The sequence below is a fragment of the Pipistrellus kuhlii genome, unplaced genomic scaffold (assembly GCF_014108245.1).
Source record: "Pipistrellus kuhlii isolate mPipKuh1 unplaced genomic scaffold, mPipKuh1.p scaffold_m20_p_1, whole genome shotgun sequence".
Lineage (NCBI taxonomy): Eukaryota > Metazoa > Chordata > Mammalia > Chiroptera > Vespertilionidae > Pipistrellus > Pipistrellus kuhlii.
In genome coordinates, this window is record NW_023425404.1 from 53288080 (window position 1) to 53416605 (window position 128526).

The 128526-nt window shown below is 52.0% G+C and overlaps 5 protein-coding genes, 1 long non-coding RNA gene and 1 pseudogene across 11 annotated transcripts in view; all 7 read right to left on the reverse strand.

Annotated features, from left to right (window-relative positions):
* CHST14 (carbohydrate sulfotransferase 14) overlaps window positions 1-614 on the reverse strand; it is a 2070-nt gene extending 1456 nt beyond the window's left edge. The window contains exon 1 of the mRNA XM_036446055.2: window positions 1-614. This exon is cut by the window's left edge and continues 1456 nt beyond it. Within this exon, the coding sequence (XP_036301948.1) occupies window positions 1-429 (429 nt within the window). The 5' untranslated portion in view covers window positions 430-614.
* A 1774-nt stretch (window positions 615-2388) lies between these two features.
* Window positions 2389-28942, reverse strand: BAHD1 (bromo adjacent homology domain containing 1). Of its 6 annotated transcripts, none has more exons than XM_036446095.2 (7): window positions 28595-28942; window positions 11152-12588; window positions 8994-9376; window positions 7676-7835; window positions 7200-7276; window positions 6218-6318; window positions 2389-5800 (listed from the first exon to the last, which is right to left on the reverse strand). In XM_036446095.2, exons 2-7 carry the CDS (start codon window positions 12572-12574, stop codon window positions 5611-5613), a joined length of 2334 nt encoding a protein of 777 aa, XP_036301988.1. In that variant the 5' UTR covers window positions 12575-12588; window positions 28595-28942; the 3' UTR covers window positions 2389-5610. The 6 variants fall into 6 exon arrangements, with proteins under 6 accessions (XP_036301988.1, XP_036301971.1, XP_036301990.1 ...); XM_036446078.2 differs by lacking the exon at window positions 28595-28942 and adding an exon at window positions 28328-28553 and having other exon boundaries at window positions 8994-9373; XM_036446097.2 differs by lacking the exon at window positions 28595-28942 and adding an exon at window positions 28414-28552.
* Window positions 28943-47631: 18689 nt separating this feature from the next.
* IVD (isovaleryl-CoA dehydrogenase) lies at window positions 47632-60806 on the reverse strand. The gene is made up of 12 exons (XM_036446123.2): window positions 60620-60806; window positions 59199-59288; window positions 58918-58969; window positions 55770-55939; window positions 54440-54533; window positions 54134-54270; window positions 51947-52043; window positions 50771-50864; window positions 50222-50303; window positions 49657-49761; window positions 49488-49560; window positions 47632-48865 (listed from the first exon to the last, which is right to left on the reverse strand). Exons 1-12 carry the CDS (start codon window positions 60770-60772, stop codon window positions 48732-48734), a joined length of 1281 nt encoding a protein of 426 aa, XP_036302016.1. The 5' UTR covers window positions 60773-60806; the 3' UTR covers window positions 47632-48731.
* Window positions 60807-72059: 11253 nt separating this feature from the next.
* KNSTRN (kinetochore localized astrin (SPAG5) binding protein) lies at window positions 72060-90814 on the reverse strand. The gene is made up of 9 exons (XM_036448152.1): window positions 90606-90814; window positions 89829-89923; window positions 85267-85399; window positions 84490-84537; window positions 75244-75349; window positions 75022-75115; window positions 74032-74087; window positions 73249-73323; window positions 72060-72748 (listed from the first exon to the last, which is right to left on the reverse strand). The coding sequence occupies exons 1-9, from the start codon at window positions 90812-90814 to the stop codon at window positions 72617-72619; spliced, it is 948 nt and encodes a 315-aa protein (XP_036304045.1). The 3' UTR covers window positions 72060-72616.
* Window positions 90815-94076: 3262 nt separating this feature from the next.
* On the reverse strand, window positions 94077-95323 carry LOC118732189 (annotated as a pseudogene).
* Window positions 95324-98329: 3006 nt separating this feature from the next.
* Window positions 98330-100298, reverse strand: LOC123652601. The gene is made up of 2 exons (XR_006742035.1): window positions 99453-100298; window positions 98330-99251 (listed from the first exon to the last, which is right to left on the reverse strand). It is a non-coding gene; the product is annotated as an uncharacterized LOC123652601 (long non-coding RNA).
* A 752-nt stretch (window positions 100299-101050) lies between these two features.
* Window positions 101051-115728, reverse strand: DISP2 (dispatched RND transporter family member 2). The gene is made up of 8 exons (XM_036446135.2): window positions 115278-115728; window positions 108543-108872; window positions 108198-108227; window positions 107928-108051; window positions 107539-107654; window positions 107216-107343; window positions 106752-106849; window positions 101051-105003 (listed from the first exon to the last, which is right to left on the reverse strand). Exons 1-8 carry the CDS (start codon window positions 115454-115456, stop codon window positions 101746-101748), a joined length of 4263 nt encoding a protein of 1420 aa, XP_036302028.2. The 5' UTR covers window positions 115457-115728; the 3' UTR covers window positions 101051-101745.
* Between the last annotated feature and the right edge of the window lie 12798 nt (window positions 115729-128526).

Here is a 128526-nt window from a genome sequence, read left to right on the forward strand (position 1 = left end):
GAAGCGGTAGCGGTCGCTGACGAGGACGTGGCGCAGCAGGGTGCGCCGCTGGCCCACCGGCAGGTCCCAGGGGTCGCGGGGCATGCCAGGCTGCCCGCACACCGCCCGCAGGGTCCGGTTCCGGACGTCCTGCCTCACCTGCGAGTCCGCGTCGCCGGCGTCCAGGGCCGGCGGCCCGGGCCGGGCGGCGCCTTCGCGGCCGGGCGGGTGCAGGGGCAGCGGCTTCATCTCGGCCAGGATGCCCCGCTCGATCATGAGCAGCAGCCCGCTGGAGGCCACGATCACCGCGAACATCAGCATGGACGGCAGCAGCAGCGGCGGCGCCCCCGGCCCGGCCCGGGCCCGGCCCAGAGGGGCCCGCCTCAGCGCCCGGCCCGGGGGCTCGCCGCCGTTCGGGGCCGCCAGCGGGGTCAGCGGGCGGGGGAACATGGTGCTGCGGAGCTGGGGGCCTGCGCGACCGGCCGATCCCGGGCCGCGGGTCCGGGAAACGGGGTGCAGCGGCTGGGAGCGGGCGCCGGCGGTGTGGGGCCGCCGCGCGGGCTGGGGTTGGGGCTGGGGTCCGGGAGCGGGGCGCGGACCCGGGACCGGGGCGCGCGGAGGCGGCCGGCTCCCCGGTGGAGGCGCCGAGGCGGGCGGGCGGCGGGCGGGCGCGGGGAGAGGACGGGCCGGATGTCCCGCCCGGCAGCTCCCCGGCCCCCGGTGACACGGCGCGGGGCGGGCCCAGCCGGAGGCGGGGAGAGGGCGGACTCCCCTGCTGGGAGCGGGCCGGGAGGGCGGGAGGACCCCTGCCCGAGAGAGGGCGCCTAGTGCGGGGCGCCCTGGGCCTCCAGGCTTCGGGGACAAAAACTGCCGAGGTCCCGAAGGCAAAAGATATCCAGGCCCCGGCGAGTGCCTGCAGGGAGCGGGACAGAGAGGACCTGCACTCTACACCGGCCACACACTCTGGCCTGGCCTTCTCGCAGCTGGAGGAGCCCCCACCCCCACCCCACTCTCCTGCCAGCGCCAAACTTTTGAGAGACCCGTTTCTAGCTTGAAGCAGAGTCCCCAGGATACTCCCCCTGTCCTGGCCACTCCGCTGACCAGGGGCTCCTCTCCATGGGGACCCTTAAATTTAACCACCTGGCCGATGAGTGTTTATCCACTGTAAAGCTGACTATCCCTCCCCCAGGCATGAAGAGGTGGGATAACTAGTAAGGAGCCAGTGAGAAGTTGGTGCCTCCTGAGCTGCGATGTGGCCAGCGCACATTTTAAAGGGTGGGCAGCTGCGGGTGCAGAGCTTCCGTGCCTGGAGCCAAACATGCTCAAAGGCACCAGGCTGGCCACCTGGGCTGGAGACAGACATGGGAATGCCGTGGATGTCAGTGGCCAGCCTTTCCCCACCTGCACTGGATTCTGCCAAGTACCCAGGGCGGCTCTGAGGCACAGTAGTCCTGACGAGAGTCCACACTTCCTGAGGCAGGTGCCTGTTCAGTGCTTTGTATTCTCTCCTTCATTGTCAGTCACCCTGGGAGAGAGATGCCATGGGCCTTTCCCACTGCACAGCTGAAGAAACGCAGGCTCCTGGGAGCTGAGACGCTGTGGGTTGGCCTGATTCTAAAACCTGAATTCCATTCTTCTGAGATGAATGGAGTACAAAAGTAGAATGTTGGGAAGGAGGAAGTAGCTGACCCAGGCAGGACACACTGTGCTGAGGGGGTAGGTGATGGAACAGTTGAGGCCAGAGGCCGAGTTTAGTGGGAGAATGGCACCACCAGTGATCAGATGAATTCAGGATGAGGGATTGAGGGATGAAATGGAGCTAGAAAGCTCCTGGATGCCCCCAATCCTAACGATGTGAGCACACAGGATGAGCCACCATTCCCTCAGCAGAGTGCCAGGACCTAGATGTTGGGGCTCTAGGCCAATTCCTGCTGGCCAGCTTCCCGAGGGTATGGCCTAAGGCACATGTGTCAAACACAAGGCCCGCGGGCCAAATCCGTCCCGCCAGGCCTTGCAATGTGGCCCGCACCGCGCTGTCATCACTGCACTCCGATGCGTTCCCATCACAATGACAGTTTATGACTGTTCAGTAAACCATTCGGCCTGAGATTTAGGCTGGATTTTAGATTTTGGCCCCTTCTCCGATTGAGTTCGACACCCCTAGCCTAAGGGGATGAGGTGCCATCTTCACTGACCAGTTCCCAGATTCCAGTCCAAGAAGGTGGGTCTGGCCACCACGGAGCTAACAAGTAAACTCTCACCCCCCATCTTCTCTCCTCCCCCCCCTTCCCCAGTCTCTGCTACTGGCTTTAGTAAGCCCCTCCACTGCAAGGGTTTGAAGGGACCCCCAAAATAATGACCCCCCTGCACCCACACATAAAAAGATGACAGGACACACAGAAAACGATACTTTTCTAAATCAATACAATTTCTCAAATTTATTTTTCTTAAAGAAGTACTTCTAATCTCTGTCAAAAGGGAGGTGAGGAAAGATCCTCCCTCCCTTGTAAACACTGAAATACAGATCTGAGAAACCAGGGTCGACACACACAAAAAGTGCATTTTACAAAATTATCAACTAAAATATATTTTACATGAATTATGCTCCATCGAAATTCTACCAGCTGCATTTTCAGGTTCGAAAAAATATTTCCACATCTAAGAGATTTCAAAAGCATTTAAGTTCTGGGTAGCAGACCCTGGGAGGAAGGGCCTTGATTTCTCCTGCTGGGCGGGGCTGGGCTCCTAGGTGGCAAGGGCCCAGCACCCGGAGAATCAGCAGGCTCCACGACTGGCTCCTCGGAGCTTCTACTCTGCCAACCTCTCCTACTGCACAGCCCTCCTGGACCAGTGCCTTCTTCCAAACAGCTTATTCTACTCAAGGGAACCTGAGACCCTTCTCTTCGGGCTTGGGCTTCCCTGTGTAAATTCACCTCAGACATCCAGGTCTCCCCCACCTCAGTGACCAAGCAGGCGCAGCCCAGTTTTCTCAGGAAGAGCAGAGGGCCAAGGTTGCTGGGAGGGCCCTCGGGATTCATCTCCATCTCCTCCAAACCTGGCCTGACCTCACGCAGTGCTACCTCCTCAGCCTGCTGGGTCTGTGTCTGCCCCTGCGTGGGGGTAAAGGATCCAGTGCTGCCCTCCTTGGCTCCTGCCCCCAGGGCTGTGCTCACAAGCAGGCTCCCAGCACCAGGCCCAAGCCACACAGGGCCCTTCTCCCTCTCCCCACATGCTCCTCTTTGGTACAAACAGGAAAGAACCAGGCTGCTTCAGCCCTCCCACAGAGAACTTCACAGTAGGGCCTAGTTCTGGAAATGACAACAGGGGGCTGAGTCTCCTAATCTACTCTGGGGAGCAGCGTGAGAACAGGCCCCTGGGCAACAAGAACAAAATGGGGTCTTTAGTTCCTAGAGTGAGTGGCTGCAGCTCAGCAGGTCTGCGGACTGATTCAGTGTTGTTTTTTCACTGGGATGTAAATTAGTGCAATCTACAAAAGAGGAGGGTGAGGGGTGGCAGGGCAAGGGGAACACCAGGGTGGCCTCCCTTCCCTACATGGAGAGTATCTTTGAAGAAGTACTCAAAGCTCTGAAGCGCCCTCACCTGAGTGTGTGCAAGGCAGCCCACAAGGCTCTGGGTCAGTTCTGCTGTGACTGCACAAGGCCTGTCAAAGCTGCCCCTTAGAACCCAAGGCTGCTGCTCTGCAGGCCACCTTGGCCAAGGTGGTCCTGTCCTATATGCAGCAGCATACGGGGGTGGGAGTGCCCAAAGGTGATGGCCGTGCTGGAGGCCCTGGCGCAGCTGGGGAACCCTCACATTGCAGCCCCCGGGCGCGTCAGTGAGCTCTGCCACACGGTCAAGGCCACGCTGCAGAGGAAGACAGCCTGTCCGGGCACTGAGGAGGAGGACGAGGACCAGGCTGAGGAAGCCACGTTGCTATAGAGGACGCTGGTGAGGCCATTCCTGCGCTGGCAGCTGCGGCTGGAGAAGACGCTTTTGCCCCCTTTGCTGGGCCCTTGCCATTATTGCTCTGCAAGACGAACCGGGGCTGCACAGCGGCAGAGAAGTCCTCTGCGGTGGGAGTCTATTCTGGGCCTGGGTGCTGCCTCAGGCCAGTTTGTTTCCCGCCTGTTCCCCAACCTGCTGAGCGCTGCCTGGGAGACAGACTCTGCGGTGCCATCTTCGGGCTGGGCTGCCCTGCCCAGGAATACTGCCCCAAGCCGGTGGGCCTCCTGGCATGGGAGCAGCATGATCGTGTCCGTGGTATCTGTGGCCACTCACCCACCTACTGATGGCCAGTCCCACAAGGAAGCCAGAGCCCAGGTGCCGCACACCCTGCCCCTGAAGGAGGACTTGGAGGAGTGGTCTCCACAGGGCACCGCTTCGGCTTCCTATACAGAGCAGCCCTGTCCGGTTTGTAGATGTGGCTGCTGGGCTCCTGCACATCTGTAGCCTCATTCAGGCTGATGACAAGACCCACCAGGCACCAAGTCTGCACCGCTGCTGCTCCTGACATTCTTGGCCAAACAGCACACTGACAGATTCCATTCAGCACTGGGCTCACTGCCTGGCAATAAGGCTCAGGAGCTCCAGGCCATCCTGAGCCTCACCTAGATTGTGGACTGCGGCTGGGCCAGAGAGAACAGCCTTTCAGCCCAGTTCTACCTCATGCCTTACCAGATTCTGGGGTCCCAGCCCAGCTTGCTGCCTTATGGGGCTGTCCCTGGGGCTGGATCTGCTATGCTGTGGGACAATACAAATGGACTCATGACAACATATTGTAATAAAGGCAGGTTTGATTTCAGGTGGGTGTAGCTTGAAGAGTCATGTGTGAAGTTCTGCAAGAGGTTTCCTAGAACCTCCAAGTGTAAGGCAAGAGGAAAAGTCTTCAATAAATCAGGTAGCAATTTTCCTTGCCCCTTGTCCCCCACCCCCTCCTAGCTCCCTTTTGCCCTCCCCACCATGACAAAGCCCATGTTGATCAGTTAACTTCAGGGAAGCCAGACCTGCTGGGTGGCGAACAGGAAGCGGACACCCATGACTCTGGGGGCCAGGTAACTTGTCCCAGCACCAGAGGCTACTGCAGGGGCAAAGGAGGAAAGCCAGGGGAAGGCCCTGAATCCAGGAAGAGGAAGTCAATGCTCTGGAAGCCAGACTCTGGCTCTTTATGCCTCAAAGGAATGAGCTGGGAGCAGTGCTAGAATCTGAAAGAGGCTGGTCCCAGGCTGATGGGGAAGCAGCAGGACACAGTGGGTGAGGTAAAGCTGGCTCCCACTATCCCTTGAAGGGCCCAGAGGAGGATAGAGTGGCCTGTTGGGCCTGGTTCCTGAAGGACCTCCTCTTCCCCCCAGGGCCCCATGTCCCTCAAGCCTGATCCAGCCTCAGGGAAGACTGCCTTCTTCAGGAGTCTCTGCCCAGGGACCACAGAGAGGTACCCTGGACCAAGCTGTGGGCTCTGATGCTTTTCTTATACCCCTTCCCTCCCATAAGACCCGGAACCCCCAGGGGCCCTTGCCCTCCCCCCACGAGAACCACAGGCTAGCAACCTCGGGTCCCTGTGGCCCCTTAACCAAGTGCTGTGCTTCAAGCAATGCCCCCTGCCCCGAGCCCCACTTGCCCATGGGCAGGAGGAGGCTACTGGGGGTTTTTGAGGATGCGGCCATGGCGGAAGTCATAGACGTGGCGGCAAAGGAACACCAGCTCAGGGTCCGTGTCCTCGGGCACTGTGCGGTGCGGCGGGGTGGAGTAGTCTGCAGAGGGGGGCACCAGTGCTGTCTTCCGGCTGGGAAGGCCCTCGCCTCTGCGCTTGGCCATGGCACAGAATCTGCAGTGACATACCGTTCACCTTTACAAAGCCACCTTTGCAGAAAGACCACCCTTTCCCTTCCCCACCGTACCCTGCTCAGAGAGCTGGAAAGTAGTCTTCGACCCCCACTTGGGCTGGTGCTGCCTCCTCACCTGTCCTAGGGGCTACCCACTCTCTGCCAACTGCCAGTCTGTCCCTGGGGAAACACACCTGCCAGGACCTCCCTCATGACCACCTGCCAATTCTCTCTGGTGTTTTCTGAGAGCCGTACTGTAACCACCCCCAATTCTGTCCAACCACTCTGCCTCAGACAAGCAACAATTTTTTTTCTTCTAAAAATATTAGATGGCAGAAGCAGGCTGTAAGGAAGCACGTTCTGGGAGCCCTGAGGAGTCTGAGGGGAGAGGCTAGCCAGAGACACAGGGCACCACCCACCTGCAGTACTCTGCAAAGGTCAGCACATAGCACTTCTCCTCGATGCAGGCCACACTGTTCTGGTCCTGATGTCTCGATGCAAAGACTTCATTCTGCAAAGACTCAAGGGGAGAGAGGAGATCAGTTACCGGAGTTAAAGGCACCTAATTCCAGGGGAAAGTGGACATTAACCCCAACCCCTCTGCTGAGACTCCTGACCTGAGGTCACTCCAGCTAGTGCCCAGAAAGCCGGGGGCTTCCCTGGAATGTGAGCCTGACTGCTCCTCACCTGGAACCCCAAGGCATTCCTCCCCGATTCTGAGGGCGGACAGGAGAAGCCAGGTGCCCCCTCCAGCCCGTCATTAAGCTTCCTAACCCCCAACCAGGGGAGGAGGGGGAGTCAGTGTGCATCTTCCCAAAAAGTCCCCGAGGGAGAGAGTAAAAGCAGGCTCAGACGGGGAGGGGGGACAGGCACCACACCCAGAGGGTATTACCACTTCTAGCACACCACTGGGTCCGGAGCAAAGGAACCTTAGGAGTCTTTCTCTCCTTCCCTCTCATGCTGCAGACAGCATTGAAGGGGGCTAGGTATGCCACTCCACTTCCCCTAACTCAGTGGTCGGCAAACTGCGGCTCATGAGCCACATGCGGCTCTTTGGCCCCTTGAGTGTGGCTCTTCCACAAAATACCACGTGTGGGCACACATTCAGTGCGATTGAAACTTCGTGGCCCATGTGCAGAAGTTAGTTTTCGGCTCTCAAAAGAAATTTCAATCGTTGTACTGTTGATATTTGGCTCTGTTGACTAATGAGTTTGCTGACCACTGCCCTAACCCTTTGAAACATGAATTGGGAAAAAGAGGCTGAAACACAGGCCTTTCCCCAAGGTAATGGGTCCAGGGACTTGACTACCCACGGCTGTCTACCCCGCATCAACTCCTTATGCTACAACCTCTCCTTCTGCCAAACCCTGCCTTCCCCATTGCATTTGCCTGGTAACTCACCTCGTGCATGCTGGGACTGCGGCCTCCCTGTAAGTGCTCTGGTCTGTAATACCACAGGAGGCTCATCATCAGCTCTCCTGGGGGTACAAGAGAAGCAGTCACAGTCTGAGCTGGCAAACCCAGAGTTACTTCAGCAGGCAGGCTGGCCACTTGCCCTGGAGGCTCATCCAACTTCAGTGCTGGGCCAGTGCTGAGCCTCTACCTCAAGCCAAGCCTGGCATTCAGAAGCCTGGAATGCCATTAGGTATGAAGGGGGGAGGAGGGGAGGGAAAGCAATGACAGGTGAGGAAGAGGGAGAGGTGCCCAGGTTCTGGTGGCTGGAAAGGTTAATGAGCTGATCGAACCTAAGCGACAAGGCCGTCAGTCTGTAACCCTCAGTAGCAGACGGACCCCGGATGAGTGGAAGGCAGACTGTGCCAAAAAACACGGGGAGACCAGTGTCAGGTCAAAATACAGGCAGAGTGGGGGGTACGTACCTGATTCAGGGTTCTCCCAGAGGGCAGAGATCTTGGCCACATAAGGTGTAGACGTCTTTCGTGGGCCTGACTTGAGGAGGACAGTGTCCCGAACTCGAATGGTCTCTCCATGTCGCTCCACCGCTTGGTAGCTCTTTCGAATGGCTGGTTCTGGTTCATCCTGTGCAATAAAGCAATGATATAAAAAGGCGTGTGGGGCTGCACCCTATCATATCCCACTAACCGACTCTCTCACTCTAATCCCCAGCACTGGGTAGGTCCTCCAGCTTCCTAATGGGATAGTCCGGGTTTGGCCTTCAACCACCACTGTAGGTGGTGCAGCCTTAGATAAATTACTTGCTAAGCCTCAGTTTCCTCATCTGTGAAATAAGGACAATTATAGGAACATGGGGTATGTACCTCATAGGGTAGTGATAAGGATGAAAGTGGATAATGCATGTAATTAGCACAGTTCTGGCACTTCAGAAGTGCTTAATAAATTTTAGTCGACATCCTTTTCATCATCCCAGATGTTCTTATATCACCCATTTTCTCTGCTTATCCAAGTCTTCCATACACATACTTATCCAAAAAGGCTCTATGAAAATATGTTTTGCTTTTTAAAAATATATATATTTTATTGTTTTTTTACAGAGAGGAAGGGATAAGAATAGAGAGCCAGAAACATCAATGAGAGAGAAACATCCATCAGCTGCCTCCTGCACACCCCCTACTAGGGATGTGCTCGCAACCAAGGTACATGCCCTTGATCGGAATTGAACCTGGGACCCTTGAGTCCACAGGCCGGATGCTCTATCCACTGAGCCAAACTAGTTAGGGCTGAAAACGAAAATGTTTTATTGATTTGAGAGAGAGAAACATTGATTGGTTGCCTCCCATACAGGGAATTGAACCCACAACCTAGGAATGTGCCCTGACTGGAAATCAAACCCGTAACCTTTTCGGTGTACAGGACAACGCTCCAACCAAGTGAGCCATCTGGATGAGTGAAAGTCCTCCATTTTTAAATCCAGAATAGAAGGGACAGCCCGAACAGGAATGAGAGATGAAAACACTTCAGATAATTTCCCTGAGAGTCAGAGACAGAGATGGCAGCCACATGTGTCTGTGTGCATCCTCTGATCTCCCCGAGGTGCACAGTACAGGATAAGGGAGCAGGCTGGGCCAACATGACTGGTTCCTGGAACACAAGAGAGCTGGAGGCCCTTGTCACCTTTCAGAGTAGCTAGAGCCAGGATTCCTGAGACGCGACTCACTTCAAGCCCTATGTCCCCAATATCACCCTCTCTTCCTCCATCAGCTAAGAGCGGGGGCTCACCAAGACATAGACAGCCTTCTCACAGGCAGCCCCAACAGGCACCCAGCCATTAGTGCGGCGGCGGCGATGGCGGCGTGGGCGTGGGCGCTGGACACGCGGTTGCTTGGGGTGGCTGGGCCTGCGGGCAGCCTTGCTCCTCACAGTGTGCCGACAGCTGGAGCCTGTGCGTAAACCTGACTTGGAGCCGCTCGGAGGCTTGGCGCTCTGAGGGCATGCACGGGCTACTGTCTGAGGCTCTGAGGTGGGTGTCTGAAGATGAGGGACGGGCTCTGCTGCAGGTGGCACGCTGGGCACAGGACATCCCAGGAGCGGGTGGGCAGGTGAGGCGGGGTGGCCAGCTTCTGGAAGAGGAAATTCCAGCTGGCCCAGGGACCTGCAGCCTTCTGGGAAAGGAGAAAGAAGGTCAGGACAAGTAAGGACAAGCAGTAACCCCACCCTGGCCTCTCTGCTTTCAGAGCCTGCTTCTATTTTAACTCTAAGTGTGAACCCAAAGGCTACTGAGGTGACAAGTTGAGTCGGGGGCCTTTAAGGTAGATGTCAGAGTGACTAGGGTTTTCTTGGCCTTGGAGACTGGGCCACAGACATCTCCATCTCCCCTTCTAACCTGAAAGAAGAAAGGCGGTGGATAATGGGACTAGCTTTTCTAGCTGTGAATTAATCTTTTCTAAGGCTTCCACATGCCTAGGAGCAGAGGAGCTAGAATCAGACAGCTCAGGATATGAATCCCAAACCTGACACTTGTGTGACCTCAGGCAAGTCACTTGACCTCAGTGCCTTGCAATAGTAGTTGCAAATATGTAGTCTGTTCTAGGTGTTTTTCTTATCAATGTGTTAACTCACCTCACCCTCACAACAACCTTATGAGGCAGGTGCCATTATTCCTATTTTACAATTAAAGAAACTGGGGCATTGAATAGTTATTGGCTGGTCCCAGTCACGTGACTGAGGAAGTGGGAGACCACCTTCACTCTAAGTCTGACTCCGCAGTCTGTGCTCAATCACATGCCACGTGGCCTCCCACCTGTACAGTGCCTGGCACAGTGCCTGGCACATGGTGCTTACACACGGTCCCAGGACAAGACGGTAAGGACCTTGGGTCCCCAGGTTAGGTGTCTCGACTTGGAAAGTGGTCCAAAAGAGAAGAAAAAGCTCGAGAAGCAGCCTGTTCTCATTTCTTAGAACTCCAACTCACACCAGAAGCTGAAACAACCAGTCTGGCCAGAGTCCACTGGTCTATAAAGTTGTTTTATAGACCCCCTACAAGAGGGCGTGGGGGAGGGAAGCCTGGGAAGGCCTGGCCTCTCACTTCACCAGCAGCAGGGCCAACCTGCCAGCCAGGATGGCTCTGATCACCTTGTTTCCACTCAGGAGCCAGGAAGGGAGCCTGGAGAGGTATGAGGACACTCCTGCCAATTTGGGGGGAGAGAGATCACTGTGGGGGTGTCTCATCGGCTGCATCATGAGCCTCTCAGGTGTCCGGGTCTTGCCAGGAAGGTAGACACCAAAGCCACAGGTCCTGAGAATACCTTGTCAGTGCCAGGGACTCTGCCTGTTCTTAGAGTGTGCCCACCCTATCCACCCCTAGCGAGGTGATGCTAAGTCTGGGCACTTCTTCTCTTTCAAAGCCTGTGTAGCCAGGGTAAAGCTGTTCTACTGCAGCTGGCATCACCTACTGGACCTTGTAACTCTTATCCTTTCTATGAATGCTGTACTTGGCTGGCATGCAGATGGTCTGGGCTCCTGGAAAGTAAGAAATTCTAGCTTTCTTCAAGGAGCACAGAAGGGACATAGAAACAATTTGGCAAAAGCCCTCATTTTAATAACTTGCTACTCAGAGTCTAAGATTGGCAATCCCAATGGGGAGGGAAGAGGCCCCTCCTGACCCCTCCACCATGACAATGCTACCTATGGCAGCCAATGCTGTCAGGCCAAGAAATCTCTCCATAGACAGTGGGGACAGAGCAGGGCTGCTAAAAGCTAAACACTGGCCCCTTTCCTGGAACTGCTCCTAGGCTTGGGACACAAAACGAGGGAAGTCCTCCCCTTTCAAAGTCCCCTGCCTCGCATGCAGTAATACCTCAAGGAGCCCACCGCCCACGCTCCTGGGACACTGTGTCTCAGAGACTCTCTGGTACATCCCATCCTCAGGAAGGCTTACCTGCTGCAAAAGGCATTTTGTAGGAACAGCCGCCACAGGTAGTGCCAATGTGGGTAAGAGAAGGGGGCAACATTTCACAGATGCTATAGCCATTCACTTCAGCATCCTCGCTGGAACAGTAGTGAGAGCCCCAGGGAGGGTGCAGGAAAGAGGTGCCCGCAGGCACTGAGCTCGGGGCCACAAGGGGCCCCTCGGTAGGTGCAGCCACTGGGGACAGCTTGCCCTCGGGAAGCATGGGGCATGGGGCGTAGCCCCCACACTGCAGCCCATCTTGGCTGCAATACAGGTAGAAGCTGCCTAGCGCAGTGAGCTCAGGCCGACCACACAGCCCACTGTAGTCGGCGGGGTTGCCAGGCATCGGCAGGAGGGACAGCTGGGCTGCAGGAAAAGAGGGCTGGTGCAGTTCTTGCTTGGGGGCAGGCGACTCCTCTCCTGGGCGCCCAGGCTCTGGCTTCAGGGCTGCCTGTCCACCCATCAGCAGGGGCAAGTGGGGGCGCAGCCCTAAGGGGCTCTCCAGAGCCTTGCTCAGGGGCTGGTAAGGTAGCTGGTTGGATGGTCCATGAGGGGTTGCAGATAACCATGGCTCCTCAGGGCACCCTTGCCAGCTGGGTGGGCTTGCAGCCTCCCCAGAGCCAACCCCCTGCTGGGCCTTGGGGTAGTTCTTGCCATTGACTTTGGCCCACTTTGGCCTCAGAACCTTCAGTGCTGGTGGCTCAGTGGAGCGCCTGTCTGCTTCTGGGTGGGCACGAGGTGGCCGCAGGGGGAGCTCCCGCTCCTGGCTCAGCTTTAGGAAGGCAGCTGCGTTCAGGCTGGCCAGTCTCTTGGGAGCTAGGTCACCATCTCGGCGGGCACCTTCATCCGGTGCTGGCTCTGGGGACAGATCCCGACTTTCTCCTCCGCGGTCCTCCAGTCGTGGCCGCTTCTTGGAAGACAAGCCTCCAGTGGCCCTGTCCCGGTCCCGACTGTGGTGGTGGTCTCCCCCTCGACTGCGGCGGCTGCCCGCCAGGCCGCTGGTGTCCTCTCGCTCCAGCAGCAGGTTGTTCAGGGCCTCGGCATTGAGGGAGGCCAGGCGCCGCTTGCGGGGCTGGGTGAGGCCAGTGTCCTCACCGGGTGGATCCGGGCTGGGGGGCTTGGGAAGGTCGGGGGGCAGCTCATCAGCCTCATCTGCGCTCCGTGGATCAGCCACATTCTCCAGGCGGGTCAGCAGCACTTTGCAGGCCTTAGGCTTCTCAGGAACCAGGGGACGCTTACGCAGTGGGTAGTTCTTGCGGCGCCCTGTGGGGTGCCCTGGGCTCTCAGGCATGCCTGGGTCCATGCCCTCTGCCCCCTGCTCCATATTGCTGCCTTCCATTTGCAGGGGCTCCCGGCGGCCAATGGGGCCCGAACTCAGCATGGGAAGGGACTTCCTCCGAGTGTGTGTCATGAAGTTCCTCCAATCTGCAGGACAGAGGAAGACAATGAGAAAAGCCTGCCCTGCCCTGCTTCCCCCCACTGCAGCCTATCAGCCCCACCTACAGGAACTCTGGCCTACCCTCACCCCATCTCCAGCCTGGATTTTCATGGGACCCTCTTTCAGAGTGCAAAAGTTCAATGAGGTCAGGGTACCAGCAACTGTGCAAGGAATGGCTGCCCTGTTCTTTTATTTTTTATTATTTTTAAAATATATTTTTATGGATTTCAGAGAGGAAAGGAGAGGGAAGAGATAGAAACATCAATGATGAGAGAATCATTGTTAGGCTGCTTCCTGCATACCCTCTACTGGGGATTGAGCCCACAACCTGAGCATGTGCCCTGACCATAATCTAACCAGGGACCCTTCAGTCCGCAGCTCTATCCACTGAGCCAAACCAGCTGCCCCATTCTTCTTTTAGCCTAGGGCTCCAGGGTCAGAAGATAGGAGCAACTAGGGGCAAAGCTCTTAATTCTGATTGTTTTTCTCAGTTAGCTACTCTTCTCTAGACAGGAAGAGGCTCTGAAGACATTGAGCCAAGGATGGGGGCTTGGTTAGCGGGAGTCTATCTATTTCTTCAAAAATATTACTAACCCTTTCCCCCTTGATAGGGCTTTTGAGATTGGCCACAGGATGATAAGGAGATGGACCGTGAGGAGTTGAGATGAGGAAGCTGCCTGCTGGGCCATGAATGAGTCAGAGTCCAGCGTGTGCGGGCGCCCTACTGAGCATACTGAGCACACAGAACTGACAGCTATAATCCGGTCTTGCTGGAAAAGTCAAGGAAGGGTGAAGGTCTGGCTTTGAAGAGTCCGTGGTCAGGGGAGGTCTCAGTCAGTCCTAGGAACCAGACCCACCTTGACTCAGGGGATTCCAGGGAAGGTCAGCCTGAACAGTGCCAGTGCCTAGGGAAGGAATGTCAGTAAAGCTACGGCCAGGCCAGCATTTTTTTGGGGGAAACATAGAGACCACACACTAGTGTGGTACATCTTTAAAGACTCCTCCAACAGCCACTAAGAGCTGGGAAAAGAAAGTATCATGGAGAAGAACTAACTTGGGGCTAATAGAAGCGTCTTGTTAATCCTGCCCTATCCTGCAGGTCTTCTACAAGCCCAGAGCCCCTAGCAAAAAAAATGCTCATGCCCAGGCACCATCCTCTAAATTTGCTTGTCAAACACTTCTATCCCCAACATACCTGTGGCAGCCTGGACCCCATTCTGAATGAGGGAGGCCAGAGCTAGGTATGTGCTAGAAGCTGTTATGGCCAAGGCAATAGAGTAGTGGGGAGGGGAGTTGTTGGTTGTCATAGACTACTGAGTGGCTTACTCCTCACCTACTCCCCAACCCAAAGCAAGGTGCTGCCAAGTAAGATGCCAAATTAGTCTCTGCCCTCCTTGGCACCCTGCAACCCTCTCCCCACCCAGTAGACTTAGGCTTTTCAGCTTTATTTTTCCATTGTAATTGTTATTCACACTCACTCTAACTCAGGAGCTGGGAGAACTCCTGCTGGGCCAAGATTTAACCCTGAAAGTCCCAGGCCTGAGGCTCCCAGGGATTGATTCCAGAGGCCTTCCCGGCTAGCTCCAGTGTCCTAGGGTCAATGACTGGGGTCACTGAGCACCTGCTCTCCTGAGACATACTGTACTAGTTGAGACAGAATGCTCAGAAAACCCGGGCAGCATGAGTGTCCCTCGTGCCTGAGGAAGAACGTGGAAAACGAAGAGAAGCAGCATACCCAGGGTTGCTCTGGCCACAATGCGGGGAACCGGCCACTGCCCAGAGACCAGACCCCCAGGGATGCCTGAGTCACAGAAGGTAAATCCATTCATTCCTGAAACACAGACAGGAGAGGTCCTAAAAAATCCCAAGCATCTGCTAGGCTCCTTTAGACTTCTGCTTCTAATCATGGTGACCACTCATCCCTGTTTGCTCAGCATGCTGATTAGCAATGTATCATTTCGTGCTTAAAAGCACCCGGTTACTTATAACTCACGGGCCCTTTTCTCAAATGCAGGATACCCCTGTGCCAGAGGTGGAGGAGCAGCAACAAGGAGAAAGACACCTTTATTTCCTAGGAAAGCCTAGACCCAGTCCTCTCCCACCCCCAGAGGGCCTGGAGATGGAGGACAGTGACAGACCACACAGCAGAGCAGGGGCCAAAGCCCCTAAACAGGCCCCAAGTTACCAGAGGAGTCAGGCCTGACAATGGCAGGGAGCCGAGGCTGAGGTCACCTGGGCTCGTGGCCCTAAGGACACGGACAAACACAGAGCAAATAGGGGGTAGATGGGAAGGAGAGGGAGCACAGGGAGGTGCTTTCAAGCCTGGAAAACAAAAGAGCAAAAAAGCTCTTAATTGAGGGTGACTGATCTGTCCCTGTTTCCCCCTGCTCTGTAGAGTATCCCTCTCTTTACCTCCAGTCCTTCAGGGATACCCCCTGTCCCCCTTCTGTCTCCAATCCCTCCATACTGATGCCGTGATTCTCTGGCTGACTATCCAGGGAAGCCTCTAAATCATAGAGGACGTGTCACATTTCCAAATCAAGCATAAGAGTCTCTTGCTAGCCTCCCTTGATTCTGTCATCCACTAAAAACACCCCAGGCCATCAAAGGCACATTGCAAAACAACTCTTAACTTTCATGTGGTGCCTAAGGCTGCAATGTCACTCAGCACCCTGAGAAGAGGCTGGGGTCTCTGCTGCCTCTTCACTGCACTCCAAACCGAGGAGAGAGGGTGAGTCATGCTCTGGAGCTGGGGCTACAGCTTCCGCCTTTCCCAGGTGGAACTGGGAGGAGGGGCTCCTGGCCTGCAGGAGGTGACTCAGCTCCTTGGAGAAAGACGACCCTGGAAAGCAGTAGGCTTGGTTCTCATTCCAGCTCTGCCAATCCTTCTGCTCTCCTGCCCCTCCCACTTATACACCAGCTCAACCAGGAACTTCTATAACTGCAAGAGACAGGGTGCCTGGGTTCTCTTAGCATCACCCTCTTCCTCTTGGGAGCCCTGTCCTCCCAGGCACAGGCAGTCCAGGTCCCTTGGGGAAAGGTTCCTAGGAGGGATTTCCCAGAGCATATCACTACTCACTTAGATCATGTCAAGCCAGCTCTCACTGAAGAAAACCAGTCTGACTTTTCCCAGCTCTGAAGAGCAAATAGCCAACTACCATGAAGGATGGCCAGCAAGGCACATGTTCAGTCCAAAATCCAAGTGTACTCTATTTTTTTAAAAGTATTTTCATTGATTTTAAAATAGTCTTTATTGCTGAAAGTATTACATATGTTCTCCCTTTTCCCCCATTGACCCTCTTATGCCCTCCCCCCCAACACTGCCCGACCCAGGTCTTCAGCATCTTGTCTGTGTCCATGGGTAATACATATATGCATACAAGGTCTATGGTTGATTACTTTATTGATTTTTAGAGAGAGAAAAATATTGATGTGAGAGTGAAACATCAATCGGCTGGCTCTTGCATGACCCCTACTGAGGATGGAGCCCACAACCTGAGCATGTGCCCTGATCAAAAATCGAACCAGCAACCTTTCAGTGCATGAGAAGATGCCCAACCAACTGAGCCACCCAAGCCAGGGGCAAAATCACAAGTGTACTCTACAGACAGCCAAAGAGCCATCTCAGCCCCAGGCACTTCAGGACTCAATCAAGGGAGAGATCAGGCCCAGCTGGAGTGTCAAAGAAGGGTCTGCTAGGGGAAGTCATCTTCACAGAAACAGAAAAGGGAGGAGGACTGGTCTTTTGCCCTCAAGCCTCAGCAGCACTGTGCACCCATTCCTCACCGGCCAGGTGGAGCACATCCAAGGTGTGAGCAAAGCAGGGCCAGAGGCTTGGAAAAGCGTGGCCTGTAGGACATGACTGAGGGGAAAACCTGAATAGGCAGGTCCAGAGAACAGAGGCTAGTCTATAGCAGGAAAAGGTCCTGAATCTTGGCCAAGGTTCTCCCTTTACTTACCACCCAGCTCTAGGCCACACCCTCCACCCCCAGACTTGGGGCTCTGCCCTACTGCCCTTTCTGAAACCTTTCTTATCCACTGCATTTTACATTTTGCTTTTCAGGCCCAGGCCAAGTAGCTCAGTTGGTTACAGGGTAATCCTGACATGCCAAGGTGTGGGTTCAATCCCTGGTCAGGACACATACAAGAATCAACCAATAAATGCATAAGTGGAATAACAAATTTTTTTTAAAGATATATTTTATTGACTTTTCACAGAAAGGAAGAGAGAGGGATAGAGTGTCAGAAACATTGATGAGAATCATCAATCAGCTGCCTCCTGCAACCAAGGCACATGCCCTTGATCGGAATCGAACCCGGGACCCTTCAGTCCATAGGCCGATGCTCTATCCACTGAGCCAAACCGGTTTCGGCTAGAATAACAAATTGATGTGTCTTTCTCTCCCTCTTTCTCATTCAATTTTTAAAAATTTTGCCTTTCAGGCTTTTTTATTTATTTTTAATGGGAGGGGTGTATTCAAGAGGGTGTTAGATAAGGACCCACTTGGTCACCAGAGAAAGGTCCAAGAAGAGCCCTGACTCAAGCCACCTCTCAATTAGACCTAAAGCCACAGAACTGGCACTGGGTTAAATATTGCCTTCCTCTGCAATCTCTCTTGGAATCACCTCCCTCAACTACTGAAGGAATAACACTTTCTCATGAGCACTGAGTTCATTCAATCTTCTATCAGAGAAGGGCAAGAGCACAAAGGCAGATTCCTGTTCATTTTAATTTAGTTGATGCTACTTCATGAAAAAAACAGAGAGGTGAAGCTGCTGAAATTCTTATAATCACGTGAGGTACAGAGATGTGGCTGGTATCCCCAAGAGCTGGTAGAGTAAAAAGAACCAAACCTTTTAGTCAGGCAGACCTGGATTTAAAGGCCAGCTCTGGCCCTCAGAGCAACTTTCTTGTCTGAATTCCAGATTCCTCATCTAAAAAGGATACACCAAAATGAGCCTTACTTAAGAGTGATGGTAAGGATGATAGAGTCACTGCACAAACCAACATCCTTCCCGCTTCCAAACCCACAGACAGAGGGAGGCCTGCCTTGGGCCTCAGTGGTTCCCCACAGGAATCAAGCTTCCTCTGTGGGAAATCAGGCTGCGCCTCAACTCTGCTTCGCTACTAGTCCACTGAAAACACCCAAGAGTCAACCTTAGAGACTGGTGGAGACACTGCTTCTTTCCCATGCAGGATCCACGGTGGGATGAGTTGTGGGGAGGTTCAGTTTATAATACAGCAAGAGCACAGGGGCAAAAACTGTATCCCAAGAGACCCTGAACTACAGCTCTACACTGGGAAACATTTACAGTGAAAGAGCTCCTCAGATGCTAAAGGCCCAGGAATGGGTCAGAGGGCTTGCATCCTGCCTGTTTCCGCCATCTGACTGCCCCAGAACCCCAGCTTCCTCATGCCCATTCTGCCTTACTCACTACTTCAGGGTCTCAATTCACCATGAAATCAGGTTAGGATCCTACAAACACCTGGGCAGGAAGCAAGGGGCTCCCAACCAAAGAGAACTGGCCTGAACCCCCTGGACTCAGCTCGTGTTATAGATGCCCTTAGGTCTGGCAGCCATTTGAAGAGTTGAGCCTCTCTCCCAGAGGCACCAAGCCTATGCTCAGCCTGTCAGACCACCTGCTCCTCACCCTTCACACCGGGGGCTCCCTGGAGCCCAGTGACACAGGAGCAGACCGGTTGGGAAGATCTATACCCACACCACGTGGGGTCTGGGTGCAGCTGGTCCTGTCTTTGCCTACTCCTGTGTCCACTCTGGCCATCCCAGTAGGACAGCCCAGACACACGCCCAGAACTGCACCCAAGTATTCAGAACCTCCTTTAACTCGGGCTCCAAATGCAAAACTAGACATCCCATCTCTTATAACTGTAAAGCAGGGGTGGGGAACCTTTCTTCTGCCAAGGGCCATTTGGATATTTATAACACCATTTACAGCCCATACAAATTATCAATTTGAAAATTAGTCTGCTCTATTTGGCCAAACATTTTTGTTTGTTTAGTTTTGTTAATCCTCACCCGAGGATACTCTTCCATTGATTTTTAGGGATAGTGAAAGAGAGAAAGACAGAGAGAAACATCGATGTTAAGAAAACACATCAATTGATTGCCTCCTGCATGAGCCCCAACCAGGGCCTGGACCAGGGAGGAGCCGGCAACCAAGGTATGTACCCTTGACCGGAATCGAACCCAGGACCCTTTGGTTCACAGGCCGATGTTCTATGGGCTGGTCAAACATCTGATTAACTCACCTCTAATACCGTGGCAGGGCCAGACCAAATGATTTCTTGGTCCTTATACAGCCCACAGGGCAGATGTCTCCACCCCTGCTGGAAAGGAACACAAATCTTAATGGAGAGGGAAGGGAGTTTTAGCTCCGATTATAATAAAGTGGACTCTCCCATTTTATGTTAGAATAGTAATTAAGTATAAATCTATAGGGGTGGGCAAAATTAGGTATACAGTTGTGAGTAAAACAGTTTAATCTTATTAATTTCTGTATTTTCCATATGAACAACTGTAAACCTACTTTTGCCCACTCCTGTATATTAACAGTAAAGTTGGTGGAATCTTCTCACTGGAAACTGCCAGTGCCCTATCGTAGGGCAAGGTCCTTCCTACACATAGTGGGCTGAGAGACAGTGTACCCTCAGATCTGGAAGTTGATATACACACACCCCTGAGTTAGGACAGTGGGAAGGGAGCATTGTATTTTAGTCATACAACAGTGCTCTGCTTTAAGAAACTCTAACCTGACAAACTAGGAAGTAATCAGTACAAAGCTAGCCTTTATGGCTTTCTCTAAAGGTACATACCCCTACTTAAAGCAATCTGCTTCCCCCTAGCTTCTTCCCAGTGCACAGCTCCTATATGGCCGAGGTAGACCTATACCTGCAGGTGTGGGTCCGACTAAGCCAGAGCACCGCGGCTCATTTCCGGGTCCATGGCACCTCTGTGACCTTTGCTAGGTCAGCCAACATTCGCTGACCACTTGCCATGGCTCAGCACAGTGGAGACAAAGCTCACATGTTGCTGGAATCCTCTGGGTGCTGCTGCTAATCCTAGTGGGCTTGGCCAATGAACTGAACTTCTCTGAGCCTTGGCTTCCTTGTCTGCACAACGAGGTTGTTATGAGGATCAAGTTAAATAAGAATGTATCAAGTGCCTAGCAGAGTGCCTGGTATACAAAAGGTGCTCAATACAAGCTCATTCTTTCCCCCTATATTTCAAGTATTAGGTTAAGTGCTGAAAGAAACATGCAAAAAACAAACAAACACACACACACACACACACACACACACACACACAAAAACTAAGAAATTGGGAACTTTGGGCTGGTAGGAAGACAGGACAAAAGAGTGTGAAGGGACTGTGATGAAGTGCTGGGAACTCAGTGGAGAGCTCTCGTTCCACTGCAGCTTCACAGAGGGCACACTTGAGCCAGAACTTCATTCAGACAGAAGCCTCCTTCATGCCAGGTGTACTGGCGGAACAAAAGCCCAGTAGGGAGTGGGCAGCATTAAGAAATTGGCTTCACAAACATGTGGATGCAGGAAGGGGCAACAGACAAAAGCGGAAGTCTTTTTGAGGCAGGAGACAAATGCCCCTTCTTCAGACTCTGTCTGTTCTACTGGTTCCGTGAGACATTTCAGGAGGGGGACAGGGAGCCCAGGCAAAGCTTCCTCAGCCCCTCCCACCCAGACTCAGCAGTGCCCAGGCTGAGCCAGAAGCAAATCCCCTCCTGAAGCAAAACCCATTTGTTCTGGGCAGTTAACAATGTGGGGTAAATAAAACAGAAATAGGGCTGGGTTCCCCAAAGTTCAGCAACAGCTCTCAGCAGAATCAAGTGGAAACCTCATGTTACTAATGCACCATCCTTCAAAGAACACAATAGCCCACCAGCCTGCTCCAGGCCCATACCCAGGGGTGGCAAAGGACATGTGTTGGTTTAACCACCAAGAGACTCCAAGAACTAACAATTTAGATTTCTAAGAAGGCTTGCCAAGACTGGAAGTGTTCTCTTGTCCTGGACAGAAGAAACTATCCAGCCAGGCAGAGATGGGAGCTCTGCCTCAGCATCTCCAGCAGGTGTGCTAACCTCCTGAATCAACCAGCCTTGAGGAACAAGACCCAAGACAGGCCTTCCCAATGCTCCACCAGCACCAGCAGAACCACAAAGCAGAGCCTACCAACTGAGTGTCTTACACCTAACTAATTAACTAAGTTATTAGTGCCACCACCATTAGGATTTAAGCTCTATGGGGGCAGGCAGGCTCTGTTTTCCTTACCACTAAATCCCATCCACAGGACTTAATAAGAACTTAATGACTGAAGAGCTGGCTGCCCACGTGTCTCATCAATACTAATAAAAGGGTAATATGCTAATTGAACAGACATCTTCCAGACGTCCTTCCGGACAAAGCCATGGTGGCCGGGCCGAGGCAGAGGCAGTGAGGGGTGGCCAGGCTGGCAGGGGAGAGCAGGTAGGGTGATTGGGCAGGCTCCAGTAGCCCCACACACAGAGGGCAGCCTGCGGCGGGGGCAGGGCTGGTGAGCGGGCAGTAACAGCTGACCTCTCAGTCCCTTCCCCCGTCGTCAGGCACCGATCACCCTATGGCAAAAGGGGACCAGGGTTTTGGCAGGGGCCGCGGCCAGCTGTGGGCAGCTGGGAAGATGGCCCTGATCATAGGCCAGGCCTAGGGACTATACCTGCACACAAATTTTGTGCGCTGGGTCTCTAGTCCCATACAATATTTCTACTCTCGACTAATGGCATCATTTGGAGCCTAGGACAAGAAACTCTGACCCTCAAACTTTCCCCTGTTCCCGTGAGCCTCTTCAGTGTAAGCCAATGTTCAATAGGACTACTTCAGGAAATCTCTTATATTTACACTGCACAACCCTCTTTCATCTCTCTCCCAACCTACCCAGCTATCTTTTCAGGGTTAACAGGCACTTCTAGCCATGAGCTGTCCCATGAGTCAAGGCCAGGGACCTCATTCACTTCTTATCCCAAACCATTAAAAAAACAAGGTTGGTGCTGAAGGCACAATTCTATCAAGACAAAGAATGTCATGAATATTAAGATGAACTCAGTAGCAAAGAACCAGAGTTAGCATTCTCAATCCCTGAATCCCCTAAGTGTGCAAGGTAGGGAATTCCTGATCCACCAGAGGCGTCAGGAATAACAGGATGGTTCATGTTTGCCAAGCACTCACTATGCGCCTGCCGCCAGCTAAGCACATCACATTCAGTCTCATTTGTCCTCACAGGACAGTTATTACCCATCTGAAAAAGGAGAAACAGTGGCAGAGAGAGGCAAATTCTTCTGCCTTCTGTACGCCACCTCTGAAACAGAGGATAGCTGCTGGGCCACAGACCAACATTCAAGTTCAACTTGCAAATTCAATTTTGTTTTTCTGTGCTATTTTAATTATTGGCATCAATACATTAATAGTTTTTCCTAGATTTTCTTCATAAAAGAATTGAAGGTGTATTCCAATTAAATTGCATTGGGGAGCTACAGACATGTTAAACATAATTTTATAAACTGTTTCTACAGAAAAGTCTGCTCTCAAAGATCCTAATAAATTCTACATGCCCCCCTTTTTAAATATATATATTTTTTACTGATTTCAGAGAGGAAGGGAGAGGGAGAGATAGAAACATCAATGAGGAGAGAGAATCATTGATCAGCTGCTTCCTGCACACACCACACTGGGGAATGAGCCCACAACCCAGGCATGCGCCCTTGACCGTACTCAAACCTGGGACCCTTCAGCCCGCAGACCGATGCTCTATCCACTGAGCCAAATTGGCAAGGGCTTGCCTGCACTCTTTGAAAACAAACCCATTTCATATTCTAGAAAGGGCTTTGCAAAGGCTTCAAAAGCATCTTGTCTTGATTTTATGGTAAAAGCAAAAAAAGTCTACAGGGTTTCCTCCCACATCTAACTTTTAATTAATCAGATATAATATCCTTCCAGTCTGAACTGCAATGAAGACTGACATTGGGTCATACTCCAAACAGCCACCTTAACGTGAGAAGACATAGTAACTGCCCCTTGGCCACCTCCCTTGGGACTGAATAAATCCAAGTCCTTTCAATTTTCTCTGAAAATCATGTCTTACACTCATTTCATCAATTTTATAATTATTTTTTACATTATGTCCAAACTGTGTGAACCCCTCCTGGCACACAACAGGGGACACCCGCCACTTCTGAGGAGGGTCTAGAGTAGAAATATGAATCTTCCCTTCTGGCATACTTGTCAGGATATCCTGGCATCAAGCAGTACCCTAACACCTTCCCCATGATTTCTATAAAGGTCCTCCAAAAACAGATAGTTCATCTTTACCCTACTTGTCCAAACAAGAATATGATTAATAAATTGAAATTCCCCCAAAACATTTTAGACAGGTAGCTGCAGTTGGAGAAGGGCCTAAGTGTGGTCCACCCTTCTCCTCGGCAGGCAGGAAACTGAAAGCGGCATCGAGGGAGGGTGGAGATGGACTGGAAGTAGGAGCAGTCAACACCACTCCGGGTCACAAAAAGCAGAAATGCAGCAGGTCACTTTGCCATAACTGAGGACAGGGAAGCACCTCCTCCCAAATCTCTTAAAGAAACTGATGGGAGAAAGAAGATGTAGAACCCAAGTTCTAGCCTGCATCCATCCTGTTAATCAAGAAAAGTCACTCGTCATTTTTTTCATTCAGATAACTTGGCCATGGTGCCGTGGAAAAAAGTTTCCATTTTACATCTCAGAGAGGCTAAGAGACAACCCATTCTTTTATTCCTGGTAGATCAGGCTTGCAGAGGACCTCAAGGACAGTTATTTTTTATCCTTTTGTCCGGGGGCCGGACACTGAATCAGCTGAATAACCAACCACCCTTGTAGGTGTATCACACTGGGAAAGATGGAATCTGGATGAAAATCCTTCACAGGACACAACACGAAGTCCTGGACAGGACTGCCCTGAGGCCTGCTCATCAAACCTACAGTTCTCCCATCCCCAAGTTTCTAGACCAAGTTGCCTAAGGCAGGTACCAATCCCCTCAGTGAAACCCAGGGCCCCGTTGGTGCTCAGCAGCTCTTCGTCTGGTCCTGAGTGGGCCGGCTGCCATTATTCTTCCTCCCTGTGAGCCAGTTTACTGCTCATTAGTGGCCGTACCAGGAGATGGACAGGGGAAACATAAAGAAACTGAAATTCAAACCAGTCCATTTTACTCCAGTTAGGTGCCTCCCATAAAACCAGCCCAGATTTCACCATCCAGGTCCTCTCTGTCCCCTGTTCTGGGGAGACTGAAGCAGCACAGAGTCAGGAACTGCAGACTCTCAGGACCCCAGGCGTCAGAGCCAGTGCTTTCAATCATCACGAACTTTTGATTAAACTCTGTATTTCCCATCTTTTCAGAGTGAACAGGCACTTCTAGCCTTGAGCTGGCCTATCAAGTCAAGGCCAGGGACCTGCGGAGCAGGAGTGTTGGGTCTGCCCTGAGTATCAAAGCCCGCTCTCCTCGCCCCTCTAAAGCACATCAGCAAGTTCACAAAACAAGAGAATCCTGCCAGATTGTGCTAGCAATGCCCATAAATACTTAGACTGGGGTAGTGCTGCTTATGTAAAATGCTTCCCCATTGAGAGATGCTGCTTTATTTACATTCTTCCCAACCCATTCATAAAAAGGAGGCCCTTTAATGTTGGGGCTGTCTGTATAATGCTCTATAAACCTGGCAGCTTCAGCTGGCAGCCTTAGTTCAACACAGGCTACTTCTCAATTCCAGAGACATTTTTCCCTTAAGATTTTTTTCTCTTTAATGACTCACCTTGCAACAGGGCACTGAGGCCAGATGTTGCCCAAGCAAGGCCAAGAGGAATAAGAACAGATAAAATAAAAACACACAAGTCCTCCTGAATACTGGGACAGAGAGGTAGAGATGAATGAAAATACATAAATTGAAAATTCCCAATGGAATGCCAATGTAAAGTAAGTACGTATATTGGGAAGCTGAATTCCTTTCAGGTTTACGAAAACTTCCTTTATGGATGTCAAAGTGTTCCCCAACTTATACCCCTATAGACCAAAGAAGGTGTGGAGGGTTGTTGTGGTTTTTTTTTTAACCCCAAAGAAAAAGTTAAAAGAGGGCTCTTTCTGTTTTTTACTTGTGTTTTTTTTTCATTTGCATGGCAAATTAATTTTCTCTGCTTCTTCATAGAATGATTTGAGGGTTTGTGGGACCTAAGAGGGGCACAATTTGCTCAGGGTGAAGAAACTAAGGAAAACTCCAGAAAGGGAGGAGGGGCTAAATTCTAGAACACACAGCAAAAACAGCCTGAGTAGCTGAGGAGAGTGTCCAGGAACTACATTCTAAGGTAGCTTGTCTCCTGCTACAGAAGCAAGGAGAGAAGTAGAAAAATTTTTTTTTTAATTGACGGGGAGCGGTCTACATTGCGATGGCAACTGTGAGGGGTACCCTTCCAGCTTGGAAGGGAAATGCTGGTCCATTAATCATCAAACTGGGGTACAAAAGGGAGGTTTTGGGGAAAGGGGATGGATATAGAATTTATGTTTTCAATGTCTAGACTCAAACTGTCACCAATCCTCATTCCCATTTCCCCCATGGTCCAGGGTTGACGGTAAAAAAAAACCTGAAGTTCTGAGACAGCTGGGATCATAGCTCTCCTTTCTGAGGGGTCCAGTATGGGGTTAGCCCTACCTCCCATGTCAGCAATGCCCCTATAAACACCTCTTCCAACACCAGTGCCCAGAGTCCCATCCATGAGTCATACCCAGGAATCCTTTTCTTTTTTGTTGTCAGAACCCTGTTTTCTCCCTATTTACACCCAGGATTGAGAAGAGATAAAACATATGGATTCATTTAGCATCGACAACAGGAAGATTGCATAAGAGCAGCAAAGCCGGGTGAAGGGAATGGCCTGGTGAGGTAGGAGAAAAACAGGATTATAGTCTTTTTCTAATTCATATCTATATGGTATCATGTGAGCAACCCATGACAGATTCTTCACCAGCCAGAGTATCAGAAACAGCTAAACTTCATTTGTTCCCCATGCTGAAGCATCCCAACGACGCCCCTCTATAAACCTTTGACGGAAAAGGTTGGAAACCACATGAAGGGCTCCACACTGCGCATGGCTGGGAAAGCAGAAGGGGAGGCTTCCGTCTGTTCCCACCCAACTAAGCAGTCAACTGCATCTACTCATTCAATAAAAGGAATAGCACTCTACAGGGGCACAACACACACACACACACACACACACACACACTTAATACTCAAGACTGGCCTGGAGTAGTCTGAGTGACAGGGAGAGGAAGGAGTGTAGCGTGTAGGCTGGAGGAGAGGCAGGCAAAGGGCTCTTCACTGGGGACAACTGTGGAAAGCAGCAGGAGCAAAGGAAGATAAATGTGGATGGTGTGGCTAGCGGAGAGTCATAGGGAAACTGTCAGGGATCAGGCTGCAGGGAAATGGGAGCCACTGCAAGTCCTTGGACAGGGGAGTGACGGGAAGAAGTGCGTTAGGAAGAAGGACCTAGCAGCTGTGGAGAGACTTGGTCAGATGGACCAGAGGAAGCCAGGGGAAAAGGGAGGCCATGACAACACGGGTCTGACATGGGAACAGCAGGACAACAGAAAGGAAGAAAAGGAGGGAGATATAAAAGGCAGAAACTCTTCACTGGCTAACCTCTCCAGGGTAAACCCTCCTGAACACTCGAGCTGACTGACATGAGACTCCTGTCAGGGAAGAGCCTGTCGAAGAGGAAAACCACATTGTGGCCATTAATCACCCTTTACATCCAGTGGCCAGACCAGGTTACCCTCTTCTTACTGCCACCAAAAGAAATCGCATACCGTATAGCTCCAGAGCAGGCACGAGGGCCTTCATCATTTTCTGAATCTTAGACATACAATTAAATTATCTCAGAACAAACTTTAATCTCTCACATGAGGTAACGCATCTCATCCCACAAGCCTCAACTTCACTCAGGCTGGGGTCTAGACCCTCCTGGGGAAGATGGAGAGTGGGCATAAATTAACTCCATGCCCATACTGAGCAAGGCTGAGAGGCAGAGTGAGGTTACAGCCAACCACAGCTGGGAGCAGCTCTTAATCAACACCTATCTGAGGTGGGACTCAAACCCAAATTCTCAGCAAAAGTCTGCATTCTAAACACCCCGAGCCTGTCTTTGCGTTCCCAAATCTTCCACTTTGGGACCACGTGAGGGGAGCTCTGAGTGGGTTTTTACAAATGGGAAAACAGCATCTAGTTTAGAGATGGTCATTGGTGGGGTCAGAGGAACTCACAGCTTAAGCCACTGGTTCCCAAGTGTCCTCCAGCTGGCCAAGTGCAGGGCTGTCCCTCCAGGACATGTTGTCCCTCTGGGGCCCTTTTGGAGACCACATGAGATGGAGAAAAGTAGGAAGTGAAGTCCCTCAGGTGGCACAAAGAAAAGGGATTGGAAGCCTTTTTTATTTAATCATTAAATTTCTGCCTAGGTTTATAAACAGCTTTTCATTTCCCTATGTGGGTACCTTCTTTGGCACACAAAAAAAAAAAAAAAAAAAAAAAGTGCTGAAAGCAGTTGTAGATGGATTGCTGGAGTACATCTGGAGGGTGTCTCCTAGTCCTCAATGCAACTGAGGTCTGTCCTCTTAAAACTGTCCACAGTGGGTGAGTGGGAGATGTCCCAGGTGGGACTAACCCTCTGCCCATGGGCAGGCGGCTTGCTGAAAGCCTCATTTCTGGCAGGCTGAAGGGCTGTTGCCTAGGCGAGTTCAGCAACCTCGCCATTACCTGCCAGGCCCACCGTACCGACCGGGTCGACCCCCACTCTTCCCAGAACCTCCAGGCGACCCGGGGCTTGGGCGGCGAGCCAGTGCCACGGCTCCTCCCGGCGGGCACCCCGGCCCCCCGCAGCCCCGGGGCAGAGCAAGGGCCTGTCGCCCGGCCCTCGGGGTGGGTCGTCCGGACCCGCTCCCCTCCCCGACGCCACCACCTGCGCCCGCTCCGGCGCCGCCTTTGTCCGGCGCTTCACCGCCGAGCGGGCCCCTTGGGCCCGACCTGACCCGGCCCCGGAGGAGCGGCGGCGCGGCGGGCCGGGCAGGACCAGGCCGGGCCGCGAGCCCGGGGTCCCGCTGTCACTTGGAGGCGGTCTGACAACTTCGATCCCTCCGCCCCACCTCGGACTCGGCCGCCGCTCGGCACGGTCCCCGCCGGGCCTCCCGCGGCCCACACTCGCTCCTCGAACCGGTTCCCTTCCGTCTTCGGCGCCTCCCTTCCTCCCAGTCCGATCCGGTCGGGTCTACACCAGCGCCCGCCCCGGCGCGGCCCCCACCCCCTGCCCCCCACCCTGCAATCGCCGGCCGGCTCCCGGCGCGGGAGAGCGCCCCCCGCCCGGAGCGGGCGGTCCCGCGGCGCCGCCCCCGGCCTCGGCCCCCGGCCTCGGGGACCGCGATGGGGGAGGGGGCGCGGCGGGGGAAGGGGGCGCGGCGCGGGGGGGCCGGGGCCTCGCCGCCCGCGCACTCGGAGGCGAGCCGGCTACGCAGCGGCGAGGAAACAACCGGCGTCCTCCCGCCCGCCCTCCGCGGCCCGGGACGCCCGCGCCGCCGCCGCACGGCCGAGCTGCCACCCCGCGGCCGCCACCCACCCCGCCCCCGACCATCGAAGCCGAAGGCCCCCGGGGCTGTCACCTCGAAGCGTGCCGCGCTCCCCGATGGCGGGACGGTGGCGCCGGACCCCGGGGAGGGAGGCGGCGCGAGCGAGCGGGCGGCCGCACCTGCTTCGCGTCGTCCGTCCGTCCGTCCCTTCCCGGGCCGGCGGGGGCGGCGGCGCGGCGCTCGCGGCGGGGCGCGCTGACGGGCGGCCGGTCATCTCCCCTTCACTCGCCCGCCTCCCTGGCTCCTTCTCTCCTGCCCACTCGCCCCTTCCCCCCTCCTCGCCCCCAGCCCGTGGCTCACCGGGACGGCGGCGCGGACGGCGCGGCTCTGGGCGCCCGCAGGCCCCAGCCGGGCTGGAATCCGGCGGCTGGAACCCCCCGGGGGCGCTCAATTCCCGGGCTCCACGCTGCTGCGTCAGCGCCTCCTCCTGGGGGCCGGGGCCGGGCGGGCGGAGCGGGGGCCGAGGCCGGGCGGGGCCGTCGGGGGGGCGGGCGCGCCGAGGCGGGCGGGCGGGCGGACGGTGAGGGCCGGACGGGCGGGGCAGGCAGCCGGACGGGCAGGCGGCGGGGGCCGGGCTCCGGGATCCGTTACGCCGCTCGCGGCTCCTCCACAAACTCCCCGAGAGCGGAGCCTCCGCCACCCTCCTTCCTGCTTCCTCGTCCCCAGCCAATCAGCGACGCGCCCCTCGGCCGGCTCCGCCAATCAGCCGCCCCGCCCTGCGCTGGCCCCGCCAGCCAATCCGGCCCTCGGCTCCCCCTCCCAGGCTCCGGCCAATCAGAACCGTGGGTCGGTCGTCCCAACGCAGGGGGCAGCACGAGGCGGCTGGGGGAGGCGGTGCGGGGAGTGGTGGGGCCTGGGGGGAGGGGTACGTGCCCAGGGTGGTGGCGGGTGGTGGTTTTCTTTCCGGGCTTCTGGTATTTTTTTTTCTTCGTCTGCATAGCCCGAGCCCGCATCCCACGGTGACCCGACCCTGAAGTCCCAATCCCCCAGCTGCCACCCCCCAACCCGAGAAATCTTGTCCCCGCCCTGGCCGTAACCCCTCTGCATCCCTCTTCCCCCCTTCTCCTCCCTAGCACTCACTGGAGAAAACTGCGGGCCAAGGAGCACCCCCACCCTCGCCAACGGCTGCTGCCCCCTGGGCAAAGCTTCGGGAAGACCAGACAAAAATCAATCGAGGACAACCCCCCCTTTCCTGCAGAAAGGGCCCCAGACTCCAGCGAAAGGGCCCCGACCGCTGAGAAGCCCCTCCCGCCCTTGCCTCATCTTTCCGACTTCCCTGCCTGCCACGTCTCCTTTCCTTTCAAGCAAGGTCGGTCCTGGCTCCGTAACCTCTCACCCGCATCTTTTTCCTCTTTTCTCCCCTCTACCTACCGTCCCCCTCCCCCCAATCCAGCTCCTAATTCACCCTTCTCAGAAGCAGAGTGTGGAACCCTCATCCATTTCCAGCCGACTGCAGAGTCTGGTCTGTGAGTCCTTGACACCCACATACCCTCTCCCACCACCGCGGGGAACATCAGAGCTTTCCGCGGGAGCCGGTCGGTGGAGGGCTGGGGGTGGGGCGGGGAGCGGCAGCCTGACAGCCCACACTGCACCCCCGCCCTTTGGTCCCCAAGCCAGGATGCGACCCAGCATGGACACTTACCTGGCTTCCCCCTACTCACCGAATGCTGTGGCTCCGTCTCACACCCACGGACGTGCCTTTCCAAGCCCGAGCATGCTCGCGGGGTCAGCGGGGTGGGTGGGCACAGCAGGCTGAGGTCACATGGAGGTGTGGGAGGTCCCGTGGAGGTGCGGGAAGGGGCTGTCTTGGGCACCTAGTGCCGCCAAAGCCGGCATAGGGCTTCACTTCAGCCAGGACTGAATGTGCACATAGTAGGCTCAGGAGACATACTGAGTCCACCCCAGAACAAAGCCTCATTCCCCCTTCAGGCGGGGGAGGGGAGAATTGGGAGTTAAAAGGAGCAGCAACAAAAAGGGTAATGTCAAGTCATCAGAGGGCTGGGAACAGCCCAGGGAGGTACCTCCTCCTGCTGAGAGAAGCACCCGCAAAGGCTGGGGCTGCCTGGGCTGGAGGAGAAGCCCAGCCTTGGAGTGAGTGTGACTGGGGGGCTCCTCCTGCGCCTCACACACCCTCTAGCCTTTCCTAGACCTTGAATCTTAAGCACTCACCGGCAGGCAGCCTTGAAGACACTCAGGGCTATTTGCCTCCATGGCTGGAAAATAGAACCCTAAAGGATGGCTCCCCATCTGCCTCTAGAGCTGTCCTGAGGCCCAGGCAGTTCTGGGTATGTTGGGGGAGATGTTCAAAGGAGGGGCCACCCAGCAAGGGGAGTGGTGGATCGAAGCTAAATCTGTGTCGGAACTCAATCAAGTTCTCCTAGGACAACTGCCTTTACTTTTCCCACCTCCCACCCTTTGGGAAAGCTAAATCACCCAAGCTGTAAAAGTGGGACGCTAAAGATCCTCCCCTCCCTGCGCTTCCCAGGTCAAAGATTCCTGCAAGTACCCCTACCCCTCACCAGGCCAGCTCTATCCCGGCCTCAGAAAATGCACCCTCTCCCTGCCCCAGTCTCCCACGGTTGATGCCCCCATTGGCAGCCTGGAGCCAGGACAAAAGAGGGGACAGGGCTCCTGTCAGCAGCTCATCCTGGGCTGACCTTGGCTTCATGCCCACGGGTGGGTAGAGAGAGGGACTGAGGCTAAAAGGGTCAGAAGAGAAATGTCCTTGTCTCAGGGAAGGAGACCCACGCAGCAGAAAGCCCCTGCTAGGAAGTGGTTGTAGGATAAGGTGGGAGGTCTGGGCGTTTCCCCAGCACCCAGGAGTGAGGGTCCAGTGGCCCTGGGTTAAGGGGTAGGGGAGAGAGTTATCTTTATGTGGGTCCCTCTTGGGTGGGGAAAAAGGGGACTCTGACTGGAAAGGAGGCAGAGTGGTCTTGAGAACCCATTCAAGCCTGCCCGGCCTGTCCTGCCTGGCAGCTGGAGAAATTCTACCCTCAGAGCCGCCCCATGCGGCTCCATACCCCAGCAGGCTCTGTGCCTTCACCCCAGGAGCCTCTGACTGAGCGGCGAGGCTCAGAGACAGGCTGGCTAAAAGCATTTGTGCCAGGGCACGGATGTACCCCTGTTCCCTCCCCCTTTGTTACAACTGGTCGACAAGCCAGGGAAGCAGAGGCCCTGGGCTGCACACCCTGCCTGCCCCCCAAGGGACCTTGCTGCCAGGACTCCTTCACCTCGCTTCCAGGGACCTCTGTGACTGGGCCTCCTTGCGCCCCAATCCAGAGCCCTCCTACACCTGGAGAGGACCCCACGGCTCCCTCCTCCCTCACCTCCCTTGACCTCTCCTGCATGAGTGCTGCCCCCACCCCATTCCCAGGCTCGGGGCACACCCCGCAGCCCAGAGGTTCCCCACAGAGAAGGGCTTGCGGCTGGGTCTGGCGAGAGGAATAGATCCATCAGGTCTCCAGGGCCACCCCCTCCCGGCCTCGGCAGGGACTCTCTCTACCCAGGCGCTTCCAGACCCATCAGGAAGGATTAACTGCCTCGGAGCAGGAGAGCAGAGCCGAGAGGGAGATGCAGAGAGGAAAAAAACAGGGCTGGGAGAAAACACACAACACACCCCTCCCCCACCACCTACGACCAGACAGACGGCCAGGACAGACTGGCTGCCCTGTCATCTCCAGCCCAGCCTCCAGGCACCTCCCCACTGCCCTCGCAGTCCCTGCAGACCGCCTGCCCTAGGTTCCCGCCACCTGGCACCAGGCAGGACACCCCAGCGGGGCAACACCCTCCTTCTAGTGGCGGCAGTAACCACCCTCCCCTTCCTCCATTCCATGTACTGGCCCCAACGTTCCAGGGTGTGGGGCAGCTGAACTCTAGGTCCCAGGAATTCTTACTGAGCCACTAGGTCTCAGTCCCACTGGACAAACCGAAGGGCGGAGCTCCTTGAGAGAAAGACACCAGGTAACCAGTCATATTGGGCTGGGGTGCTTGCCCCCTCCATCATAGGATCCCTCCTTGTCTCCCCAATAATGAAAGGTGGGTTTTTATTGTCTTCTCATCTGACCCACTCCCTCTTAAAAGGATGGGTGGAAACTTCCTCCAGAAATTCTTTGCCCCCAGGCAAAAGCAAGTGCAGCCAGCCGCCCCAGGCTGGGTCTTTACCTGCTGGGGCTCCTTCCTTGGGGGGGGGGGGGGGGGGGGGCGGGGCCAGAAGCATTCTCTCTGTGACTCTGAACTGGAGGGCGAGGCCCTGCCCAGGAACCAGCCAGAACCGGCCCTCTCCCTCCTCCAGTGGCACCCACTGCCAAAGTCCTGGGAGGTGGGCAGGTGTCAGAGGGAAGCTGGGGCCTGTGTGGGCCCACGACTTTCAACCTTCCTAAGAAGCAACAAAGGAGGGGGGTGTCACACGCTCTCAGACTTTGGGGAGCACATGTCCAGTGCGCTGTATCCAAAACCCCCATGTGTCCATCGCTAGCCTCCAGAATGCTGCTCCCAAGAAGCTAGCGATTTCTGCATCCTCCTTCCCTCCCAACTCCGGACTCTTCCCCTCTTTGGGACCCTAAGGGTGCCCTCTCCCCCCTTATCCAGGTTGCCTCCACCACAGCCTCCACCCCAATTCGCGCCCTTTTAGGCCTCAGTGGGCCGCGTCCCTGAGGTCTGCCTCACCACCCTGCGCCCTCCCCCCTCCCGGCCAAGGGGGTGGGGGATGGGCACGCCCCGGCTCCCCGTTGCCCCCCTGAGCTGCATCCCCCCCGTCCGGCTTCCCGGGCTCCCGGCCTCCCCCTGCCCGGGAGGCTGCGGGGTTCGCGGAAGGGAGGGTGTGAACGGGGTGGCGGGGGTCCCAGGGCGCTCCAGCTCCGGAGAGGGGCAGAGTCGGAAGCAGGCGCTCCCTGAAGCCAGCCCTCCGGCCCCTCCTCCTCTCGCCCCAGGAGGGTCGGGGCGGCCGGGGGAGGGCTTCCCGGGCGCCGGGGACCTCGCCCGGGCCTCCTCCCCCGCCACTCCCCGGAGGACCGGCTCCCCCGCGGGCCGGAGCTCCGCGCTGCACCCCACCCCCCTCGGCAGCTGCCTCCGGCGGAGGTCAGGCTCCACCTCCTCTCTCCGGAGGGAGAGAGCGAGGGTGTTTGTTGTTGGGGTGTGAGCGGGAGAAGGTTCGAGATCACCTGGCCGGTGGGTGGGCGCGGGCTCCCGGAGCGGGAGGGAGGGAGCTGGGCCGGGGCCGGCGGGCGCCTCCTGCAGAGGCCGCGGAGCTGCCCTCGCCCCCTCCCCGCGGTTTGGAGGAAGGCACCCCACCCGCGGCTTCAGGGCTCCCATCCAGCCCCCCACTCCCGCGCCGCGCCGTGCCCGTCCCCGTGGGGGGCCCCATGCCCCCGGCGAGGGCCAGCCCGCCCCGGTGAACCCGGGAGCAGACCTCCCCTGCCCTCAGGAGGCTGCCGGTCGGGGCGGGGGGACCGGTGCCCAGAAGGCAGTTTGCTGAGCGCAACTTCTGACAGCGACCGAAATGGCCGCCGGGGAGCCGAGGGCAGGCCGCCAGGTACTGCCGGTGTGGGGCCGAGCGAGGTGCGAGCGCGTCTGGGAGGAGGGAGCGGAGCCCCGAGCAGAGCCTCCTGCAGGCGCAGGCGCTCCTCCCGCAGGCCCGCCGTCGGTCAGAGAGCTGAGGGCACCCCCAGGGGTACGGGCTTCAGCCATGAAATGGGGGGTGAGGTGGGGCCGCCCAGGCTTCGAAAGTCCGGCCCCGGGTCTTCACCCCAAAGGCGCTGGGGGCCCTGGGGGTTTCTAAGGGAAGCAAGGTCCCGGTCGCGATCTGGGAAGGCAAAGGGGGAGCAGCCTGGTGTGGCTCAGGCTGGCGGGACGTTGCACTTTGCTTTTCATCAAAGCTGCCTTCCCCCGAGGGATATTTAATCTTGAGTCTCTGCTCTCCACCCCCCGCCCAACCCCCCCCCCCCCCCCCCCGTCCTGGGTGGGGGTTAGGCAGAAAGGGCCCAACCCCGGGGAAGAGCCATGCCTCAGCGCTGCTCTCACCTCTAAACTGGGGCTCTACCTCTTTCTCCCCACCTCCGCCTTCACCCCCTCCTGCCCTCCCGGAATCAATGCCATTTCCTGTAAGGAAGACACTAAAGAAGACAGAAACATGGAGACCAGCTTTACCCTCCCGGGCTCTTTCCTCACCCGACTTGGGACTAGACTTCTCAGGCAGTGGACATGGCCGATAAAAACCATATAAAGACGCTGGCAAATGTCCCTCCCTGGAGCTGGCATCAGACTGGGAGCCTTACTTTGGGGGCTGGTTTTGTCCTCACCCCCTCATTGCCCAGCGATAGATAGGCTCACTATTGCCATTTCACAGATAAGGAAACCGAGGCTTAAAGCCATTCGTGCCTGTCCTGAGGATTCTGGTCTGCTCTGCCTGACTCTCATGTCAGAGTTGGACTCCCCCGGCCCCAGCCCACTGCGCTGCCTTCTACAAGCCCAGAGAGCCTTGCCCCACTAGCCTGCCCGTTGGACCACTGTCAGTCAGGGGTTGCCCGGCCCAGTGGGACAGGGTGTGAGTATCATCGCGGCCTCACACTACAGAGCCCTGCCTTTCCCAGCGAGCCTTTCCCCTCAGGGCTTTTCTTCGGGGTCCTCAGAGCAGGTCGTGCCTGTTCGTGTTTGTTCCCGTGGCTCCCAGAACTCCGTCTCCGAAACCCTCACCCTCATCCTCATCTTCAGAGTCTTAAGCCTGATTTCCCGGAAAGGTCTCTCAAAGCTCAGGTCAATGTCTCCGGAAGTGAGACCTTGCTCCCTGATGCCCGGAATTCCTAGGGCCCCACACAGTCTTCTGCTTTGCCTTCCTGACCATCTGCTGCTTTGCCTTGGTCTGTGAGGAGACTACTAACCTCTGGAGGCAGGACTACGGCTGCCTGTGTGTCTGGCTCTCCCATGCACCCAGAGGAGGATGGCATTCCAGGTCTCTCAGACCCTGGCCCCAGGACACGGAGCCCTGTCACCCTCCCCTACCACCGACCCACTCTGGGGTCCCAAATGGTAACTTTTTAAGCAGAATTCAGCAGGCAGACAAGCTCTGTCTTGACAAGTGTTTGTTTCACAGGACTTTAAAAAAGATTTAAATTAGGAGCCAATGCTGATATTTTTGGAGGTTTAAAATAAAAATCTCAATTTCCAATTTCTCTTGAAAACTCAGAAGATTTGACTATCTTTGGCCCACATTTCCACTTGCAATAATAGGCTAGTGCCAAGCAGCAAATGCCATCTTTGTGGGGCAGGCCTGCTCTAGTTTGCCGTGGTCCCACCTTGCCCTCTTTGGGCACTGATGACACCTGCCTGACTCTTGCAGGTTTTCAGGTTTGTGATCCTTGCATTGTGTCCACAGACAAGGATGGTCCAAGCTCTTGGAGTGTCCACCTTCATTGGACCTACGTGGAGAGCCCATCTCTAACGGAGCCTTTGTTACTGCCTCAGGTGCAGATGTCTAAGGAGTCCCCTCCAAGGTCCATGGGACTAGGCTGGAGATGGAAAGGGAAATTAAGCCCGAGCCAGCATCTGTGGGCTTCTACCCCTAGAACATGACATAATGCCTGGCAGATAGTTGGTGCCTAATATTTGACGAACTGAATAGTAAATGATTGGTAAATAGCAACTAAGTAAACTAATGGTGAAGGGAGAATGGTTCCGAGAAGCATGAAATGCCTGTGATGATCTGGATGTGGTCGCTTGGGACCTCAGCTTGCTCAGGATCACCACTATTAGGACACTGCTCAAATGGGAGTATGTTAAAGGGGACCCCTCCCTGAGGAACCCCAGAGGCTGTGGACAGGAGTACACCCAGCATGGTTCCTTGACCCCAGACCTGCAGACTCCGGGATGATGAAGACACCCAGATCTGGAATAGGCGATGTCTTCCAGAACCGGGGTCTTACAGAAGGAACAAACACAACCTTTTAGGTAAATGTTCTCAAATTTACAAACAATTAAGAGACCTGGCATATCTAAGTAACTGCTCAGGATCACACAGGCTTGGAGTGGCTCCAGATCTTTGTTTTTTGCAATATGGCAGTTAGCATAAAGGTTAAACAGAGGTCTAACCCTCTGGAGGCCTGAAACCCTTACTCTTTCTACGTTTCATACAGTGTAGTGGCTATAGAACACAAACTCTGCAGCTAGACTTCCTGAGTTGGAATTCTGGCTCTGCAGTATCTTAAAACATGCAAAGTTGCCCTAACTGGTTTGGTTCAGCGAATAGAGCATCGACCTGCAGACTCAGGGGTTCCAGGTTTGATTCAAATCAAGGGCATGTACCTTGGTTGTGGGCACATCCCCAGCGGGGAGTGTGCAAGAGGCAACTGATCGATGTTTCTCTCTCATCAATGTTTCTAACTATCATCCTTCCTCTCTGTAAAAAATCAATAAAATATATTTGAAAACAAACAAACATGCAAAGTACTTAGAAGAGTGCCTGACTCTGAGCAAATGTCTCCCATCTATGATAGGTAACATTCCTACTTCATCATCCGCTATGTCTATAGACTGCTGTGTTTCTGGAGGCCAGTCCTGCAACCCCTGTGTGCACCTCTGTCTCCCATATGGAGTCCCTACCATGTGCTATCCATGGCTGCATTCTGTCCATCCAGCTGCAGCGTGTCCCTCCCTGGCCTTAGTCAGGCTGTGACTCCCTTGGCTGGGTCTGGAGGAGACCTGCCTCCCTCCCCCTCCACCCTCCCAATGCCAGGGCTGTCTCTGTGACCTTGGCCATCTTCCTCTACATTTGGAAAGATTTTCCGTGGCCTCCCTAATCACCTCCCCCAAGATGAGGTGGCTTCCATCGTCCACATGCTTTCAGCCACAGCCACCAGCCTCTCGGGTTTTCCTAAAGCGACAGCAAATGGCTCTTTTGCCATTTCCCCTTAACCACAATGTACCCACGAGAGCCAGGGCCAGCTTCTCCCAGCACAAACTCGCCCTGGATTGGTCTCCAAACTATGGCACTCTGCTAACCAACCACCGCATCGCTGACACTCTGCACCGTTCAGGTACCAACGGGACCTGGAAGATGATGCAGATAACATTGCGTCTGACCTTGGAAAGCTTCCATTCCACCTTGCTGAGACTCTGAAACTGAAGATCCCAGCTTAGCATATATATATAACCCAAGGAATGACTGGACCAGGCAGAAAACAGCTGGGTAGGTGCCATCTAGACTCAGGCACCAGGCCTAACAATCTTTCCCCTCCGATTTGTGAATAATTCTATTTTAAAAAATATTCTAAGGGAACTGGTAAAACCCGTGCTAGCTATCTGGGCAAGCCTTCTTTATTATTGAAAAGCATATGTATAAGTCAGCAATTTCCTTTTTCGTTTGTTTCTCTCTGTTGGAGAATAGTTTGTAGTGATAGGTAATATCCCTAGAGAGATTCCATGAGCTAGGTATTGTGTTAAATTCTGCTTTCTCTCCCTCCCTCTCTCTCTCTCTCTCTCTCTCTCTCTCTCTCTCTCTCTCTCTCCCTCTCTCTCTCTCTCTCTCTCTCTCTCTCTCTCTAGAACAAACACCTTTAATAATGAGCGAGGAGAGGAGGGAAGAAGGTTTGTTTGCCTTACCAGGCCTTGCGTTTCCTCCGAACTGCAGCCCCTCGCCCTCCGGCACAAAGCCATCCTGAGCCGCTGCGCCGCGTGGCCTGGCCTTGAAGTGACCACGCAAGACGCGTGCCCTGCTGGGCTGCTCCTCCACAGGACTGCTGGTTTGGGCATTCTTTTTCCTTTCATCATATTTCTTCTGAATTTTCTTTGATCATTTTTTTGTTTAAGATCCCTTCCTCTTCAAGAGTCAGCTTGAGCCCTAACTGGGTTGGCTCAGTGGTTGGAGCGTCAGCCTGCAGACTGAAGGGTCCCAGGTTTGATTCGGTCAAGGGCATGTACCTTGGTTGCGGGCACATCCCTGGTGGGGGGTGTGCAGGAGGCAGCTGATCAATATTTCTCTCTTATCAATGTTTCTAACTCTCTATCCCTCTCCCTTCCTGTCTGTAAAAATTAATAAAATATATATTTTTTTAAAAAAGAGAGAGTCAGGTTGATCCATTTCTTGTGGCCCAGGCCTGTGTCTAGTGGGACTCAGACCTCTGTGGGTAGAGTGTGCTGTCAATGAGCACAGTGCAGGTCTTCGCCGGGTGTTGGCGCGGCCCACTTCGTAGTCAGATGCTTTGTAGACAACATTGATCATCTTTGTTTTGCACATACAACCCTCTGAAGTTGCCCACATCCAGCCTCAAGACTCTGCATTCTTCTTCTTCTTCTTCTTCTTCTTCTGCTTCTGCTTCTGCTTCTGCTTCTTCTTCTTAATGAAGGAGCTTGAGTTTTATTTTTTAATTTTAATTTTTTATTGATTTTACAGAGATGAAGAGGGATAGAGAGTTAGAAAAACCGATGACAGAGAAACATGGATCAGCTGCCTCCTGCACACCTCCTTCTGGGAATGTGCCTGCAACCAATGTACATGTCCTTGACTGGTATCGAACCTGGGACCCTTCAGTCCACAGGCCGACGCTCTATCCACTGAGCCAAACCAGCTAGGACTCCAAGTACTTCTTGTTGCTTCCCCCACATACTCTGTATACGGTGGATGTGGGCGAGGGAGAAGTCAACCTTACTGCCGGCAGCAAGGCTTCCCAGCTCATGTTCTGGCTTCTGTGGTAAGGCTTTGTCTTGCCACCCCGCCACCCCCAGGTCTTGCACGCTTGTGCCAGTTACCCTGAGAGATGCCCGTGGCTTGCCAGCTGGAAAGGGTATACACTCTCTTAATCCTCAACCAGTCTTATGAAAGAGGTACAGTTATTACTCCCACTTCACTGCGAGGGACCTGAGGTGTAGACAGTTTCAATAACTTGCCCAAAGTCACACAGCTAATAAGTGGTGGGTCTCAGCCTTGTCACTTTGAATTGTTCCTCCATCCTTTGTTCCTAAATGAGTTTCCCCCAACAACACTCTGTTCTTATGCTTTCCAGCCATCGATTAGCAAATCATTTGGATTTTACTCATAACGGGGCTGTAAGCCACTATTAGGTTGGGGGGTAAAGTGTTGCGAGCATATGGTCATATTTATTTGTAAAGAGAAGTATTCCTTGTGCAAAGTCTCATCAAAAGTACCCTTTCCCTGCCCTCTGCACTCATTTTGACACTGAAATAGCAATGTGGTCCTTTAGGAACATCAGATACACGTCAACTAACTCCCACCCACAAACAAACCTCGTGCTCTGCCCCCCCCCCCCCCCCCCCCCCCCCCGGCCTGCTTCCATCTGGGGGCAAAAGCACCGCCTCCCACCCAGTTTCAAAGGCCCGGAGCCTGCAGGAGTCATCCTTGGCACCTGCCTCCACCCATATCTAACCCATCGCCACAGCCTGACTGTCATTCCCCTCCTCCCCACAGCAGCCACAGCCTGGCCTCCGCAGCCCTTTGGCCCTTCCCATCCCCCCACCCCTCGCCCCCAGACTTCCCCACGCCCCGGCCACAGGGGTCTTTCCAAAACAGATCGCGTCATATCATTCTCCGGATTCAACCCTCCTGCAGCCCCTGCCATCCAAATCTGAAACCGACAACTGAGGCTGCCTCAGCCAGGGGGCTCCTGCCCCAATCTCACTCCTGAGCCTGCGAGGTTCCCTCCCTCCCTCACTCCCAAGCCCAGCTTGTCAAGGGAGTGGTTCCTGTAAGGCCTGTCTTCCGGACTAGGCTAGGGTGGGGACGTCTGCATTGGGTCCCACTGTTTCCCCACAGCCTGGCGGGGTAATGCCCATGGCAGGCCCTCAGTAACAATTACCAAACGATGGATAAATAAATGACTGGCCGAGAAATGAAGCCTTGCCTGTGCCTCCTTAGCTCTGCAGTCCGACCGCTTTGCCACAGGGTCATGGTGCTGGAAAACGGCTTCCTGTAGCCACACTGTGTGCCAGGCCCTGTGGCTGCCCTCAGACTCACTCCTTCCGGCCCAGTTTGCCTATTTTCAGGAGCCACTTTGAAGTTCCCTTGGTCTCCGAGTCTCCAGTGTTTGCGGGGTTTGTGATTTGTGTACATTTTCACTATAAAATTTACTGACTTGATGAATGCAGTGACTGGATTCCGAGTTACGGGTTTGACAGGCAGAGCCTTTGAAATCTGGAGACATAAAATTTACAGTTCTGGCTCTGGCAGACCAGATGGCTTCTCCAAGAAGTCAGAGTCTGTGGCCCGGGAACCTCAGTGTTTTCGCGGCTACTATAAAGATGGGGGATTTAGTCCAAGGCAAAGCCCTGGGCTTTCCCGCCCGCTGTGGCACCTCCCCCGCTCCCCCTGAAGATCTGCCGTGACGTTTCAGTGAAATCTGATTTCATTTAGATTAGCTTGGTTGAGAGAGACGGGATAGACTAGGTGGTCCCCTCCTGCAATCCCCCCAGGGCAGGCATCCATCATGCAAATATTTCTTATTCAAGCACCTCCATTAAGCCAGACTTAATGCTGGGGATATGGCAGCAAACCACAGACAGGTAATGTTTGGTTGAGCAGTGGCCATGCTAGGCCTTAATGAATAAATAACATTAGAATTGATTGGCGTGATTGAACTGACCTGTTTTATGTCTGTTTCCTCAACTAAATTGTAATCACCTTTGGCCCCGTGACTGTTCATGGTCTCTGAGTCCCCAGCACCCCCGGGTGCAGAGCAGCCACTCAGCCAACGCTGGCTTTGTTCCGAGGCCGGGAGGGGTGGGTGCCAGGATGGGTCGCTCCGTGGGCGGGCCAGGGATGTGCTGGCTGGGGGCAAGCTGGACAAGCAGGTCCACCCACTGACTGGGGACTGACACCCTCACCGGAGGCGCAGAGAGATGGTTTCCGGGATGCAGCCGGGAAATGAGTTTCGGTGGCTGTCCTGGTGGGAGGAGCAGGCTGGTGAGGGGTTGGGTGGGGGGGAAGGGGCTTCTCAGAGGACCTTGTGGGGCATCCTATGAGGGCCGAGCCCACAGGAGAATCCACAGGAAGCGGAGGGAACGTGGAAGTTTTAGGAATGCAGAATATGGGATTGGGAAGGGTATCCATTAGGGAGGGATCTGCCTCTCGGCTAAGACTGAGAAGCCAGCCTGGACCCTTCCCCTCTTTTTTTTCTTTATGGATTTGAAAGAGAAACTTCCGTGGGTTGCCTCCTGCTTCAGTGGGGGAGGAGGAAGCGGCGGTTCGGATCCCACAGGTAGCACGTGCCCTGTCCAGGCATCAACCCAAGAGGCTTCAACCCACTGAGCCGCTCGGCCAGGGCCCTTTGACTCTGGGGGGCGTAACAGCCTCGCTATAGATTAGCTACAGCAGGCTCTGAGGCACCACCCCGGGCCTCGCTCCAGGGCTCAGGAGTCCTGGGCCCGAGGCGCTAGCCCCTTCGGATGTGTGTGACGAGGTGGGGAGAGCAGAAAAACTGCAGCGTGAAGCTCTGCGGTTGGCCCCTCAGGGTCAGCGAACGGGGTTGGGGGGGCTCGGGGCAGAGAGGGGTGTGTGGCAGGGTTCCGAGCATCTGGGTATCTCCCCACAGAAGACTGAGGGGCCCCACTTACCTTCCAGTGAGCCTGGCGTCCTCCCCAGGAGGGAGGTGCCCCGCGGAGACCAGACCTCACAGCCCAGCCTGCTTCCCTCCCTCTGTCCATGGCCCCCCGGGAGGTGGGGGCAGGGAGAGCCCGGTGAGAGGGGCTGGTGCTCCTGGGACTGACTGTGGAGATGGGGATGCTCCAGGCCGAAGTGTGGCCAGCTCCGCCACTGGAAGCAGTCTCAGCGCTGGGGAGCAGATCCCTGTTTTCTCAGGCAGCTACAGTCATATCACATTCACATACCTCCAGCCGTAATTAGCAACCTTGCAATGGCCCAGCCCCACCCTTCCACTCCGGGTCAACAGACCACACCCTTCCCCTCCGGGCGGCAGTGGGAGTCTGCGAAGAAAGGAAGGCCGGGGCAGGCTGCAGGCCCATTATGAAAGGACACACAGTCTCATCTCACCAGCCTTTTCACATTTCAGAGTCCTCCTCCCCTTATTTTAAATCTTAATTCATCTTATAATAAATTTAATTAAGCAATTTTACTTCACCAAGTAAAGGGACCTGCTGCATACTCAATCCCGTCCATCCTGGCAGCATCAGAGGGGGTGGGAGTGGGGGTGGAGTAGGGAGTAGGAGACTTCGCTACCCCATTTCCATAAATAGGGCCAGCGTTTGGGGTGGGGCGCCAGGTTGTCCTGAAGACACTGGGCTTTGCAGAGGCTGCCTCTTGGGAGCCCAGGCGATGTGCCAGGGGGACTCTCAGGGCAGCCCGGGCCCGGGCCGGCCCCGGAGCCAGCTTATCTCCTGCAGGCAGCTGCGAGCGCGTGCTTCTGGCCTTTGCTCCTGCAGCATGCCTAGCAGCCTGCCTGCCCTGCGGCCGCGTCTGCTTCCGGGGGGCACAAGGAAACAGGTGTGTTTGATCGACAGATGTCCATCTCTGGGGTTCAGAGAGCCCCAATCTTCTCTTCTCCTTCCTTCCTTCCTTCCTTCCTTCCTTCCTTCCTTCCTTCCTTCCTTCCTTTTTTCCTTCCTTCCTCCCTCCCTCCCTCCCTCCCTCCCCTCCCCTCCCCTCCCCTCCCTCCCTCCCTCCCTCCCTCCCTCCCTCCCTCCCTCCCTCTCTCCCTCCCTCCATCTAGCAATGGCCAGGGCAGCCCCCTGGCCTTCCTCCACCGACTGCTCTCCTCTGAGGAGGAAGATGGTGCTGAGCTGGGATATCCTGAGCCGGACACATTATTCCTCTTTTCAGGAAACTCCCATGTACCCCTCCCACCCTGACTCTCCCACGGGTTCCAGGGCAAAGCCGTGCCAGGGTGCCTGGCAGCACAGGTGGGAACACACTGTCCGTCTCAGGCGGCGCTGCGCTCACTCAGTGCTGTCGCCCAGCCCCGGCCCAGTGCACGGCTCTTATCTCGTCTGTAAAGGTTTGTGGGCCGTGAGGTTGATGGGCCCGGGGGCAGGGAAGCAGGATGCTCACTCTTGCCATCTGACTTTTCTCCCTTGCTGGAAATCAGCTCATGCAGCTGGCCCCGAGGCTGGCATGCCACCTCTGCCCTGGGTCACCGCTGGTGGTATTATTTAAAAAATATAGGTGCACAACTACTTAGAAAACAGTTTGGAATTCCTTAGTAAATTTGATCAGGTGTATACCCCATGACACAGAACTTCCACTCCTGGGAACGGACCTAGAGAAACTCGGGCACACATAAACCAGAAGAAATAGTGTTCCCCAAACTGGGAACAACCCACATGCCCACGAACGCTGGGATGGGTGTTAAACTGCAGCCTTTCCACAGAACGGAATACTATACAAGAAAAGAAGTTGACCGAACTGCAGCTCTGCTCACTAATATGAAGAAGTCTTTAAAACCTGTACAGTGATGACCCCATGAAACAGGACATGAAAGAATATATTAAGTCCGAGTCCAATGGAGAAAATTTAAAAACAGGCAATCTAGGCAATATTGTTTAGGGGTATACACAAAGGTAGGAAACCATAAAGAAAAGTGAGGAGAGGATTTTCACTAAACTCAGGATGTTGTTTCCTTTGGGGGAATGTGTCAGGGAGGGGAACAGGAGCTGCTAAGGTAATGACAGTGTCCTCACTGACCTGTGCTGGGTCCACAGGAATGTATTACCGTTCTCTGCAGTGCAGATGCCTCGTACGTACCCTTGTGTATACACCACACATCCAGCACCCCCCGTTCCTGTCCTCAGCTGGCAGAAGAGGGGCCAGCGTCCCCCACAGTTCCTTTCTGTTCCTGAGCGGGTGAGAGGAATCTGGGGGGTGAGGCCCCCTCTGCAGCTGGGTCCCAGTCACTCCAGGGTGATGGGAAAGCAGGGCCAGGCGAGGCCGGCTGGCTGTGCTGCTCCTGCCAACTTCGGGGATTAGGCCGCGGCTCTGGCCCACCTGTTGTTTCACTCATTCAGCATGAACGTCGCCGAGGGCTTTCTGCGAGCCGGGGATGCGGTTGGGAGGATTCGGATCAGTGAGAAGTGGTCTTTGACCTCAGAGATCTTACCATATACCCAGAGGTGATCACACACACACACAAATAGCCACGATACCAGAAAATGTGAGCTAAGTGACACATGGCAACCCTTCTACTCTTCCCACTCACGTTTGTTGAGCATCTGTTATGTGCCCGGAGCCATGCGGGATGGTGAGCACCATAAAGGCGGTTACATCACAACCCTGGCCCTTAAGTTCTTAGGCTGGTCCGGGGCAAACATAAATGAGATAAACCTAACAGTGGGCAAGCCCACAGATGTAGCTATGGCCAGGGAGATGCAGGAAGGCCACACTCAGGATGGGCAGGATGGGGATGAGCAGTGGGGAAAGGCTGGAGAAGGGAGGTCTCCCTGAGGGGACGGCTCCTGACCTGAGCATTATGGGTGAGGAGGCAAGGGCAAGCTGCAGGGTGAGGACTTCCTCTGCGGAGGAATCACTGGGACAAAGGCACAGGAGCAAGAAGCAGCGCTAAGAGTACTCTGCGCAACTGAACCCAAGTCCTCACGGGCAGGAGGGGGAGGCTGGGCAGGCCAGAGTCCTGTTTGCTTGGCCAGATCTTGGATCTTACAGGTGCTGGGAGCCCCTGAAGTGTTAGGGGGAGCTTGGTAGTTCACTCTGGCTCAGTATAGAGGAAGGGTTGAAGGGCATGGACTGGGAGAAGGAAGGCAAGTTGCCAGACTATTGTGGATTCAAGGAATATTTAGAATAGAGATAGTAAAGTATCAAACAGAATGTCAAATTGCAGCGGGAAGGTTAGAGAGAGGTGGGGAGATCAGAGATCAATCGAAAGACTTGTGTGCATGCAATATAAGCATAACCAATGGACATAAAACTCTGGGGGGTGAGGGCACGTATGGGAGTGGGATATGGGGGGGGGCAATGGTAAGATATGTGTACATATACCTTAATAAAAAATGGGGGGGAAAGAGAGAGAGAAATATTCAGACAGGCTGTGTTGGAGAGGTGGATGGTGGGTATGAGAGAGGCCAGCTTCGAAAACAGCTCTCTGCTGGAGTGCCCAGGTGGAGCACACAGGAAGAGGCGGGCTCCCACCTGGAACCAGTGTGGCTCTGAGCGCCGGGCACTGGGGAGCACTAGTGTGGGCAGAGGCAGGGGACAGCCAGGAATGGGGATGGGATGCTGCACCTTCTGGTCCCGGGCTCCCAAATTCTGGCTTGTGGACGGGACTGGTTTGAGAAAGTCAGGAAAATATGGGCCTGTAATGAGCTTCTTATAAGCCAAATGTATGCACTTTAAAGAACCATCCTTAGAAGTGTCTGTAATTAAATCAGTAAGTAAGCATATCACTTAGAGGCATGAAGTGAATTACCAAAGGAAGTCTCTTAAAGATTCAAAAGTGGTGAGGGTTTGTTTGTGTCTTTGGTGGTGCGTGTGTGTGTGTGTGTGTGTGTGTGTGTGTGGCATTGAAGACAAGGATTTTATTTTTAATTTAAAGGGTTTTAAAATAAGCCTTTAAACTATATTTAAAAACTCACCATACAAAACTTTTAAACGCACCGTTGGCCTGTGTTAGGTTTAAGTCCTTTCTTTTTTTAATTACTAAAAAGGCGGACTTCCTTGTATGAGAGAATACAGACAGCAGGCTTTTTTCTCCCCTTACTGTTCTCATTGAGCCCTGAGCCGGCAGAGCACCTACCGAAGGCTGAGCGGAGGGTTCTGCGCGCCTGCGACCCCGCGGCCGGCCGGCAGGGGTCAGGCGAGCTCCACGGACGGCCCGCGGAGCCGCCGAACCCGAGAGCCGGATTAGCGTTTCTGGGCGCGCGGTGCCCCCGGCAGACGGACGGCCCAAACCGCCCCCTTAAACTGGGGGTCACGTCGAACAGCCTCCCGGGTCAAGAGTCCGGGCTCCGCGGGGCAGGATGTGAACTGAGCGCCCCCTCCACGCTGGCTGACACCGGCTCTGGTTCCACCCAGCGTCTGGGCGGGGCTGGCTCGCCTGCGATGTGCCCGCGCGCCCCTGGGCCACTCACCCGCCCGGACTCTGGGAACGAACTCTGGGAACAAACGGGGCTCTTGTGCAACCTTTAATGGGTTTATTTTCCCCTTAAGCTCTTCCACCTCCACCCACCACCACCGTGTGCAACCTTATATTGCCAACAGGGTTGTCAGGAAAATAAAGGAAGTGATATGTCAAAACGAGAGGTGAGCCCTGACTGATTTGGCTAAGTGGGTAGAGCTTCGGCCTGCGATTGAAGGGTCCCAGGTTCAATTCCGGTCAAGGGCATGTACCTTGGTTGCGGGCACATCCTTAATTAGGAGGCAGCTGATAGATGTTTCTAACTCTCTATCCCTCTCCCTTCCTTTCTGTAAAAATCAATAAAATATTAAAAAAAAAAAAAAAAGTATTGAGAGAGCTGCATCGGTAAGGTACCGCCATGACTAGGTTCCATGGGTTTAGAATTGGACGCAGGCCTCTGGGAAGCATCCTGTACCAAAGCCCCAGACAGACCAGTTGTTCTGAAAGGCGGCCTGTGCCTCAGACTTACCCCTGGAGCTGTGGCTAAGTCTGGAGCCCACCCAGGAGTCTGTGTTTTACCTTTCTACAGATTGCCAAGCTGCCAAGCTCTCGTAAAGGGTGCGCCCAGAACACAACAGGAGAACCATTCCCTCAGCTTCTACCACCATCCCACAGGGTGGGCAGTGACGGGGGGCTTGGGCCGGGAGGGAGCAGGGCTGGCAGCCGAGGCTGGGGCTGCACGGGGCATTAAACAAGCAGGAGCTCCCACAGCCCCAAAGTGGGAGGCCCCCCCCTTCCATTCATGACTCATGCTGCACGTTTTTTTGGTTTTAGGAGAACAATCACTTTCTTCTTCCCAAGATGGTGGCAAGGTCTGTAACCCATCTTGACTGGACAAAACGTCCCGTTCTGTCACACTCTGAATGTCTCCAGGCTGGTGTTCCCACTACACACTACACCCAGTACGACCGCCATCCTAGCCACAGTCACCAACACGAGAGGCGGGGGGGGGGGGGGGGGGGGGGGAGAGTGAAAATCAAACTGTCTTGCTCTTTTAAAAAACCTGGGGACGACCCTAGCCAGTTTTGCTCAGTGGTTAGAGGGCTGGCCCTGGAGCTGAAGGGTTCTGGGTTCCCGTCTGATCGAGGCTCAGCCTTTGGCCCTGGACGGGTGCACGCGGGAGGCAATCAACCGATGTGTCTCTCACATCGATGTTTCTATCACTCTCTCCCCCCTCCACTTTCTCTAAAAAAATTAATGAAAAAAATACCCTTGGGTGAGGATTAACAAACAAACAAACAAACAAACAAACCACAGGGATGGTTTCAAAATTTATGAGCTTCCTTTTAGCTCCAAGGCTCTTCACCACTTCCAACCGCCTTTAAAAAATCCCTGGGGATCTGCGAGAGAGAGGCTGAGACTTCTTCTCTTCTAAGGGCCGGTTCCACGCCAGTGTTCCCCTCCAGTGAGCAGACCGGAGGGCAGGCCCAGACCAGGCCCGAGGCGAGGCACTGCTTCTCCCCAAAACACCAGAGTAGAAGCAGATGGGTCTGCTTCGTGATGTTTAATATAAAATGGCAGCGGCCGCTGTGCAGTTGTAACAGAATTAGCCGTGGGGTGTCCAGAGAAATGCACACAGGCAGCCTGGCTGGAGCCGAGCCAGCCAACGCAGGCCCGCTGCCCGGCCGGCCGCGGGCTGTCACAGGGCCAGGACGGCGGCGGTGGTGGCACAGCAGCTGAAGGGCTCAGAGGCGCTGGCCCTCGACCAGCATGCTGACCTCTGCCCCACCACAGAGCCTAGCCCGGCGGTCGCCAAGCTTTCGGGCCTCGTGGACCACTGGCTGGTGACGGCTGGTCGGATGGCACACGTTCTGAGATGCCCATTCCCCGATGGGGGGTTTCAGCCCTAAAGAGGGGAGCCCCTGGAAGGATGCAGGGCCATGAAGAGAGGGGGTGCTTGCTCACAAGCGGCAAGGGGGTGATGCCTCTGGAAATCGGCAGAAAGGCTAGGTTTTGGGGGGTTTCCCCCTGGAAGAGCTACCAGGCACAAGTAAATGAGCAGACGGCCCCCTGCCAAGGCTCACCCCCAAAAAGGAGGTGACTGTCTGCCTGCCCCCAGGTGACCACCCTGGGAGGAGGGAGCGGCAGGCTTGCGGTTCAGAGAGCGAGGGCAGTCACCAAAGCCGGCGCCACAGCCCAGAAAAGCCCCCCGGCTTCCCGTCACGTCCATGTTAAGCCACCAAACGCTTCCCAGGCTGGCCGGCCGGGCCCCGCGGCCCATGGGCTCGGCCGCCATCGCAGAGGGAGCAGGCCGGTGCGAGGGCGGCCGAGCCCGGGACCTGCCTCAGGCGGGAGGAGTGCTGCCAGGCTCTCCTCCCGGGAAAGGCCTCTCGGTGCGGGAAGAGGGGGACGGCCCGGCGTTAGTGGAAGTCTGAGTTGAAGGATCTGCCGATGACCAGCCGCCTCACCTCGCTGGTCCCGGCCCCGATCTCGTACAGCTTGGCATCCCGCAGGAAGCGGCCCATGGGGAAGTCATTGATGTAGCCGTGGCCACCTGTCAGGGGGGGGGGGCAGAGAGAGAGAGGATAACAGAAGAGTGATGGGAAGTGGGCACAGCTAGAGAAGCAAACAGAAGGCCGAGGATACAGAAACAGGCCAGCGGGAGAGAGACTGATTCCAGAGGACCAGCAAAAGGCGGTGCGAGGGCGTGGTGTGGGGAACAGCTTCTGGGGGAGGACAGTGGACAAGGGGCCAGAAGGCCACCCAGAGGGCACAGGGCAGCAGCAAGCAGAGAGGACACTGGTGAGTGGAGAAGCAGGGAAGGAGACGCTGCATAGCTTTTACTGGGTGCCAGGTGCAGAGAAGTGAAGCGATTTGTACAAGTCACAAAGCTGGTCCGCGGTAAAACCGAGAGTCCAACCGAGGCCGCCTGGCTCGAGTCTGTGCTCTTAACCAGGCCGTCCCCCCGAGGCCTCTCCTCCCACTTGCCAGTGTCCATAGGGTTAGGTGTGAGGGGGCGTGCCGCCTCCGGCAGTTGTCTCGTTTGCTTTTCCATGTTCTCGTAATAACTGGGGCAGAAGCAGCCGAATGGCACCAGCCAGCTGACGCTCAGGGTGAGGGGTGAGGGGGGGACAGCCACAGGCAGGGGAGGGGGGGCGGGCGTGGGGGCTGCTCACCGAAACACTGAATGCCGTCCAGGGCCACCTGCGTGGCACACTCGGCCGTGTAAAGGATCACGCCCGCGCAGTCCTGCGGGGGGAGGGCCGGTCAGCAGCCCCGCCAGGCCCCGGGGCAGCGCGGCCTGGGACCCGCGCGCGGCCCCCCCCCCCCCGGGCAGGCCCTCACCTTGGGGGTGCAGTGGCCCATGTCGCAGGCCTTGGCGACGTTGTAGACGTACTGCCGGCAGGCCATGAGGCGGGTGTACATGTCGGCCATCTTCCCCTGCATCAGCTGGGCACAGAGAGGGCACAGTCAACTTCCCTCTCAGACACTCTCCCTCGTCACCAAGAGCAGATCCGCAGCGGCAACCTGGCAGCCACGCGTGAGCGTCAGGGCTCAGAAAGCCGACGGGACTTGCCTCGGATGACAGAGGGTGGGGGCCGCCGCCACCCTCACTGACGCTCTGCAGAGTCTTCACACCAGGAAGGGCGACTAGACATGCGCCGCCCCCCCACCCCCCTTACCCACGCATCGCCCTTACAACGCCTGGTTCATTCATCCCAAACAGGAAGCAAGGAGACCTGTGGTCATCTTCCCAACACCCCCCGGAGCCAGGCAGCATGCCGAGGAGCCGCCCTCCCAGCACCCACACTCACTCCGCTGGGGAAGGCTGGCAAATGCCCACGTTCTCATTTTTAAAGAAAACTGAAACCCAATGAGAGAGGACAAGTCAGCAAAGCATTCCCCTCACCTGGAAGTGGCCAATCTTCTGGCCAAAGGCTTCCCGCACGTGCAGGTAGGGAATGGTGTGGTCCAGGACAGACTGCATGATCCTGCGGGAAGGACAAAGACACGGGCGGTGCCTCACTGTCCCCCACCCCTGCTGCCAGCTGGGTGGGTGGGGGCAAAACGCCAATGGGAAAAGGCTTGGTGGGGGGCGGGGGGCAGCTCAGTGAGACAAAAAGCTGGAGTTGTAGAGAGGAGAAAAGGAGTCTGAGGACACTGGTTACCCCTGCTCGGTCACTGCACCCCAAGACCAGACAGAGCGGCAAGACCCCCGCGCAGTGGGGCCTTAGGTGTCCTGTTTCACATCCCGAGTAAACAGGCGGCATTGCTCCTCAGACGCTTTCTTTTAAGGAATGTCCTTTCCCCTCAGTGTGGAGAAATTACACATGTGACTAGAAGGCTCTTTTATTTCCAGGAAAGAAGGCCGAGGCCGAGGCTGCTGTGTGCCAGGCGCTGCTTGCCAGGGAAGCCGAGAGCCCAGCCCCCGCACCCGCACCCTGAGCCGCGCACTCACCCGAGGGGCCCGCCCGCCAGCACCAGCCGCTCCAGGTCCAGCCCGCTCATGAGCACGTAGACGCCCTTACTGAGGTGGCCCAGGATGTTCTCGGCTGCGGGAAAGGCGCTGGTCAGAGGGAGGGGGCTGCCCACCGCCCACGGACATCTCCCTCTGTAAGAGCTGCTAGCTTTGGTTCCGCGGCTCTTGTACAAGGCACCGAGATATGTCACCTGGCCGTCAGCGAGGGTGATTCTGGATGAGAGAAAAGGCTGGGGCGTCGCGCTCCCCGTCGGAAGCAGAGCCTGCTGGACAGACATCCGCCCCCATGCCCACACCACCCACAGGGCCAGACACAGAGGCCCGGCCCTTGGGGGAAGAAGAAAAGAGTCAGCCAGACCCTTCCTGGTATTTTCACACCTGTGTCCGTAATCACTCCTTCCCTCGGTCAGTGTCACCCGGCCCCTCCCCTCCAACAGTGTCCACGGACCAGGCACCCTGCAGGAGACGGCCAGTCCGCACGGTGACAGGAGCTGCCGAGCGCCTCTCCACCCCGGGGCCAGGACCTCGGATGACCTCCGAGAGTCTTCCTGCTTATGGAGGAGGCTCTGCAATGAGCCCCTCTCCCTGGTGCTCGTTGTCACCAAAGCATTCTTCTCCTGGGTGGTGGACGGTGAGGGTGAGGCGCGGTCTGTGGCTGAGGTACTACGGAGTAAGCCTCGCCGTGATCAAATCCATGCCTTTGGCCTCCTTAGCACAGGAAAGGTGTGCTGGTCCTCCCACAATGCGCCACACTTCCAGTTACACTTCAGGGGAGAAAACACTCTAACGGAACTGCCCTCCCTTCACCGAGTCCAGCTTCCACCAGTGTGCTTGGATTTTTTTTTTAGCATTGTTAATGAATACCTTGGACAGGCGGTACCGGGAAACGTACAAACAAGGACGTCTGAAGGGCATTCGTGGGCACGAGCGGATCTTATCTTTCTATTCCAGGTGCTGGAATCCAACCCAGACACAGCAAACACCTCAGTCAGGCACAGGGAGAGCCGTGCCCCCCAGGCCGAGCCCCTCCCGGACGGCCGTGGGCCAGCCCGGCAGTCACCGGTCAGCTAACAGTGGGAGCCTCTCTAACCCAGAGGCGGGCTTTCTCTGCTTATGAAGGGGTCCTCACAGGGGCTCACACTTCCTTAGACTCACCAGGAACTTTGCAGTCTTCAAAGATCAGCTCACAGGTGTTAGAACCCCTCATCCCCAGCTTGTCCAGCTTCTTGGCGGTGCTGAAGCCAGGCATGTTCTTCACAGAAACAAAAGGCCTTGATTACAGACCAGGCCCCACGGGGTCTAGGAAAGGGAAGTCCCTCGCAAAAAGCCCACCTTCCCACCCAGTCCCAGGACTCCCTCCCACGGCACTCCAGCGTTCTCACCCTGGGCCCACCCTGTACGGGTCCGCTCCCGGAAGCGCCAGCCCTAACGCCCCACCAGACCCCAGCCTTCTCTGCCGCTAGCTCACGTTCTCCCCACTTCTCACTCTCCCCACGTCTCACGGGGGCACATCTTTCTCAAATGCCTGATCCCCGGGGCCTGCTTGACCCTTCCTAGCTTTGTTTCCTTTCCTTAGGGAAATAATTTCCAAGACGTTCTCAGCAGCCCATTCAACTCCTTTGGCCTTTTGTTCCTCTGCCATCTGCACCGAATTCAATCACAGCCGGGATCAATTCAACCACCTGTGAGCTTCAGCCTGGACTCATCAGATGCTCTGTGCACGGCGAGTGCTCAGAGCACATGTTTTGTTTCCCTAACCTCCCAGGGCTGCTGAGTGGCATTACACAACCTTGAGATTTCCAATCTTAGCCAGGCCCTTTGGGCTACTCGGTTCTCTTCCTCCAACCCCAGCCAGCCACTTTCCCCCTCTCCCCAGGGAGGGCAGTGCAAACCCTTCCGACTCTAATCTGTGAAATTGTCTACCGACTCCCTCACCCCTGTGGTCCCCAGCCCTCACGGATGCCCTGGCCTCAAGGTCCCCAGGCAGATCCTCCCCCATCACCTGCACCAGCCTTACCTCTCCTTCCTCAATTCTCCGTTGTTTTGCTCACTTGGTCAGACACATCTCAAATTCTCCCTCTCCTAAATTTCTCTACCAAAAAATTTGCTCAATTCTCTCCCATTCTTTTTTTTTTTTTAAGATATTTTATTGATTTTTTACAGAGAGGAAGAGAGTGGAATAGAGAGTTAGAAACATCGATGAGAGAACCATCGATCAGCTGCCTCTTGCACACACCCCCCCCCCCCCCCACCGGGGATGTGCCCGCAACCAAGGTACATGCCCTTGACCAGAATCGAACCGAGACCCTTCAGTCCGCAGGCCGATGCTCTATCCGCTGAGCCAAACCGGTTTCGGCTCTCTCCCATTCTTAAAAACAAACTCAAACTCCCAACTTTTGTTGTTGTTAATCCTCACTGGAGGATTTTTCCCCATTGATTGGGGAGGGGGTGATAGAAGGGAAGCGGAGAGAAAGAGAGAAACCTCGATATGAAAGAGATACACTGACTGGTTGCCTCCTGGATCAAGCCTGCAATCGAGATACGTGCTTCACCGGAAGTTGCACTCTAACCACTGAGCAAAACAGGCTAAGGCCAAACTCCCAACCCTTCATTCTACCTTCTGCCCTGTCTCCCTCTTGCTTCTTCTTCTTCTTCTTTTTTTTTTTTAAATTGTTTTCACAGAGGAAGGGAGAAGGGGAGAGAGAGAGTAACATCAACCTGGGACCCCCCAGCACACAGGCTGACGTTGTTCCACTGAGCCAAACCAGCCAGGCCTCCCTCTTGCTTTTATTGTCAAGATCTGGCCCTAGATTTGGCTCAGTAGATAGTCGGTCTGTGGACCAAAGGGTCCTGGGTTCGATTCCAGTTAAGGGCACATGCCAAGGTTGCAGGCTAGATCCCCAGTAGGGGGGGAGTGTGTGCAGGAGGCAGCCGATCAATGATCCTCTCTCACCATTGATATTTTTATCTCTCCCTCTCTCTTCTTCTCTGAAATCAACAAAAATATACTTAAAAAAAGATTTGAAAGGTGCATTCCCATTCACACTTCCACTTCGGTCTTCCACAGCTGCTCTCAGCAGCCCCCTGATGGCGCCTTCACTGTCAAACCCAGTCCTCCTCACCCTGGCCCTGTGTGTGGCCTGGCTCGGTGGGCGGCTCCACCAACCTCAGTCTTGACGCACCTCCCTGGACTCCACTGTCTGCCACCCTCCTTTCGGTCTGCTCTTCACCTCCACCCGGGGAGCCCTGGCAGGGCCCACAGGGCAGCTCGAGTCTGCTATCAGGGGAAGCGATCTATCTCTGGCATCACCAACGCCTCCACTGCACTCCCACTCCATTCACCTTCTCCACGAGGAAGGCCGTGATGCCTCGAGAAGCTGGCACAGCAGTCAGGTCTGTCTTGGCATAGACAACAAGGACGTCGGCATCAGGCCCATTGGTGATCCAGAACTTGTTGCCGTTCAGGACGTAGTGATCTCCTAAGAACAGGAATTTGGCTACTTAACACTGGCCATGTTGGTCCATCTCAGTCCACAGACCTGCTGAGTGGACGCTGGCCAGCTGGAAACGGTCCTGGAAGTCTAGCCGAGGCCACCCCAATTACTGCCCCTCTGTCCTTTCCAGCTCCCGAGTCCAGAGAGGCCTCACCTTTCTTTTCAGCTTTCAGCTTCATGGAGACAACATCAGAGCCAGCATTGGGCTCACTCATGGCCAGGGCTCCGATGTACTCACCGCTGATCAGCTGCAAGGAAAACCCCAAAGGGCTTGGTTATGACTTTAGAAGTACCTACAGGAGTGAGACACTTCCTATTTGCATGACTGTAGGGAGCGGCTATAGGGTTAAGCCTCGGACTGATCTGTTGGCAAAGCCACAAACAAGTCCCAGCTTAGGGGGCAGCCCTCTCAGCAAAATTAAGCTTGACCTTATGACACTCTCCAGATCCTTCCTGGGTAGCTAATGGGCTGTGGGAGGTACAGCAAGTGCTGCCAAAACAAGTAAAACTCACAAGAACACTGTAACTATGGTGACCACAATCTTGTTTACCTCTGGCTATAAAATAAAGGCTCAGCTTGCCATCTGGATCATTTCTCTGTGGTTGTGGTTGGCAAACTGTGGTTCTTCCACAACATACCACTGCCTGGGCAAGTCTATTTTTGAAGAAGTGGCGTTCGAAGAAGTTTGTTTAAAAAATTTGGCTCTCGCTGAAACCGGTTTTGCTCACTGAAAGGTCCCGGGTTCGATTCCGGTCAAAGGGCGTGTCCCTTGGTTGCAGGCATATCCCCAGTAGGGGGTGTGCAAGAGGCAGCTGATGGATGATTCTCTCTCATCGATGTTTCTAACTCTCTATATCTCTCCCTTTCTCTCTGTATAAAATCAATAAAATATATTTTTTTAAAAATTTTGGCTCTCAAAAGAAATTTCAATTGTTGTACTGTTGATACTTGGCTCTGTTGACTAATAAGTTTGCCGACCACCGCTCTGTGGCCTCAGCCAGGCACAGGAGATCCACCTAGACCCAGCTTATTCTCTTTGTCTGTCTTTTCTACATCCTTCGCCGCCCTCCCTCAGGCTCGCCAAACCCTAGGCTGTGCTGGCACGGCACACATGACACCCCTTCAAAACTTCTCTCAAAGACCAGCCTATTGGTAAAGTCTTATAAAAGAAGCCCAGTAACTACATGGCTGAAAATATCTCTCCTTTTCCGAGTCCCTCTGCACAGAAGCAAGTCCTAGTCTTCAGTTTCTGAGAGTGCGCCTTGCACATGCTGTCCAGTGATGAACTCAGAAGGCTTGGCCATATTTTTAATTTTTTTGACTTAAGTATTTGAAAGCAAACCCCTGACTCCTTCCTAACTACGTCTGGTTCAGGGCAGCATGCTACAGGAGAGCAAATCTGACTGGCCCTCGGCAGCAGGGTGCCTCGTGTCTGGTGGTTGCACCGAGGTCAGCGTGTGTTTCTCCACTCCCGTCTCCTCACCTTGGGCAGGTACTTCTCCTTCTGGGCCTCATTTCCATTGCGTACAATTTGGTTGATGCAGAGGTTGGAGTGGGCACCGTAGCTGAGTCCCACGGATCCAGAAACTCGGGATATTTCCTCCATCACCAGCACGTGTTCCAGGTAGCCCAAGCCAGAGCCGCCATACTGGACTGGGAGCGGAAGTTGTGCAGGGGAACAGAAAAGGCAGCTCAGATTAAACCAGGGCATTGACAGGAACTTAGCAGCCGTCAACAGCAGAGAAACATCCTTATAGCATCTATTCCAAGTTCCTACTGACAAAGTCAACAGGTTGATGCCAGGGAATCTGTCTACAAACACACAGAACGGGTTCTGTTTGCTGCCTCTGTCAGCAGAGCTGGTTCAGAAATAGTCATTGCCACCCCCACTTTATCCTGGACAGACCTCTCAAGGAGGGCAAGAGAACCTGAAGTGCAAGACAGATGCTTTTGTAAAAGGCCCCAGGAAAGTGAGATGTGCATAGGTTTGGACCTAAAGAAACAGGACTGTCAAATAAACACATTGTACCCCTCAAACATACATAAGGTTACATGTCAGTTATAGCTCAATGAAAAAAGTTAAAAAATAAGTAAAAAAGCAAAATTAGTAACAGGAACAGGAGAGCCACAGCCTGAGAGAAAATCTGGTGGGCAGTGCAGCCGAGATGCTGGTTAGGAAATTTGGGAACTCCTCATAGAAATGTGCCTTTTCCTTGGCAGATTTTAAATCAAAGAGGCTGGATCACCCTGGCCGCTTTGGCTCAGTGGATAGAGCATCGGCCTGCAGACTGAAGGGTCCCGGGTTCAATTCTAGTCAAGGGCTCATGCCTGGTTTGGGCTCCATCCCCAGTAGGGGGTATGCAGGTGGCAGCTGATCAATGATTCTCTCTCATCATTGATGTTTCTCTCTCTCCCTTCCTCTCTGAAATCAATTTTTTTTTTTTAAAGTGGCTGGGTCAACTGGTACCAACTGCTGCCCTGCTATTTGGGGAAACCCTGGTGAGATCCTCTGCACATGCTCACTCTTGACCAAGAAGTCAGGCTCATCCAAAGCTCTCTGGAAAGGTTGGCCCGTCCCCTGCAATTCCAGGAAGGAAAACCCTCAGGTGTTGACACTGAAAACAGCCACAGGGACAATCATGCAGAAACCAGAACTTATATCTGGCTTTCTTTCCAAGTTTCTGATTTCTAACTATCTTTCTCCCACTAAAATACCATCTGGCGCCAAAACTGGTTTGGCTCAGTGGATAGAGCATCGGCCTGTGGACTCAAGGATCTCAGGTTCAATTCAGGTAAAGGGCATGTACCTTGGTTGTGGGCACATCCCCAGTAGGGAGTGTGCAAGAGGCAACTGATCGATGTTTCTAACTCTCTATCCCTCTCTCTTCCTCTGTGAAAAATCTATAAAATATATTTTTAAAAAATACCATCTGGTCCGAAACCAGTTTGGCTCAGTGGATAGAGCGTCGGCCTGCAGACTGAAAGGTCCCAGGTTCGATTCCGGTCGGGGGCATGTACCTGGATTGTGAGGAGTGTGCAGGGGGCAGCTGATTAATTATTCTCTCTCACCAATGTTTCTAACTCTCTATCCCTCTCTCTTCTTCTCTGTAAAAAATCAATTATATATATATATATATATATATATATATATATATATATATATATATGATTTATTTATTTTAAATACCTTCTGGTTCAGAAACATATTTTCTATAGGGTTCATAAACCCCCAAGACACAGGAAGAAAGCCTTGTTCATGAGTTTCCAGTGGCTTTCCGCCTACTTTCCATTAAGGTGGTCTAAATTAATTTTTAAGTGGCTTCATTTTATCATTACCCATGATCTAGCTTTCTATGATCACCTCAAAATCAAGAACTGTCTCCAAGCGGTAAGGGGGAGATGTGAGAAGTACACCATTTCCCTCCTCTATTCCAGTGCCCGAGGAATGCAAGCTGAAGCAGGTGTGCCATCTATTGGGCACTGCCAGCCAGGCTGGGCCTCTCCTTCAGAGGTCAGCATCCAAATCAGAGACCGCCAGCTCCCTTTATCCCTGGAAACAGGTAGTAAGACCCACAGGGGACACAGGGCAGCGTATTTAACACATCACCTGGCCCCTCACAGGAAGGCTCAGACTGGCATTCCTTCACAACGTCATGTTTCCAAATGGGCCCAGGGCCAGGCTGTGTGCCTAGATGTTATTGGTAGGACGGAGTTTAAGAATGTAGGGACTAAGAAGCTAGAACATCAATCGGAAAGGATATATGCACCCTTATGTTCATAGCAACACAATTTACAATACAATAGCTAGGATTTGGAAACAGCCTAGGTGCCCATCAGCAGATGATTGGATCCAAAAACTATGGTACATTTACACAATGGAATATTATGCTGCCATAAAAAAGAAGGAATTCTCATCATTTGCAGCAACCTGGATGGAATTGGAGAGCATCATGCTGAGTGAAACAAGCCAGTCAATGAAAGAGAAACACCACATGACCTCACTTATTTATGGATGATAAAGAACATTATAAACTGAAGAACCAAAAGATAGATATAGAGACAGTAAAGCAACAAACACACTGTCAAATTACAGCGGGGAGGTTGGGGAGATCTGGGGGAGATAAGAGATCAACCGAAGGACTTGTATACATGCATATAAGTACAACCAATGAACACAAAACTCTGGGGAGGGAGGGTATATGTACAAAAATAATAATTTAATAAAATAATATATTAAATTTAAAAAATAATAAAATAAAATAAAGTATATATAAAAAAAAAGAATGTAGGAACTAAACTAAGGGGCTAAGCTGCCAACATCACCTGGGGGAGCTCATTCAGCATGCAGACTTTAGGAGTCCAAATGATTCTGGCCTGAGTGAACCACACTGGCTCTTTGTCATCTCAATGTCACTGACCAAAAGAATAGAAAGGCTGACAGCCAATGGGAGCTTTCCTAGGACCCAGCGGGAGGAAGTTCTGGGTTTCTTTGAGCACAATCTCCACCCCCCCCCCCTTTTTTTTTCTTCTTTGAGCAGTCTTTTCACTCCTTTCCTGCTTCTTTTAGTTCTGGTGTTAAAGGGCACGCAAGACACAGAGAAAGGTTCTCCTTAGGGAATGAAACTACTCACCAGGGGCTGTGATACCCAGGACTCCCAGCTTCCCCAGCTGCTTCCAGAACTCCTGCCAGCAGAATGGAGGGAGCACAGTGAGTAGTGAGAAGGCAGCCAGGCACAGGTGCCTGGACCCCTGGAGCCAAGAGCCCCAAACACTTCACCGAAAGGGGCTGCACTTCTAAGGGGGTGTCATTTACCAGAAGACTCTATGAGTTCTTCTAGGCTGTAGGGCAACTCCCAGCACCGCCCAGCTCCCGGACTGCCCCTGCGCCCCCAGGGTGGGCCTTAAGACTCACCCGGAGGTTCTTGAATTCATTGCTTTGATCGATCTCCTGGGCCTGGGGGGCTAGGTGCTCCTGCAGGAACTTAGACAGGGTGTGACGAAGCTAGAGGGAGAGGGGCGACAGTTCTTCAACAGAACGTGACTGCCGCAGAAGACAGCGTCTCCTCCGCGGAGGCACATTCAGGGGAGCAGGCTCCATGATGCCTCACCAAACACATCAGACTGCAACTTAAGAGACCGTGGTGTACACTTCCTCAGAGATCATCTCCACCCCTCTTTCTTGAGGTCCTCGGTCCAGATTGCTTAATGAGTATTTTTTTAAAATACATTTTATTGATTTTTTACAGAGATGAACGGAGAGAGACAGAGAGCTAGAAACATCGATGAGAGAGAGACATCCATCAGCTGCCTCCTGCACACCCCCTACCGGGGATGTGCCCACAACCAAAGTACATGCCCTTGACTGGAATCAAACCCAGGACCTTTCAGTCTGCAGACCGATGCCAGACTGGTTTTGGAAATGAGTATTTTTTAAATGTCACTCTCCTACATAAAATCATCCCATGGCTTTCTTTTGTGCTTAGGACAAGGCCCTGCATGAACTGACTGGTCCAGCCTTCCCCAGTAAACACCCCCCCTCCCGCCCCAGTTGTAAGCACCTGTGGGCTCTTTTCTGCCCTTTGTCTAAAAGGGATTATTCAGCCGAAACCGGTTTGGCTCAGTGGCTTGTGGACTGAAGGGTCCCAGGTTGATTCTGGTCAAGGGCATGTACATTGGTTGTGGGCACATCCCCCATAGGGGGTGTGCAGGAGGCAGCTGATCGATGTTTCTCTCTCATCGATGTTTCTGACTCTCTGTCCCTCTCTCTTCCTCTCTAAAAAATCAATAAAATATGTATTTTAAAAAAATAAAATATAAGGGATTATTCAAGGATATTAGAAACTCCTCTTGGCAGGAAAGTTTGAGACTCGAGCGGGCTTCGGAGTTCCCGGAAGCTCTGGCACGCGCCCGCTGTCCCACAGGAAAATCACCTGCCGGCGGAACTGGGTCCCAGCGAGCAGCCTCCTCCCTCCCGAGGGCTCTGCTCCAGCCGCGGTGCAGGGCCCCTTCCACGTGTTCTGTCCCACTTTGGGCTCTGACTCTGGGGGTGAGATCCCGCTGCCTGTCAGAGCCCCCGGGGTGTGCGTGGGAAAGCGATCGGCTGGGGATAATGATTAACCTTGGCTTTCCTTCAGCAGACGGAGGCCCCTTTCCACCAAACTCCGCCGGCAAAGACACCCGCAGCGCCAGCAGCTTCCCTGCTGCCCCGCATCTCACCCCGCAGCCGGCGCGCGGGCGGCAGGAGGGGGGCGGCGAGTGCCCAGGCGAACCCGAAGCTGGCAGACGGGCCAGGCCCGGAGGCCTCGGGGCCGGGCGGCGGGCCAGGCTCCCTACCTGCTTCTGCTCCTCGTTCAGCCCGTTGATGGCGTCGTCCACCGCCAGCAGCGAGTGTGCCCGCCGGGGAAGGACGCGGGCCGGCGGCGCCAACGGCGCCCGCAGCCTCCAGCCCCGCACCCGCCGCGCCAGCAGCCCCACCGCCGTCGCCATCTCCGCACGCAGCGAGCCGGCCGGGAGCGGCGCTGAGTCCGCCCCACGGGCTCCGCCAATCCGGCGGCGCCGCCCACCAATGGGCGAGGGGGCTGGGTCTGCAGCGGCCAATCAGCGCCGGCCCCGGCCCCCGCCCGCACCGGGCTGTCTGCGGTGACCCAGCGTGAGGCGGGCTGAGTGCCAGGCGGGGACTTCTTTAAATAGCGAGAGAAGCGTCTGAAGCGTCTTCCGTTTCTTCCTTTTTTTCTTTTTTAAAATAATTTTAAAATAATTTTTACAGAGAGGAAGAGAAAGGGACAGAGAGTTAGAAACATTGTTGAGAGAGAGTCATCGATCAGCTGCCTCTTGCACACCCCCTACTGGGGATATGCCCGCAACCAAGGTACATGCCCTTGACCGGAATCGAACCCGGGACCCTTCAGTCCCCAAGCCGAGCTCTATCCATTGAGCCAAACCGGTCTCAGCAATAAAATGGGTATTGATGAGGTTAAAACAAAGGTTTAGTACAGCATTACCAAAGGCTGAATGGGCAGAGCTGACTCCCTGTAAGAATGCCAACATTAAAGGGCCTCAAGCAAGTCTTCTATTTACCTGCCTTTAGGGAAGATTGGGAAGAAGTGATTACAATGAGAAACCTCACCAGCAATCAGGTGGAGCAACAAGCTGGGTAAGCCAGGTTAAAGTTTGGGAACAAGGCCAGGGGCCCTTGGCTTGACTCTCTTTTACTCAAGTGGGTAAAATGGTCAGGAGATAGAAAAGACGAATTTCCAGGATTCCTTCATATGGGAATTCATAAAGTGTTGTATAAAAGCCCATTGGTGAAGCCCTGGTTCAGACTACAATTAGATTAAAAATATATAGCCGTGGCATTGTACCTCAGTTGGTTAGAGCATTGTCCTAATATACCAAGGTCAGGGTTCAATTCCCAGTCAGGATACAGACAAGAAACAACCAATTAAAAAAAAAAGAATATAGAAATATAAGTATGGTAGGCAGTTAGACAGATATGAGCAGAGTGAGGACAATGGGTCAAGTGCAGAAGGTCCCCAGGGTGGGAGGCCCTGGGTGCCTAGCAAAGGCAAATTCAGGGGAGGACCTTGCCCTCAGGGGGGCCTTTCCTCCCCTAGCACATTGCTGGTCATGCACCTTGGACCCCCTGCCCTTTCCTCCCTAGAGATAACATCCAGGCCTCAGTTGTATTTCAGCTCCAGGCCCAGAAGAGCAGCAAAGCCTGCCACACTTGACCTCAGGACCAGCTGCATTGAATAATGACCTCCTGCTCCATGTGGGTCCATAAGTCAAAAGAGACCACACTTGGGAAACTGCTGGATATTCTATTGAGATCTTTCCCTGGGACATCCCCTAAAATCTCAAACCTTTGGGAAGAAGGGCAGACCCAACCTGCTCTCCATCCTGGGAGCACAACCTGCCCCTCCTCTCTGCTTCCCAAGCTTCCTTTGCCTCTACAACTTGTTTCCTCAGCCCATTTCTTCTATGAATTACTTCTACCTCTGTGATTTTATAAATAAACTAGAGGCCCAGTGCACAAATACGTGCATGGGTGGGGTCTGGCAACCAGACCTGACTGGGGCCAATCGGGCCAGACTGGCAGAGAGGAGGGATGGAAGTGGGGAGGGGGGACACAGGAGGTTGGCCAGCTGGCTCTGCCTTCTGGTCGAACTCCTGGTCAAGGGAACAATTTGCATATTAGCCTTTTATTATATAGGATGGTCTGGAGAGTATTATGCTAAGGAAACTAAGCCAATCAGAGAAAGACAAGTATCACATGATATCACTCATATGTGGAATCTAATTAACTCATATATGTAATCTAATTAACAAAATACAATAAACTGATGAACAAAATAGATCCAGGGACATAGAAGCATGGAACAAACTGATGAATCTCAGAGGGAAGGCAAGGTGAGTGGGTGGGGAGAGATTAACCAAAGAACTCATATGCATATATGCATAACCCATGGACCCAGACAATAATGTAGTGAAAGCCTGGACAGAGGGAGAGGGGTGGAAGGTGGAGGGGGTCAATGGGGATAAAAGAGGGGGACATCTGTAATATTTTCAACAATAATCTAGGGAGAATCCAAGATGGCTGCTCGGGTAGACACCTAACCGCAGCAGCACACAACAATTTCAATGGGATACAACTAAAATGTAGAGTAGACATCGCCCAGAGCCACAGGTAGTTGACTGACTGAAAATTCTACAACAAGAAGGAAAGAGAAAACCAGAAGGAAAATCAGAGGAGCTGAGAAAAAGCCTAAGGTATGGAGACATGCTGCGCGCCCACACGCACGCGCGGAGATGTCGCAGCCAGAGAGGAGGAGAAGGCTGGGTGCTGCCTGGCGCTCCCTAGCAGGAAGGAAATAAAACCCCCAGCCTGGGCTAAACCCCGAACCGGCAGCGCTGAGCCCCATTATGGGCCAGACCCTGGGGACCCAGGCTCCGGCGGGGGAGACGGGGCTGTGAGGCAGAATCCCAGGCGAGCGGCGAAAAGCAGGGCCCCCGGAGTCGTGCGCACATTGTGCACAGAGGACTGAATGTTGACTCTGATGCTGGATTACCCTAGCCGGAAGGAACAGGGTCTCCGGCGGCACCGAGCCTCAGTCCGGACTGCTCTGAACCCCAGTTCTGTGCCAATCCCTGGGGACCCAGGCTCAAGTAGAGGGGCTGTGAGGTGGAGTCCTGGGAGAGCGGCGAAAGGCCGAGCCCCCGGAGTCGCGCACATTGCTTGCAAGGGAAGGAATGTTGTCTCTGATGCGGGATTGCCCTGGAGGGAAGGAAACGGGAGCCCCAGCTGTGTTGGGCCCCAGTTTTGACTGCTCTGAACCCGTCCTAGACCAGACCCTGGGAACCCAGGCTCAGGCAGGGGGAGACGGGGCTGTGAGGCGGAATCCCAGGGGAGCGGCGAAAAGCGGAGCCCCCAGAGTCGCGCACACTGCACGCGGAGGACAGTCTGTTGACTCTGATCCTAGACTCCCCTAGCGGGAAGGAGGAAAAAAAAAAAAAGCTCCAGACTGGAGGAATGCAACAGGGAGCAGGAGCCCCTGCTGGACACTGGCCAGCCGGGCGCTGGCAGGGAGCCGGGCGACGGGGCCCCTAGGGGGGGGGTTCCCCTGAGCCCTTGACCTCTGAGCACGGGCAACGGAGCCAAGGCCTTGGGCTGCTTCCTGGGCGGCGCCAACCCTGGCAACAGGCTGGAGCAGCGCAGGAGCCCGCGGAGAACAAAGGGGTGCCACAGGCCAACCTGCTGAGCTCCCAGGACAAGGAGGAAGAAACCAAAGTTCTCAATGTGAAGAAATCAAGTGAGAGCAAAAGATAGTAAAATTACTTAAGAAAGAATACAAAGAAGAACTTGAAAAATCAAAGACTAAGTCAGAACTCAACTCACCAGCCAACATTGCAACATATATGAGTTTAAAAAAAAAAAAAAAAGGACAGAATGTTGGAACAGCGGCGGCCAGGCCTAGAGTGCCCAGACACAAGGAAGTGGCAACAAGGCCCGGAGCAGCAACGGCCAGGCCCCAGAGCAGCAGCAGCCAGAACCAGAGCAACAATAGCCAGCACTGGAGCCAGCACCAGACCTGGGGCAGTGGCAGCCAGGCCTGAGGCGGAGGCAGCCAAGCCCAGGGTGGCCAGTCCAGGAACACCCAGACCCAGAGTGGCTGGGCCCGGAGAAGCCGGGCCCAGAGCAGCCGGGTTGGGAGCAGCCAGGCCCAGAACAGCAGTAGCCAAGCCCGGAGCATCCAGGCTGGAAGCGGCCAGACTCGGAGCGGCCGGGCCCGGGGAAGCCGGGCCCAGAGCAGCCGGGTCGGGTGCAGTCAGGCCCGGAGCAGCAGCTGCCAGGCTGGAAGCGGCCAGGCCCGGAGCAGCGGCTGCCAGGCTGGGAGCGGCCAGGCCCGGAGAAGCCGGGTCTTGTGCGGCCAGGCCCGGAGCAGCGGCTGCCAGGCTGGGAGCGGCCAGGCCCGGAGCAGCCGGGTCCGGTGTGGCCAGGCCCGGAGCAGCGGCTGCCGGGCTGGGAGCGGCCAGGCCCGGAGCAGCCGGGTCCGGTGTGGCCAGGCCCGGAGCAGCGGCTGCCGGGCTGGGAGCGGCCAGGCCCGGAGCGGCCGGGCCCCGAGCAGCCGGGTCGGGTGTGGCCAGGCCCAGAGCAGCAGCAGCCAAGTCCAGAGCAACTAGGTCGGGAGCAGCAGTGTCCAGACCCGGAGCAGCTGGTTGTGGAATGAACCAGAGCAACAGAGGCCAGGCCCTGAGCAGCCAGGCCCGGAACAGCTTGCTCCTCGCCTGCCCCTGCCCCACGGCTGCCTCTCAGACATGGCTGGAAACTTTTGTGGGAACTTGAGGGTCTGCTGAATCAAGTGATGAAGGCTTAGATCTGGATGTGTTGAGTTAGATTCCAAAGGATTACCATTTTGGACCAATCCATGGGCTATGAACTATCCTTTTCAAGAATGTACTTTTTACTGTGAAGGCCCTTAGCTTTTCTGTCTTTTTAGAAGGTATTGACTAGTTGTGTTTCTGGTTTGCAAATCCTAAGATCCTTAACATCTTTATCATTTGTTTCTAGCCAAAGCCTCCAGTTTGATGAAACGGTGTGTACGCTGGAATTCCAATCCAGATTTGTCTGGCTGGGATGGGCTGCAAGCTGAAGTTTTAACATCCTAATTTTATAACCAATTCTTATTCTGTCACCTTGCTCAAAACTTCCATGTATATGGATTCCTTCCTCCCACACCCTATGCCATCGATAAATTCCTGTAGCTTTCTTATATTTGAATCTTTCTTTACACCTTTGCTGCTATGGCCTTTACACATTTGATTCCTACATTGTCCTGATGTCCTTGACTCTATTCTCTTAATCCTATTAAAAGTTCATAAATAGCCAAAGCAAAACCAATGAATCACTGAAGTAGTAATTAGTGAAAGTTTATTGTGCAGACCAGGAGCACTCAGGGGCATATTGTTATAAAGCAGCTTATATGGTGAGAGAATGTTACCAAACCAAACCAATCAGGGGTCTGCATGCCCTCTGTGCAGCAAAGCCAAACACTGTACATTCAGGTTTGCAATGGAGAGGTTAAAGTTGTTTTCCTAGTATTTGCAGGGAATCAAGCACGGAGAACAGGAAACAATCACTTAAAACCAACTCCCAATGGAGTTTGCTTTCAATTAAGGGGCTTTGAAGCCAAAGGCTGAGGGGAGCAGGCTGCTAGTATGTGGAAGCACTGGTGGTGCAGGTGTTGGGGAGCTTGGAACTTGTCCATTTATGGTAAACTAGAGGCCTGGTGCATGAAAATTCATGCACGGGAGGTGTGGGGTCCCCTCAGCCCAGCCTGCCCCCTCTCACACGCCATAAGCCCTCAGGGGCAGGAGGCGACCCAGCGATCAGGGGAAGGCGATGCCCTCATTACACCTCTGCTGCTGCCACTGCGGCAGCACAGCCTCAGCCGGCCCTGGTTACCTGAGCCTCAGGCAGCCCTGGGCAGCTGGGCAGCCACTGGCTGAGGCTTGCCTGCGCCTTGGGCCAGCCCTGATCGGCTGGGGGCTGAGGGAACTGGGGGACTCCAGAGGCAGGTGCAGAGAGTGGCCAGACCAGCCTGGGGGCGGCCAGGCCGTGCCCTGCACCTGTAGACCCAGTGGGGCTGAGGGGACTGGGTGCCGCCATCCTGTGGCTGTGGGTGCTGCCATCTTGGAAGATGTGGCAGTCAATTAGCATATTTCCTCTCTATTAGATAGGATTCTGGCAAGGGGCTTCAGCGTTGATCTTCCTGCACAACTGACCCTTTGCTTCTGAAAGGGTTTTGGTTCTAATACCGGTCATGTCCCAGTTCTTTGGTCCTGTGTAGAGCTGGAGGCCAAAGTTCTCACTTCTGTGCATGCTTAGGCTTCATGAGTTGCAGTTTTGGTCTGTTGACTATAAAAGGCAACTCAGTAACGTGTCAGAAACAGGATAGGACCATTTTGAGCTGGATCTGAAGTTACAAGCTCCCAGTGATTGCTTATTCTTCACAGGGATTTTCAGTGGCTACCTTATGTCAACCTGGTGAAAGGGATCAAGTGTTGCTTGTGATTTCCTGAAGAAAAAGCAAGAAGCGAACCAGGGCAAGTTGGTGTAGCAAAACAAGCTAAATTACGATTTGTTTGCATGACTAAGCTGGTTTTGTCTCCTCGGAATTGTCGAGGCTGGCCTCCATTTGTTTATTGGGCTTTAATGCTGCCATCCATCTTCAACACCGTGCAGGTTCAGTTTTCTAAAACATTCATCATGATGATTGCCTGCTCAGAATGTTTCACGGATTCCATTGCCGAGGCTTGTGGTTCCCAGACTGTGAGTGAAGGCACCCTTAGGCAACAAACTCACAGGCACTCCATGGGATAGTTTAAACTTTTGGGGGAAACACAGTGACACTTGACACGTTAGACATGTGAACTACTACTATGAAGTAGATCAGTTTCAACATTAGATCATGCCACATTCTTTTCAGAGTCAAACAGGGAATGAAGGCAGTAGTGTCCAATTTGATCATCCCGTTAGTAAATCATTGTAGTTACTGAGCAATAAAATTAAAAAAAAATTTTTTCCTTCAGATTTGTGTATTATTTTTTCAAACAGCTATTAAGTTGTTAGGACATAAGTACTTATTATTGGATATAACTACTTAAAGTAGTTAGATATTTCCTTTTTTAAAAATATATCTTTATTGATTTCAGAGAGGGAGAGGGAAAAAGAGATAGAAACATCAATGATGAGAATCATTGGCTGCTTCTTGCACATCCCCCACCGGGGAGAAAGCCTGCAACCCGGGCATGTGCCCTTGGCTGGAATCGAACCCGGGACCCTTTAAGTCCGCAGGCTGACGCCCTATCCACTGAGCCTACCAAGCTAGGGCAGTTAGGTATTTCTTTTTGGTGTCAAAAAATATTCCTGCAACAATAGGGCCCATGCTTCCCGCCTTTCCTCTAACTCCTGTGCTGAGCTTGCTGTTCACCCTGCTGCAGACATGGTGGGCGTGCAGGCATCTGCATGGTGAACTCACTGCGAGGACCTGCATGGCAGGAGGAGAGTGTTCTGTACTTTCCTATGGCAGGAGCATGCTGCCCCCCGCTGATCCATCTCTGAGACCCTTGGGTTTGCATTCTGCTGCGTGACCCACCCACAGAGTTCTTAGTTGCAGCAACAGAAAGTGGCTGAGATAAACACTTTGTGTTGAAAGGCTGTTGGGGAGCTTACAGAATGACCAGGAAGTTAGGACCACAAAGCTGACCTAACAGCACCACCTGCTCTGGGCCCTGCCTGCCACTGGCACTACACCCTGCAGTTTCCAAAACCCAGAAGTGGCTGCCACCACCAGGGTGGAGCGTCTGCTGTCTTTGGGCATAATTCAAAACCCCAGAGGGTGTTGTTGGCTAAGTCTTGGCCTCCTGCCAAGCAAAGCTGACTGCAAGCAAAGCTGGAAAACCAGCTTTGTGGTTCTACCAGACGCACAAGGTAGGGAACTTCCCAAATGTAGGGAAGAAATTCAGATACTTAGTTGAGAGAGGGGAAGAGCTATCAATCAAATGTTTATTCATTTATAGGATTTTAAGCCTGACTTTGGCAATTCTCATGGCAAAACAAGTGAATCGTGGTGTGGAGGTATAGCCACCATTTTTCAAAGTCCAGGTGATGAAGTCTGGAAAATGAGCAAAAGCAAGAAGGGATTAATAGTGGAACACATGTCCCAATAAAAATTAATGTTTATACTCAAGAAGGAAAATAACCTGTCGAAGTTACCAGATAAAAAATTACAAGTCAAAACCACAATGAGGTACCACCTCAGACCTGTTGGAGTGGCCATGATCAATAAGAAAATAACAAGTTGGAGAGGTTATGGAAAAAAGGAACCCTTTCACTGCTGGTGGGAATGCAGACAGGTACAACCAGTATGGAAAGCAGTTTGGCGACTCCTCAAAAAATTAAGAATAGAGCTACCATATGACCCATCAATCCCTCTCCTGGGTATATACCTGAAAAACTCAAAATGGTGTATTCACAAAGATATATGCACCCCTATGTTCATGCAGCATTATTCACAGTGGCCAAGACATGGAAACAACCAAAGTGTCCTGCGATAGAGGACTGGATAAAGAAGATGTGGTACATACACATGGGATATTACTCAGCCATAAGAAAGGATGAAATAGTAACATTTACAGCAACATGGCTGGATGGATCTTATGCTAAGTGAAATAAGTCAGGCAGAAAAAGCTAAGAACCATGTGATTTCACTCATATGTGGGATATAAAATTGACTCATGAACACAAACAGCAGTGTGGTGGTTGCCAGAGGGAAGGGTGGGGAGCAGGAGAAAGGGGATTCTAATGTAAGGTGACGGGAGGTTTGACTCAGGGTGGTGGGCACACGGCGCAACATACAGGTCTTGTAACATAGAAACCCACACCTGAAACATATATGTTCATATTGACTGTCACTCCAGTCAATTTAATTAAAAATTAAATGCTTCCCCTTCACCGCAGTATAAAGGTCATTTGCATGGGTGCAATAGAACGGCTTGCCACTGGAGTATCAAAAGAAGTTAAATATGATAGAACCAAATGACTACAAAGGAAGGGCCTCAGAAGTTGGAGGTATCAAAAAGGGGAAAACAGCCGAAACCGGTTTAGCTCAGTGGATAGAGCGTCGGCCTGCGGACTGAAAGGTCCCAGGTTCGATTCCGGTCAAGGGCATGTACCTTGGTTGCGGGCACATCCCCAGTAGGAGGTGTGCAAGAGGCAGCTGATCGATGATTCTCTCTCATCAATGTTTCTAACTCTATCCCTCTCTATTCCTCTGTTAAAAATCAATAAAATATATATATTTAAAAAAAGGGGGGGGGGAACAAAAACTAATTAGAACACAGACGATACCTATGGATATTTTCTCTATGTGCTCATTTAATATAATTTTTAACGTTGAGAACAGGGATATGGGATATCTCTATGTTTAATATTTTTTTCATCAGTGCTCTGAAGGGACATCTCACTTGAGTGATTCCTTATTTCCAGACTACAAAATGAAACAGGGCTAGAAGTTAGGCAATTTCAAAGGGGACAAGACACTGGAATGCATGATAAATGGATATGGGTTCTTCTGTGACACTTTTCTGTGAAGTTATTTTGAGTTGATCTGAAGTGTATTCTTGCTCTGTGACAAAGGATAGATTTACAACTTAATGCTAGTGCCAGTGAATTGCTCTGCTCTGGAATTTTTCTTATCCGCTAATAAGAGGAAGCAAACTGTAGAGACAGCTGATAACACAATTTTTTAAATTAAAAAATGTATTACTGAGACAATAAGGGCATCATGAACTGAGCAAGTTCGAAACCTCTGGTCTAAATTATAAAAACCCACACAGCTGTTGGGGGGTTACTGGGAGGATGAGGACACATATGCAATACCTTAATCAATAAAGAAATTAAAACAACAAAAAAACCCACACTTCTTAGCCTGGCATTCAAGGTTTAAAACTTCTGGTAACACCACGTACCTTTTGCCCTCATTATCTTCTGGCTCAAACTTTTCTCCAATGCTTGCTTGTTGTTTGACCTTGGATGAATCAATTTAACTTCTCTGAGCTATCTCCCCAGCTGTAAAATGGAGTAACAGTGCTTACCTTGTATGCTTATAACGAGGATTACATGACAATTTACATGAGGAACATAGATACATTTGCATATTACAAATGTTCAATTAAATGTCAGACATAATCCCTTCTCATGTTGAACCCTCTGAACAGCCCAGTGTTCTAAGTTCCCCAAGACTCATCTGTATATCCTCCCCACTCTCCCCCACCCCCGTTCTTTCAATCTTTTGTGACTTTATTTTCTCCCTGGTGTTTCCAATGATCCTGCCACTCTTGCCAATTCTCTGTGTGTTCACCAAATGGAAGGTCCTCAACTTTTTTGCCAGCCTCTCCAAATGCCAGTTTACCTCCTCCATAAGCCTAGCCCACAGGTAACTGCTATAGAACTCAACTGTATCACCCCACCTGTTGTTGATGAATTATCGCCTTTTGTTATTTAACTTGTTTATGACCTGCACATTTTTTGTTTCACCAAGTAAGACTGTAAGCTTCGAGGCTTAGAATGTCATGCTATGTTAAAGTTTCCTATAGCATCTAGCAAAGCGGAGGGTGCAGATCACTATTTGCTGGGTTTATGTATGAATCTGTTCAGGCTCCAGATCAGATTAAGTCACAGATGGAACAGCACAGGTCAGAGGGAATAAAGGCAGAGTGCACACCGCTGGCTGGTGGTGCAAAGCAGGACCATGAAGTGAAAGCCCCCTGGGGAGCAGGCCACGAGAGCAGGGTCTCGACACTGGGGAAGGTGAGCAATGGCAGACATTAAGATCATTACATCCCCGGCCGTTAACTAGGGAGGCATGACAAAGTGAGGATCCCACAACCGAGTTTCCCACCCTCTCCTTCCAAAAAGGAAGTAAAACTTTTTGGGGACCTGAAATAGCAATTACAAATTCATTTGCTGTAAACAATCTTTTAAACTATAAACATCTTGGAAATGGATAGAAGACAATGTGCAGCCCTCTCATCGGTGAGAATTATTTAACTGGATTTCCCCCCTCAGAAATATCTGGGACATAACCAACTGCATGAACGTTTGTGTGTGAAGGCAAAACCATTTAGCCCTGTAAGTTAGGGTTGGGCATTAATGGGTGGCTCTGGGCAACCTCAGTGATGCTGAGCAGTGGATGGGCTCGGTGAGCAAGTTGCAGAAAAGAACGGGAGCTGGCCAACCACCGCCTTGTCTGTGAAGTGCAATACGGCTGTGCCTTCGGTAACCAGGGTGGGCGGCCTGCCATGGACTTCAGCTGATTACGGATCCATGAAGCCAGGCCCAGGATTGGCTGTGCAGAGCAAACGGCGGAACATAACCACGCTCAGGAGTACAGGGAGAGCAGGCAGCCAGTGACACAGATCTGGTGGGTGGGGTCTGGCCCGCGGCCGCAAACAGGGACGCCCTCAGGAGGCCTCGGGTAGGCACGGAGCTCTTAATGAGTGGAAGGAATAGATTCTGGATTAAATTAGAGGTGTGAACTTGCCTACATTAGTTCAACAGTCAGTGAATATATTTAAGTAAAAGGCTATTTTCACTTCACATTGCAATCCAAAGTTACAGAAATATTTATTTTAAAATTAGCATTATATATATATATATATATATATATATATATATATATATATATATATATACATACACATACACATACACACACATATTAAAAACACAGAAGTGATTTAGATGAAAAGCTCCAAAGTGTATTGTTTCAGCTGGTGTCATTGCTCTCTATACCTTCACCCCAGTTATTAAGCCGTTTCAAGTGACTAAGTTCCCAGGTGTCCAAGCCGGAAGGGCCTGCGTGGCGCCTCGGTGGCGTTTCCTGGGAGCGCTGTGCACCACGGTGTGATTCAGGTTTCTCCCCGCACGTCTGACTGTGACCTTTCGGATCCTCTGGCTGTGGCTGGTTAGTCTCCGGTTTCTAACAGGGGGTCGCTTTGCTGCCTAGGAGTTGATCCAAGCTTCTAGGTGCCCTTCTTGTCGACCTCAATTATGTATACGTGAGGTTCAGAGAGCTGGACAGTCTGATGAGTGGGAACACTGTCTTAAAAGGAGGAACTGCCATTCCAGCATAAACTATCCTTAATCCTACTGCACAAACTGGTTTCATTCTTGGAATGGTGAAGATCACGGCCAAGAAGCAGATGTCCTTAGCGGCTTCCTCCGAGAGTTAATCCCCAAGAGAGAGCCATCTGGCCACTTGCTTTTTATCACATTTCTAATAGCTGCTCCATTTCCTGAAGGGCTGCTGTAAAATCATTTACTTGGCTGTTACATAAGGTCTGCTGCTCCAGGAACCGAGCCCTCTCTTCTTCTTTCATCTTCAACTTTACTTTTAAGGCCTGGTTGGAAAGATATTAGAAAAGACGAAAACAAACAAAAACTTTGAAACATCATGCTTCTGTTCTGTCTCATTAAGAAAGAATTCTCTGTATTTGTAGGGGAACTGAATTCTCTTTACCAATATTCTGTAAATATAAAATTATTTAAAAAGTTTATTAAAAATAAATAAGAGAGAGCCCTCCACCCTAGCTGGTTGGCTCAGTGGCTAGAGTGTTGGCCTGTGGACTGAAGGGTCCCGGGTTTGATTCTGGTCAAGGGCACATGCCTTGGTTGCAAGCTCCTGGCCCTGGTTGGGGGCATATGGGAGACAACCAATTAATGTGTGTCTCTCACATCCGTGTTTCTCTCTCTCTCTTCCTCTCTCTCTAAAAATCAATGGAAAAATATCCTTGGGTAAGGATTAGAGAGAGAGAGAGAGAGAGAGAGAGAGAGCCCTCTATATATCCATCTACTGTAGCAGGAATGGTAATTTTGCCTCAGGGTGATATCTGCCTCTCACCTGTAACTCCTCCATCTGCTTTCTTGCTGTTTCGTTAAAAAGCTTCAATTCATCTTGCAAAGTTTCTAACAGCAACTAAGAGGAAAGTACAATTAGTAAAATAAAGCACAAATCTCCATTTTCTTCATATAAACTAATCTCTTTGTATAAAAGGGGAGCTGAATTAGATGACTGTTAACGTCATTCAGCCATTGGCTGTGTCCGCACACATCTGGGACCTCCACTGGACACCCTGGAGGAGCTCGGTCCCAGGAGGGACGAAGGACTATCCCACTTCCATGGGTTCTGCTACACAAGCAATATCACACACGTGCCCCCTGAGGGGTGACAGTGACGGGGAGCTGAGGATGGTTCCACACCTCGCGCTCTATGACTCACAGAATCCCAAACAATTACCTTCCTACCTCAGGGAAGGAGCCAAAGAGAAGCCAAATTTCACTCAGGCAGAACCTTTTCATTATCTAGTTCTCAGTGAAGGATTAAGGAGAGAAATTGGTCTGGTGTAAAACAGAGAAACCAGAAAGCTCTGTCTACTTGTCTGTTCTGTTAGGTGTTTTAAAGTAGTACATTGCCAACTCAGACTCACTCATATTTGTAAGCACAGGTCACCTGCCAAGTAAAATAAGCTCTTTTGAGTACATATCCGCCACTCTTTCCACATCCTGGGTCCCACAGGCTGCTTCCCGGGGTTACCAAGCACATGGCAGGATCTCCTGAGCTGCAGGGCCCCGGGCCCTCGGCCCGCAGTCCCCGGCCTTCGCCCACGCACGCCCAGACCCTCACCGTTGAGTCCATGTGATCCGGGTTGGATTCTTGCTGTGATTCCAGGGTGTCACTGTCTAAAGGTAATGGAGACAACAAAATTAGCCTCGCTTAGGGAACTGTACCTCCCACAAAATAAACCAAAAAAACCCTCCAGGACAAGCACATGAGTTTTCATGAGGGAAACTTCTCTCGGCAGCTGCTCCTGGCGCCCCCTTTTCACCCGGCAGTGTGGCCCATGCCTGCCTTGAGATACAATTAGCTCCTTCCTCTCTATGTTTGGAGATGGCCAACAATTCATTCTGCTCTCTCCTCAGAAAATTTGTCCAAAGGCAATGTACAAGTTTTGTTTACAAAACACAGAACAATTCTTTAAAGTTTTTTTTAGGCCTTAAATATTATTATTTTTGATAAAAGTAGTGCATACACATAATAAAGTAATATAAAAACATATGAAGAATGTATCCTAAACTGTACAGTTAACCAGTAGCATTCAGTCAGCATTCCTTAATTCAAAGAAGCCTGGGGCCCTTCTTGGGATGCTCAGGCCCTCAGCTCCGTCTGAGACCCCCTCCCAGTCTCTGGGCAAGTCCTTCTGTGCTCACCTCTCTGCTCTAGACTGACCTCTAGAGAGAGGGTCGGAGCCGGAGTCCCCCTTTAACCACTGCGAGTCTGCCGGTTAGCCAGAAACAGTATCATCCCTCTCTCCTCCCACTTGAGAAAGTTAACTGTATGCCACCTATCTTGAAAGAAATAAAATAACTCTGGTCTAATTTGCAAGGTTAGGGCACCTTTGGGCACCAAAGTGTTCAGATAAGAACGCGATAATCCCTCTCCACAGCCACCTGGAATCGGTCAGGCACAGCCAGCATCACCAGAGGGGAAAAAGGTGCTCCAAACCTCTGCCTGCCGAGGCCAGCTGCTGCCACGCTGGACCCCAACCACAGCCCAGAGCCACCGCAGCGGGGCGCACACCGGCTCCTGTGAAGGCTGCTGTGTGCTGTTCCTTACTTGGGTTGAGGCCCTTGCTCTCCAAAATCGCCAAACTGTTGTCCTGAAACTTCTGCAGCAGCTCCACCTTTTCGGTCAGGTCCTGCAGTTTGCCCTATGGGGTGCCATGCAGACAGATCAGGCCTGTGCCGCTCCGCAGGGGGGGCCTGAGGGGCTGCCCCTCGGGGTTCCACATCCTCACCCAGTGTGGCTGATGGCACAGGTCTGCTGGTGGGTCCTCACCTGAGTTTCAGTCAACTTCTGCTGTAACTGCTTGTTGACGGCCTCTAAGATCTGGTTCTTCTCCTTGAGCTCTTCCTCTGACTTCTGCTTACCCAACGGCCTGTAGCTGTAATGATAGTTGTACTTATATGAAGTGGGGGGGGAGAGGGGATAAAGAGTATGTACTGAGTAGCCGAAACCGGTTTGGCTCAGTGGATAGAGCATCGGCCTGCGGACTGAAAGGTCCCGGGTTTGATTCCAGTCAAGGGCATGTACCTTGGTTGCGGGCACATCCCCATTAGGGGGTGTGCAAGAGGCAGCTGATGGATGATTCTCATCGATGTTTCTAACTCTCTATCCCTCTCTCTTTCTCTCTATAAAAAATAAAATATATTAAAAAAAAGAAAGAGACGCTCCAGGGTACCTGCCAGGCTTGGTGCTAGTTCATTTTGCTAGAAAGACCCGGGGACGCGGAGCAGCCCTTGCGGAGGCCATGGGCAGCGCCTGAGCAGCAGAGGGGCCCGGCCGGGCCTGTGCCTCCCCAACCGTCAGCGTCTCCTCCTCTAGGGCCCAGGTCCACCTTGTCTCAATGTATGAGAGACCCTGTTACTCCACATCCTCACCAGCATCTGGTGTTCTCAGTGATCCAGATGTTGGCCATTCTAGTAGGCCTGGGGTGAGTGTCTAACCTCTCATCTAATCTGAGAAATTTTGGACAGTGAAAGGGGATGCAACAGGCATAAGTCAGAGCAGTCTAAGGGACACTGGGACCTATGGCCACACTTCACATGTCACAACCCCCAAAAGAGGAGAAAATGACATCTGCCATTTCTAAATTACCCTAGACAGCAGTTTTTCAAGTGTTGGAAATGAAATTTTGTTAAATGTCCCTCGTCATCAATTTAGACCACATTTTTTCTACCTACACTAATAGATTTTATACTATTAAGACATTCTTGGAGGCGGAGCTTGAAGATGGCGACCGAACAGACGGACTTGTTCTGACTCCAGTCCCAGAACAGAAAAAAGCAGCGTCTGAGTCGCTCAGGGAAAGTTGATTGGCAGCTGAGGGACAGCGGAAATCTAAAGGAAGGTAAGGAAAGGTCCGCTGGACAGGATTTCCTGACCAACCGGCCAGCACTGCGGCCGCCACGGCGGCTCTCCTGGAGCTCCGGGCTTGGAGGGAAGGCTGCGCCATCTTACCAGGAAAGGAGGAGCTTCTCTGAGGCCTGGAAAGCCCACAGCGGGGAGGTCCATCGAGTAGCTGAGGCGGCCCAATCGGCGCAAACACTTGGTTTCAAGGGAGTTCTTCAGTCACCCACGGAAAGGTCAGAGTTTGCGGGGAAAACTTGAGGGATCTGGGTCCCGCGGCGCAGGCAAGTGACGGTAGCCGCTGAGCTCCGGCGAGGCCCCGCCCCCACTGTAGCCGGGAGCGTAGTGCTGCCGCCTGCGCTGAGCTGCGCCCAAGGAAGGCTGCAGCAAGAATTCTGCCCGGGACACCCAGTGCTGGGTTTGGCGTAATCTGGGACTTTTTTAAAAACGCCAGGGGACACGGGACAGATTGTTAAGAATCGCGGCTGTCCCGACAAGGGCAGAACATCTGGACATCTTGGCGCCTGATCCCCTTCACCCCCTTGCTTCTGAAAACTAGGGAAGGACTGCCCAGTTGGGCATATCCGGGGAAATTGCAGGGGGAAATTGCCTTCCTGGAAACAAGGGATCGGAGCTTTAGAGATAGTCTGGGAGCAAGCTGGCATGCTGCCAGCTAGAGCCATAGAGAAAGAAGGCCAGAGCAACCGAAAGGACTGGGAGGTCAAACCGGAAACACTGACACCTAAGAGTTGAAATACAAACTGCCTTTTTTTTTCTTTTCTTTCTTTTTTTTTTTTTCTTTTTCTTTTTATTAATCAAAAATAAATGAACACAAATAACTAAGATATAGCCTACTTAAAATTAAGGATTACCTTACAAAACTGAGGTGCAGTGGAATGCTGGGAACTGCAAGACTGTCTGCTCCGAGAATTAGGCGTGCCAAATACAACAACAGAGGAAGTGAATGACCACTACTGGACATTTTTATGCTAATTTTACCATTCTTTATTTAATTTTCATTTTTTACATCTTTTACTTAAGAAACGAATTTTTTTCTTTTTTCCTTACTTGATTTTATCTTTTCAATTATTACATTTTTCAATCTCTATCATCACTATTACTACTGCTATTTTGCAATTTTTTTTTTTTTCCTTCTCCAGTACCATTTTATTTTTTCTTTATTTTACATTGGGAGTAACCTTCATTCTACTTTAATCTCTTCTATATCATAATTCAACCCTATCTCAACTTGACCTTTACACCATCACTCTCATACTAAACTTTACCCTTTTAGTCTCCGGTTTATCCTATCCCTTTCCTGCTTTAGTTTTTCCTCTATTCTTTCTCTATACCCCCTGCTAAAGCTCTCACTATACTTATAGACCTAAGTTCCAACCCCTGATCCAAGTGTATAAATACCACTCTCTGCACTATATTAACTAGTTAAGACAAAACAAACAAACAAAAAACACACACACACAAAAAAAACGGTTCTCCTCTCTATCCTTTTCTCATTGTTTGTGTGAAGGTTGATTATTGTGAATTTTTATGCTTTTTAGTGAAATTGTTATGCTTATTTCTGTGTTGTTATTGTTGCTTTGTATTTTTGTTTAAATCCTCTGTTTTTGTTTGTTTCTTTTACTTCTGTATATCATAGCCTTACTTAATAATAGCGGATTTTGTAGTTTGTATTGATCTCCAAGTATTGTTACTGGCATTGGCTGGGTTCAGTGGTTGTTCTATGGCAATTTTCTCCACAGATATATAGTTTGTCTCCCATTTCTCTTTTAGTTTCCTTCTTCTCTCTCTTTCTCTCTTTCTCTCTCTCTCTCTAGTTTGTCTCCCATTTCTCTTTTAGTTTCCTTCTCTCTCTCTCTCTCTCTCTTCTTTTTTTCCATTTTCCAACTTCATTTTGTCATTACTTTTTTCCTTCTTTTTCTATCTCTTTATCCCTCTTTTTTATTTTATTTACTTATTTTATTTATTATTATTTTTTAAAATTTTCTTTATTTTATTTTTACCTTTCTTTCTTCTCTCCTATCCCCCAATTTGCCTTTCTCTAGTGGTCACCTTTGTGGGAGGTTATTATTGGATAATATTGTAAATACATTCTTGTTAAGTGCCTCTTGTGTTGTACCTGGTAGTGTTGGAGTTTGTACCTTTAAATCAACGCAGGAGAAGAAACACCACATAACTAGACATCCTGAAAAGAGAGGCCATGGGGAGACAAAGAAATAGCCCGCACATGAAAGAAAAGCAGGCATCACCAGAAAATGAAGTAAAGGAGTCAGAGGCAAGCAGCCTACCAGAGCAAGAATTCAGAATAATGATCATAGGATGGCTAAATAGAATGGAAGAGAAATTTGACAATAACCAAGAAGAAATAAGGAAGAACCATGAGGAATTGAAGAAGAACCAAGAGGAATTGAAGAAGAACCAAGAGGAAGTGAAGAAGAACCAAGAAGAAATGAAAAATGACATCACTACCATGAAGAACTCAATAGAAAGCATCAAAAGTAGACTAGAAAAAAAAGAAAAAAGAAAAAAAAAAAAAAAAGAGTAGACTAGATGAAGCAGAGGACCGCATCAGTGAGCTAGAAGACAAGATGGAAAAAAATACCCAATTATAGCAGCTTCTAGAAAAAAAGATTAAAAAGCAGGAGGAGAGCCTACGGGAGCTTTGGGACAATACAAAACAAAATAATATTCGAATAATAGGGGTTCCAGAAGGAAAGGAAACGGAGGTAGACATGGAAAAAGTATTTCAAGAAATAATGACAGAAAACTTTCCTGAGATAGAGAAGAAAAAACCCACACAAATCCAAGATGCTCACAGAGTCCCAAGCAAAATAAATCCCAGAAGACAGACGCCAAGGCACATTATAATTAAATTGGCAAACAACAACGACAAAGTAAGAATCTTAAAAACAGCCAGAGAGAGACAGAAAGTGACATACAAAGGAACCCCCATTAGACTAGCAACTGATTTCTCAACAGAAACATATCAGGCCAGAAGGGAATGGGATGAAATATACAAAGTCATGCAAAGGAAGGGTCTGAATCCAAGAATACTGTACCCAACAAAGCTATCAATCAAAATTGAAGGGGAAATCAGGAGCTTCACAGACAAAAAAAGACTGAAGGAATTTATATCCACCAAACCAGCAACGCAAGAAATGCTAAAGGGTCTACTGTAAAAATAAAGTAATAGGAAGTGAAGAAGGAACACGGGTATAAAATAAAAATGGCGTCAAATGAGTACCTATCAATAATAACCTTAAATGTATTGTAAATGGATTAAATGCTCCAATCAAAAGACATAGGGTGTCAGAGTGGATAAGAAAACAAGACCCATACATCTGTTGTCTACAAGAAACCCACCTCAAAAAAAAAGATGCACACAGACTGAGGGTGAAGGGATGGAAAAAAGTTTTCCAGGCAAATGGAAACGAAAAAAAAGCTGGGGTAGCAATACTTACATCTGACAAATTAGATCTCAGAGTGAAGGACATAACAAGAGATAATGAAGGCCACTTCATAATGCTAAAGGGAACAATCCAACAAGAAGAAATAACCCTGGTAAATATATATGCACCCAATACAGGAGCACCCAAATACATAAAAAAACTGCTGGAGGACATTAAGGGAGAGATTAATAGCAATACAATCATAGTAGGAGATTTTAATACCCCACTGTCACCCTTCGACAAATCATCAAAACAAAAAATCAGCAAAGAAATATCAATCCTAAATGACTCACTAGACCAGATGGAATTAATTGACATCTTCAGAACATTCTACCCCAAAGCCACAGAATATACATTCTTCTCAAGTGCACATGGGACATTCTCAAAGATAGACCACATTTTGGAACATAGGCAAAGTCTCTTCAAATTCAAGAAGATAGAAATCATATCAAGCATCTTCTCAGATCATAATGCCATAAAACTGGGAATTAACTACAATAAAAATAATCCAAAAAAATCAAACACATGGAGACTAAACAGCATGCTATTAAACAAGGACTGGGTTACCAAAGAAATCAAGGAAGAAATTAAAAACATCCTGGAAACAAATGACAATGAAAACACAACTATCCAAAATCTATGGGACACAGCAAAAGCAGTTTTGAGAGGGAAGTTCATATCCTTACAAGCCTATTGCAAAAAACTAGAAAAAAGGCTAACAAGTTATCTAACTCTACAACTCAAAGAGTTAGAAAAAGAGCAACAAGAAAAGCCCAGTGTAAGCAGAAGGAAATAACAAAAATCAGAGCACAGATAAACGACATAGAGACCAAAGAAACAATACATAAGATCAACAAAACCAAGAGCTGGTTCTTTGAAAGGATAAACAAGATAGATGGACCTCTAGCCAGGCTAACCAAGAAACAAAGAGAGAGGACCCAAATAAACAAAATCAGAAATGAAAGAGGTGAAATAACAACAGACCCCACCGAAATACAACGGATTGTTACAAAATACTACGAACAACTCTATTCCAACAAACTGAACAACCTGGAGGAAATGGACATAGTCCTAGAAAAATACAAACTTCCAAAACTCAATCAGGAAGAATCTAAAAATTTCAATAGACCAGTGACTTGGGAAGAAATTGAAACAGTCATCAAAAAGCTTCCAGCAAACAAAAGCCCAGGGCCAGATGGCTTCACAGGAGAGTTTTACCAAACATTCAAGGAAGAACTAAAACCTATCCTCCTCAGACTATTCCAAAAAATACAAGAGGAAGAAATACTTCCAAACTCCTTCTATGAAGCCAGCATCACCCTAATACCAAAACCAGATAAAGACAACTCAATGAAAGAGAATTACAGGCCAATATCCCTCATGAACATAGATGCCAAAATCCTCAACAAAATTCTAGCAAATCGACTCCAGAAGAACATCACAAAGATCATAAACCATGATCAAGTAGGATTTATTCCAGGAATGCAAGGATGGTACAATATCTGCAAATCAATAAACGTGATACATCACATAAACAAATTGAAAGATAAAAATCGTATAGTCATATCAATTGATGCAGAAAAAGCATTTGATAAAATCCAACACCCTTTCCTGATAAAAACTCTTAACAAGGTGGGAGTACAAGGATCATACCTCAACATAATAAAAGCTATATATGGTAAACCCACAGCCAACATTATACTCAATGGGCAAAAACTAAAACCATTCCCTCTACGAACAGGAACAAGACAGGGATGCCCACTCTCGCCACTCCTGTTTGACATAGTACTGGAAGTACTAGCCATTGCAATTAGACAAGAGGAGGAAATAAAAGGCATCCAAATTGGAAAAGAAGAAGTAAAGTTATCCTTATTTGCAGATGACATGATATTGTACATAAAAAACCCAAAAGACTCCATTAAAAAGCTAACTGACTTAATAAATGAATTTGGCAATGTAGCAGGATACAAAATTAATGCCAAGAAATCCATGGCATTCCTATACACCAACAGTGAAACTACAGAAACAGAGGCTAAAAAAGCAATTCCATTTACCATCGCACCAAAAAAATTAAGATATCTAGGAATAAATTTAACTAAGGAAGTAAAGGACCTATTTGCGGAAAACTACACGACACTGAAAAAAGAGATAGAGGAAGATGTAAGGAGATGGAAGAACATACCATGTTCATGGACTGGTAGAATCAACATCATCAAAATGTCCATACTTCCTAAAGCAATCTATAGGTTCAATGCACTCCCCATTAAAATACCAATGGCATATTTCACTGACCTAGAAAGAACTCTCCAAAAGTTCATTTGGAACAATAAAAGTCCCCGAATAGCCACAGCAATCCTGAGAAAGAAGAGTAAAGTAGGAGGGATCTCAATACCAGACTTCAAACTATATTACAAAGCCACTGTTCTCAAAACAGCCTGGTACTGGCACAAGAACAGACATATAGATCAATGAAATAGAATTGAGAACCCAGATATCAACCCAAATCAATATGCTCAATTAATATTTGACAAAGGAGGCACGAATATACAATGGAGTCAAGACAGTTTCTTCAATAAATGGTGTTGGGAAATTTGGACAGACACATGCAAAAGAATGAAACTAGATCACCAACTTACACCATTCACAAAAATAAACTCAAAATGGATACAGGACTTAAACATCAGACGGGAAACCATAAAAATACTAGAAGCATCCACAGGCAGCAAAATCTCAGATGTATGCCAAAAGAACTTCTTCACTGATACTGCCCCTAGGGCAATGGAAGCTAAAGAGAAAATAAACAAATGGGACTACATCAAAATAAAAAGCTTTTTTACGGCAAAAGAAACCATCAACAAAACAACAAGAAAGCCCACGGTGTGGGAGAACATATTTGCAAATAATACCACTGATAAAGGTTTAATCTCCAACATTTATAGACAGCTTATACAACTAAATAAAAGGAAGATGAATGATCCAATTAAAAAATGGGCAATGGACCTAAATAGAACATTTTCAAAAGAAGACAGAAGGAAGGCCAAAAGGCACATGAAAACATGCTCAAAGTCACTAATTGTCCGAGAGGTGCAAATCAAAACAACAATACGGTACCATCTCACTCCTGTCAGAATGGCCAACATCAACAAATTGACAAACGACAAGTGTTGGCGAGGTTGCGGAGAAAAAGGAACCCTTGTGCACTGCTGGTGGGAATGCAGACTGGTGCAACCACTGTGGAGAACAGTGTGGAGTTTCCTCAAAAAACTGAAAATGGAACTCCCATTTGACCCAGTAATCCCACTTCTAGGAATATATCCCAAGAAACTAGAAACACCAATCAGAAAAGATATATGCATCCCTATGTTCATAGCAGCACAATCTACAATAGCCAGAATTTGGAAACAGCCTAGGTGCCCGTCAGCAGATGATTGGATCCAAAAACTATGGTAGATCTACACAATGGAATACTATGCTGCCATAAAAAAGAAGGAATTCTCATCATTTGCAGCAACCTGGATGGAATTGGAGAACATCATGCTGAATGAAAAAAGCCAATCAATGAAAGAGAAACACCACATGACCTCACTCATTTGTGGATGATAAAGAACATTATAAATTGATGAACCAAGAGACAGATATAGAGACAGTAAAGCAACAGGCAGACTGTCAAATTACAGTGGGGAGGGGAGGAAGATCTGGGGGAGATAATAGATCAACTGAAGGACTTGTGTACATGCATCTAAGTACAACCAATGGACATAAAACTCTGGGGAGGGAGGGTATGTATGGGAAGGAGGGAGGGGGGCAAAAAAAAAATCAATAAAATATATTAAAAAAATAATTAAAAAATAAAAAGAAAAATAAAAAAAAATAAAAAGAAATAAATTTAAAAAAAAATAAAAAAAAGAAAGAAAAAGAGAGTATGGACTGAGTAGTCCCACAAACAGGCGTTGGAATCCTGGCTTCATCACATAGTGGTGTATGACCTTCAGTGAGTTGCATAACCTCTGAGGTCCGATTTCCTTATTTCCAGAATTAGGATAATACCTACCTTTCATAATGTTATTGTGAAGAATAAGAACACATGTACCATTCTTAGCACACTACTGACACACAGTAAACACTGAATAAGTAACAGACATTATCACCATTAACATTAAATGTTCATTTAAAATTTCTCAGAGTTCTTTTTGGATAGAGTTTTGTTTTCAGAACTTTTAAAACACGCCCAGATTTGGAAGTAGAACCTACTTCTACAGAATTTTTAGCTTACATTATTTCTGTCTTCAGGACTGCAAAATGTCCAAGCTAGCCTCTGCAACAGAAGGATAGGCCCTTCTCCTGGATTTCTCCTTCACCAGCATCAGCAGCACCAGAAATACATGGTGAAATTGCTAACTACACGCTGCCCTCTGATCTTGAAGGCTTCACACTTCTGTTGAGAGGTCACAGCTGGGATTGACTTCTGGTCAGCAGTGGTCCTGGCACGGAGCCCCAAAAGCTCTTGCCTGGCACTCAAGATGGTAGCTTCACTAATGGTGCCCTGATAGTGTTTCTCAAATCTAGCTGTGCCTCACCCCTGAAAATTCCATTCAGATTTTTGGCGGCGCCCAGACTGTACACATTAAACAAGTCCCAACAAATCCTGCACAACCAGGACTCAGATCCACTGATACGGAGCCCAAACTTCATTTACCCTTATGCTCACCTCTTTTTGATGTTCTTCTTGATGGCAGTATCTGCAGCTTTCCCCTGCCTAGCGGAGCAAAGACAAAGGAATCAGAATGTAACTTGACTTACCGTGGCAAACATTTTGCAATATGTACACTTAGCACATCATTATGCTGTATACTTGAAATTATAATGTAGTCAATGCCTTAATTAAAAACCAACAACAAAGGAATCAAGCTGAGAATTGTAACATGTTGTTGTATGTGTTATGAACAAAGCAGAACAGAGGAAAGAACCAGAGATTTTAAACAATGCAAATAACACAAGACTGAGAAGCTCTGAAGCCCATGCACTTTGTTTCAGCCCAGATTATTGAAAAAGGCTTATTAATAATGAACCCCCTCCTGCTCAAAAATGAATGGCCTTCTCATGTCAACCTCACTTACATGAGGACTGAGCACTGAGGGGAGGGACACACACGTGCACTGGCCTGGACTTTGCTCAGACCCACAACACAGGATAACAGCCAGCCCACCCACTGTGACTACCGTTTGGGCTGGGGTATGACCACACTAGGGCCATTGTGCACTCCGAGCAGTGGTGAGAAGGGAAAGGGCGTCTCTCAGCATAACCCTTGCTGTGACTCTTCAGACCTGACCGACGGGGAAGGTCCCGACAAGCAGCTCAGCGATGGGGCCCTGCTCCAGGTCCCTGACTCCAGGCTCAGTGCTCAGGTGCCTTGTGCTTGCAAACCCCCACTCTCTAATTCTTGGCACTGAGCAATTTCTAACCAGATACCAATGATCTGACCCACCCATTCTCTCGTCTCGGTTTGATGACTTTCATTACATCATTTTCTGAAACTCCTGAATGAAGAGATCTGTAAACATCGATTTCTTTACACTTCACAGGTAACAAGCTCTTAGAAGTGGCTCGAGTTTGTGTGTCTGCAAAGGAAAACAGGAGGGTGAAAACTCAATTAGAGTTCCATTCTAAGTTGTATTTCATTCTGGCCGATCTCAATTTGTGAATGAACCAGCGACCTTTCGGTGCATGGATTGACACTCAACCACTGAGCCACATGGGCTTCCATTGATCTTTAGAGAGAGTAGAAGGGAGAGAGAATGGGGGAGGAGGGAGAGAGACAGAGAAACAGCTATGTGAGAGACACACATCGACTGGCTGCTTCCCACATGCCCCGACGGGGATTGAACCTGCAACCACAGCACATGCCCTTGACCAGGAATTGAGTCTATGTCACTTTGGTCCGAGGGCCAACACTCTAACCACTTAGCAAAACTGGTGAATTCTACCAAGTATTCAAAGAAAATTTAATACTAATCCTTCTCAAAGTCTTCCAAAAAATTGAAGAGAGAAAACTTCCTAATTCATTTGAGGCCAACATTAATTACCCTGATACCAAAACCAGGCAAGAACTCCCCCCCCCCCCCCACACACATAATCACACACCCCACACATCCTACAGACCAGTATCTCTAATAAACACAGATGCAAACTCTAGACAAAATATTAGCAAATTGAATACAGCAATATATTAAAAGAATCATAAGTCATAATCAAGTAAGGTTCATTCCAGGGATGCAAAGATGGTTCAATATCCATAATCCAATCAATCCACACTAAAAAAGTGAAAGATGCAAATTGACCATACCTCTGCAAAGCCCACAAGCCAATCAGGAGTATGCAAACCAACCCAACAAAATGGTGGGCTAATTTGCATATGCAGGCATGGAGTGAAGACTGAAGGCTCCTCTGCGACCGGAGCTAGGCCTGTAGCCAGAGCCAAGCCTGAAGGCTGAAGGCTTGGCTGTGCTGTGGCCCAGGTTCCGGGTGCCGGCAGCCAGGGGAAGGAAGATCTATTGCACAAATCTTTTTGTAATGGGCCTCTAGTACTATATAATAAAAGCCCAGTGACCAAAACAGTGAAACGGCCCTGCCTATCAGCGAGCTGTTAGGGGTAATCAGGCAGGTAGGCGAGTGGTTAGTGGCAACCAGGCAGGCAAGCAGTTAGGGGTGATCAGGCATGCAGGTAGAGTGGTTAGGGACAATCAGGCAGGCAGGTGAGTGGTTAGGGGCAATCAGGTGAGTGGTTAGGGGCAATCAGGTAGGCAGGTGAGTGGTTAGGGGAAATCAAGCAGGCAGGTGAAGTGGTTAGGGGTGATTAGGCATGCAAGGCCAGTGGTTGGGGTGATCAGGCAGGCAGGCAGGCAGGCAGGTAGATGAGTGGTTGGGGCGATCAGGCAGGCAGGCAGGTGAGCAGTTAGGAGCCAGCAGTCCTGGATTGATAGAGGGATGTCTGACTGCCAGCTTAGGCCTGATTTGCAGGGATTCCTGTGGGATCAGGCCTAAACTGGCAGTTGCACATGCCCTGGAAGGTCCCAAATTGCAAGAGGGTGCAGGCCGGGTTGAGGGACCCCCTTCCTGCACCCCCTTCACGAATTTCGTGCACTGAGCTTCTAGTGTGCTATAGATACAGAAAAAGCATCTGACAAGTTATAACATCCATTTATAGATCGTATAGAAGGAAATAAAATGGGTATAGAAGGAAAGTACCTCAACATTATAAGTCCATTATGACAAATCCTCAGGTAACATCACAATGGTGAGAAACTGAAAACTTTCCCTCTAAGATCAGGAACAAGACAAGGGTGCCCAATTTTCAACAAAGGAGCCAAAGAGATATAAAGGAGAAGGAAAGTCTCTTCAATCCATTTGGGAAAACTGGAGAGCCACTTGCAAAAGAATGAAACTTAGACTGTTTGACACCACACACAAAAACTAACTTAAAGTGGAGTAAAGAATTGAATATAGACCTGAAACAATGAAATACACAGTAAGAAACATAGGCACTACACTTAAGGATCTTGGTCAATGAGGGTTTTTGGTGAACTTGACCCCAAATGCAAGGGAAGTAAAAACAAAAATAAATGACTGGGACTACATCATATTAAAGAGCTTCTGCACAGCAAAAGAAACCATAATAAAACAAAAAGGCATCCGACAGAATGGGAGAAGATATCTGCAAACAAGTCTGATAAGGGGCTAATATCTGAAATATATAAAGAACTCATACAAGTAAGAACAACAAAAATAATCCTTTTAAAAAAATGGGCAGAAGACCCGAATAAGCACTTTTATAAGGAAGTCACATTATGACCAACAGAAAAACGAAAATATGCTCACTATCACTAGCTATAAATGTAAAGCAAACCCTAATGAGATACCTCCTCATACCTGTTAGAATGGCTATGATCAGTAAGACAAGAAATCAGTGTTGGAGAGGCTATGGAGAAAAGAGAACCCTCGTAAACTTCCAGTGGGAATGTAAATTGGTGCAGCCACCATGAAAAACTGTATGGAGGCTCCTCAAAAATTAACAGAGCTACTATGTGAGCCAGCAATACCTCTCCTGGGAATATATACCTTAAAAACGTGAAAACACTTACTTGTAAAGACATAGGCAGCACTCACTGCGTTCACTGTAGCACTGTTCACAACAGTCAAGACATGGAAACTTCGGCCGATGATTGGAAAAACACGATATGGTACATATATACAGTGGAATGGCATTGAGCCATTAAAAAGATGAACTATTGCTATTTGTGACAATATGGGTGGATTTTGAGAGTATTATGCTAATTAATAAGTCAAACAGAAAAAAAGCAACCATATGATTTCGCTTGTATGTGGGATATAAACAAAAACCCAAACTCATTGATGCGGACAACAGAATGGTGGTTACTAGAGTGGAAGGGGACCAAATATATTGTGACAGAAGGAGACTAGCGCCGTGTCTGAGTAGCTCGATTGGTCAGTGTTGTCCTGATACACCAGGTTTAATCCCTGGTCAGGGCACATACAAGAATCAACTCATGAATGCATAAATAAGTGGAACAACAAATTGATGTTTCTTTCTCTTTCTCTACCTCCCTCCCTCCCCCCCCCCCCCACTTCTCTAAAAAAAGCAATCAATAAAAAAATATATATATATAGTTATTTTAAAAAAATAGACTTCGGCCGGGACCGGTTTGGCTCAGTGGATAGAGCGTCGGTCTGCGGACAGAAAGGTCCCAGGTTGGATTCCGGGCAAGGGCATGTACCTTGGTTGCGGGCACATCCCCAGTAGGGGGTGTGCAAGAGGCAGCTGATCGATGATTCTCTCTCATCGATGTTTCTAGCTCTCTATCTCTCTCTTCCTCTCTGTGAAAAATCAATAAAATATATTTTAAAAAAAATAGACTTCGGGTTCTGAGCACATAATAAATATACATGATGCTGTATTATAAAGTTGTATACCTGAAATTTATATAATGTTATTAACCAGTTACCCCACTAAATGTAATAAAAAGAAACAAACAAAACCTGAAACATAAAAACAACCAACTTATGCCCAAAACAAAAACAAAAAGCCTGGAATACGTTTAAAAATGTTAAATTATTGAGGCTACATAAGATCATAAAACTGGGACAGGGATAGAAAGTAAAGAGATGGAATTTTTCAACTTGACTGGGGACAGCCAGTCACGCCACACTGACTGAGAGGCACTGTACTAAGGGGAAAACAGCGTGGGCAGATGTGGCTCTGGTTGCCCCCGTCACGCCTGGGCCCTATTAATGCCAGGATTACCAGCCAGGTGTTCTGAGACAACAAAAGACAGAACAGAACAACCCTTAAGCCCTGGGAGAAAAGCCTATTTACTTCACAGGTAAGTCCTGCCACTTCCTCAGGCAGCTGCCCAGAGTCACTGGGAAGGGATCTTAGCTGCTTCAAAATCCCCCACCACAGATTCTTAAAAAAAAATAAAAAAATTAGTAATAATAAAAAAATAAATCCAGGATTAACTGAATTTGGAAAATAAATACAAGCTGTCGATTCGCTCTTCTAAACTTAAGTGTTCCATCACAGGTTCTAAAGTTTGAAGCTCATTTGGTGCTACAATCTCTAGGTTAGGCAATGACTTTGGACCATAGGCCAGGTAACATAGAGCAAGATGGCAAAGCAATCAACCCAACGTAACCATCTATCTTCTCCCAAGTTTCTCGAATGCTCTGGCCGGGCCTGACACCCCCCCCCCCCGCCCCGCCCCCCCTCACTTCACTCAACCAATGTTTGCTGAGGATGTACTACATGAGAGACTGTGCAGATACAAACGTGAACCAGACGCGGCGGGAAACCCTAGCGCTCGCCCCTAAGGGTCTCATTTCTCTCTCCTCCCTGACAACAAACCCAGTCCCTCCGGAGAGCGCACGTCTGAAAAGAAAACCGGGAATTGTTCACAAAGGGATTCCCGCGCCCCTTACTGCCGGCCACGGGTTCGACCCTCCGCACTGCCCCGGGGGGAGGTGGACACTCACCGGCGAGCGGGCCGCCACTCTGCACGGCGGGGGGCTGCAGGGCGTGCATGGTCTTCACCACGCCGGCCATCCTGACGGGGAGGCAAGGCTTGGCCCTGGAAGGTGGACGGTGACTGTGACCCCGTGGTATAGGCCAAGGGGGACCCCCCTACCACACACACACACACACACACACACACACCCAAGGTATAGGCCAAGGGGGACCCCCCTACCACACACACACACACACACACCCAAGGTATAGGCCAAGGGGGACCCCCCTACCACACACACACACACACACACACACACATAGGCCAAGGGGGACCCCCCTACCACACACACACACACACACCCAAGGTATAGGCCAAGGGGGACCCCCCTACCACACACACACACACACACACCCAAGGTATAGGCCAAGGGGGACCCCCCTACCACACACACACACACACACACACACACACACACATAGGCCAAGGGGGACCCCCCTACCACACACACACACACACACACACACACACACATAGGCCAAGGGGGACCCCCCTACCACACACACACACACACACACACACACACACACACACACACACATAGGCCAAGGGGGACCCCCCTACCACACACACACACACACACACACACACACACACACACACACACACACCAAGCAGGCGAAGGGCCCGGGGAGAGCGCCACCCAGCCTTTCCGGCTCCGGGGAGGAATAGGGAGTGACTCGTCCACGTCCACCCCGCCCCGCCCGCCCTCATCAGCCCAGCCCCTGGCCCGGGAGAGCCGAACCCAGGTGCCTGCTGCTCCCGCGGGCGCTCCTCGTCGCTCCGACTCAGAAGGTCCTCCGCGGAAACCGCCGAGCACCCCGCCGGGTCTGCCGCCTGGCTTTCAAATGGAAACTTCCGGTGCGCGGGTGGGCGGGGCTGCGGGGCGCGCCCTGGGGGCGGCCATGTTGTGCCGCCCGCACTGCCCTGGGCGGCGCCTCTGGGGGCCGCCATGTTGTACGGAATGGAACGTCGGGGCTGAGGCGCGAGCCCGCTTCCCCCGCGAAGGGTGCTGCTGGAGGCCCTGGGTCCGGGCCGGGAGGGGAGTGATGCACGCCGTGGACCTGAATGGAGCTCTGACCCCCCCGGCGTCACTCTCTAGCTCGGGACGCAAACGCGGCCGAGTTTAGAGTCCATGTCACAATCCTCCTCTTTGTTTGGTGGGCGAGGGTCAGGGATGTGGTGTGATGCCTAATTGCCATTTCAGTGGTCGTCAAGCTGCACGTTGCAGGGCGGGGAGCGGCAGGTGAGGTTGGAAGAGGGAGGGCCTGTGGGCTGAAATACCTGAGGCGCCTTTAGGCAATTCTAACCTGATCATTTTCTCTACAAATATGGAGCCCCTGCGGAGTGCCCGGCCGCCGCTCTGAGTGGGCTGGGAGAGTGAGGGCGGGGGCGGGGGGAGGTGCGAGGAGAGAGAGACAAACATTGAGACCTCAGTTCTGCGCTCCTGGAGCTTACAATCTAATGAACAAATACTCACACAAACTTGTTCATTATATCTCAATAAAGCTGGACAAATGTCAAATACATATGTATTTGCCAAATGTAGTAAAACTATAAAGGAAGAGTACAATGTTCTGCGAGAGACAAAAGCAGGGAAGCAAGCTTAAATGCAAGGGATAGAGGGACGTAATCAGAGAAACAGTGGAGGGGGCGGGGGGGGGGGGGGGGGGGCAGAAAGGCAAAGTCCTGAGGCTGGAATGGGCTTTTCTCCTAGAAGGGACTGGAAAATTCCGGGAGAGTGCTACAGATAAAGTTGGAAGAATGGCAGCCTTTGTAGGCCAAAGGTAAAGAGATTAGATTTTATCTGAAGAGTAAAGGGAAGTCATTGAAGTACTCGGAGTCCCTGTGAGTGAAATTCCTGCACAGGTAGGGTCCTTAGGCCTGGCCAACTGGTTGTTCTGCCATTCTGTCAATTTGCATATTAGGCTTTTATTATATAGGATAGGATTAGAGCAAGAGAGTATTCTTCAAGTTATATTTTATTTATTTTTAACATATGCTTTTATTGGTTTTTAGATAGAGAGGAAAAGAGAGGGAGATAGGAACATTAATTGATCAATAGATTACCTCCTGCATGCCCCCTACTGGTGACCCAGTTCCAATTGGGGCATGTACCCTGACCAGGAATCAAACTGGTGACCTCTTAGTACAAGGGACAATGTTCAATCTACTGAGCCACACTAGCTGGGTTCAAGTTATATTTTAAAAAGCTCATTCTGGCTAGGCCAGTGTGGCCCAATGGTTGTGCATCAACCTGTGAACCAGGAGCTCACAGTTCAGTCCCCAGGCAGGGCACCTGCCCGGGTTGTTGGCTCAGTACCCAGTAAAGGGTGTGCAGCCAATCAATGATTCTCTCTCGTGACTGATGTTTCTATCTCTCTCTCCCTCTCCCTTCCTCTCTGAAATCAATTTTAAAAGACATACCTTTTTAAAAATATATATTTTATTGATTGTTTACAGGGAGGAAGGGAGAGGGAGAGAGAGAGTCAGAAACAACAATGAGAGAGAAACATCGATCAGCTGCCTCCTGCATGCCTCCCACTGGGGATGTGCCCGCAACTAAGGTATGTGTCCCTGACTGGAATCTAACCTGGGACCCTTCAGTCTGCAGGCTGACGCTCTATCCACCTAGCCAAACCGGTTTCGGCAACATATCTATTTTTAAAGCTCATTCTGGCTATCCCAGAGAATGGATGGGAAGAGAGCAAGAGTGGAACTAGGAAGACAATTGGGAGGCTACTGTAATCATTCAAGTGAGAAGTAATCATTCATGGTGGGTTGGCCATGAGGGTGGTGGTATTCCTGGAAACGAAGAGACAATCAGATACATTTAAGACACTTTTGGAGATGGATCTCAGAACTCAGTGCTAGACTAGAAGTGGGGCAGGTGGAGGATAAGGGAGAGGAAGAAATCTCAAGGATGACTCCCTGGCTTGAATAATTAGGAGGATAGAATCACTACTTTGTGTTGTGGGGAGATTGAGCACTTAGTTTTGAACGTGGTAAACTTGAAATGCCTCTGAGACATTCACGTGTTTAAACTGTTAGGTAGCCAGTGGGAAATGCAGGCTTTGAGCCCAGAGGGGCGTCTAGGTTGGAGATAAACTTTGGGGAGTTATGGGTATATGGGTGCATTTAAATCCACAATATTGGATAACATCACCAAGGGAAGAAGTGCACAGAGAGTCTCAGGGACAGCATTTAGAAGTTGTAATATGGAGGTGCCAGCCAAGAACCATGATAAAGAGGTGCCAGAGAGGTGAGAGGAAGGGAAAAAAGGGTGATATCCTAGGAGCTAAGAAGAAAATAATGGTAAACTGCTGAAGGAGTGAAGGAGGGAGTGGTAAACTGTTGAAAAAAACACATGAAAGGGTAAGTGAGATGTGAAAGAAAAAAGGATTCTTTTAATTTAGCAACAAAGAAGTCATTGGTGAGTATAGGAAGAGAAAGCCTGGTGCAGAGGTTTGAGTGGCAGCCATGTGGGAGCAGGTTGAAGAGAGCATGAGAAAGGAGGAGGCGGGTATAGACTGAGAGCTTGTGAATGGAGGAGCAGTTGAGCAGTAACTGGAGGTGGGTTGGGTGGTTGAAGGTGTAGATACTATTAATACCTGATACATGTGCTAGCTGAGAGGAAGAAAAGGATGTTTCACAAGGGAGGGGGATGATCAAAGGAGTGAAGTCATAGAGAAAGAGAGATGGAAGATGGATCTACAGCAGCATCTTAAAGTTCTTTTGTCCATATACCCCTACAAAATAATAAGACCAAAAAAAAATGTACCCTCTTACCTATTTTTAGTTGATGACTAAATGTTTTCATTATTTTATTTTATTTTATTTATTTTTAAAATATATTTTATTGATATTTTACAGAGAGGAAGAGAGAGGAATAGAGAGTTAGAAACATCGATGAGAGAAAATCATTGATCAACTGCCTCTTACACCCCTCCCCACTGGGGATGTGCCCGCAACCAAGGTACGTGTCCTTGATCGGAATCGAACCTGGGACCTTTCAGTCCGCAGACCGATGCTCTACCACTGAGCCAAACCGATTTCGGCTGTTTTCATAATTTTAAATATTTATAAAGGACGTATACTTTCTACTTATTATATATTATGCATCATATTCATTTCTAAAATTATTTTTTTTTTGGTATTTCATTTTGGATAATTTCCTATGTCTTCAAGTTCACTAATCTTTTTCTGCAGTGTCTAAAGGGTTTTTAATTCCATCCAGTGGTTTTCCATCTCTACAAGTTCAAATTGCATATTTAAAAAATACCTTCCAAGTTTCCACTTAGCTATTTGAATACATGGGTTACAGTTACAGTAACTTTTTATGTCCTTGTCAGGTAATTCTCATATAAGTATCAGTTCTGGATCGGTATCAATTCATTTTCCCCTCACTATGGGTCCTATTTTTCTGCTCCTTTGCATGATTGGTAATTTTTTATTTGACCCCAGACATTGTGAATTTTATGTTTTGGGTGCTGGTTTTGTATTCCTGTAAATATTCTAAAGGATTGTTCTGGGATAAAGTTACATTACTTAAAAACAGTTTGATCCTTTCAAGTCTTGCTTTTGAGATTTATTAGGTGGGAGCAATCAGTGTTCAAACGAGGTTTAATGAGTCACCATAACTGAGCCAAGAACTTTTTTTTTGAGCAGTTATCTGATTTACAAAAAGATGTAACATTTTAAGTGACACAAAATATCATTTTCAAAACAACATCAGTATCATTTTCAAAAACACCACCAAAAAAGTGAGTGTATTTAACTGTTCTCGGCTCATAACAGCAAATGTGTGAGTGGAGCAAAAACGCATGTTGTAGCATGTTGAATAAACCTGCAACAGAGAAAGTGGTTTGAAGGAAAGCAGAGAAATGTTGTCTTTTCGGTATTGGAACCTCGGGGCTCCACAATCCTCTGGCATCCGCCCAGTGTTATATCTGTGGTTAGAAACATGCTTGATAGGATCTTCCTGATTCTTTGCTTAAGGACTCGGTCAACTGAGGCCACAATATAACACTTGTGCTGAGTCATCTCTGTACTAAGCAGTCATCTGCATAGGCTCCTTTGTGTGTGCACGGTAATGGTTCAAATCTTGGATCCTCGGCCATCCTTAGAGCCACTCGATACTTCTGCCCCAATGTCTCAGTTTCAGCCATTACACAGTCAGTTATACAAGGGATAGAGACAGTCCATCACTGACTGCGCTAAGTCCAGTTTGGCCTTAATGGAAAAGTTGATGAAGTTGGTTATCAGCCAGGATGTGGTAAGGTGGGCTGTATTGAAAGAATAAGCAGGAGGGGTGTTGGCGGACTTCCCTTTCTTTGAGTGCACTGGGATCTTACTTTTCTTTCTTCTCAGGTTTTAATCTGTCCTTTTCTTTAAGCCTCTGGTCTCTCAGACTCGCATTCGCTTCACGGTTGCATACTTCCTTGTTTTCTTTTGCTTCCCCATGTTCACGCGGCACTCTTGTTTTCCCCCCCAAGAACTTTTTGAAAACTCTAACCGATGCTCCATGAATTATGAGGTTTTTCAGTTTAACAGGAATAGACTATGTCCCAGCCCTGGGCAACTAGTGACTTCTGTTCCTTGTAATCATTTTGAGTGGTTCTTTCCTTGGTCTCCAGCAGTTTCCTCATGTTTATATGCTGAGCAGTGCTCTGCAGAATACTCAGGGAGGCCCTTGGCAGACCTCCAGAACTCTCTCTCTCTGCACCTTCCTCCTATCCAGGATTCTGCCCTGAGCTCTCGAGCTACCTCGGTTGTCCCAAACCCTGAGCTACCTAAGTCCTTAGCTCAGGAAGTCTGCACGGCCCTGCCTGCGGTCTCCCTTCCTGCAACATGTCTGCAAACTCTCCAGCAGGGAGCTGAGCAACGAGGGGGCCCAATTCATTTGTTTCTTGTCTGTCAGCGATCACTATCCTTTCTTGTCTGAGATCCAGTGTCATGAAAAACAATTTTTCATTTTTTCTTTTCCTGTCTGGTTGTTGTTTCAGGAAGGAGGGTAAATCTGACCCCTATTCCTCCATCTTGGCTAGAAGGGAAAGTTGTATATGTACTTTAAATATATTTTTGTTCAAACTATGAAGCTTCAGATTTAAATGATTTTAATTTTGGAAAATGTCCATCATATACCCTCTGTGGCAAACTCATCAGCCAAATCAGATTGACTTTCTATTAGAAAATGTCTGATTTTCAATTTTTTATTTAATCTTTTTGTTTTTAATTTTGTTTTTCAATTCAAGTAATTCAAATTAAATGGAGAAGGCACAGAACTGAGACTTCTCACAGACGCTCTCTAGGCTTTGCTCCTTCAAGGATGCCCTCAAGCAGAGTATTCTCAAGTTGTCCTTTGAGAGAGTTGCCAAAGTGGGATTCAAAATGCAGGAGGGCCGGGACCGGTTTGGCTCATGGATAGAGCGTCGGCTTAGGGACTGGAGGGCCCTGGGTTCGATTCCGGTCAAGGGCATGTACCTTGGTTGCGGGCATATCCCCAGTAGGAGGTGTGCAAGAGGCAGCTGATCGATGACTCTCTCTCACTGTTTCTAACTCTCTTATCTCTCTCCCTTCCTCTCTGTACAAAATCAATTAAAAAACAAACAAACAAACAAACCAAAATGCAGGAGGGGTCAACTGGGAAAATGGAGACAGAGAAGAACTGGCTGACCTAAGCCTCCCTCTTAGGCTGATCAATATAAAGAGAGGAAACATATACAGGAGGAAGCTCTGGAAATGGATTCCTTAAAACTGTCTTTGTCCACCTACCTTTTGGAAAGTCCTCATGCCCCTGAGGGAATGCAAGCCCTTGTCTGAAGGCCTCTGTGCAGCGTGAAGCCGTCGATGGAACCATTGCTGCTTCCTTTGTGGTAAGAGAAGGGATGGGGACAGAACAGGCAGGAGCAGGAGCAGGTAAGTTGGGGACTTGGTGTCTTGAGGTGAGTAAATTTCCAGTCTTCTTTATGAAGAATGAGTTATCTACTGATAGTGGGGTTGTGGAAGATAGATATGGGCATCAGATATTTGAGGAAGGTAGAAAAAGTATGAGATGGTCATTACAAAGAATGGAAACTAGTAACTAGAATGGAAACTAGCTAGGCAGGGCTGAGGGCCCAGTTGAGGTTGGTGGTCATGAATTCTGTGTGGTTTTCTTTAGTAATACTAACGCTCTTGTTCGATGTTTATGAATTTGGTAGATGTTAGGGTTGCCAAAGGGGAACGCACAAGGCCAGGAGGGGTAAAGAATTATAAATGTGTTAGGTCATCTGGAAACCCAGATGGGCTGAGCCTCAAAATGGTGCCAACACCCAGGTGACGAGGAGTCAGAGATTTTAAAGGGCTTTTTCTGGGTGGGAAGGATAATGGTCTTAGCAAATGGAATGTGATCTAAGCCAGTGGTCGGCAAACTCATTAGTCAACAGAGCCAAATATCAACAGTACAACAATTGAAATTTCTTTTGAGAGCCAAAACTTTTAAAACTTAAACTTCTTCAAATGCCACTTCTTCAAAATAGACTCGCCCAGGCCGTGGTATTTTGTGGAAGAGCCACACTCAAGGGCACAATGAGCCGCATGTGGCTCTCGAGCCACAGTTTGCCGACCACAAGTCTAAGTGAAAGGGAATGTCGGTTGTGAAATGATCTAAAGGAAGGTCCGTTCCCAGGGGAGAGGGTATCCATTCAATGGTTTGATTAGGCCTGGCCATACAATGCCGATCCTCCCCCTGTATTGAGAGAGACGGTGAATAATCACACAGAGGCCTGATAATAATTATAGTTTATCAAGGTCCTTCCTGGGCTCTTCAGTTACAAGGTGGCTCTGGACGGCCAGCCATTTACATAGCACAGAATGGCTTTCCTTTATTTCTCATCTCCCCAACGAATTATGTTACAATTTCTTCTCTTAAGCATAAATGCCTCCAGACCTTGAGTTACAGTCGCCCCTGTGAACAAGGGTCAGAGTAGAAATTGTGCGAATGTCTGTTTTTCCTATCCCCGCGCTAATGGGATCTTGATGTGTGGCGTGGGGTGCCAGAGAGCTTGCCATTGCCCATGTGCATTATCCAAGGCTGAGATAAGGCCAACATGGAAGGAAAGGTCAGAAACTCTCCAGACAACGCGAAGATTGTAGCACTGCTCCCCTTCACCCGCCTCCTTGTCCTGTTGTGCGCTGGGAGAAGAATGAAGTTGGCTTGTAAATCTCTTGTGAGATGTCTCTTTCAGAAACAGGCTCAAGCTAGGATACTGATGAAATATTATGGCAGGGATATGCCAGGAGCCAGTAAAAATCTAAGATTCTGCTGGTCACATCAACCTCTGTCTCCCATCGTCATCAAAGCGCCACAGCCATGGAAGGAGGGGCTTTCCCATTGTAGCAAACTATACCAAGTTACATTTTGAAAACACAGCACACATACGGTGAGCGTGAGTCCAAGGATCTGTGGCACAAATGGGAGAAATACTCTCAAGTCCCAAGTGAATTTTAATGTATTTCTATTTTAAAGTGTCTCAGTGTTAAGAAATCATTTCTCAAATTTTCCGTAGCAAATGCAAATGTTTTGACTGGTTTCCCCCTGCCTCAGAACTTGCTTGTAAGCCTCTCCCCACGAGTCCAGATCCACACATTCCTTGTAACCACCCGTAACAATAATAAAGCGAACAGACCTGCTAGAGTCAAAGGTAATTGAAAATGCTTTCAATCCTGCTTTCTAAAACTGAGGCCAGAGAGGTGGCTGGGTTACCCGCTGGAGTGGGGTGTCTGCTGTTGGTTCGGGCCATTCTTCTTCTTTTTTTTTTTTTAATCCTCATCCAAGGATATTTTTTTCCATTGAGTTTTTAGACAGAGTGGAAGAGAGGGGGAGAGACAGAGAGAAACATTGATGTGAGAGAGACACATTGATTGGATGCCTACTGCACATGCCCAGACCGGAGCCCAGGATCGAGGTACATACCTTTGGCCAGAATTGAACCTGAGACCCTCCAGTCCCAGGGTCGACGCTCTAACCATTGAGCAGCCCGACCAGGGTGGCTTGGGCCATTCTTGTTGTGAGGTTGAAGTTTTTGATTGCTACTGGGTTCTTCCAATCCTTTGGGCCTGTCGCTACCTAAGCTGCTCTGGCTCATCTGCCTTCCTATAGGGTTGGATGGCCCTGGTCTACAAGAAGGAGACCCAGAAATCCCTGGGTCCAAACCCCCAATAACCCCTCCCCCCGCACCCCATGCTCTAACATTTCAGTGGCTGTGTTCAGGCAGTTTTTGAAGTTCCAGTCCCAGACACCACTGTTCTCCTTTGTAAGACACAGAAAAGGGTGTGGAAGAGCAGGTTGGTTTGGTCCAGTCCCTGCTGCCCTCCCTCAGCAGTGAGCTGCCGAGTAGCAACCAAGATGCTAGCCACATGTGTCAAACACAAGGCCCGCGGGCCAAATCCGTCCCGCCAGGCCTTGCAATGTGGCCCGCACCGCGCTGTCATCACTGCACTCCGCTGCGTTTCCATCACAATGACAGTTTATGACTGTTCAGTAAACCATTCGGCCCGCGATTTAGGCTGGATTTTAGATTTTGGCCCCTTCTCTGATTGAGTTCGACACCCCTATTAGACTCTCTTTTGAGTCAAGGCCAGACCTCTGCTCATGCTCAGGAGGAAGGGCCCACCTGCCCTCCCTCTAGGGAGCCGACTGTCCCAGAGGAGACCTGGCCCTCCCAGCCTGGCTGTGTGATAACAGGACAGCCAGTCCCCATGGGCAGCTCTAGGCCAGAGAGGCTGAGTTCTACTTGGGAATGGAGAGAGGTCTGGGCAGGTCTCTGGGGGACAGGTCCAAGTTATGTCCCAGTCACTCCCCTCCCTTCCTCGTCAGCAGTCAAAGGGGTTTGACGTGCTCATCGTGTCTTCTGTGTCTTCCACTCCGTGTCTCATTTGGGTTCCGTCCCACTTCGTGAGCTACTTGGGTGAGAGCCGAGTCTCAGCGACACAGGAGAAACCAAGATGCTCGTCGACTTGCCTCCAGCTCTCCCAGACTGTTGGTTCCTAGAAAACTCCCCCCCGCCTGGTGGCACTCATCTGTAAAATGGCCTGAGTCCGGGGTTTTCGCACCACATTCTGTGGAGCCTTTGGCGTTTGAGGGGTTTCCCGGGCGCCGTAGAAAGGAGGGCTGAGCTGTACTCCCTGCCCAGCGCCCACCAGAGTAGCTGCTTTTTAATCTGTTTTATATACTGTGTTTCTATACAATGATTCTTTGAAGAAAGGGTCCTGAGGCTACAAAGCTTGAGAACTGCTCCCGGTAGGATCGTTCCTTCCAGTCTGAGATACCTGGGATGCTGAAGCCCAGCTCAAGTAGTTCCTCCTCCAAAGCCTTCCTGGTTTCCCGGTCCTGGTTCTCAGCTCCAGCGATACGGAGGGCGACGGGCATGGACGTGTGGACGCTTTCCCCAGGCAGAAGGCGGCTTTCCCCAGGCAGAAGGCGAGCTCCTCGAGGGGGCCGGTTTTCCTCTGCCCCTGGGGCACAAGGGAGGAGGTACTCAGTAAGCCGCTGATGCTCAGTGTCCTGAGCTCTGCCATGGGGTAAAACCTCCCAGAGGGACTCGCTGATTTGGAGAGGAGGAATCCTCCTCTGTCTGCTGCTGGCCCCAGGGACACCTGTCCTGAGAAGCTGGGGGACCCCCCCCCCCGCCCCCGGAACAGCCTCAGACCCACAGAGTCCCCAAAAAGCAGCTCTTGCTTTAATGGACTCTGCCCTACTTCTCCTTCCTTCGGCGTCTCTTCTGGTGGGGGCTCTCCGTTCACTGTGGCCCTAGAAGAGGCAAGCCCCTAACTCTGGACCTGGGACTCGGATTAGCCAGGAAACTGCACGGCCAGCAGGCATCTCAGCGGAACAGGGAGTGACACCGGGGGATGATGGGGAGGAACTCCAGGCTTGCTCTCTGGAAATGGAGGTAAGGGGGGGGGGGGTGTGCAGGGGGGGGCTAACGCAGAGACACCTGAGGAGGCAGGTCACAGGTTGGTGCTAGAGGTAGAAGATCAGGACGGCCTTGGGGCAGGTGGCCAGGAGGAGAGTGTGGGAGCTGCGTGGTGGAGTGAGTGTGGGGACCTGCTCTGCCACGTGTCAGCTACATGACTTTGGGTAAAGCAACGTAGTTGGGGGCAAAAGAACCTGGCCAACTGCTGCCCCGCCCCCGCCCCCCCCCCGCCCCCGGGTGAAGTGAGACTCCCGGAGACGAGTGTGGCAGTCCCGTGAGCTAAGGCAGGGCTGCAAAGGCTTCTGTTACCGGGGCCACCCCGCCCCCGCCACAGCAGCTTCCTGTGGAGGACCAGCCTGCAGTGTAACAGGGATGCTCTGAGGCTGAGCAGCCCCCCTTCTCCTGCTCCTGCCACCTCGAGCTTGGCCTTGATAAACTTCTGGTCAGACGGGGCGAGTGAGGGGGGCAGGGCAGTTCAGGACAGAGGCCCCCGACCCATTCTGGCACAGAGAAGCTCCCCAAAGAGAAGCAAGCGTCCTGATAAAGAACCCCCGAACAGCACGGGGCCTAGGAAGCTGCTGAGACTCCCCGGGACTCTCGCTCGGTGAGATACCCCGGGGCTGGGTCCTGATTGGCCCTGTGGGTGCTCAGGTGCCCTCCGTCGGTCCCAAGGAGAGCGGGGCGTTTCCCCTCCAAAGACTCTGCTCACTGCATCCTCCAGATGTGTGTGTGGGGGGGGGGGGGAGGGGGGGCAGGCAGCAGCCCGGACCAAGGCTGGAGTATCTGACAGGATTTAAAATCCAAAGCTGAAGGGCGAGGCCTCTCCATGCTGACATGGGAAAGCACCATCAAGCTCCGGCCTGGTGCTGCCCCTGCCTGCACCCCGGTCCAGGCCCTGTACCCTGGCCCAGCCTTCCTGGGCCCCTCTCAGCTGCTGTAGCCTGAAGTGTGGGTGCTGGGCCTGCGCAGCCACACGTCGGGGAGATCTGGCTGGCTGTTGGGCAGCACCACGGGGCTGCCGTCCCCAGGCCCCCCTCGGCCCTTCCAGGACGAGCTGCTCTGGTGGGAGGCGGGCAGCGACGGGTCATACACAGTCTCCTTCAGCGCCAGCCACAGGGTGTCCCGCTTCCCGTTCAGCTGGCCTTGCGCAGGTGCCGACGGCTCAGTTTCATCCAGGTCCTCTGGGGAGGCGCCCGCGGAGTCCGGCACCCGGGCACTGGGCTCAGAGGTGCTCAGGCAGGTCTCGTCGGAGACGCTGAGCCCCTCCAGGGTGCTGGCTGAGGAGCAGAGGCCATCGGGTGGCTCTGCAGCCTTGGGCTGGGAGGCCTGGGCTGGGGCTGGGGCGTCTGGTGAGGCCTGCACGGGCTCAGCCTTCTGCCCTTGGGAGTCCTGCCGGGCCTGGGGCTGGGGGCTGGGGCCGGCCTGCTTGTACGGGGAGGAGGTCTGCAGGGCTGGGCACTGGCTGAAGACCGCCTGGTGGTCCAGGAACAGCTCTCTGGGGGAGGCGGGGGCCGGTGGGGGCCGGGAGCAGCAGGGGCCGTCATGGAGCTGGATGTCCTCAGAGAGCACAGAGGGCCGGTGAGACAGTTTGCTGGTGGCCGTGCTGGTGTCGAAGCTGGGGCTCCGGCGCCGGGCCAGGGGCTGCAGCTCATACTGCTCCGAGCAGGACCCGGGCGGCCCTGCCCGCGGGCGGCCTGCCTTCTCCCCGCCTGGCTCTCCCGTTCGGGCGTCCCACGGCAGGTGGGCACAGGGCCAGAGGATCTGCCCACAGTTCTTCTCCGGCCCAAAGAAGCAGCAGAGCGATTGGAAGAAGAAGCTGGCGAAGCCGCAGCTGACGCACTTGACCATCATGAGGATGATGCCCAGCTTGCGGTAGAGCAGCGCGGTGGCAGGCAGCATGAGCACGCCGGCCACGAACAGGGCCGCGGCGCCCACGGCCGTGGCGCGGCTGGTCTGGCGCAGCGAGAAGGCCACGCGGCTCAGGCGGTCCGGGTGCGGGCACAGGTGATAGGAGATGCAGTAGTTGACGGTGAAGTCCACCGAGAGGCCCACGGAGGCGGAGAGGAAGAGCACCTCGGCGGTGTTGAGCTGCCACTCGAGGAGAACCAGGAGCCCCACGGTGAGCAGCACCGTGCCGGCCACGGCGGCCACGGAGAACAGGCTGAGGGGCACGTTCCAGGTGCCCAGCAGCAGCGTGGCAAAGGCCAGCGCCAGCGCCAGGCCTAGCACCACGGCGGGCTCGGTGCTCAGGCTGTGCTGCAGGCTGTACAGCTCCAGGCGGCTGGTGAACCAGCCCTGGCGGAGGCCGGGAGGCGCCCTGGCCAGCTCCGCGGCCAGCCAGTGGCTGACCTCGGTGTAGAAGTGGTGGGCCTGGCTGTAGTTGGGACTGTACTGGAAGCTGGTCTGGAACTGCAGGACCAGGGCACTCAGGCTGCCCTGGGCATTGAAGCGGAGCCCCAGGTCCCGGGGGCTCTGTGGACCCGGCTCCAGAGCCATCATCTTGAGGCAGTGCAGGAAGAGCTGGGGCGCCCAGGGGAAGCCCGCCGCGTGGCCGCAGCAGAGGCCAGGCCCCAGGCGGGCACAGCCGGGGCTCTCCATCCAGCGCTGGAGCGCCTCCACGAAGCACAGCGTGGGCCAGCCCTCCGGCTGGGCGCCAAAGAAGCTCTGATTCCGAGCCCCGTGGCAGAGCGCCAGCAGCCAGCGCTGGGCCTCGGGGCTGCTGGCTGCGAAGGCGGGGTCGCTGACCAGGGAGCCGTTGCTGCGAGGGTCCAGGGGGTCCCCCGTGTCCACGGGCAGGACGCCCCACACCAGGACCACGGGCATGGGGCCGCCCTCGCCCTCCGGCAGCCGCTCGAACTGGAACTGCTGGCGGTACTCGGCGTCGAAGCGCTCGAAGGGGTGGCTGGGCCGGAAGACCTGGCCGCGGGCCGGCAGCAGCGTGGGCAGCCGCAGGCGGGGGCTCACGCCGGCGATGTAGGCGCCCCCCGCCGCCAGCGCCGAGAACCAGCAGACCCAGATGTAGCGGAACTTGATGACGCCGCAGGGCAGCAGGCGCTGGAAGAGCAGGCGCGAGGTCCGGGCCGCCGCCCTGCGGAGCCCGCGGAGCCGCCGGTGCAGCGCCAGCGCCAGCCGCCGGGGGGCGCTGCCGGCCCACGGGCCCCGCGCCCCGGCCCCGCAGCCGCGCGCCAGGTAGCGCTCGTGGAGCACGAAGGCGGCGGGCAGCCAGGCCAGCGTGAGCGCCAGGTGCGCCAGCACGGCCGTGCCCATGTAGAGGGCGAAGCAGCGCACGGCCGGCAGGCGGCTCAGGTAGCTGGCGTAGAAGGCGGCGCTGGTGGTGAGGCCCGAGACCAGCAGCAGGTAGCCGAAGTGGTGCATGGTGCGGCCCACGCGCTGCGCCAGCCCCCCGGAGGGCAGCTGGCTCTTGCTGAGGCGCCAGAGGTCGGAGAAGACGAGGGTGTGGTTGGTGCAGACGCTGCTGAGCAGGACCAGGGCCGCCAGGTTGACGAAGGGGAAGTAGGCCATGCGGAAGGCCACCCGGTACAGGAAGAACGCCACCAGGAGCGAGCCCAGCACCCCCAGCAGCACCATGAGCGTGAGGAAGAAGGAGCGCAGGTAGAGAGCGATGCTGAGGAAGATGGCAGCCAGGGCCAGCAAGGGGTACACGGTGTCCTGGGCGAGGTAGTGTCTCAGCAGCTCCTGCTTGAGGCCCAGGTCCATGCCGGTGATGGACGTGTAGTTGTCAGAGAGCCCCCAGGGGGTGGCCAGGTGGTCCAGGTAGATGCCCATCATGGAGGCGCCCTTGAGGGTGGGCAGGAAGAGCAGGCTGTACTTGAGGGAGGGCACCTGGTAGTCGGCGGTCTGGGGACTCAGGAAGTCCTTGTCCAGGAGGAAGTGCAGAAGTTGGTAGACGGCCCTGCTCCGGGAGCACTTGGCGGGGACCTGGGCACAGCGTGGGGGCTTGTCCTGCCCAGGCCCCAGGCAAGGGGGCCCCAGGGCCCCGCGGTGGTAGTAGAGGGCGCAGGTCCGAAGCAGGGCCAGGATGCGGGCTGTGTCGGCTTGAGTCGTGTCCAGGCAGGAGGAGCGGTTGGAGAGCACTGCCAGGTAGTTGCCCAGGGACCAGCTGGGGCAGCACTCGTTGGCTGCGGTGCGCTGGCACAGAGCCCCAAAGCGGTGATGGGAGCGAATCTGCAGGGCACAGAGCAGGAGAGAGCTCAGGGGCAGTGCCGGGGCCGGGGTTTCCCAGCCCTGTCCCGGGCCTTCTCACCTCCTTTCGGGCTGCAGAGCAGAGGGAGCGAGGTAGCCTGACAACCCGGCAGAACTGGCTTGTCTCAGAGCTGCCTTTGGCTCGTGGCCCAGGTCTCAGCACTTACATCTTGGCTCCATCAAAGAGGAGCCTGCGGAATGCTGCTGAGGCCCCAGCCTGAGAGGTCCTGCCATAAGGGCCTGGCAGGTCACACGCCTCAACTCTATACCGTCTGAGCCAGGAGTAGGGGTGGAAGTGGCAGCCACAGGTGGACCAGGGCCAGAGGTCCAGGGAACTGGAGCAGACCGTGAGAGAAGCGAAGGCACAACACATTCCAGGATCGGCGTCGCTGCCAAACCCTAGCCCCCCGCGCTGTCTCCTAGTCTGCTTAAACCCTCTTAGGCACAGGTCTGCTTCTGTATCAGACCTCATGCCTCCTTTTCTCTCCCACTTGCTGTTGACATCACAACAGCTAGCATAGGTACAGAGAGCACCTGCCTGGGAACCAGAGGCTCTGTTCTGCCCCCCGCTGGCTGTATGGCCTTGGCTCTGAGATCATGGTGGTGACTATGGTAACGTTTATTGAGGTGACTATTGCCATTCATTACGTTATAGTTTTACAAACTCTATCTTAATTGTCACACATCCTTATGAGGAAAGTACCATTCTTATCCCCGCCTTATTATTTGCTTTCCGTTTATTTATTAATTTATTTTAAATATTTTTAATTGACTTCAGAGAGGGTGAGATAGATCTATCAATGATGATAGAGAATCATTGATCAGCTGCTTCCTGCACGCCCCACACTGGGGATTGAGCCCACAACCCAGGCATGCGCCCTTGACCAGAACTGAACCCGGGACCCTTCAGTCCAAAGGCTGATGCTCTGTCCACTGAGCCAAACCGGCTAGGGCTCATCCCTCTTTATATATATACACAAAGACTGAGTCACTGAGAGGTTAAGAAACATGCCTGAAGTCACACAGCTTGCAGCTGGTAGTCAGTGGTCTAATTCACCTAAGGAGTATGAAAGCTGGCCTTGAAACCAGCATCTGACTCCAGAGCACACGCTCTTTCTTATTTGTTTGTTTTGTTAAAGGATGTTTTTCCATTGATTTTTAAAGAAAGTGGATGGGAGGGAAGGAGGGAAGGAGGGAGAGAGAGTGAGAGCGAGAGCGAGAGCGAGAGCGAGAGCGAGAGCGAGAGAGAGAGAGAGAGAGAGGGAAATTGGTTACCTCAAGCCTGCAATTGAGGTATATGCCCTTGACCAAAATCCAACCTGCAGCCCTTCCATCCAGGGGCTGATGCTCTGAGCCAAACTGGCTAGGGCAGAGCGCATGTTCTCAACCGGTGCCTTTGGGTACTGTGGATACCCTTGTGCACTACTGGGATCGATGGGGCCTGGGGCCCTTGTGCTGGGGCCTCATTAACAAGTCCTCCGTTTTAGGACTTTTAGGAAATCCCAAGCTCTGCATGTTCTGTCTTCCAACATTTGTGTTCTGGCTCTTCTGAAAACAGCTGACTCCTCCCCCCACCCAACCTGGAGCCTCCGCAGCATTGGGGTAATTTTCTAAGCAGGGAACGCTCTTCCCCAGGCCGCCTTGGCAGTCCTGACTCCGCAGTATCTCCTTAGGAATGATGTCCTGGTTCCCTCCACACCCAGTCCCTGGTATCTCCCCAGTCAGCTCACCTGTTCCTGCTCCATGTGACACATGGAATGGATGGCGTGTAGGTTCCACAGGCTTCCCGCGGAGGTGGACATGAACACCAGCTGTGCATAGTGCTTCTCTGCAACACACCCCAAAGCTCAGCCCCTGTTGCCCCAGGACCTGGGCCCACCGAAGGGAAAGACTCTGACCCAGGGCCATGTGAGGCTCAGATTCTCGGGAAGCTGAAACCCGTTCCTGGCTGCTTCATCCGGGGCCTGCATCCCAGCTTCTGTGCCCCACCCACACCCAGTTTGACTCTACCTGGCTGGAGCACCTGAGACCCGCCTCATCTTCCCAAATAAACCCAACTTCCTCGGCTTGAATATGGCCAGCTGGCTTCCTTCCCTTTCTGTCTGCCCAGATTTGTTCTTCTGGCTCCTTCTGTTCTAGGAGGTGTGGGCGGGGACCACCATTAAAGTCAGGAAGGGACCAAGCTGAAGCTTACCGGGGGGGCCACAGAAGAAGTTCTCTCGCCCTCTGTCCTCCAGGGGCTCCACCATCCTCCGGGGCTGGACCATGCCCTCCTGGGCACTGCTCCAGGGTGTGGGGCTCGGAGGGGTGTGGGGGTTTGAGCTGAGGCATAGAGAAAAGCAATGCCAGGCATCATCCAGGGGCGGGGTGCTCAGAGGAGGCCAGACACTACTCTCCAGAGGGCCCCAGCAAGCCTCTCGGACCTACCTTTGAGGAGGTCACCCAGCGGCCTCTCTCTGGAGACCTCCTTTTCTCTCCCATTCCCCTCAATGGTGTGGGAAGATGGGGACCCATTACCTGTTCAGCTCAGGGTCTGGGGAGAGGGAGAACAGCTTCCGGGAGCCCGTGAGGGTCTGCAGTTCCCTCCAGACCACCAGCTTTCGCCCAATGTCTGTGTCCTGAGGCTCAAAGCCCTGAGGGAGGAGGGAGAAGAGGCAAGGAGGAGGAGGGGTTTTCCATCTGGTCCTTGGCTCTGCCCCCTTCAGTCCCTGGAGCAGGGAGGGTCAGCTCACCTGCCTGGGTTGTTGAGCGGGCATATCACCTCTATACCACCTTCCCAACTGTCTCTGTAGGGTGAGAGCCCACCACTGCCACCCCACCCCCAGCTGGGCCCCTCCGACTTGTTGCCCCAGACTGAGCTGAGGTGGCCAGGCCTGGGGCCCCCCTCCCTCCCCTTGGCCCCTTACCAGCAAGGGCTTGGAGAAGTCGGGCAGGTGGCCCCCCAAGAGTCCAGCCAGGGTGCAGAGGAGGATGACCGCTAGACACAGCAGCAGCACTGCCCCTGGCCACTCAGCAATCAGCTGGGAATAGCTGGGAAAGAGGAGGAGAGCCCGCGTGAATGGGTGTTGGGTGTGGTAGCCGGGGCTGGTGAGCTCAGGATCCACCAAGAAGGACTAGTGGACCTGTACTGGGCACAGCTTGGTCACTCTAGAGGCCAAGAGAAGGCCTAGGCCTACCTCTTCGGCATCCGGAAGGCCTGTTCCTGCCTGTGGGAAGAAGAAAAGACACTTGCTTGTCAGAGTCTCTTACGGGGGGGGGGGGGGGGGGGGGGGGGGGAGGCGGGGGAGGAGGATAGAGGATGATGGCATTAACCCTCTTAGGCTTTCCCACACCACAGCCAAACCCTTACTTCCTCCTCCATCCAAGCTGCCTCCTTCATCAGAGGCAGGGGACTGGGCTGCCTTACTGTTGGAGTTCAGGTCCCGGGGGGGGGGGGGGGGGGTGGGAGCAGTGTTGGCCTTACTTTTCAGTCCAGCCCTACCTTCCCGGGGCAGCTTGGCAGGCTGCTAGTCCCCTCTTACCTGACGCTGATCACATGGTGCTGCACAGATGGTGGCTTCCAGGCCCCATAATGCTGCGAGGGGGCTGGGGAAGGGCTGAGGCTGGAGCCATGGGAACACAGAGCTGCTCGGTCCCCAAGCCCTGGCAGGGAGCTGCCCCCTCGATATTCCTTCGGTGCCCGGGTATAAGTGAAGTGGGCAGGGGCCAAGGGGCTGGACGGACCCACAGGCTGGAGGGTGGAGGTTGCCGGTGGAGGTCCCGAAGAACTGGAAGGGTCCTCAATTGGACAGCTGTGAAGGGAGCAGCTCCTTTCCGGGCTGGCCTCAGGGGCCACAGCCTTGCTCTGGGAGCTGGGGAGAGAAGAGGCAAGGGAGACTGGGTGAGCACACGGGTGAGAGTTTTCTTCCTTTCTTTTTAAAAATATATTTGTATTGATTTCAAAGAGGAAGAGAGAGGGATAGAGAGAAACATCAATGATGAGAGAGAATCATTGATTGGCTGCCTCCTGCACGCCCCCTACTGGGGTTCGAGCCCACAACCTGGGCATATGCCCTTGACAGAAGTCAAACCCAGGACCCTTCAGTCCGCAGGCTGACACTTTATCCATTGAGCCAAAAACGGTTTTGGCAAGAGTTTTCTATTACTAGTCCCAGAGGACAGGCAAGGAGGGTGGGGACCGTGGATGAATAGCCCGAAACTACCTCTTGGGGTCCATTGTCTTATTGACTCATCTGTCCATGCACTCAAAACACACACACACACACACACACACACACACACACACACACACCATTATTGTCAGCCTGCTATATGCCAGATGCTGTGCTAGGCAACGAACATACTTTTACATGTATGACCTAATTACTCCTTACAAAAACCTACAGGGAAGTCCTTTCCTTGTTTATAGATTTGAAAATGGAGTTTCAGTGAGATGGAAAGAGCTGGGCCTTGAGCCCAGTTCTGACTTGCGGTCCTGTGCTCTTGCTGCTGCAGTCATTGGTTCATTCTCTGGTTAGATATTTGTTGAGCACCTGCAACACTCGTGTCCCCACAGATAACCGCTCCTTTCCCAGATAACTGCATAGCTCACACTCTGTTCTCAGTTTAACGATTACCTTCTTGGAGAAGCCTCCCATGACGACCTCTCTAAATAATCACCCCCCAGCTCTCCATCCCCCTACCTGCTTTATGATTCTTCAGAGCAGTTACCACACCTGGACATTATATCGTATAATTGACATGTTCATTGCCTGTTTCTCATATGAAACGTGAGTGATGGGAGAGCAGGGGCCTGAACCATTTGTTCATCTCTCTATCCTCAGTGCCTCGAACAGTGCCTTGCACACAGAAGGTGCCCAGGGAATGTTTGTTGAATTCATATGGAGTGTCAGACAGTCTGTTACTAGTGGTGCTAGGGTAAAGAAGTCCCAGTGCTTGTCCTCTAGGCATTCAAAGTAGGTGGGAGATGTGGGCAGTCTAACCTCGTGAGTGCTGGAGAGAAGTCCCTGAGGGCTGAAGGAGCCAGTGGAGGGCCTGGCCTTCACAAGGCTGGGGATAGACCGGGAAAGCTTGGCCAGGGCAGTTACTGCCTTTCCACCAACCTTGGACCACAGGACAGAGGGTGGCTTTGTGAGGGTGTGCACAGTTGGGAGATAGAGTTGGGACCCCCAAGGAACTTGCCAGGAGGACTCAGAAATAGAGATCTCTTCCAAAATTACTAATGAGAGCAACACTCTGTGTAGGGACTCAGCCCACTCCTTGGTCCAGGGGTAGATGGAGTCCCACCCCAGGGACAGAACTGCAAGACGTAGGACATGAGGAGATGGCCACAGAACAGAGTTCTGGGATGGGTAGCCTTGGCAGAGCCCTGTCTCTTTCCCTCCATTTCCCTGGATCCTGGGGCCTGCCAAGAGCTCGCACAGCCCTCATGGGACAGCAAGGTGTATGCAGAACCAACACGGGCTTCTAGTTCTGCCTGCTGCACTGCTGGAGGGGTTGTGGGCGGAGTCCTGATGCCAGTGGACATTGCCCACAGAGGCTGGTTCTGCCCAGAGACCAAGTAGAGGAACTGTAAAGAACAGGCAAACTCAGCCTCTTCCTCCAAGAAGGCTGGCAGACCCCTATGCTGAGAATAAAATGGGGGAGCAGTGGTGTACTCCTGGCTCTGTCACCCTCTAGCTCTGGGACCTTGGGAAAGACACACAATTGTCGGATCATTGGCATCCATGTCTGTGGCATAAGGGTACAATGATAATGACCCCTCCCAGGTTTGGTATTAACTGATATAACATATGTGGAAGACCTTTGGAAGATACATTTGTTTTCCTGCCCGTCCTCACACTCGGTGCTGCTGGGAGCATGTGGTTTAAGAAGCATATTTATATTTACAATTTGGCTGCTTTAGGTACTTCAGATAATATATCTCTATTTGAGAACTCCTCATACCTTGAGAATCTCATTATATATCCTATATATTAAAAGACTAATATGCAAATCGACTAAACAGTGGAACAAACGGTTGCTATGACATACACTGACTACCAGGGGCCAGATGCTCAATGTAGGAGCTGCCCCCTGGTGCTCAGTGTCATACAATGACATACACTGACTACCAGGGGCCAGATGCTCAATGCAGGAGCTGCCCCCTGGTGCTCAGTGTGCTCCCATGGGGGGAGCACCACTCAGCCAGAAGCATAGGGTGCAGAAGACCTAAGCTGTCAGTCAGACATCCCTGGAGGACTCCTGGACTGTGAAAGAGCATAGGCCAGGCTGAGGGACTCCCAGCCCTGAGTTCACAAATTCTGTGCATCGGGCCTCTAGTCTAACCTAATAATAGAGTAATATGCAAATTAACCATCACTCCATCACACAAGCCATGCCCACCAGCCAATCAGAGCAAGTATGCAAATTACCCAACAAAGATGGTGGTTAATTTGCATACACAGAGGGAGGGAGGAGTGAAGACTGAAGACAGCATAGAAGGAAGAGGGAAAGAAAGTGGAAAACAAGGCAGCTGCAGCTGCTGGAGGGAAAGCAATTGCAGCGTGTGCAGGGTGGGGTGGGGCGAGGTGGGCAGAGGTGGTGGCAGCACGAGCAGCCACAGAGAAGGTGGCGGAGGTGGCTGCCTGCCCCACCTTGCCCACCACAGCGGGAGAGGTGGGGTTGGCGGGAGGGAAGCCCGCTGGAAATCTTGCAGGAATATTCCTGCAACAGGTGCCTAGCCTATATATATAAAAGCCCAGCGACAGGGACTGCAGAAAGACTGATGGTTATGACATGCACTGTGGCAGCCAACCAGCTTGATCTGGGTCCAGATTGGCCCCCAACACCCTGATCGAGGGTGGGGCCAGCAGACTAACCACCCATCTCTCTTCCCCCCTTTCCCCCGCCACTGTGCCCCGATGGGCTCCCGTTGGGGTAGGCCGGCTGGACCCCACCCATGCACAATTCGTGCACCGGGCCTCCTATAGTACTGTATAATTAAAAATACTTTCCTTTCTTTTATTTTTTAAAATACTTTCCTTTTTGTTATTCAAAAACTGCATCAGAATTTGATCTCTTGATTAAATCACTGGTACTTTTTCTTTCTACTACCAACATTTAGAAAAACAGGAATTTGATCAATGTTGCTCTAAAGCAAGACCTCAGATGACCCCATAAAATTAATGACATAGCAACCAGTGTCCTGCCAGTTAAAAGACCATGAGCCAAAAGGAAGCTGCACAAATGGCCTGAGTTTATGTGTTTACGTGTGGACATCTATGTCTTGAAGATTTTTATTCTGCAGGTATATTTTGAGCACCTACCACACACTGGGCACTGAGCCTGGTCTGGGTTGGACTCTGAAGGCATGAAGATGACCCATTAGTCTTGGTCTCCCTCTTTAGAGCAGGGCCTGCCTTCCAGAGGTCAGGAGGGTGGGGCAACAAGGACGCTTATTCCAACTTCCCCTGGCCTTGAAGCACTCAGTACTTGGCTTGTCCCAGGAGCCAGGCCCCCACTAAGCGTCAGTTTCTTTTTCATTAAAGGAACTAAGCACTCCAGGGGGTGCGGGAGGAGACCATGAGCCCACTCCCTCAACCAGTCTACCAAACCTCATAAGCCTAACTCCTTCTTTTGGTGGCTTCTGTTCAAGGGAGATTCTAGTCTCCACCATTGATTTGCTTTTACTAAGGTCTTCCTGGAGCCATGCCTTTTCTTTTAACCCCTTCTTTCCCTCTCTAGGGACCTAGGATCTACTGTTCCCAAATATCACCCTTTTTTACTGTGCCCATCATTGTCAGTAGGTAGAATTTTTAAAAATATATTTTATTGATTTTTCACAGAGAGGGATAGAGAGCTAGAAACATCGATGAGAGAGAAACATCGACCAGCTGCCCTCCGCACACCCCCCACCAGGGATGTGCCCGCAACCAATGCACATGCCCTTTGACTGGAATCGAACTTGGGACCTTCCAATCCGCAGATTGAAGCTCTATCTACTAAGCCAAACTGGTTTCGGCAGTAGGGAGAGTTTTTTAAAATTGATTTTTCAAAGAGAGAGATAGAGGAAGGGAGAGGGAAACATTAATCTATCAGCTGCCTCCTGCACTCCCCCTACTGGGGATCAAATCTGCAACCAGGCATGTCCCCTAACTGGGAATTGAACCAACAACCTTTCAGTGCACGGGATGATGTCCAATCAACTGAGCCACACAGGCTAGGGCAATATGGTAAAATGTGAAAACTCCACATTCTGGCTGCTGTCGGTCTGGACCTTTGTCTCAACTCTTTCAAGGAGAGCAGCCAAACTCTCCTCAGAATAAAAGCTTTCTCCTGCTAGCCCCTGCTACCTTCTATGCTCAGGAGACCTAGTAATAATATGAGGTAAGCACTCCAGACCATGCCTCCCCAGGGCGCTTTCATTCTCACCCTCTCAGTTCCATGGCTCAGACTGGAATGAGCTGCTTTCTGGGCTGACTGCCTGGGCCGCTGGCCTGTAAGCCAAGTGATGGAGACAGGCAGGCAGGGAGATGGGAAGTAGTGATGCAGGCCTCCTTTAGAGGCCAAAGTCATAGTATTCAGGGCCTAGCTGACAGGGCTCCAGACATAGAGCTCCCAGTTGGGAGCCTTATAAGGGGCAATGCACATGTGCATTAAGCTTTCCTCCAAGTCCACAGACACATAGCCATATGGACAGCCATGTGATCCTGCAGAGTGGCCAGGATAGATGGGGAAGCAGCCCACACCACTAGGAAAATAAAAAGGTAATTTCTAAAAAACCCAAAGAAGGAACTTTTCAAATTGTTGTTGTAGCCAATGCATTAGTAAAGGACTGACTGTGTGTGCGTGCACACATGCGCGCCATCATATTCACTATATATCTACCCCCTCCATCTCCCCCTGAGTCAATTTGCCTGATTAGAATCCAGTGTCTCTGGGGATGTACAGAGGCGCCAGAGGTCCCAGGGAGTTGTCGGAGGAGAACAAGTGATTCTTGAGCTCAAGAATGACTCTCATGTGCAGGGGAGGTGAGCAGACCAGACAGTGTTGATCCTTGGCAGAATATCCAAGACACCAACTGACTCTCCAGTTCCTTCCTGGGAGGCTCCTGGCCCAGGACCCTGCTCTGCCCTGTCATTGTCCCTGCCCTGTCCACCCCTGGCTCTTTGGCCAGGCCACAGTCCCAGGTAGACCCTGGTCCAGGAACACATCCCCCCTGTGTCTCACCCCTTTGAAGATAAGTCTGGGCCTTTCAGGTGGAAAGGTGGCTAAATCTGTCCAGGCTGATGTGTTAACATTAGAGGGCAGGGAACATTTCTTTTCACCAGTGGGGCATCCTCTTGCGCTGAGGTACAGAGTGTACCTTCCAATTGGAGCAGTCTGGAGACCATGTGTCCACCTCTGCTTTGTGCCTCCAAAGAATGCCTCTCATTTCAGTCCAGGCAGGGTAGAAAGGCAGTGTCATGTCAGGGGAGGCATTCTGGAGGCGGCAGATCTAACAGGGCACAGAAATTGCACCATATTGCTACCTCGCGGGGCTGTTTCCTCACACATATGGTGGAGGAAGAGAGAGGAGAGCACCAAGACCTGGGCCCTCAGCGGGGAAAGTGTTCCTCCCATCCGCCCTCCTGGGGGTCCTTCGGGGTGGCGATAGGGGTAGGGGGAGATGGTTCTCACCGTGGCCTGAGCCTCGGTCAGGTCTCCAGAGAGTGCAGTAGCAGCTGCCACATGCGGAGACGCTGGCCCACACGTGCGCAGCTGGCCGTGCAGAGTAGAGTGGACAAAGACAGTCCCTGGCGTGGCCGCCGAGTGTCTGCCCTCCCCAGGACACACCCCGTGGCGAGCCTCCCATCTACGATACACACACACCCTCCAGCACACTGACACGCTGGAACCCGGACTGAGGTGGCCGCAGGCTGGGGGCTCACTGAGAAGGCGCGCGGGCAGGGCCTAGAGGGAGTGGCTCGGAAGGCCAGTGGGTGGGGTTGGGTGGGGGAACCCCTGGTCTTAGAGGTATGGTAGGAACAGTGGGAGGGACAGCTTCCCCAGGGCGACAAGGGAGGTGGGAGCTGACAGTAGGAGGTATCAGCGAGAGAGAAAATGGACTTGGCAGAATGAGGGCGTGGCCAGGGGGCCGGGAGCCTGGAGGCGCCGGAAGGGGCTCCCACAGGGGCTGGGGATTGCACGGGGTGTTGTATGGCGGCTACTGGGGATACTGGGGCGGGGGTGCTGAGAAGGTCTGAGAGTTGGGTTTGTGGAGTGGTCTGCCCTACCTGTCCGGAGAGCTGCCATCGTGGGCCGAAGACTCCCGGTCGTGCTCCTGCTCCCCTTCCGGACCCGGGCCGGGAGCCGAACCGCTACCGCTGCTGCAGCTACCGCGGTCCATGCCCGTGGGCGGTGCCGCTGTCCGGGCGCTGGTGCTGAAGCGGCCGCGGGGTGGGCTCCTGCGCATGCGTAAGTGCCGGGCGGGGCCGGTTGCTGGGCGGGGCCGGGCGGGAGCCCAGCCAATGGGCGCGGCGCCCGGGGGCGGGGCAGAGGCTCCCGCGGCGCCGGCTGCCCGGAGCTGGAGGCTCGCTAGCCCTCAGGACCCCCGGGCTGGTGGGGTGGGCCTCTTAACCAGCCAAGTCTGAGCGCTGCTGTTAGGAGTCCGGCTTTCTGGCTGTCGCCTGCACACCGGCCTTTCTTGAGGGGCATCGATCTTCCCGAAAGGAACCAGGAAGCGCGGCCCGGGCTCAGTGTGCAGAGCCTCGCCGCTTGAAATGCAGACTTTACCAGTCAGAAAGAGGGAGCACGGCCCAGGGCATTCAGCGAAGTCCCACATTTCTCTCGGCTCCGTTCAGCGACCCGCTGACCCTTCCAGGGGGGCGAGGCATCTGCTCAAGTTGTGTCTTCCTTTACGCTCATCTGGATCTGGTCCTGAGTCTGCGCCCATCAGACACGGAGCCCCAGTTCTGTTATTGTGTGGAGTACAATGGGGAGGGGGACGAAAGACACTCAAGAGAATCCCTGGTTCCTTTTCTTTCTTTCTTTTTTTTCTTTCTTTTTTTTTATTAAGGTATTATATTTGTACATATCTTACCAATTATACCACCACCACCACCACACACACACACACACTCCCATACACGCCCTCCCTCCCCAGAGTTTTGCATCCATTGGTTATGCTTATATGCATGCATACAAGTCTTTCGGTTGATCTCTTATCTCCCCCATATCTCCCTACCCTCCCCGCTGTAATTTGACTTACAATCACCCTACTTGAGCCTGGGAAGTACCCAGTACCCACTCCCTTGCTGCCTTTCCCGCCTGGGAATGACTGTGAGGGAGGGGAGGTGTGATGGTCTGTGGCTAGGCCTGGCTAGAGGGCCATGGTAGCACTAGAATCAATAGGGGCAAATGTAGGAAGTCTCAGAGTTTGGGTAGTGGAGAGGGTCCCAGATGTAAGGTTTGCATAAGCAGAAAGGGTTTCACAGCAAGCAGGCTGGATGTGTGTGCAGGGAGGGGCCTTGGCTGAAGAATGGGGCTGTGGGGAGAGATAGAACCAGAAGCATTTGGAGTATAAATATCCCAGAACTGTGTGCAAATGCCATTCTATGCAAGGCATAGGTCAGTAGGGGGTGGAGGTGGGAAATCTAGATGTGTAGAAGTGGTAGGCCTGCCCTGAGTACCTTAGTTTGGTTGGAGAGATAAAAGGCTAGCCCATAAATTGGTGCTTACTGCGTAGGCCCATGCGATAGTTGATATGAGCTACAGAGCAGGAGGCAGTGTGCAGAGAGAGGACTTCTCTTTTCCTAATGGGCTTTAGGGAAAGTGTCATTGATGGTGGAGCTTCAGGTGGCTTGGAAGCAAGGAATTACTGACCTGGGGATAGGGCCCACCAGGTCAGGGTGTATATGAGGGGCCACGTTTGAGGCCCTCTGATTGGAGAAAGCAAAGTGAAAAGGAAAGGAGAGGCAGCCTTATACCACCAGATGCTATGGGGACCACTGAGCCAAGGTTCTAAGAATGGCTGGCTGGGTACCCCATTCTCACAGCTAGGGAACTCAGAGACTGCAGGACCCCTGAGTGACAGGGTGGATGTGAAGGAAGACAGGTTCTTTTAAGAGTAAAACATGGCCGAAACTGGTTTGGCTCAGCGGTAGAGCATCGGTCTGCGGACTGAAAGGTCCCAGGTTCGATTCCGGTCAAGGGCATGTACGTTGGTTGTGGGCACATCCCCGGTGGGGGATGTGCAAGAGGCAGCTGGTCGATGCATCGACGTTTCTAGCTCTCTATCTCTCTCCCTTCCTCTCTGTAAAAAATCAATAAAATGTATTTAAAAAAAAAAAAAAGTGTAAACCATTGTGCCCAGGCCTGTGTGGCTCAGTTGGTTGGAGCATCATCCTGTGCACTGAAGGACCATGGGTTTGATTCCCCGTCAGGGCACATACCCAGGTTCAATCCCCGGTTGGGGCATGTATGGGAGGCAACTGATCAATGTTTCTCTCTCACATGTACCTTTCTCTCTGTCTCTTAAAAAACAAAAAGGAGTAAAACAGAGCCTTGAGAAAGCTGTTTTTAGGAAGAAAAGACTGGTTCAGGCTCCATGTCAAGTCAGCAGGGCAACCCACTCAGGCTTCCCGTTCTTGTGTCTTTGCCCTTCTGCTTGCCCAGTGATGTGGACCAGGGGATGGGCCACAGGACCCTGGGGATGGCTCCCCTCCAGGCAGTGCCCAGGGCCAAGGTCATGGCCACACCACCATCATGGCAGTGCTTCTGTGGAAAGCCAAATGAACAATGTTAGAGTGAGCGGTCAGTGCCAGTCTCACCCCAAATCGACACTCCTCTTCTCCTTTCTCTCTGCCCTCTACTGTAGAGGACTCAAGATTCTGGGGCACTAGCAGGGGATCATGCTGGAGGGTTGGGAGGCAGGCAGCAGTGACAGCTCCTAGCTCTGGGCCTTTGCTTTGATGAAACCAGAATACTGAGCAGACAAAAGAGAGGAAGCCAGATTCATTTGTCTCTGTTCCTTGAGTTGAGATATGACTCCCACTCCCCGGACCTCGGTTTACTTTATCTGTAACAAAGAAGCAGAATTATCTCAATCTCATCTTCTCCCTTCCATCACCCGGGAACCCTTATAGAGTGACTAGCGGTTTTGCCATGCTAAGAACCGCAAACCGACTCAACTTCAAAGTGAGCGTGGGGCTGTGGAAGCTACAGAGGAGCTCACTGTGGGTCAACAGCAAGGAGGAGACAGGAGGTAGGGTCCGGGGAATTGTAGGATTTGTAGGAATGGAAGAGGAGAAGAAAAGGAAGACTAGGAGGAGGAGGGGGCGGTGGAGTGGGAAGAGGAGAAAGGCAGCTGGAAGGTGGGAGGAGACCAAAGGTAGGAAGTGGCAAGTCAAGGGTATTTGTGTTCACTATGTAGGTAGTGCATGCATGTGTGTGGGTAGAGGGGTGTGTGCTAATTTACATAAAAACAGCTGTGTCTGTGTACATGTGCATGGGTGGGTGCATATACATGCCTGGTGTGCATATGGGTTCATGTGCATGGTTGTATGCACAGGACAATGGGCATGTGTGTGAACCTGTGCCTGTTCCTGAGTAGGTGCCAGACTCAAGAAACCAGAAAGATTAGAAAGTAAAATCAATGATTTACTGCCTCCGCCAGAAGCCTGAGGCCTGGGAAGAGGGTGGTTTAACCTTCTGTCTTGGCTGGAACCACTCCTGAGGCCCCAAGGTCAGAGGAGTTTCCCTGCCTCTGGCCACAGGATGAGGGGAGAGAAGAGAGAGAGCACCTGGCCTGGGGTCCTGAGGGAGCAGGGTAGGGCTATGTTCCTACTCCCGGGGTGGGATACCCTCCCTGCTGCTTCTGCCTCGGACCTCCTAGGGCTGGGGAGCGGGGTTGCCATGGGGGTGGCAGCACCAGGTAGGAGCAGGAGGCAGGCTTTCTCGTGACCATGTTAGACCAGCCCCTGCCCCATCCAAGCTCTGTGATGCCTGGAAATAGCCCTCCCTACCTGCCCACCTCTCCTTCCACGACTATTTTTATGGTAGGCTCAGCTCCAGGCCTAGGAGCTGGGTCTGCTGGTGGTGGCAATGGAGGGACTGGGGGAGCTGGCAGCTCCCTTCTCTGGCCGAGTCAGGTCCTCGGGGCCCTGCAGTGTGGTTGGGGTTTGAGAGGAAGCCAGCCATCCAGGAAGGCTGTGGGGTAGCCAGGGAGGCAGGAAACATGAACAGGAGGGGAAGCAGCAGGAGAGAGGATGGGCTGCCGGGGCAGGAAGGGGATGAGAGGAAAGCAGAGAAACAGATGGAAAATATGAGAGCAGCTGAAGAGAAGGCTGCAGCCGGCAGGGGGTGGATGAGCACTGTGAGGCTGATGTCTGTGCCTGCTCCCCACTCCTCACTGGGGAAGGTCTGAGAAGGCAGCTAGAGGTCTGGAGGACATGGCAGCAGGGAGGAGAAGGGAAGATGACTGGGAAACTTTCCTACCCGACCTGTGGGAGAGAACAGGAGAAGAAAGAAGCAGCTTTGGTAATTTGGTTCTGCAGTCAGAAGCCAGTTCTCTCCCTCATGCTGATTCTGTGCCCACCCCCACCTCCAACAAAGGTCTTCAGACTCGATCACTTGTCTGACCATTATTCCTTCCTTCCTTCACTCGACAGCAGGATATTGAAAGTTAATGCAAAGTTCAGCTGTGCATTCCCATTTGCTCAGGAGCGGGCTGAGCCCTCCTCAGGGGAGCGGGGCCAGTTAGGAAGTGTGGGCTCTTCCCCACCCTGGCAGCTGTCTGTCCTCCAAATCTCAGGCAAACTCCAGGACACCAAGGGAGACACTCTGCAGGCAAACCCTGATTCTTCTGCTTCTACCCCAGTCAGACCCCATCCAGCCTCCCCGTCTGTCCCTCCCTGCCCCCCAACCCCACTTTTCTCAGCCCTGTCTCTGCTCAGATCCTCAGCTGTTTGTTGGCTACTGTTTATGGTCTTCGGTTTCCCTCTGTTAGCCTTTACTCATGTCTCCTGTTACTCGAAAATCTCTCTGGCTCAACTCTGTGTTGCTTTCCTGCAAGATGTCTGGTTAGATCGCACCATTCTGCCTGCCCTGCCTGCTCAGCTGTGACCCAACGGCTCATTCTTCAGTGACCAATCTGAGTGGTCCTGGGTGTTCTGAAGGGCCCCTTTGGTGGGAACTGCCTACTCAATGAGACATATTTCTTTCCTTTTTCTTCCTTCCTTCCTTCCTTTCTTCTTTCCTTCCTTCCTTCCTTCCTTCCTTCCTTCCTTCCTTCCTTCCTTCCTTCCTTCCTTCCTTTCTTTCTTTTGTTTTTTTTTAATTCTGTACAACAGATACTTGGGAACAGCCATGGTGGTTTTTCTTAGATTGTCCTTATTTATTTAAATATGTTTTATTGATTTTTTACAGAGAGGAAGGGAGAGGGATAGAGAGCTAGAAACATCGATGAGAGAGAAATATTGACCAGCTGCCTCTTGCACACCCCCTACTGGGGATGTGCCCACAACTCAGGTACATGCCCTTGACCGGAATTGAACCTGGGACCTTTCAGTCCACAGACTGATGCTCTACCACTGAGCCAAACTGGTTTCAGCGACATATTTCTTTTAAATATATATATATTTTATTAATTTTTTACAGAGAGGAAGGGAGAGGGATAGAGAGTTAGAAACATTGATGAGAGAGAAACCGATCAGCTGCCTCCTGCACACCTCCCACTGGGGATGTGCCCACCACCAAGGTACATACCCTTGACCGGAATCGAACCTGAGACCCTTGAGTTCACAGGCCGATGCTCTATCCACTGAGCTAAACTGGTTAGGGTGAGATATATTTCTTGAGGATCAAGATAGTCTTTTGTTTCTTTTAATATATATATATATATATATATATATATATATATATATACATATATACATATATATATATATATATATATTTCAAAGAGGAAGAGATAGGGAGAGAGAGATAGAAATGTATATGTAGAATATTAAAAAACAGAAAACAAACAAATAAAAAATTTTTTTAAACTCCTCAGCTCATAGACACAGAAAGCAGATTGGTGGTAGGGTGTGTGTGTGTGAAATGAGTGAAGGGGATGAAAGGTATGAACTGTTGCATACCTTAAACTAGTATATGTCAATTAAACCTAAAAAAAAAAAAAAATTAAAAAAAGGCCTTGGAATGTCTCCCCAATTCAGGACAAGTGCTTGAGGGAAAGGAGTTGGTGGCTCTGAAACGAGTCATTCAATCCAATCAACCCTCAGCAAAACCCTTCTGCCTGGTGTGGCAGAGGCTATAAATTCAAGTATAACTAAAGCAGAAGGTGGGAGGTTCAAGGGTTTGGCCAGGAATAAGACCAGGGCAGGTGAGCAGACACAGACACACAGACATACAGCACACAGACCCACACTGCACTGATGAGAGACACAGACTAACACACACAGGTGCAAGACGCCCACCCTAAGAGACACAGAGGCACAGATACCAAGTCAGTGCACAGACACTTCTACCCGGAGAGACGGTGACCACACAGACCCACACACACGCTCACAGAGCCCCTTCCGGCCCCTGCGCAGCCGGCAGAGCCAGACTCTCCTGGAGGGCAGGGCAGGGCCGGGGGAGGCTGAGGCGCTCCCAGTGCCCTGGTGTGTTTGTACAGAGCGGCGGTTTTCAACCAGCGTGTTGCAGCACACCAGTGTGTCACAAGAATCTTTTAAAAACATGCAATAGCTGACTAGTCAGAGCACTGACCTCTTTTCCCTTAGATTGTCAAATAAAAAATTGATAACAACCAACACGACAATAGCTATCTAGTGTGAATGAATCAAAATTACACTTTTTTTTTATTATTGATTTTTTGCAGAGAGGAAGGGAGAGAGATAGAGAGCTAGAAACGTCCGTGAGAGAGAAACATCGACCAGCTGCCTCTTGCACCCCCCTACCGGGGATGTGCCCACAACCAATGTCCATGCCCCTGACCGGAATCGAACCCGGGACCTTTCAGTCCGCAGACCGACGCTCTACCACTTAGCCAAACCGGTTTCGGCTACACTTTTTTTTTTTTTTTTTTTTTTTTGTCAAATTGGCAAAAAATGTATCTTTTGGCATGCAGCAGAATTTTAGTAAGTAGTTTATGTGTGCCATGACATGAAAACGGTTGAAAATCCCTGGTATAGGATGGGGAGGGGACAAGGAGGAGTGGGCTAATCTTTATCTGGGCAAAGAGGAGCTGGAAGCAGTTTGTGTGCGTGTGTGTGTGTGTGTGTGCGTGCGTGCGTGTGTGTGTGTGTGTGTGTGTGTGCGTGTGCGTGTGTGTGTGTGTGTGTGTGTAACAGGCGGAGAGAGTAGGAAACAACCCATTACCTGATTGGTCTGGTAACAAGAAGCACTGGTCAGACCCTGGCAAGGCTGCTCAGCACCCAGGGACGGGCTCTAAGTATTTGTGGGGCCGCTGCTGAGTCCCAGGCCTTTTGCTGCTTCACACACTTGAATCAACGGATTCCTACCAAACAGACAGGATTCGCACCTGCTTCCGGGGGTGGAGGAAAAAACAGAGACCTGGAGGAAGGAACAGGTGGACGACTTGCCCTGAGAGCCAAGTCCCAGTCCTGAGCGCTCACATGGGCTGCTGCGACCCCGGTGCCTATTGTGAGTGGACATCGAACAAGTCAGAAAAGGGGGCTTTCTGGGTGGAATTTAGACAAGACAGAGAGGAGCCTGGATGGAATTTAGACAAGACAGAAGGAATACATTATGTAACAGAAGTCCAGGCTGCCAACTAGCTCTGCGCTCTGCAAGCCCCTGTGCTCTGGCCTCCTCTGAGCCTGACCTGTGCCGTGAACCACAGCCCTTTGCTCTGTGTGCCTGGCCCACTGGCCTCTCCTTACGCCCTGCAGACAGACCAGGCACCCCTGTTACAAGCTCTCCTAGCTCCCTGGGTCCTCTCTTCTAATGTTGCCCTTCCCACTGGACTGTATGCTCACCTTAGTATTCCTGGGGACTGGCCCTTAGCAGTTCTCCTGGCACTTAGCAGGTGCCCAGCAAATATCTGGTGAAGTTGGAGTATAGTTACTGTTGGGTAATAATGAAATATTATTACCCATTTCTGTGGTTTATGCTTTGTGTTTTTTCTCTGTTACATATATATTATTGATTTCAGAGAGAAATAGAGAGGGAGAGAGAGAGAGAGAAACATCACTGATAAGAGAGAATCATGGCCGAAACTGGTTTGGCTCAGTGGTGGAGCGTCGGTCTGCGGACTGAAAGGTCCCAGGTTCGATTCCAGTGAGGGGCATGTATGTTGGTTGCAGGCACATCCCCGGTAGGGGGTGTGCAGGAGGCGGCTGATCGATGTTTCTCTCTCATCGATGTTTCTAGCTCTCTATCTCTCTCCCTTCCTCTTTGTGAAAAATCAATAAAACATATTAAAAAAAAAAAAAAAAAGAGAGAGAGAGAGAGAGAATCATGGATTGGCTGCCTCCTGCATGCCCCCTAACTGGGGATCGAGCGGACAACCCGGGCATGTGTTCCTGCGAGGACTCCAATCGCAACCTCCTGGTTCATAGATCAATGCTCATCCACTGAGCCATGCCTGCCAGGCTGTTGCTTATTTTTAAAAATTATTTTTTTCTGGTAATAGAAGGGGGAAAACATCTCCCATGACAGACCCTGGCCGACCTGAGCTCCTGCTGCCCATCCTGGAGCTCACCGAGGCAGCTGAGCCTCTGTTCTCCGGCACAGCGCTTGGGCGCCTCCAGTTTCTACCAAAAACAAGAAGCATGTGGAATTGTAAGAGAAAGCGGAGAGGTTAAAACCGTCACTGTTCCAGGTTGTCCTTTAAAGAGCCTGGAAGCACTTCCTGCACCTGAATGGCATTAAACTCACTTTTAAAATATTGGAATATATTTTATTGATTTTTTACAGAGAAGAAGGGAGAGAGATAGAGAGTTAGAAACATCGATGAAAGAGAGTCATCGCTCAGCTGCCTCTTGCACACCCCCTACTGGGGATATGCCTGCAACCAAGGTACATGCCCTTGACGGGAATCGAACCCAGAACCTTTCAGTCTCCAAGCCGACGCTCTATCCATTGAGCCAAACCGGTCCTGGCTAAACTCATTTTTAAAAAGTAACACAGCCGGGGCTGGTGTGACTCAGTGGTTGACATCAACCTATTGAACCAGGAGGTTATGGTTTGATTCCCCATCCAGACACAAGCACACATGCTCACGTTGATCCCCATTGGGGGGAATGCAGGAGGTAGCCAATCCATGATGCTCTCTCATCATTGATGTCTCTATTTCTCTCTGCCTCTCTGAAATCAATTAAATGAAAAAAAAAGTAACACATCTAGCCATGGCCCGTGTCTCTCTCTCTCTCTCTCTCTCTCTCTCTCTCTCTCTCTCTCTCTCTCTCTCTCTCTCTCTCTCTCTCTCTCTCCCTCTCTCAAATAGATGGGAAAATGGCCTCCAGTGAGGATTAACAAATAAGAAGGTACATACCTAGTCTCCGGGTAAAGATGGCAGAGAGTGGTTGGAGCAGGCTACAGCTCCTCGCTGATTACACTCAGCCGTCTGGTAAACAGCAGCTTTAGCTGCTGTAGCTGGAGGAGCCCCCCGCTCCCTTCAGTGGGAACTAAAGCTGCAAATGGTGTGGTATTGGCAACCGAGGAGACACAGAAACCCATTCAGTGTGATGAGCAAAGTGTACACAAAGGGGAGCCCGTCGCCAGACAGACAGGCTTGGCTGCAGTGGCACGCGCCCAGAGCTGGGATCTGGCTCAGCAATGCCATCTTGTTTACCAAGAACCCTTCCCACCACTCAGCTGGTGCAGGGCAGCTTCTGTGATGCAGGAATAGGCCCTGTCACATAATGCTCGTCCATTTGGAGTGTTTTACTAATTTGTGGTTGGAATGAGGGGGGACCGTATTTAAAGCCACAGTGATGGGAAAGAACCATGTGGATGGGAAACTGTGCTTGAGAAAAGATAGAATGAAGATCTAGAACTTGAAGATGCCATTCATACAGCCATAGTAACCCTAAAGGAAAGCTTTGAAGGGCAGATGACTGAAGATAACGTAGAAGCTGGAATGTGCAATGAAGCTGGATTTAGGAGTCTTACTCCACCTGCAGTTAAGGACTACTCGGCTGCCATAGCATAATAATGAAGCAACTGAAAAAAAAAAAAAAAACCCCACAGAATTTCAGATTATTTCTGTACTTAAACAAGTTTAAAGAATTCTTTGTTTTTGCAAACTTTCTGCATACTTAATTTCTACATGATTTAATTAACAAATAAGAAGGTACATACCTAGTCTCCAGGTAAAGATGGCAGAGTGTGGTTTTAAATGGCACTTGTAAATCATAATAAACTGTTAATGCTTTTAAAATGGCACTTGTAAATCATAATAAACTGTTAAACCCCCCAAATAAAAAGAAAATAAAAAAGTAACATTATCTATTGGCAGATGGGTACTAGACTTATCTGGGTGTTCAGTTTGTAAGGTATGTAAGTGTCTAATCACTATGCTGCATACCTGAAATAATGTAATATTTTATGCAACTGTAATTGAAAAATACTTTAATAAAAAAAGAAAAAAGTAACATATCGGAGAGAAATGGAAACAGGTTCTCACAAAGGCTTATAGTTGAATGTTCAGAGGAGCTTTGTTTGGAAAAGCTAAAACTTGGAATTTTCTCAAATGTCCACGAACAGGTGAATGAGTAAACAAATTGTGTTATATGCCTTTGATGAAATACTACTCAACAATAAAAAGACCTTTGGCCCTGGCCGGTGTGGCAAGGTGGCAAGCACTGACCCGCACACCAGAGGGTCTGTTTGATTCCCTATCAGGGCACATACTTGGATTGCAGGTTTGATCCCAGGCCCCTGTCTGGGCATGTGCAGGAGGCAACCAATCTATGTGTCTCATTCATACCGATGTTTCTCTCTCCCCTCTCCCTCCCTTCCACCCTCTCTAAAAATCAATGAAAAAAAAAACAAAAACAAAAAAACAAAAAAAACCCTTCGGTGAGGATTAACAACAACAAAAAAGAACTTTGCTATATGCTAAAATATCTCAAAATAACCGCTGAATGGAAGAAGCAACACATACTGTATAATTCTGTCTAGAAAATTCTAGAATTTTGGAAAATTCTAGGAAATGTGAACTAATTATAATGACAGCAAATCAATGATTGCCTGGGGACAGCATGGTGGAAATGGGGAGGGGATGGAAGGAGATGTCAGAAGGGGTCTGATGGATATTTTCATTATCTTGATTATGGTGATGGTTCATGGATTACACATAGACAAAACTTAGCAAATTGCTCAATTTGTGCAGTTTATGGCATGTCAATTGTTCTCACTTAGAGGCTGTAAAAACAGAAGTAACAACCACATCAGAAAAGTATTTGAAAAATGGAGAGAAGGAAAAAGAATGATTCTTCATTATTTTCATGGTGGGTAGAAAAGCATTTTTGTGTGTCAGGTTCTTTTATAGTTATCAACTAGAGGCCCGGTGCACAAAATTTGTGCCCTTCGGGGGGGGGAGGGGTCCTCAGCCTGGCCTGCACCCTCTCCCAGTCTGAGATCCTTCGGGGGATATCTGACGGCTGGCTTAGGTGGGAGCAAGCCTAAGCCATCAGTCAGGCATGCTTAGCGCTGCCACCACGGAGGGAGAGGCTCCCGACACTGCTGCTGCGCTCGCCAGCCATGAGCCGGCAGCAAGGCCGAGTGGCGCTCCCCCTGTGGGAGCGCATTGACCGCCAGGGGGCAGCTCCTGCATTGAGCATCTGCCCCCTGCTGGTCAGCGCACCTCATAGCGACCAGTTGTTCCGCTGCTGTTCGGTCCATTTGCATATAAGCCTTTTTTTAAATATAGGATTATCTTGTATCAGCTCTTGAAGATAAGTTTTATCTTCCCTTCTTTTGTAGATAAAAAAAAAAAATCCAGATTCTGAGACATTAGGAAATTTGCCTGAGGCCACCCAGCCAGTGTGTACAGTTACTCCCAGTCACAGCCATCTGAGTCCAGCCTGGGCCCCTCCTCCATCCCGTTGTCTCTCCTTTCAGGAATGCTCTTTGGGAAAAGTGCAGCCTGCTTTGGTAACATTGTGGGCAAAGGCCTTGGGTCAGTGACTCAGTGGGGAGTCACTACTGCACCCAGCACCCACGCATTGGCTGTGAGCCTGGGGGAGGCAGGGCACGGAGGCGGAGGCCGCGGGGAAGGCGCTGGTGCGCACAGTGGCCCCCGCAGCCCACACTGCACGAACGGCAGGGCCTGCGTCCACCAGCTGTCTTCGCCAGCCCACCACGCCCCCGGCCCCTTCCAGGAATCCTCCCGTTCTCCTTCAGGGCCCTGACAACGTGACCCCCCCCCCCGCAACCCGGCGTTGGCGGGGAACCAAACGGGGCGGCCTGTGTCCTCGAGGACCCGCAGCGGACGGAGGGGCTGCGGCTTGAGGAGCGCTGTGAGGGCTCCCTGCTCTGGTCTCAGGGTTCAGGCCCTCAGTTCTCACCATCTCTGGAGTCCAGGTCTGAGCTCATGAGGAACGTGGTGGGAGTACAGAGGCGGGAGGAGGATAGAGGTGGTGGGAGGGTAAAGGCGGGGGGGGGAGGGTAGAGGCGGGGGGGGGGAGGATAGAGGCTGGGGAGGATGGAGGCGGGAGGGGGGGAGGATAGAGGCGGGGGAGGGTAGAGGCTGCGGGGCGGATAGAGGTGGAGGAGGGTAGAGGCGGGGGGGGGAGGGTAGAGGCGGGTGGGGGAGAATAGAGATGGGGGAGGATAGAGGCGGGGGTGGGGGAGGATAGAGGCGGGGGTGCGGATAGAGGTGGTGGGAGTATAGAGGCGGGGGGAGGTTAGAGGTGGTGGGAAGGTAGAGGCGAGGGGGGGAGGGTAGAGGCGGGGGGGAGGGTAGAGGCGGGAGAGGGTAGAGGCGAGGGAGGGGAGGGTAGAGGCGGGGGGGGAGGATAGAGGCGGGGGGGGGGGAGGATAGAGGTGGTGGGAGGATAGAGGCGGGGGAGGTTAGGGGGGAGGGTAGAGGCGGGGGGGGGAGGATAGAGGCGGGGGGGGCGGATAGAGGTGGTGGGAGTATAGAGGGGGGGAGGTTAGGGGGGAGGGTAGAGGCGGGGGGGGGAGGATAGAGGCGGGGGGGGCGGATAGAGGCGGGGGGGGAGGATAGAGGCGGGGGGGAGGATAGAGGCGGGGGGGGGGAGGATAGAGGCGGGGGGGGGAGGATAGAGGCGGGGGGGGGGGGCGGATAGAGGTGGTGGGAGGATAGAGGCGGGGGAGGTTAGGGGGGGAGGGTAGAGGCGGGGGGGGGTAGAGGCGGGAGAGGGTAGAGGCGGGGGGGGGGGGGTAGAGGCGGGGGGGGGCGGATAGAGGTGGTGGGAGTATAGAGGGGGGGAGGTTAGGGGGGAGGGTAGAGGCGGGGGGGGGGAGGATAGAGGCGGGGGGGGCGGATAGAGGCGGAGGGGGGGAGGATAGAGGCGGGGGGGGGGAGGATAGAGGCGGGGGGGCGGATAG

Coding starts and splice junctions, on each gene's coding strand:
- BAHD1 (XM_036446068.2), bottom strand. CDS start 28,508: ATGACCGGCCGCCCGTCAGCGCGCCCCGCCGCGAGCGCCGCGCCGCCG. Junction 7,836..8,993: donor AGAAGGCTGTCTATGTCTTG/GTGAGCCCCCGC, acceptor TTTATTGCACAG/GATGAACCAGAACCAGCCAT. Junction 5,801..6,217: donor ACCTTTGCAGAGTACTGCAG/GTGGGTGGTGCC, acceptor ATGTCACTGCAG/ATTCTGTGCCATGGCCAAGC.
- IVD (XM_036446123.2), bottom strand. CDS start 60,772: ATGGCGACGGCGGTGGGGCTGCTGGCGCGGCGGGTGCGGGGCTGGAGG. Junction 50,304..50,770: donor CTGGCGGGCGGGCCCCTCGG/GTGAGTGCGCGG, acceptor TCCTTCCCGCAG/GATCATGCAGTCTGTCCTGG. Junction 48,866..49,487: donor GGACGGCATTCAGTGTTTCG/GTGAGCAGCCCC, acceptor CCCCCCTGACAG/GTGGCCACGGCTACATCAAT.
- DISP2 (XM_036446135.2), bottom strand. CDS start 115,456: ATGCGCAGGAGCCCACCCCGCGGCCGCTTCAGCACCAGCGCCCGGACA. Junction 108,873..115,277: donor GATGGCAGCTCTCCGGACAG/GTAGGGCAGACC, acceptor TTCTCTCCCCAG/CTCCCAGAGCAAGGCTGTGG. Junction 108,228..108,542: donor CACCATGTGATCAGCGTCAG/GTAAGAGGGGAC, acceptor TTCTTCCCACAG/GCAGGAACAGGCCTTCCGGA.
- KNSTRN (XM_036448152.1), bottom strand. CDS start 90,814: ATGGCGGCCCCCAGAGGCGCCGCCCAGGGCAGTGCGGGCGGCACAACA. Junction 84,538..85,266: donor AAACCGAGACGAGAGAATGG/GTGGGTCAGATC, acceptor TTGCTCCGCTAG/GCAGGGGAAAGCTGCAGATA. Junction 74,088..75,021: donor GAGCAAGGGCCTCAACCCAA/GTAAGGAACAGC, acceptor CATTACCTTTAG/ACAGTGACACCCTGGAATCA.